The sequence below is a fragment of the Arvicola amphibius genome, chromosome 4, assembly GCF_903992535.2.
Source record: "Arvicola amphibius chromosome 4, mArvAmp1.2, whole genome shotgun sequence".
In the NCBI taxonomy this organism is placed as follows: Eukaryota; Metazoa; Chordata; class Mammalia; order Rodentia; family Cricetidae; genus Arvicola; species Arvicola amphibius.
In genome coordinates this window covers 46,650,009-46,793,164 of record NC_052050.1, presented here as the reverse complement: position 1 = coordinate 46,793,164, position 143,156 = coordinate 46,650,009, and the positions used below count along the sequence as shown (strand labels likewise).

The window sequence follows — 143,156 nt, the reverse complement described above, 5'->3', positions numbered from 1 at the left end:
AGCTTGCCTGATCTACACAGTGAGTCCAGGACTATTACATAGAGAAACCCTGTCTTGAAAAACCAAAAAACAAAACAAAAAATCCTTAGATAAGGAAATTGAGGCTTTAGAAAAAAGCTAGATTACCCCACCTCCTACTCCAGCCACCTCAGTAGTGACCAGTCACCCCCAGATCAGAAGCACCACAAACAGAGCTGAGTGATGCCCAGGTTCTCTCTGCAGAAGTGGTGTGGGTTCCCACAGAAAGCAGCTTCAACTTCACTTGTGTGTAATCTGGAAGCATAAGGGAGTTAATGGCCATGGAGCCACCCTTGGGGGAAGGGGAACTGCAAATGGCTTCTCTCCCCAACAGAGCAGTGCTGAAATACAGCCCTCAGGCTCCTCGGGAGACCGGGAGAGAGAAGTAGCAGATGGTCAGAAAGGCCGCTCTGCATCACTCGCCTTTCTCTTCCTCAGACCCCCTTCCTATTGGCCTGAAGTCACTCAAGTAGACCACTGGGGGTAAGCCCTTCGCCTAGTGTGGGAGATGGAACAGCAATTCACACCCAGGTCTCAGTGTCAACCCAACAATGTCACCAAAGAGAGTAGTTAAGCCTGTGGCCATTGCCACCCTTCCAGGCCCTTTTTCCTTTAAAGTTCCCAATCATTCTGAACCTCTGCAACTCAGCCACTTGATCAGACTTCTTTGCTTGTTTGTTGCCTGCTTTGGAGAATTTTGGGCTTGATATTGAGTTTTGATTTGTGGCTTCTGAGATAGGGTCTCACTTTGTAGCCCAAGCTTGCTTGGAACTCATGGCAATACCCCTGTCTCAGCCTTCTGAGTGCTGGGATTACAGGCACAAGCCACCACACCTCAAAGGGGATCGTGGGAAAGAGTGGAAGGCTATGGAGGTGACCCTCTCAGGAGGTCACAGAGACCGTGTCCTGTTGAACTAGGACACCCTGAGCTGACATAGTGTCCCATAGTTATGCCCTGGCCCTTCCCAAGGTTGACATCTGCCCCTACCCAAAAAACAGCAACCACAAAGGGTCTTGGCTTCAACCTGCCTTCCCATCCCAGACCCCAACCTTCCCCCACTCCTCTACACCTAGTGAGGGAGGAGGGACCTGAAGTAGCTTCCAGAAACCTGAGCAGACACATCCAGCAGACATCCACCCCTAGAACCAGGCAACCCAGAACCCTTGCTTAGAGGTGATGTCACAGCCTCTCCCAAGTCCTGCCCAAGTCCTAAGGGAAATCACTGCCCCAGACCTCACAGGCCCTGAGTCACTCCCAGCCTCCAGGCAGCTGTGCGAGCTTTCTGTTTATTCCTCGCCCACAGCAGGAGGAACAGAGGGGAGGAGAGCCTTCTTCTCCAAGGGAAACTGAGACTTACAGGGCTCAAAGGACAGCCCTAGAGTCAAAAGGCATGCCCCAATACCAGCCCAGGACTATTCTAGTAATCCCTTTAGAGGCGACCCTGATGGGGGCCTGTTCAACAGAAACTGCTCCCTGAATTCAAAGCCAAACCCCAACAGCATGTAAATGCCCTTCAGATTTGGTTAGGGTGAAAGACAGCTATAGAGGAAAGAAGGACGCCCCTTACCAGCTTCCAAGTCCAGACATAACAAGTGTGGGCAAAACCAAAGTGCAATCTACGAAATTCCTCTGTCCTGTAAACAGGACCCCCACCGATGGCTGGCACTGCCACACCTACCCAAGGCCTCTAGAAATGAACATGAGGCTGCAGGCTGGCATTTACCCACAGGTTCATGAAAGTCTCTGGACCAACAATCCCAATCCTACCTCCTCTCCCCGGAACAAGCACAAGCTGGCTTGAGAACAGACAGGCTGGGGCTTCTGCCCTTGCCAGTGACAACAACAAGTCCCTTCAACACCCAACCCGCAGCCTAGCTTCAGGGTCCTCTTGGGGTTCCTGGCTTCTTTCCTGCTACTGCCACCTGTAAACACCCACGTCTGACCTCCATCTCGGTCAGTCGTCTCTCAACAGACTCCAACAGGGAGCTGACCAATCTCTCTCTCTCTCTCTCTCTCTCTCTCTCTCTCTCTCTCTCTCTCTCTCTCTCTCTCACACACACACACACACACACACACACACACACACACACACACACGCCCCTCTTCGCGGTGTGAGTGCAGTGCCGCACCCGCACACCTAGCAAAGATTTCTAAGAACCGTCACCCTACCTCCCAAACAGAATCCAGTGAGCCCAACTGCTCGGTGCGATAGGCGCACGGAGCTCACCGGAGCCCTCCGTGTTTTGCCAACACACGCATCCACTCTCACAGCATCCACTCCAGTTCCACGCTCAGTCACACCCAGGACTCGCGTCCAGATGCACGCCGGCTGTGGAATTACATTACAAGCCAGCCCCGAGCCACTGACCTTACCACACTCCTGACGTGGATAGAATGTCAACAGTCAGTCCTCTGCCTGCTCACCCAACGTGCGCGCTGGCCGGCGCAGCGTCCACTGCTCTCCATCCGGACCGAGCCCCCTCCTCCTCGGCGCGGGGTTCCCTCGAAGCCCGCCCAGTCGCGTGCACCGTCACCACTGCGCGCACACGCGCACACCGGGCGGGCACAAAGCTGTACCCCGCCGCCCTCCCGCAGCCGCTCGCACACCTGGCGGGCGCGCCTCCGCTTCCAGAGCGCGCGTACGCAGCCGCTGCCCGTGCCCGCTAGAGCCGACGCTCCCGCCCCTCGGATCTGGGTCCCCGGCGGCGCCCACCGCGCAGCTGCGTGAGACCGGGAGGGAGCCGGGCCGTCAAAGGCACCAGGGTTAGGGTACGGCGGGTCCTGAGTGCCGAGAGCCCAAGGGAATGCTCGCGTCCCTCCCAGGAACGTCCTGCCCAGGAAGCTCCTCCTGAACAAAGGCGTGGGGTGGAGCAGGCCCTGGGGACCCGGGGGACCGAAAAAGAGAGAAACCCCACCTGCCCGAAAGGTTCCTGCAGGACAGACCGGATGCGCAACACTGGGAGACCTAGATGCGGAAAGACCTGAAAAGGCTCTCCGAAAAAGAGTGCTATTGGAACTTGGAAGTAGGGGACCCTCGAGGACTGCCGAAAATCCCGAAGCTGGCCCCTGCCTGGGACCTGGTAACCTGCAGCTTTTGGTTCACTCTGCTGACACCATCCCGTCTTCTAACAAACCAAAGATGCTCCTAAATTTGAAGGCGTTGAGGGAACGATGTTCCAGGCTTTCTCTGTAACCCCCACAGCAAGCAGCCTCTAACACACATCCACTAATGGGAAGCTCATTCCCCAGAGGCAGCACTCAGGCAGCTTAAGTCCTAAAACGCCCTTTATTTGCACAGAAATCTTCCTCACTCCTATCCATCGGTCACAGCCCATTCTGTTCTGGCCACAATGTTCTGTTTCTAGAACATACCTCGCACTCGCTGTCTCCGTGTGTCCTGCGCCCTACCACCACCACCCCGCCCCCAACGCCCTCACCGGCACCTTCTCCATATGGCTGTCCCTTTGTGCAGTCCAATACAGCGTCCCACCTCCTTCCACATCCCCACATCATCGCCATGCCCTATTTTAGACTTCTTAGCAATCTGATCGGTTTGACAAACTCTCATTTCCGTGTTTGCGTACTGATGGTTGGCCTCTCACACTGGAGTGTGTGTCCCATGCAGGCAGACCCTTACCTGGGCCGCTCTAACTCCAGGACCTGACCAAGGGCATAATCATAACGGTCAGAGGTGGAAGGGAAAGAGGAAGGTAGGAATGGACTGGTCGCAGTCTGGGTCCTGAAATGCTAACGGCCGGACATTGGAGAACAGGCCCTGGCATGGGATCCAGCAGAGGAAAGGAAATGTCCCTGCCTTAGAACAGACAGCCTTAGAACAAAGGACACTTTCCACACTTTAGATCCTGCCTGAGCACTACAACCCTGATTCCAGTGTTAGACAGCAGAAACGGTTTAGTAGCAACACCAACCCTCACCAGACTTTGACTGATACTCAGGACATACATGGTATAAGGAAAGAATCTGTACTGAAAAATTGCCCTCTGACCTCCACATGCATGGCATGGCATGGCAAGAGGGAGGGAGGGAGGGAGGAAGGGAGGGAGGGAGAGAGAGAGAGAGAGAGAGAGAGAGAGAGAGAGAGAGAGAGAGAGAGAGAGAGAGAGAGAGCACTGGTCAGTGGTGGTATACGCCTTTAATCCCAGCACTTGAGAAGCAGAGGCAGGTGGATCTCTGGGTTTGAGGACAGCCTGACCTGGGCTACAGAGCTAGTTCCAGGACAGCTACAGCTACACAAAGAAACCCTATCTGGGGAAGGGGGAATTTTTTTTTTTGAAAGAAAGAAAAAAAATACTTGAGAGCTTACTTTGGTCAGTGTCTGAAACAGAAGCCACTCAGTCTGCCTAGATGAAGACAAAAGCTTCGATTTTACCCTATCTCTGCCATCCAATCCACTGTCAGACCCCTGATCACTCAAGAATGTCCCAAGCCCTCAGCCCCAGTGAGTCCTGAAACAAAATACAGTCCTGAACTTTAAGTGTTCTGTGCTTTTTCCTATAAAGATATCTTGGGAGCTGGAGAAATAGCTCAGTGGTTAAGAGCACTGACTGCTCTTCCAGAGGTCCTAAGATCAGTCCCCAGCAACCACATGGTGGCTCACAACCATCAGTAAATGAGATCCAGTGTCCTCTTCTGGCCTGCAGGAATACATACAGGCAGAACACTATACATAATAAATAAATAAATCTTAGAGAGAGAGAGAGAGAGAGAGAGAGAGAGATCTTGAAAGCCTTAAATCCCAGCACTCAGTGTAATGTAAACTCTGAGTCTGAGGAAAGCCTGCTCTACATAATGAATTCCAGGCCAGCCAAGACTACCTAGAGAGACCCAGCCTTGAATAAAGAGAGAAAGGGGGAGTGGAATTCAGGGGCTTAAAGCACTGGTTGCTTTTGCAGAGGACCTAGATTTGGGTCCCAGCACCCGTGTGTGTACACTGTTGTCTGTAACTCCATTTCCAGGGGATCTGAAGCCCTCTTCCGGCCTCCATTGGCACCAAGTGAATACATGGTGCACATATATGCAAGTGCACTGGTACACACAGATAAAAAATAAACAAATACTAATGATAGCAGATCTCCCAGACTTACGGTGGTTCCAATTACAGGTTGTTGACTTTAGGGCTGTGTGAAAGACTGTTGGTTTTTCATGGCTGGAGACCTGTCATACATACAGTCTTGAGATCCTGGACAGCAGCCATGAGCTGGGGCTTTCGGCCACACTTCACAAAGGTAAATAGCTGATTTTACAACCTACAGTGTTGCCAGCTTTGTAAATGTTGTATTCAATATTTATGGGACATAATCAACAGTTTATTGTAAAAACAGGCTAAGCTACAATGTTCAGTAGGTCAGGTATACCAAACACATTTAATATGTTCAATTTAGTGAGTCTGCTAGAATACAGCCCCATTGTGAGCTGAGTACCTGTACATGTAAACCAATATGAAGTTGAGAATTTTCAGCTTTTTCCCATAAATGAGACATTTTACAACTCTTTGATACATTACAATCATCAGCATTACTAGTCTGACTTTTTAGGAGCCATTAAGTAAAAGAAGAATTAGCTGAACACTAGCACTGAGATTCCAGGGTCATGGGTCTGACAGCCAAGGCAGCTGCTAAGTGACCAACAGGTAGGAAGCAGATATAGGGAGGGTACACTAGACAGAGTGATGATCCATATCCCAGGTGGAAGAAACCAACAAGGAACAAGATTCCATTAACTACTCAGAACAGGGTTCTCAGAACAACACGTGTCTTAACCTTATGAAGGTTGGTTTCTGGAACTTCCCATTTACTACTTCAGACTGTGTTTAACGAAGGGTAACTGAAACCATAAAAACTTAAGCTTCAGAGAAGAGGGGCTCACTGCGTTGGTTTGGACCTACAGTCCAGCATCCAGGACATCTTGGGTCCCATCGCTACTGAGATGATGCCTAGGTTCAATATGCAATTCACACCCATCCCAGAGGCATCCGTGAACATGCTAAGCAGAGCTCCAGCAAGGGCAGCCCACTCGTCAGCCACCTTAGCTACCGTCCCCCTGCCCATGTTCCTCGCACGGCTCTTATGGGAAATGAGACGACCTACTGCAGAAACGCACATCCGCTGTCCCACACTTCACCACCCCCGATGCAATTTCTAGTCTAGAAAACTAATCAGATAAACAATCTTTCCCTGGCAGGGTGGGCTCTCGGGGAATTCATTCAATAATGATAATCATTCAGTTCTTCCCTAAGTTTCCCCAAGCCAATCTCTTTAATAACAGACTCTGAAACTTGAATCAGGACTGATGTTCAGCCTGTTGATGTGAGGTTTCTGGGTGGCACCATTTTCCCTCTTTGTGGAGATAGAAATCACCCTCCCTGCCCCCCGGCCTTCGGGTGTGTGACTTGCTCAAAGAGAGTCCATGAGCGCAGAGGTCACTAGCCCCACCTCTTTCTCATAGCTGTGATGGACCCCCAGGTCTCAGCTCCCCCAACAGTGAAGGCAGCAGTACCCAGACCATCACATTGCTCTGCATACTCAATTCATTCCCACAGAGCATTTAAATGACATACATAATAAGTATCAGAATAATAAACAAAAACATCTGAGTGTGGTGGTACATAGCTCTAATGCCTGTACTTGGGAGTCTGAGGCAGGAGGATTGGGAGTCCTAGGCTGGCCTAAGTCTAGGCTACAAAATGAGATCCTGTCTCAAAACTAAAGGAAATAACTGCCAGGTGGTGGTGGCGCAGCCTTTAATCCCAGCACTCTGGGAGACAGAGGCAGGTGATCTCTGTGAGTTCCAGGCCAGCCTGGTCTACAAAGTGAGTTCAAGGACAGTCTGGACTTTACACAGAGAAACCCTGTCTCAAAACCACCATGACACCCCCCCCCAAAAAAAAGAAAAGAACAGAGCTGGAGACGTAGTTCAGCTGGCAGAGTATTAGCCAGGCATATGCAAAGCCCTGGTAGGATCCCCAGCGCCACATAAACTGGCAATCTTTTGAGTACAAGTATTCATTAAGTTCCACAGTAGTCCGAGCCCAGGAACAGTAGAGAAAGGAGGGTTAGAAATCCAAGACAATTGTTAGCTGTTTATTGAATTTAAGACCAGCCTGAACTGCATAAGATCCTGTCTCAAAAAATAATAATAAGATAATAATAATAAATAATATTCTATCACAGAAATAAGTGTGGCCGCTGAGCTATAGCAGACTTCTCTTCAAGTCCTCGGAGCTGTAGTCTGTCCAAGGGTGAAGCCTCAAGTTATTTTAAAGTGTTCTAACCTGTCATATGGTTGTCTTCCTCCTCCAGGGAGCCTGTCTTGCCCCATTGACCCTGAAGTATATCCTTTTCTCTGGCTCAGAGTGCAGAGCCATTCCATTCGCCTCAGAACACCTGGCAGGAATCCCACCTTTAGGCTCCCCACTTAACAGTTTTGGGATCCCTTCTTAGTCTCGACGTAGCCTCCTGCCAGCTTCCCAGTGAGCTCAGAGCCAATATGTTATGTTCACATGTGAGTTGCTCACTGGCTATTGAATGAGCTCTTTCCTTGTTCCACTCATGGCACCAGGATACAGAGGAGGATGAGGTGGAAAGGTCCCTGCCCTCCAACCCAGAGACTTTACAATGCAGTACGGGATGAAGACAAGGACAGGCACACCAATTAGACATGTCATATAGTGGTGAGAGCTTGGAAGGAAAGAAAATAAGCCACGCTATGTCAGATGGCAGTTGGCATGCAGGGGGGGGCTTTGCAGATGGCCTGAACTAAATCAGTGTGTCCTTCATGACCACAGCTCATTAGAATGAGTGCTTGGGGCAGCCCACCAGACTCTTTCTTTGTAAACAATCACAATCATGCCCTTGGATTTCAGGGTAAGAGCTGATTGTGTGTGTGTGTGTGTGTGTGTGTGTGTGTGTGTGTGTGTGTGTAGCTGGAGTTACAGGCACTGTGAGACACCCAGTGTGGGAGCTGGGAGCCACATTCCATCCTCTGGAAGAACAGTGCTCATTCTTAACCGGTGAGTTATCTCTCCAGCCCTTTACTTGTTATTTGAGATGGTCTCTCTGAGCTGTAGATGTATGCAGGCATGTGCATGTGGAGATCACAGGACAACCCAAAGGAGTCAATTAGCTCCTCCCACCCAGGAGTTCAAAGATCAAAGGTCATCAGCCTTGCATGACAAGAGCCTTTACCCACTAAGTCGTCCTGCCAATGCCACCCTCCCTTTTAAAGAACCAACTCCTCTCCAAGCCTGAGAAATCTCCTCAGATGGGGGCTGGAGAGATGGCTCAGTGGTTAAGAGCACTGGCTGTTCTTCCCGAGGTCCTGAGTTCAATTCCCAGCAACCACATGGTGGCTCACAACCATCTGTAATGAGATCTGGCACCCTCTTCTAGCGTGCAGGCAAACATAGAGGCAGAATGTTGTATACATAATAAATAAATAAATCTTTTTAAAAATCTCCTCAGGCATCACTTTCTCAAGACCCATGATGTCCTGCAGGGAGGGAAACTATACGCAGACCCATTTTGCAGAGGAGAAAGCAGGAGCAGCGAGTTCATCCCACCCACTCTGAGCATCACTACAACTGATGAAATCCTCCCAGGACCCCAGGAGTCCCATCATCATGGAAGTCCCAATTTCCCACTGTGGATTTATAAACCAGGATGGGCCAGCTGTAGAGGAAGGAAACCTGGACCCAGATGAAGGAGAGGAGGGCTGGCGTAATGGCACATGCCTTTAATCCCAGCGCTCAGGAGACAGAGGCAAGCAGGTCCTTGTGAGTTCAAGGCCATCTTAATCTAGAGAGCAGGTTTCAGGCCAGCCAGGACTTCACAGTGAGACTCTGTCTCAGAAAACAAGTGAGGGGTCAGGGAGGGAAGAAACAACAGATGGAAGTTCCCTGTACCTGGAAGGAGACGCGAGGTCAGCTCGGCTGAGGATTCTGTGCTGCTGAGGGCTGTAGAGCCACTGGAAAGCTGTCAGCGTTCTCTCTTCTATTCGGAACCGCCCTTCCTGCATGTACCTGTGGGGAGGATGGGTGAGTTAGAAGGAGGTTCTGCAGCACTTGCTCCTTCCGACGAGTGACACCTACACCCACGTTGCCCTGCTCACCCGCCAGAAAAGCCCCATCTCCACAGGTCACACTAAAATGGCTCTGGTGAGGAAAGCAGCTATGAGGAACAAGTCTCGAATCAGTTGGTAGAAAAGCTTTCTACAGGTTGGGCTGCTCAGAATGGAGAAGAGTCACTTGGAAGTGATGAGTTCCCTGTCACTTGGAGTATGTAGCCAGATACCAAGCATCAGTTAAAGGTCTATCCTGTAATCCCAACAGGGCTAAGACAATGGGTGCGTGTGTACATGTGTGCATGCGTGTGTGTGCGTGTGTGTGTGTGTGTCTGAGCACATGCACTGTGCATGTGTATGAATTCACCCACACATGCACACAGAAAGACCAGTGTTATATGTCATCTATCACTCTCCATGTTATTTTTTGAAGCAGGATCTCTTACTGAGCCTGGAGCCTACTGATTGTCTAGACTGGCTGGCCAAAAGCCCCACCACAAACCACTCCTCCTAGGTATCCACCTGCTTCCACACCCTCCAGCTCTGGGGTTAAAGATGCACTGGGGATCCGAACTTGGGTACTTGTGCAGCAAGCACCTTACCCGCTGAGCCACCTCCCCCGGCTAACGCTGGCCCTTCTGCCTGGAGTGTGACTCAGGACTCGGTGTCAGACTCAGATCCCCTGCACCCTCACAGTACTTTCGCAGAGTCCCAACTGGCACCTGGAAGGATCGGAGAAGCTGGGCTGGGCAAGATGAACACAAAGGGAAGGTAGTCCTTCTCCTACTTGACCAACCCTTCCTTGTGGAACGCATGCATTCGTTAATTCGGCATTACTGAATGCTTTCAAACAATGATTCTCAACCTCCCTAATGCTGCTACCCTTTAGTGGTTTCTCAAGTTGTGCTGACCTACAACCATAAAATTATGTTCATTGCTACGTCATAACTGTAATTTTGCAAATGTTATGAATCTCAGTGTAAATATCTGTGTTTTCCAGTGGCCTTGGGTGACCCGTGAATGGGGCATTCAGCAACTCCCCCAGAGGGGTGGCGACCCACGGGTTGAGAACCACTATTTTAGAGGATGGAAAAGTAAGCATAGTTTCTTACCCCCAGGGTTTTCAGTCCTGTGAGAGAGAGTATTCAAAAATAAATAAATCATGATCCAAGTATAGTACTGCACACCTGTAATCCCAGCATTTAGGAGTCAGAGGCAGGAGGATCACCATGAATTCAAGGTCAACCCCAACTACATATTGAGTTCTAAGTCAGCCAAGGCTATACAGAGAGTGATCCTGTCTCAAAAAGGCAAAAAAAAAATAATTAAGCAAATGATCAGTTAATCATTACTATAGCATTCTCCCATACTGCTATAAGAGATCAGTTGTCACCAGTCACCTGCATTAATTCTACATTCATTCCCGTTAACTCAGTGATGCTCCTCTGGGGACCTCATCTACAGATAAATGCGGACCAGGGTAGTTGTGGGATGTTAATATAACAAAAGACTGGTGCTGGAGAGAAGGCTCAGAAGTTAAGAGCACTTTTTGCTATTGCAGAGGACCCAGGCTGCATTCCCAGCACCCATACAGCAGCTAAGAGCAATCCTTAACTGCAGCCCTCTTCTGGCCTCTTCAAGCACTACATGCACACGCTACACAAACGCAGGCAAAATACACATAACAAGCAAATAAATAAATAAGAAAAAATTTTAAGAGCAGCTAAAGACTGAGGGCTGAATCCTGCCCACCTCCTGCCAGTAGGGAACTAGTTAAGCAAATTATGGTGTGTCTGTACAGTAACGACACACGCAGCTAGATATAAAAGGAGCTTCAAATGAGGGTGCTCATGTACGCTATCCTGCCATCTCCAAGACTCATTACTGGGGGGGGGGGGGAGACAATCATGTGCAGAGTAGTGTGGGTAATTGAAGTTAAAAGAGAGTTTCTTACTTTAAATATACAAACTCTGAAGACACAAAGTGCAGTAGAAGTTATTTCTGTCGGGCATGCCTTTAATTCCAGCACTTGAGAGGCAAAGGCAGGTGGATCTTTTGTGAGTTCAAGGACAGCCTAGTCTACAAAGCAAGTTCCAGGACAGCCAGGATTGTTACACAGATAAACCCTGTCTCGAAAATATAAAACAAAACAACAACAAAAAAAACAGTTATTAGCCGGGCGGCGGTGGCGCACGCCTTTAATCCCAGCACTCAGGAGGCAAAGGCAGGCGGATCTCTGTGAGTTCGAGGCCAGCCTGGTCTACAAGAGCTAGCTCCAGGATAGGCTCTAAAAAAGCTGTAGAGAAACCCTGTCTCGAAAAAACCAAAAAAAGAAAAAAAAAACCAGGTATTTGCTGGGATAGGTGTGGAATAGGGTGGGTGAGGGCATGGGAAAGTGGGTATCAGTGTAATTTCTCATAAGAGAGAGCTTCTACCTATCAGTGTGTGTGTGTGTGTGTGTGTGTGTGTGTGTGTGGTGTGTGCTTACAACTTGGCAAAATGCTATGCAGGCCATCTTCTCAGGGAAGAAATTTTCTAGGGGACGTCTTGGAGGCTCCAAGATTTAAGGAAGACTGCCTTATTCGGCTCAGGGTGCTGTAACAGGACTGTGGACACAGGAACCACCATTATGTGCAGTGACTTCTCACAGTGTAAGATCACGACACTGTGTCTGGTGAAGGCCTCTTTCTGGTTGTCAGATGGTCGCTTTCCCATTGTGCCATCACAAGTCAGAGAGAAAGCCCCCATCCCCAATGCTGCTCTCTCTAAAACAGGGTCCCAGGCCATCCAGATGGCCCACCAGACAAAGGAGCTTACTGCACAAATCCAGAGACTTGAGTTTAATCCCTGGAACCCATGTAAAGTCAGAAAGAGAGGAACAGCTCCACAGGGTTGTCCTTGGATCTACAACATGTGTAACACATGAGTTTGTGTGTTACACACACACACAGAAACACAAACACAATTTTTTAAATGAGACCTTTAATCCCAGCTCTCAGAAGGCAGAGACAGGTGGATCTCTGAGTTCAAGGCTAGCCTGGTCTACAGAGTTCTATGACAGCTAGGGCTACATAGAAAAACCTGTCTCTGACAGGGTGGAGAGGACAGGATCTCATTTATCCCAGGCTGGCCTCAAACTCCTTCAGTATTTGAGAAAGACCTTAAATTTCTGATCTCCTGCCTCCACCTCCCAAGTACTAGAATTACAGGTGTGTGCCACTACAGCTGGTTTTATGAGGTGTCAGGGATTGAACCCAGGGTTTTATGCATGCTAACCAAGCACTCTACCATTGAGCCACAACCCCAGCTCTTTTCTCCTCTGATAGGACCCAAATCCCATTCATAAGAGTTCTACCTTAATCCCTTTCCACAGGCCTCATTCACCCGCCGTTACCATCACATTGGGTAGTTGGGATTCTAACCCATGAGTCTGAGGGGCACAGACACCCAGTCCATGGCAAGGACTTGCTAAGAGAGAAGAATGGTGGTGCTAGAACTCCAGCAGAGGCATCTCCTCAGACAAATCTAAAAGACAGAATGAGGTGTCTTCGAGGCTCTGAAAGGAGATGGGGTACTAAGAGCAAAGAACCGCCGTTGTTCCTGTGTTCTTCCAAACTAGAGCTGCTGGCCATGGCCTGGCCCTTCACTGTCTTCTATATCACCCAATGGGCCCTCAGGAAGGTGATCCTAGGGCTGGGCAGGGATTGGCAGCCATCCAGGTTAGACGCTCTTGAAGAGAGCTAGGGGTGTGTCTGGAGATGGATGGACAGTCCTAGGAGGACTTGCCCTCGAGCTAAAGAGGTAGGGTGGCAGGACCTGTTGCTGGAGTAGGCATGGATGGGACTCAGGGACAAGATGGGCTGGCTTATGCAGGAAGCTGGCCATAGTACCACTGACTCCAGATGAAAATAGCTTTGGGAAGGAAAGTTATGACACCTGCTAGGGGCTTGAACTTTACTGTGAACTTCCTCCTGCCCCAAGATGATTCCCCTTCTACTAACCTTACCTAAAATGCTGCCTCCTCTAGGAAGGCCACACTGACTTACCCATCCTGTTCTGACACAATTTTCCTGCCTTCTGCCATCCTTAGATTCCTCGGATTGACCCAGACATGGGTCTGTCATGTCCATGGGGAAACCAATCATACTAAACATAATAAACTAACAATGAGAACAGAATGGCTGTATAGGAGCACTATATGGGAAGCACTATAAAGGGAGGACTATTTGGGGAGCACTCTATGGGGAATACTGTATGAGGGAGCATTGTGTGAGGAGCATTGTGTAAGAGCCCTGTGTGGGGAGCACTATAATGATTTTGATACCATTGGAGTGTGACCCATATGACAATATTATATTTATTATATTTTCAAAAAGAAGTAATCTATTTTTAATATAAGATTCCTTCTGATCAGCTGTCATGTCCTAAGTGGTAAGGACCAGAAATAACCCAGGAGGCCTCCAGCTGGCCTAACAACTGTATTTTATAGATGAGGATGTGGGACCCAGCACAGGCATAGGTCACTTCCCAGTTTCCAGGCCACATATCAGGATGCCCTCGATCCCAGGGGACGTATAGAGGCCCCAGGCTGAGTGGGAGCACTCAGCAGCCATTCTCCACTCCACACCTCTCCTCACACATCACTTCTTGTTCCTTCCACCTATCCCCTAAACACGTGGCTGGAAGAGGCTGCCGTCTGGACGCTCAGCAAAACAGCTTTGAGGGAACTCAACCTGAGTTCCAGCGTTCGTGAGTAAATAACTTCCCTTGTGAGCTCCAGATTTTTCACGTATATAGTGAGTGCAATAATCATGTCTACTTCCAAGGTTGTGGGGTGTGTTGGGGGTGAGTGTTTGCTATGGTTTGTTTTAGGTTTTTGTTTGTTTTCCAAGACAGGGAGGGTTTCTTTGTGTAGCCTTTACTGTCTGAGAATGAGTTCTGTAGGCCAGGTTGGCCTTGAACTCATAGAACTTCTCCAGCCTCTGACTCCCGAGTTCTGGGATTAAAGGCATGCACCACCACGACCCACCTTTGCTTTAGTTTTTCGAGACAGAGCCTCATATTACCCAGGCTGACCTCCAGATGACTTTGTGACCCAGGCAGGCACTGAATTTTTTATTCTCTGGCCTCTTCCTTAAAAGTGTTGGAACTACAGACCTGATCCCCCACCCCAACCCCTCCTGCTTCTGTACCAGCCTTTCCTGTTGCTGTATGATACCCTCATACACACGGAGCCTGTGTCTCTGATTCCTTTCTCCTTCTCAAACACACCCTGCCTCTCTTCAGCTGGGAGGGCTCTTCACTGAACATGTTTGCCCCCAACCACACTGCCCCTGAATCTGCTCCCAGTCTCCCTGCTAGAGTCATGACTAAGATTCTGGGATGTGTGACGTAACCTCCTAACCTGGCTCACAGCACTGTGATGTTCAGCCCACCCATGAGTGAGTTGGTTACAATGTGTCTTTTCACTGGAGCGTCCTGGAGTGTGATCCAGCCCTGGGATCCTGCAACGCCCATCCCCACAGGCTTGCTATTCAAGCCACCCTGCCTGCCATAAAAATCACGGTAGCAAAGGTAGCCAGCTCATCACCACTTCCAGAATGCTCTGCCACAAATGGTCTTCATTAATGAATCCAATTTACTAACTTAAGAAATGAATTTGCCAAACTGGATCTCATAGAACGTAAGAAAACATGAAGCAACCATCCGCAAATATCTTCCTGGCCACCCTGCTGTGTATCTGAAATCCCACTAAATGGTTCTTGCAAGGAAATTAGCTACTGCCCAGAGGTTGATGTGTGTGTGAAAGAGAGACTAGGGATTGAAATCAGACTTTGTGCAAAGTAGGCACTCTACAACAGCGCTATATTCCTAGCCTAAAGGCTAACTTTTCAATCCACTGTCAGTCATTAAAACTTGAGCCATGTGGTGCTGGAGAAAGTCTTATCGCAGTTATGAGTGCTTACTGCTCGTGTTGAGGTCCCTAGATCAGGTCCAGAGCCCTCATCAGATGGCTCACAACCACCTATCACTCCAGTTCTAGGAACCTAGCATTTTCTTCTGCCTCTGTGGGCACACACACACAGGGAGACACACTAAGATACATACATGTATAAATAAGAAATAAGTAAAATAAAAAAAAAACCTTAAACAGTGGTCCAGTAAAAGGGGTCCATGAGTAAAGACACTTGGCAGCCAAACCTGGTGACCCAGGACCCATGTGGCGGAAAGACAGAAGAGACTCCCACCAAATGGCACACATGCATCCTTCCCACAAATTCATTAAATTGAATTGAATTAATTAATCAATCAAAAAACCTTCGGCAAGAACTAGTATCTTGATCCCTGGAAGAATAGAGGCTGAGACCTGCTGCTGAGCTGAGACTTCAGACTGCTGTAGTCCCTAAATTCCTGTTGAATCCTAACCTCAGGGACTTGGTGTCAGGAGGCAGAACATTGCAGGAAGTAAGTCAGTCCAGAGGGCTGAGCCCTCATCAATGGGGTTAGGGATCTTCTGAAGGAGACCCTGGAGGGCTAGCTAGTCCCCATTAACACAAAAAGACACAGTAAGAGGGCTCCATCTATCAGAAGTGTACCTTCCCCAGGTACTGAATCAGCTGGATCTTGGACATTTCAGTCTCCAGGACTGTGATAAATACCTGGTTCTTGTGCATAAGCTTTCCAGCCTATGGTGTTTTATTACAGAAGTCTGAACATCTGGCACAGCCAGTGACATTTGGATGGGCATGCAGGTGAGCCCTAGAAGAGGTCAGGAAGACATCATACCCCCATAAAACAGCAATGGAACCGAGACTTCCCCATGTAGGAAGTAACTGGGTCCAGACCACAGAATTCTTGCAACAGTCAGGACTGTGACTCCCAGGGTAACACTCACTCTTTCCAGAACCTAACCCCCAACTGCCAAGAAAGACACAGCCAAGGGACATCCAACAAAAGCTGCAGAGAGATGGGATTCCAGCAGTGTGAGCTGCACCTTACAAAGGCGGAACAGCATGCAGCATGGTCTCCTAGAAGCTCCTTTAAGGAGCCAGGAGGCAGTGCCAGGAGATGCAGTCTGGAAGGCAGTCACTCCCGGAGCAGCTCAGGAAAATGAAGTATTTTTGGGCTGAGTTTTGGTTGGCTAGTCGTTTTTCTCGGCCACTTTGGGTTCAGGGTTTTGTTTTCACTTGGAAATGAGACAATTATCACTTGGTTCTGAGAGACAGTTCAGCAGGCAAATGCTGTAGCCACGCCCTACAACCAGAGTTCAATCACTGGGACCCATGTAAAAATCTAGTACTCCTATGGTCACAAGGAAGGCAAGAACAAGACAATCAGGGAAGCTCGTGGTCTAGCTAGCCTGGAGAACTAACTCAGTACAATGTGGCAACAGAAACAAGAGAGACCCTGCCTGCCCCAACAAGCAGGATGTGAGGTCTGACTCCTGGAGGCTGTCCTCTGACTGCCTTGTGAGCACTGTCCTTAAGGTTAACACTCCGCTAAATAGCAGAGCTGCTAGTGAAAGTTAGAAGTTCCTTGTCACCAACATATTGCTGAAGGCTCTACAGAACATTCTTGGCTTCTGTGTGCATGTGCGATACCCAGCACTACACACAGAAAAACCCCAATGCTCAAAAACATTCAATGACTTTGTCTTTGGATTTCGATTGCTCCAACCAAACACCAAGACCAAAAAGCAAGTTGGGGAGGAAAGGGTTTGTTTGGCTCACATTTCCACATCGCTGTTCATCACTGAAGGAAGTCGGGACAGGAACTCAAATAGGGCAGGGTCCTGGAGGCAAGAGCTGATGCAAAGGCCATGGAGGGGAGCTGCTTACTGGCTTGCTTCTCATGGCTTTCTCAGCCTGCTTTCTTATAGGACCCCGTACCACCAGCCCAGAGATAGCACCACCCACCATGGGCTAGGCCCTGCCCTATTGATCACTAATTGAGAAAATGCCTTACAGCTGGATCTCATGGAGGCCTTCCTTCAAAGGTTCCTTCTCTGATGATTCTAGCTTGTGTCAAGTTGACACACAAAAGTAGCCAGTACAGGCTCCCATTGTTCAAATTAAATAGAAATTCTAGCTGGGCATTCAAGCCCTGCTGCCACCTGGCTCCTCTCTCTCAAGCCCAGCTCTACTCTCTCCTCCTTCATAAATCTAATCCTGTAGCTAATCCCAGCAACAGTGTTGTCCAGATGTATCCTGTACTTTCCAGCCTGCTAGTGTCTCCTTCCACCACATCCCTGCTTGAAAAATACTATCCTTCTAGAGGGCTTTGAGATTTACTTGTTTATTTGTCTTAGACAGGATCTCACTATGTAGCCCCAGATAGCTCTGTAGACCAGGCAGGCCTCAAACTCATGGAGCTCTGCCTGCCCCTACATCCCAAGGGCTGGGATTAAACACATTAAACTATACCAGGCCAAGTGGCTTTTGATGCAAGATACAGGTGTGTGCATGTACTTATACATCATATTCCGGATACCCACACACAAAAGGTGATGTTAGACTCCTCATATACCATACACAAACAAATTTTAATTGAAAAAGACCAAAGTCTTAAATGCAAGAACTAGCACTATAAAACCTTTAAAAAGAAAACACTACCAAGCCTTCATACCAAACATGGCAGCATATACCTATAGTCCCAGAAGAGGAGAGGTAGAGGCAGGAAAAACTGAAATTCAAGAAACTATGTCTCAGGGGCTGGAGAGATGGCTCAGAGATAAAGAGAACTGACTGCTCTTCCAGGGGTCCTGAGTTCAATTCCCAGCAACCACATGGTGGCCCACAACCATCTGTAATAAAATCTGGTGTCCTCTTCTGTACTGCAGGATACATGCAGGAAGAACCCTGTATACATAATAAATAGAAGAAGAAGAAGAAGAAGAAGAAGAAGAAGAAGAAGAAGAAGAAGAAGAAGAAGAAGAAGAAGAAGAAGAAGAAGAAGAAACTATGTCTCTGGGACAGAGAGATGGCTTAGCAGTTTAGAGAACTTGATGTTGTTGCAGATCCCAGATTTGATTCCCAGTACCTATAGAGTGACTGACAATATTCTGTATCTCTGGTTCCAGAGCATTTGACTCCATTTCTGACTAGGCACAAACATGGTGGAAAAAAAAATAGATATATATGTATGTATGCAAAACATTCATATACATAAAAAAACTTAAGGAACTTTGTCTCAAAAAAGCCATGGTGGCTCATCCCTTTAATCCCAGCATTCTGGAGGTAGAGACAGATGGATCTCTATGAATTCAAGTCAAGGCCAGCCTGGTCTACATAGTGAGTTGCAGGCCAGCTTGGGCTATATAGACCATCTCAAAACAAAACACACAGGTGGTGGTGCATATCTTTAATCCCAGCACTTGGGAGGCAGATGCAGGTGCATCTCTATGAGCTCAAGACCAGCCTGGTCTACACAGTGAGTTCCAGAACAACCAAGGCTATACAGAAAAACCCCATCTTAAAAAAAAATTACTTGCCGGCAGTGGTGGCGCATGCCTTTAATCCCAGCACTTGGAAGGTAGAGGCAGGTGGATCTCTGTGAGCTCGAGGCCAGCCTGGTCTACAAGAGCTAGTTCCAGGACAGGCTCCAAAGCTACAGAGAAACCCTGTCTTGAAAAATCAGGAAAAAAAAGCCAAGAGTGTTTGTAATCCCAGTTCTGGGGAGGTGGAGCCAGAGGGATCCCTAAGGCTTGCTGGCTTGCCAGTTTAGCCTACTCAGTAAGCTTCCCTGTGTCAAAAAGCAAGGTAAGGGGCTGGAGAAATTGTACAGTGGTTAAGAGCACTGGTTGCTCTTCCAAAAGAGCAGCGTTCAGTTTCCAGTATCTGCATGGTTCCTTACAACTGTCTGTGACTCCATTCCAGGGGATCCAACACCCTCCTCTAGTTTCTGTGAGCATCAGGCTTGCACATGGTACACAGACATACATGCAGGCAAGACATTCATACACAAAATAAAAATAAATAAATCTAAAAAAATAATTTTAAAAAGATGAGCAATGCATGAGAAACAACATCCGAGGCTGTTCTTGCAGTCACTCTCAAATGCGCGCGCGCGCGCGCGCGCGCACACACACACACACACACACACACACAAAACAAACAAACAAAAAAGGAATGATAATAACAATAATGTTGGCAGGAAGATATCTGTAGTTCAAGGGCAACCTGGTCTACAGAGTGAATTCCAGGACTCCCAGAACTATATGAAGAAACCCTATCTCAAAACTAATAAGGCCAGACAGTGTTTGCTGTAGCCTTAACTAATCATTTTCTCTTCCTGACTTTTCTCATCTGTAAAACGGGTGTGCTACTGTCTTCTTCTGAGTACTAGTTACTGTGAATAATTGTGTTAATGCAATACCTGAGTTCTGATTACTTCAGAGCCATGGGACTTGCTCTGGGTGTTGCTCTCATTGATGGATACCAATACTTAATCAAAACCAGTCCCACCAAGCAGAGGTCTTGGCAGCCCTGAGACATTCAGACTTAAGGGTACAGAGAACATGCCCAGGGCCACCCGTTGGCTCCTGTGACTGGGCTGCAGCACCTTGGAAAACCCTCCCAGCTTGCAGTCTGGTAACCTGACACCCTACTGACAGATCTCCTAGCGGGGGACTGCCATGAGGAAAGGGGTAAGTGCCCATTCTACTTATGAATCCCCCTCCCTCTCCCAAATCTCCCAGGCCTACTTCACTGAGTCCCGGTCCAGTGGGCCTTGCGTATGTGAGCTGAGGCATCTCTTTGAATAGAAGGGTGGGGCTGTGGCTGGTGCCCTCTTGGGACTCAGGTTCTAGACTCTACTTAGGGGAGCAGGATTGGAGGTAGACAAGTATCCCCACGGTTAGGAAGCTAAGGTGAGGTGAAGGACGAGGAAACCCCACCCGTGTGCCTACTACCCTTCCAAAGCACCTGACACAGGCAAGGCTTGGCTTTCCTTAAGATCTAGACGTCTCCCTGCGGCCACAGCGGGTTGAGGAGGCAGACCTGCACTCTTAAGACCCTGAAAGCCCGGGCCAGGTCCCCGCTGTCGTCCCTGAGCATCCAGACACTGGGATGCAGGAAGACATCGGTTCCCCGGGCTGTTCTCTGGAGAGTAGCTAGGATGATGCTGCGCGGGGACGCTGAGTGGCTTTGATCTGGCAGCCCGGCACCTATGTTAACCCAATCCTGTTTCTCCGCTCGGGAAGAAACTTTGGGCTGGCATCCCCGCTCCCGGGCCTCGCGAAGCCGGGTGGCTGCCGCTGCCCACTCACCAGCGCACCAATTGCCAGCGCTTCTCCCCCGGCGCCCTGCGGCCCGCCATGCCTTGTCCCGCAGCTCCCTGCGCCGCGGAGGCGGCTCCAACTGCATCAGGGCCAGTGCCCAGCTCACTGGCGGCCGCGGGGACAGCACGGGACCCGGAGGCGCTCACCCTCCCGGCGGCGGTGCGCTCCACCCTCCGCGCACCGGCGGGGTCACCGCACTTCTCTGCAGCAGCGCGCCGGACCGCCCAGTCTCCTTCGCCTTTTCCCGACTCATAGCCTCACCATACTGATTATCTGGGTTTCTTTGGAGCGCCGAGCCAGAAGTCAGGTTTTCAGAGACTTTTAATCCCGCTGTGCTTTGTCCCCTTAAACAGTTTGTTCTACTTACTGTAAACATAAAGCATAAAAAATTAAACTCTCTTAAAAGCCTAAAATAAAAATGGATGTGCCCTGAAAAAGATTAAAATATTATAATACGGCAGTAATTAAAACAGTACCATGGCATCAGCCTAGACACTTGCCCACCCTAGGCCCAGCCCCACCGGAGCAACCAACCTCCCATCCACACCAGATTCTGTCTTTGCTGTAGAATGGCAGAGACCAGCCTGGCTGACCGGATCAGAGGCTTGAGGCAACCTAACCCTGGTGTAAAGGAATTCTGTAATGTCTGTAAAGTCAGGCATGGGGGTATCCTGTAATTTTAGGGCTCAAGGGGTAGAGGTAGAAAGGTCAGAAGTTCAAGGTCATCCTCACCTACAAAGCCAGAAAAAAACAACTTGATATACATAAGACCTGTCAAGAAAGGAAGGAAGGAAAACGCCACCCCACCCCCATCAAAGAGGAAGAGGAGGAGAAAAAAGAGGAGGAGGAAATGCTTATGAGATTTCACATTCAGGGAGTCCTCCCATATTAGGGCAATCCAAATTTGGTTTTTCCTCTTTTTGTTTTTCTAAAATAGTATCTTGTTATATAGTCCAGGCTGGCTTCAAACTCTTGGCAATCCTCCTGCCTCAACCTCCAAGTGCTGGGACTGCAAGAAGGCACCAACCATCACACTGGGAAACCTTTTGCTTTACAGGAGAGAAGCTGGGCAGACTCAAGTAAGAAGTCTGGCTCCCTTGTAAGAGCCTGGAACTAGCCTTCCTTATGAAAACGCAGGTCTATGTGCAGGAGCGCTATGGAGGCATAGAGGATGGAGCTCAGCAGTTTGCTCAGTACATGCAAAGTCAGCTCTCCAGAGATGGTGCCCACCTATCATGCCAGCACCCACGAGGCAGGCAGGAGGCTCAGAAATCCAAGGTCATCCTTACCTAAATAGCAAGGTCTAAGTTGACGCCAGCCTGGGATACATAAGACGAGAGAGAGAGACAGAGAGAGAGAGAGAGAGAGAGAGAGAGAGAGAGAGAGAGAGAGAGAGAGAGAGAGAGAGAGAGAGAACCAAGCAAAAAGGGGAAGGAATGGAGAGAAAGAGAGAAAGAAATTAATTTCCCGGAAAAGCTGGGCATGATGGTGGCTCATGCCTTTTAATTTTAACACTCAGGAAGCAGAAACAAGAGGGTCACTGTGAGTTCAAGGCCAGCCTGGTCTACAAAGTGAGACCCTGTTTCAAACAAACAAACAAAGAAAAATTTCCAGGAGCTGACCTGCTACGGACCTTTGCCATTCTGTCCACACATGCCATCTCCACTATTCAATAAACCTGCAATTCTGGTACTCAGACAACTAAAGCAGAAGACTAGCTTTAGCCCAGAAGTTCAAAGCCAGCCTGAATGATATAGTAAGAGTTTTTTGGTTTTTGTTTGTTTTTGTTTGCTTTGTTTTGTTTTAATACCAAGATTCCATAAATCCTAAGGAACCCACCCAGGCTTTCCACGCATCTCAGCTAAGCAGTGGCATGAAGACAGGAAGATTGACTCACCCACATGTAAGCGAACAAGGAACAAGAGAAAGAAGGAAAGAGAAATATAGGGCTTTGGAGTTAGAGTGTCTGGCATGGGTTGATCATTCCTTCTAAACAACCTTCCTCTAATCTTATTCCTTGAAATTAACATACCGACAAAGGAAACCAATGTGTGTGTGTTGAGTGTGGTTGTGGTAACCCTGTAATCTCAGCATAGGCTGAGTGTACACTCAGCCTTGAGTTTGGGGCCAGCCTGGGCTATTTAGACCTATTTGTCCAGGTTAGCCTGGACTACGGTGACAGACCCTACATCAAACGAAAAGGGTTGGGAGTATAACTCAGTTTGGTACAGTTCTTGTCTAACATCACAAAGCCCTGGCTTCAATCTCCAGTGCAGCATAAAACAAGGCACGGTGGCTCAAGCACGTAATCTTAGCACTGGGAAGTGGGAGCAGGGGAATCAGAAATTCAAGGGTATCCGCAGCTGCATAGTGAGTTGGAGACCAGCCTGGGATGTGAGAAACCGTACCCTGAGCTGGGTGGTGATGGCACACGCCTTTAATCTCAGCACTCAGAGGGCAGAGGCAGGCGGATCTCTGTGAGTTTAAGGCCAGCCTGGGGTGTGAGAAACTCTACCCTGTCTCAGAGAGAAAAGAGGTGGAAAATGACAAGAAAAACTTCGGGAAGTAAAATTAAAGATGGAGGAGATAAGATTATTAGTTTTTAAATGGGATATAAGCATTTTTTTTTTGGTTTTGTTTTTTTAAGGCAGGGTTTCTCTGTATAGCCCTAACTGACCTGGAGCTCACTCTGTAGGCCAGGCTGTCCTTGAACTCGGAGATCTGACTTCCTCTGCCTCCGAACTGCTGGGATTAAAGGTCTCCACCATCACCTGGCAAGCATGTCCTACTTTTATGAGTTTTTTTGCTTTTTTGTTTTGTTTTTGTAATTAGGACCTGTTTGTTTTTAATTAGGCGGTGTTGGCAGATGCCTTTAATCTTTGTCTCCAGAGGCAAAGGCAGGTAAATCTCTGAGTTTGAGGCCAGTCTGGTCTCGAAAGTGAATTCTAGGATAACCATGGTTACACAGAGAAAACTTGTCTCAAAAAAACCAATTAGGGACTGGGAGCATGAGGACCTGAATCAAATCTTCAGAACCCACTTACAAAGTGGGCATGGTTGGGACGGCAATGGGACTGCAGGGACTTACCGGCTGTCAACTCAACTGCAGATTCAGTGAGCACCCTACCTCTAGGGAATGAGGCAGACAGTGGTAGAACAGGACACCCAACTTCCTCCTCTGGGCTCCACATAATGTATGTACACATAGAAGCAGGCACACAGCCGGGTGGTGGTGGCGCACGCCTTTAATCCCAGCACTCGGGAGGCAGAGGCAGGCGGATCTCTGATTTCGAGGCCAGCCTGGTCTACAAGAGCTAGTTCCAGGACAGGCTCTAGAAACTACAGGGAAACCCTGTCTCGAAAACACCCAAAAAATAAAAAGCAGGCACACAATATAACTATTGCAATATGTATATAATCATATGTATTACCTGGATGGAGAAATTACAGACTCTATATTCTTTGCTAAAGATTGAAAAAAAATCAGGTGGTGTGGACTGAAGCAGGTCTCCAGCAATGAGGGTCAAATGTTTGCTGTACAAACATGAAAGCCTGAATTTAGATTCCTGTCTCCCCTGTAAAACCTGGTGTGGTGTGTGTGTCTGTAACCCCGCTGCTGGGAAGTAGAGACAGATCCCAGAGGCTCAATGGCCAGCCAGTTAATCCCAGAGAAACAATGAGCTCTAGGCTCAATAAGAAGACCTTGTCTCGGGAAGGAGGGGGGCTATGGGTGGAGGGGAAGGGAGGGAAGGGGGGAGGAAAAGGGGAGGAGATGGAAATTTTTAAATATAAAAAAATGAACCATAAAAAAAAGAAGACCTTGTCTCAAAATACAAGGTGGAGGCCTGGAGAGATGGTTCAGAGGTTAAGAATACTGGCTGCACACACCTCTAATCCCAGCACTCACCAGGCAAAAGCAGGTGAATCTCTGTGAGTTTGAGGCCAGCCTGGTTTACAGACTGAATTTCAGCCTGCCTTAAAAAAACAAAACTGTTTGCTCTTCAAGAGGTACTGAGTTTAATTCCCAACAACCACTTGGTGGCTCACAACCATCTATAATAAGATCTGATACCATCTTCTGGCATGCAGCTGTGTAAGCAGGTAGAACACTCATATACATAAAATACATAAATAAAAATAAATAAGTCTCTAAAAAATACAAGGTGAATAAGAAATTAAAGAAAACATTCTGGGCTGGAAACATCTCTCCAGAGGTTAAGAGCACTGACTGTTCTTCCAGAGGACCTGGGTTCAATTCCCAGCAACCACAAGGCAGTTCACAACTGCCTGTAACTACAAGGTCTGACCCCCTCACACAGACATACATGCAGGCAAAACATAAAATAAGAATAACTAGTTTAAAAAAGAGAAAACATTCTGACAATTTCTGGCCTCCACATATGTTGACATAGCAAGCATACCCACCTCTCCATCCTCACATACAAGTGCCAAGAAGAATCAGACTATAAAATAATGTTCCAAACAACAACAAACAAAGACAAAAGCCAACACAAGAAGCTAGTTGTCATGAAGGGGTTGCAAGAATGCTATGGCTGTATGCTGCATGACTTCTCCAGTGGAGATATTAAAAAAGAAAAAGAAAGAAAAAAGAAACTCCTCACCCCAGAGAGGACACCAACAATAGACCAAAGAAATCATCCCACCCAAGTCTATCTTGGTGGACCAATGAGTTTATCAGAGATATTTAGGGGACAACAGGAGAGGGGTGACTTACAGGAGCATGGGTCATAACCCATGAAAGCCCGTCCCTTAAGTTCCCTGCACCACCAGCAAACAACTCTGCTTGTGGGAGTACTGCCTGCCTTGCCTCAGCAATTTTGACTGCTTCTACAACCTTAAGAAGAGATTTGGGAATCTTGGTTTAGGAACTTCCTGAAGTTCCTCAGTTTTCTTAGCTTCCTACATATTATAAACACCCCTCTGGAGGGAATGCTTCCAGAACAACATAGAAACATGAAGAGAAATAATGATAAAACTTGAAAAATGGCAGGGTGGTGGTGGTGCAAGCCTTTAATCCCAGCTCCCTAGAGGCAATGGAGGTGGATCTCTGTGAGTTCAAGACCAGCCTGGTCTACAGAGTGAGTTCCAGGACAGGCTCCAAAGCTACACAGAGAAACCCTGTCTCAAAAAAACATTAACAAACAAATAAACCAAAGAATACCATGTTAAGCAGGGCAAAGGTGGTGCACACTTTTAATCCCAGCACTTGGAGGCATAGACAGATGGACCTCTGTGAGTTCGAGGCCAGCCTGGTCTACAGAGTGAGTTCCAGGTCAGGTTTCAAAGCTACGTAAAGAAACGCTGTCTGGGGCTGGAGAGATGGCTCAGTGGTTAAGAGCACTGACTGCTCTTCCAGAGGACCTGAGTTCAATTCCCAACAACCACATGGTGGCTAACAACCATCTGTAATAAAATCTGGTGCCCTTTTCTGGTGTGCGGGCACAGGTGGGCACACATGGAGGCAGAATGTTGTATACTTAATAAATAAATTAATTAAATTAAAAAAAAGAAACCCTGTATGGGGTGGGGGAGCCCTAGAAGACAGATTACAGATATAGCTCAGTAATAGAGTGCTTCCCTCACATACCCAAGGTTGATCCCCAAAACCCCAAAAAAGAAAAGAAAAGGAAAACTTGACAATAATAACAAAAGTAATATTAGTTGCATTAGTGCAGTATTTTTTCCTTATGTTTTTTAACCTTTCTGGGTCGAATTAGTGACCACACCTTTAATCACAGCACTCAGGTGGCAGAGGTAGACAGTTCCCTTTGAGTTGCAGACCAACCAGTGTTGCTTAGAGAAACCTCCATCTCAAAAGAATAAAGATAGATAGATAGATAGATAGATAGATAGATAGATAGGTAGGTAGGTAGATAGATAGATAGATAGATAGATAGATAGATAATTGAAAATGCTGGAAGTAAGAAGTGATGCACCTAAGGAAAGAATGTGCATTATGTGTAACAATATTTACATTTAGATTAGATCTATTATATTTAGATATTTATACTAGATCACCAAGGGATTGGGAATCAGCTGTCCAAGATCAAGAAAACTGACCTAAAATTGAGATATTTCAGGCATAAGCAGCCAGATCCCATAGGATCCTTTAAAGGATACCTATCAATCAAGGAATCTGGGGGGAGGGGCACTGAATAAAAACAAAGTAAAATGGCCTACCAGTATGAAAAGGGGGAAGGGTGAGGTGGGAACCCCTGGCCGCTCTGCCCTGAATGGAGGAGGATGTGGACAGGCTTGAAGCAGAAAGGAGAAGTCCGAGGCTCAACTGTGATCTGGCAAACATGTCGTCGTCTTCACTGCCCCAGCTGTCATCTCCTATGGTCACGCTCATGGTTCAAGACTGATCAGAGAGTCAGGAAAGCCAGAGCTGGGATGCATCCAAGTCCTCGCACACTTTGGTCATCTCACCGCTATGGGTGTTTTCCATCACAGCTGGGTCCATCTGTCTGGGAGTCCTGATAATGAGGTGGTTGCAAACTCACTTTCCATGACACTAGGTGGACAAGGGCTGTAATCCTGGCCATGCTGCTTCCCAGCTGCGTGGTTATGTGCAATCTCTCTTCAGACTCCCTTTCCCCACCTTCAAACGGGAATTGCCTTTGCGACGGGAATCCTCCGAAGTTAAGATGAGATTGTGTAGATAAAGGGCCTCGCTAAACATAATGGCTGCTCTAAGGTGAGATATATACTTTTGTGTTTCTTTTACCTTTACTACAAACTTAACTTCAAAAACAGGGAGGAAATTAAACAGTATTTAACAAAAATCTGTGGCATGCAGAAAGTGCTTCATAAATGTTTATTGTTACTGTTATTGTCACCTCAGTGTCCCCTTTCAGCAGGGAGCTTGATTGGGTGCAGGAGGCTGTAAGCAGCACTTCTTGTCCCAAAATTGCAGCCTCCATGGAACAGGATCAATATCAGATGGGTTTCTATAGCTATTTGCTTTAGCTGCTGAAAAGCCAGAGTCCCAGGACTCATTTTTATCCAGGACAAGGAGAAGAACATCTGGGAATTGGCCATTGCAATCCTATTCGCCTGCACTACACACACACACACACACACACACACACACACACACACACACATACACACACATACACACACATACACACACACATATACACACACACACACATTTAATTTGAACCTCATAACACTTTTAAGTTTCTGTTTATTTCATTTTATGTGTAGGGGTGTTTCGCTGAAATGTGTGTGTCACTTACACACCTGGTTCCCATGATATTCAGAAGGAGTTACAGGTGGTTGTGAGCTGCCATGTAGGTGCCAGGAACTGAACCTAGGTCCCCTGGAAGATCAGCCAGTGCTCTTAACAACTGAGCCATTTCTCCAGCACCTTAAATTTTTATTTTTTAGACAGGCAGTGGTAGTGGACATCTTTAATCCCAGTACTCTGGAGGTAGAGACAGATGGATCTCTGTGAATTCAAGGCCAGCCAGTCTACAGAGTGAGTTCCAGGATAAGTCCCAAAGCTACAGAGAAGCCCTGTCTTGAAAAGCCAGCATATATATATATATATATATATATATATATATATATATATATATCAGCATATTATATATATATAATACATATGAATGTTTTGCATACAGGTGTGTTTGTGCACCATGTGCATGCCTAGTGCCAGGGGAGGCCAGAGGAGAACATCAGATCCTCTGGGATTGGAGTTATAGATCATCATAAACTGCCAGGTGGATGCTAGGAATCAAACCAGGGTCCTCTGGAAGAGCAGCCAGGGCTCCTAACCACTGAGCCATCTCTCCAGTCATCCCTCAAGATACTTTTATTTTTTAAAAGATTTATTTATTAATTATATATACAGCATCTGTCTACATGTATCCCTGCAGGCCAGAAGAGGGCACCAGAACTCATTATAGATGGTTGTGAGCCACCATGTGGTTTCTGGGGATTGAACTCAGGACCTTTGGAAGAACAGTCAATGCTCTTATCCTCTGAGCCATCTCTCAGCCCCTCAAGATACTTATATAAGGATTCTGTTGATAGATGTTGTTCTTCCCAAATTATTGGAGAAGTACAGTTCAGGAGTGTATGGCGGCTCGTGCCTGTAATTCCAGCAGTCCAGAGCTGAGGCACAATTACCACAAGTTTCGGATCAGTTTGAACTTCTGAGTCAGATCCTGACCAAAAAAAAAAGAAGAAGAAGAAGAAGAGAAGGGAAAGGAAGAGGAGAAGGAGGAGATCAGAGAGGCTAGAAGTTTTCTAGAAATTTCTGAAATTATTAAGCTAGCAGGTAGCAGAGCTAGCATTAGGGTTTTAGACTCTTTCACACCATGTCTTTTGGAGACATAAAACATCATTAGTCATTCTGACACTTCATACAACTCAGGACATTAGGTGGTTTATCAGAACTCATATCCCTGCGGGAGACCCTCACAGATCAGTAATGCTATCCTGTAAAGACAATAAGAAGCCTGGCAGTGGTGGTGCACGCCTTTAACACCAATACTCAGAAGGTAGAGGCAGGTGGACCTCTGAGTTCAAGGCCAGCCTGGTCTACAGAGTGGGTTCCAGGACAGCCAAGGTTGCACAGAGAAACCCTGTCTTGAAAAACAAAAAACAGAAGTGGGGGAGAAGAAAGGAAGAAAGGAAGGGAGGGAGGGAGGGAGGGAGGGAGGGAGGGAGGGAGGGGTAGGAAAGAAAGAAGAGGAGGAGGAAGAAGAAGGAAAAGAAAGAAGAGGGGGAAGAAATCTGGGCATGGTAATGCACACCTTTATATTCAGGAAGTGGATGCAGGAGGATCTCTGTGAGTTCAAGGCCAACCTGGTCTACTAAGCAAGAGAGATCCAACCAAGCTAGAGCTACATACTGAGACTTCGTCAAAAAAGGGGGGGGGGTCTTCTGAAAATTTGACTCAAAAGGAAAACAAATATTTGGCTTGCAAAGGAGTGTGGAAATCCAGACCAGTCTTTTGGTCTGAGTCCCTGAAACCACCACCTTCAATGTGACAAGGCAGGGATGGAAATGAGTTGCCATTGGGAGCTTGGAGCCACCTGCCACTCACTGAGAGCATCAGATTCCTTGCCATCAACCGTCATGCGTACAGGTGTCTAAAGAGCTCTCACCCGTATACAGGTATTAACCCATTTAATTCTCGAGACAATACAAAGGTGCACTCCATACACCACCATCGGCCTGGGAAAGAGAAAGATGCTGATGGAGCCAGAACTATAAGGCGAACAGAGTAACTCTAAAAACCTATTCACAGCAAAACAACGGCTCAACACCAGCTCCTGACACATTTTAGGGACTTTAGTGTTTATAAAGGATCTTCTGTTGGTTCTAGGCACAATCATCTACGAGGTGAGGTGACTCACCCAAGGTCACAAAACTAGTGAGAGATCTAGCTCAGCCTTGCTGCCGCATATACCAGGAGCATATTTCCAGATACGCTCGCCAGCAGCTCCGGGGTATCCCAGCTCTTCCTAGGAGGCTGAGGGCGCTGCCCCTCCTAGAGGGGCGGAGCGGATCCAGGCCTTCGGGCCTGGGCGCTGTCCGCGGTGCTGATCGGTCGCCGCGTCCCCGCTCGCCTAGTCGCCTGTGGTACCCCAGTTCCCTCCTCAGCTCACAGCCAGAGCCAGTTCCAAGGATTCGGCTGCCCGCAGGGTGCGAGGCCGGGCTCCCGGGGTTCCTGTAGTCCCGGGGCTCCCCCTCCCCCGCCCCAGCCGCTAGCCTCCCCTCCCCCGCCCCGCCCACGGCCCCTCCCCGCGCGCCCCAGGTCCCTCCCTTCCCCCTTATCTCTCCCGCCCCCCGCCCCCTCCAGCTCCTTCGCCAGTTCCGGTCACGTTGCTGGGTGTTTACGCCCGGAGCCTGCCCAGGGTCCCCCGCCTCTACTCCCGGAGCCCCCCGGAGCCCCGGCTCCGCGCCCGACAGCCTCGCAGCAGCTGATGGCGCCGCAGCCTGGCCGCGCGCTGCGGATCCCTGAGCGCAGCTAGCGCGGGGGAAGAGCTCTTCCCGAGACCCAGCGAGGCCCGGGCCCGGCCCGCCGGCTCCCTCGGGTCCGCAGGTGAGGAGGCCGGGCGGTGGTTGTCGAGGGTGGGCGCTGGCCGGGTGACCGGGCTGATGAAGGGAGCGCCAGAGCTCAGGTTCGGCCGGGAGGGCTGCGCGGGGCCGGGCACCGCAGCGCGCGGGAGCGGGCAGGACGCGGGCTGCTGGCAGAAGTTGTCCTCCGCCGCTAGACCTGGGCCCTTCCCGGAGCTGGCGGGGAGTCCAAAGTAGTCCGCACCACCACTTACCTCCTCCCACCACCCGTGCCGTTGTACCTGCTCTTCGTGTTCTGGCTGGTCCCTCTCTTCCCTATGCTCCGTGGTATGCATACCCCTCATCCCCCACCCGCTCTCCCCAACCGACTCTGGGAGTCAAATTCATTCGAGGCACAAACTGCAGAACATCAAGTAAAGGTGGGGGGTCCAGTTTTTCCCGGCACCCCACTCCCACGTACCTGTATCCTCAGCAATGCCGAGGTTGGGGTTATGGGCTCTTAAGTGGAACGGGAGAGTCAGAGTTGAGGGGTGTTTGGGAGGAGGGACTCTGGAGTGAGGAGGATCACAGATCCCTGGAGAATGTGGCTCCACCACCAGCCTCCACATGCAGACAAAGTCCCAGACATTTGTCAAAGGCCAAATCTTGGCTCCAGGCTCGTCCTCAGGAGAGCCAAGGACTTAGTGGGGGTGGCAGAGTAATTATTTTTTAATACGTGTACTTACTTGCCCTGGTGATTCCCAGTAAGACCCAATTCATTCTCTCTGCTCTACTACTGGCTGTGTGGTTGGTTTCTTACAAGGGATTCCCAGAGTCCAAACAGCCGGGAAGAAGACTACAGGACACAAGGAGAGATCAGATTTCGGGAGACAGACACTGGGTGGAGTGTAGAAAGCAAGGGGATGGCCATGGTTAAAGGGAGAGTTTATCTGGAGAGCCAGAGGAAGTATCCAAACGAAGGAGCTTAGCCTCAGGTGTAAAGTGTGGTTGCCTTGTGAGAGGCTCTACGTTCCAGGGTGAGCGCCTACACACTACAGCTGTCATGTCAGGCAAAGAGCTTCACCTCTCCGAAGTCCAGTTTCTTCGTCTCTGGAGTGGGTGCACAAATAGGACCGCGAGAGTAGGCTTATGATACGCTAACGTGTAAAATGCTGGCTACAGTGCTGAGACTTTGAGTTAGTGTCGTTGCCTGTGCCGTCAGGGATCTGCTTTCCTCTTGCCCTGGGCCTCTGAGTCAGAGGGTGAAGAGGAGTAATGACTAAGAAAAATAAAGAACATAAACGTATGGGTTCATTTATTTACTCATTCATTCCTCTACCTCTCCCAGCTCATATATCTGCTTCGGCTATAAGAACGACAAAATAAAGCTTAGCCTTCCCCTAGAAATGAGGAGCCATGCATTCTTAAAGAACATTAAGAGTGGTACAGAGATATTTGTTGACCCAACAGATGTTTTCAGCCCCAAAGAGAAAAGAAGCACTAAGAACAACGTTGAAACTGGGACAAGACCATCAGTCAAGGCACGAGGCAAGACACACTGAAAATTCCATGTGATCTGAACAGGAGGCTCCAAGCTGCTAGCCTGGCTTGAAGGAAGGGTGGGGCAGAAAAGAGGAACACAGAGCAGGCTGAAAGGTGGGGGACAGGAGAAATTTAAACACCTTAGGGAAACTGCGAATTCACCCAAGTATGGTGGCATATGCCTGCAATCTCAGCCTTAAGGATGCTGAGGCAGGAAAATTGCCATCAGTTGGAGGTCAGCCTGGGCTACATAGTGCGTGCCAGTCCATCCTGGACTAGAGAGTGAAAACATCTCAACAACAGCAATAGTAGTAAAAGTAAAATTATTAATAAAAATAATTTCAAACATTTTTAAAATTTTATTTATTATGTACACAGTGTTCTGCCTGCATGTATGCCTGCACTGCAGGTCAGAAGAGGGCACTAGATTTCATTACAGATGGTTGTGAGCCACCATGTGGTTGCTGGGAATTGAATTCGGGACCTCTGGAAAAGCAGCCAGTGCCTCTGTGAGTTCGAGACCAGCCTGGTCTACAAGAGCTAGTTCCAGGACAGGCTCCAAAGCTACAGAGAAACCCTGTCTCGAAAAACCAAAAAAAAAAGAAAAGAAAAGCAGCCAGTGCTCTTAACCTCTGAACCATCTCTCCAGCTCCAGTTTCAAACTTTTGGTTAGCAGACACCTTTCCTTGTGCAAAAGTTTACCCTAGAAAAGGCCAGTAAAGGGGTCTAGAGAAATGGCTCAGCATATAAACTCAGATAACAGTCTGAGTTTAGTTCCAGATCCCAAAATGGAAGGAGAGAACCAACCCCCAAAAGTTGTCCTTTGACCTCTACATGTTCACCATGGCATAAGGGCCCCGGTGCCTACACACATACATACCAGACATGTGTGCACATGTGGACAATAACATATTTTTTCTCAATAAAATTTTATTAAAAACGAAGCCACCAACCCACTAAGTGTGGTGGCACATACATGCTTTTAATGTCAGTATTTGGGAGGCAGAGATAAGTGGATCTCTGTGAGTTGGAGGCCAGCCTGGTCTACATAGAAAGATGCTGTCTCAAGAAAACAAACAAGAACAAAGCCACCAACCCTACCCTCTGGCATCTGAACATCCCCCCATACTGAATTCTAGAGCTCTGTAGAGCAAAATGTGAAAGCCATTGGCTGAGATGTCTTGAAAGCCATTGGCTGAGATGTCTCCTTTTCAGAGTACCATGATTCTGTGCTTCCTAGGATACACTCAACCCAAATAACTGTTAAGAACTGAGGAGAAGCGAGTACTGTTCCTTATGCCTGTGTCAGTTGTGGGCAGATGGGACAGGAAGTGGAGACCAGACACTAGCAGGCGCTAAGTTACCAGGGTCAGGAGGCCAGGCCTGAGGGACAGAAGTGGTAGGGACAGGAAAGATGGCTGAGCAGATGAGGGCCCTTGCTGCCAAGCCAAATGACCTGAGCTCCATTCCTGATATTCACACAGTAGACTGCATGAAGTGACTCCCTCACGTGTTCCTTGGCTCTCCACATGCATGTTCTGGTATGCGTGAGCTTGCCACATGCACAAGTAAAAAATAAATAAATATAACTTAAAACAAAAATCTAAAGTCAGAATTGTGTCAGGCCCAGAAAGTTCCTGTGCCAGCTGCTTGGCTGTCCTGGAACTAGCTCTTGTAGACCAGGCTGGCCTTGAACTCACAGAGATCTGCCTGCCTCTACCTCCCGAGTGCTGGGATTAAAGGCGTGCGCCACCACAGCCCAGTTTTTGTTTTTGCTTTAATTTACTTAAACCGCAGGGTACATGTGTGTGCGTGTGATGACATGCTTGTGGACATCAGTGAACAACTTGTGGGAGTGAATTCTCTCCTCCCGCCGTGCTGACCCCAGGTCTTTTGTTCATTTCATCAAACCTAAGTCATAAACCCCTTTGCCCACTGAGCCATCTCTCCAGCTTCTTGATGATTTGTTGTTAGTGAACTTTTTTCCCATCAAGATACAAAATAAACATGGGAAAGAACTAGGACTACCAAGAGTAGAGACGCAGAATCAAGGCAGAGGCAAAGGTTGTGAGACTCCGCAGGCAAGAAGACAGGGCTGGCAGCATCAGCCCTTTGGCTGCTGTTGCCTGCATCTAGGACACAGCTTCTGATGCCCAGTGGTTCTAGGACTGCATGTGTGTCATGACAACCTGCCGTTTGCCTGCCTCAGCCCTTCTGATGAGTTCCGGCTGCTCCTAGTTCCCTTGTCCCATTTCCTCTCCTCCCCTCCCCAAACAATCTGCACAGTAATGTCTAAGAATGAAAACTTGCCAAAAAGCATTTGTGACCCAAATTTCTGCCCTAAGAAGAAAGAGCAGCCTGCCTAGTTGGAAGCGAATGGTCGAGCCCATCCGGGAAAGAACAGAAACAGCTGGTTGGCTCCATTTCTCCTGTGGCCAGCATCCAGGCTCCAGGGCTGTGTGGGAAGGTACTTTCACCCTTCACAGTCCTTTGTATGGCAGGGAGTGGGAACAGATATCTCTCTCTTCCTCCTAGGGTAGGCCCACACACCTTCATCCTTCAGATATGCACACAGCACCCACACAGATGTGAGAAGTAGAGAAACACACCTGGGGCCTCAGATGTTCCACAGTAGAGCATTGTGTGAGGTCTAGAATCGCATTGAGACATGTGTGCTTGTGCGCTCCTTAGGGTGTACACAAGCCCTTTCCTTCCCATGCATACAATTTCACAGGCCTACAACTCATCTGGTTCCCCTGCATTAGGCCCCGGAGTGTTAGGTAGTGCATCTGACAGCTTTTCCTTCTGTGAGGACCCCTGGGATGTCAGACCTAATAGTGTCTGTCTTGACTTAGCAGATCCACCCTGCCATCAGACTCCGCACTCCCCCGGATCCATTCACTTGTGCGTTCTGCAGATATTTACCGAGGGACTCTATTTGCTGCAGACTGTGCTAGGCACTGGGGAACAGGAGGAAAACAAAAGGAGTCCTTGCTCTTCTGTTGCTAACAATCTGGCAAGGGAAAAGACAGTAAACAAATGCTCCGATCACCCATGGGCCAGGAAGTTCATGAAAGAACAGTGCAGAGGAAGGGAGCAAAGAGTGACTGGCTAAAATCTTTTTATTTGGGGGCTATCATGGAAAGGCCCCGAGGAAGCAGCCTTTGAATGGATGATTGAAGGGAAGGAATGGGCCTTGAGGAGTCTGGTAAAAGTTACCAGTGGCAGAGCAGACAGTTCACACATATGCCCAGGCACTAGCAGGCTTACAGCAGCAAAGAGACCAACAGCGGGAGCACGGGAGATGATAGCAAAGAAAGCCGGAGGCAGGTCGTGCAGTGTTGGCTAGGACCTGGCGTTTTTTGTTTGTTTGTTTGTTTTTATTTTTATGAAAAATTTCCATGTCCTCCCCTCCTCTCACTCCCCTCTCCTCCACCCATATCCCTACCCCCTCCCTCTCCAGGCCAAAGAGCAGTCAGGGCTCCCTACACTATGGGAAGTCCAAGGTAGGACCTGGCATTTTCCCCAGTGTGGTGGTACACACCTATAATCCCAGCACTGCATGGGTAGAAACAGAAGGATCACAAGTTTGAGACTGTCCTAGGCTACCAAGCAAGACCCAGGCTAAAAAAAAAGAAAAGGAGAACAGGCCAGTGAGAGGGCTCAGCAGGTGCGGGCACTGAGAACCTGAGATCAATCCCTGGGGCCCTCATGGTGGAAGGACAGGATCAGCCTCTGCAAGTTGTCCTCTGACCTCCACATGCATGATGTGGTGTGTATGATAAATAAACTAATGCAATTTAAAAAGAATATCTGGGTGGTAATCCCAGCACTCCAGAGGCAGACAGGTCTCTGAGTTCGAGGCCAACCTGGTCTACAATTCGACTTCCAGGACAATCAGGGTTACGCAGAGAAGTCCTGTCTTAGAAAAAAACAAGGATGCCAGAGAGATGGCTCAGCGTTAAAAGTGCACAGTTCCCAGTACCCACATCTGAGTTCACAACCGCCTATAACTCCAGCAATCTCTTCTGGACTCCACAGGCATCTGCACGCACCCATGCATATACACATAAGTAAAAATAATATTTTTTTTTCAAGACAGAGTTTCTCTGTGGCTTTGGAGCCTGTCCTGGAACTAGCTCTTGTAGACCAGGCTGGCCTCGAACTCACAGAGATCCGTCTGCCTCTGCCTCCCAAGTGCTGGGATTAAAGGCGTGCGCCACCACCGCCCGGCCAAAATAAATTTTTTTAAGAAAGAATTTGGGGTTAGTGTGTAATGGCAAGCACTGGAGAGTTCTGAGGTAAGGATAGGGAGATATGACAGACTTATATTTGCTAAAGGGGGGTTGGCTCCTAGGTGAAAAATAATGAGTCAGGGCAGAAGCAAGAAGCCAGGTCTTAGAGCACCGTAGTGGTCCCAGAGGGAAGCTGGTGATTTGGACTGGGGAGATAATGCCAAGTGATGGATTTGGGATAGTTGTGCTGTTTAGTCCAGGCTGGCAGTCAACTCGAGACTCCTAAATGCGGTGATTACAGGCACTTGCTACCACTCTCGGCCAGAGTGATTTTTTTTTAATCAAGGACCTACCCCTAGATGAAGAGCTGCAGACAATCAATGGCTGCCAAGAGAGGGAGAATTGATCTTCTCTAGTGATGAGCCCCCCGATATGTTATCCAATCCCAAGTGATCAGTCCTAAATACATATTCATAACAGCAACACTGGGTCTGGAGAGATGGCTCAGTGGCTAAGGGCACTGACTGCTCTTCCAGAGGACCACAGTTCAAGACCCAGCACCGACATGACACCTCATAGCTGTCTATAACTCCAAGATCTGACACCCACTCGCAGACACACATGCAGGCAAAACACCGATGCACATAAAGTAAAAAGAAATAAATTATTTTTTTAAAAAAAAGAACAACACTAATGGTCTCAAGTGTTTGTATTTTTGTTTGTAGTGGAAGGTAGAAATACTGCAAATACAGTACTCATGTATGAAATTCTAAGAAAAAAAAACTTAATTTTTTTTAAGACAGGTTTTCTCTGTGTATCTTTGGAGCCTATCCTGGAGCTCGCTGTGAAGACTAGGCTGGTCTCAAACTCAGAGATCTGCCTGCCTCTGCCTCCCAAATGCTGTAATAGATTAGAGGCACGCACCACCACCACTCAACCTTAATTTTTTAACCTGAATTTCAGGCCTTTAATCCCAGAACGCAGGGGGCAGAAGCAGGTGGATCTTTGTGAGACTGGGGTCAAAGTAACCTACAGAGTGAGTTCCAGGATAGCCAGGGCTATGTAAAGAGACCCTGTCTCAAGAAACAAAAAAAAATTGGGCCAGGCAGTGGTGATGCACGCCTTTAATTCCAGCACTTGGGAGGCAGAGGCAGGCAGATCTCTGTGAGTTCAAGGCCAGCCTGGTCTACTGATGTGGGACTCTTCTCTGTATGCTGTGAATATGTTTTATTACCATTAGTTAATAAAGAAGCTACTATGGCCTATGGCCAGGCAGAATAGAGATAGGCAGGAAAACTAAACTGAATGCAGGGCGAAAGAAGGTGGAGTCAAAGATGCAATGTAGCTGCCAAAGGAGAGAGACACTGGAACCTTACCAGTAAGCTACAGCCTCATGGCGATACACAGATTAATAGAAATGGGTTAATTTAAGATATAACAACTAGCTAGAAGTACACCTGAACCATTGGCCAAACTGTCTTGTGATTAATATAGTTTCTGTGTGATTATTCGGATCTGGGCAGTTGGGAAGTGAATATGGAGTCTCTGTTTACAGACTATGAAGCAAGTTGCAGGACAGCCAGAGCTGTTACACAGAGAGACCCTCTCTCAAAAAAAAAAAGAAGCAAAAAATAAATGAATTAATTTGTTTTTGTTGTTATTTTTTGAGATAGGGTTTCTCTGTGTAGCCCTAACTGTCCTGAAACTTACTCTGTAGACCAGGCTAGCCTTGAACTCAGAGATCTGCCTGCCTCTGCCTCCCAAATGCTGGGCCTGTGTCATCATGCCCAACTAATTAATTATTTTTTTGAAAATTTTTATTTCAGAGCTGAGGAAATAGCTCAGCCTAAGGACCTGAGTCTAATTGCTAGAGCCAGTGTATCCAGCACATACATGTAATCCTGGTGCTAGAATGTAGACACACAGGTCCCTCGGGCTCAGTGACCAGACAGCCTCACCTAATCAGTGAGCACGAGGCTACTGAGAGACCCGGTCTTCAAAAAAGTGTAGGTTGCCTAAGGAACAATTCCAGAGGTTGATCTTTGGCCCCCACACACATGTGAGCAGATGCACGCATGTACCTGTACACGAATGCACACATGAACACACAGACACACACTGTAAGTCATAGGGCCTGATGATGTAGCCTAGTTTGGTAGAGTACTTGCCCAGCACACATGACACCTAGATTTTGTGTTCCAGCACTGAATGAATATATATATATATATATATATATATATATATATATATATATATATATATGACCTCATGCCTGTATTCCCAGCACTCAGGAAGCTGAGACAGGAGGATTGTCATGAGTTTGTGGCCAGTCAGAGCTACATAGAGAGCTCCAGTCCTATCAGGAATACATAGCAAGACCCTCAAAAAAACAATAATAACGATAATCCTCATAAATTAATTCAAAGAAATGAAGGAGGTTAGACTGGCAAGATGACTCAACAGGCTAGGGGATTTGTGGCCAAGCCTGCCAGCATGATTTTCATCCCAGAACCCAGAGGTAGGGGAGAACCAACTCCCACAGCTGTCCCGACCGTCACTCATATACCATGGCATGTGCATATGCATGAACACACAAAATGAATGAATACAAAAAATTATTTTTTAAAGAATAAATAATGTTATTGACTCTTGTTTAATTACCAGGAGTCTGGTGGGTTTTAACCAGGTTTTCCATCTGAGTTCATTTGAACGACTCATCTAATATTGGTCAGTCCTATTCATACTCATAATTTTAATATATTCAAAGCCAGTTGAATGGGAACTGTAATCACATCTGCAACCCTTTTCATCTTATTTTTTGTTTTGTCCTGTTGAGGTTTCTCCATCTTTAGGCACATATTAATTATACAAAATGGCGAATTCATTACATCTTTTTCCTTGCATATGGTGAACTTTGATCATTTTTACGTCCCTGTTAGCCACATTTTCCCACACATTTCCCTCTCTGCTTCTTTGTTTGTGAGATGGGCTCTTGTTATGTGTCCAGGCTCACCTAGAATTCAGAGACTCATTTGATCTACTTCAGTCACCCCAGTCACTGGGACCACAGGTAAGTGCCACCTCACCTGGCACCCCTCACCTTTGTAAGTTAATCAATGAGTAAAACTCCATCACCTGCATAGTCCCACCCCACTCAAAAGGGTGGATGAGATAATACAAAATGAAGAGTAACACAAAGAGGCTAGGAAACTTGGGGACATGTAAGATCTTGCCAGTCACAAAAAAACTCAGCCTGAAAATTACTTAAACAAGCTTTCCTTGGTCCCGAGTGTAAATAAGGTCTTGTGGGCTAGAGCTGCAGCTCTGTGATGGAGCCTGCCTCGCGTGTGCAGGGCCAGGGCCAATCCCAGCGCCTGGATCCCAGCATTCTTTACACAGATTGTAGTAACATGCTTAATCTCATTTGTTTGTACAGTTGGTTGATTCTCTTCTTCATGATTGCAGGGACTTTATTACGTTTATCACTGTGTCCTGTGCTTCAGCAGAAATAGACATGAATAGATGATGGATGGAGGCTGGATGGATGATGGATGGATGGATGAAATTGTAAGATTTAGCCTATTCACAGATAAATGAAAGGAACAGAAAAAGAAAAAAGGGGGCATAATACTGAGTTACTGTACTAAGTTATCCATACTTATCTTTTTTTTTTTTCTTTTCGTTTTTAGAGACAGGGTTTCTCTGTAGCTTGGGAGCCTGTCCTGGAACTTGCTCTGTAGACCAGGCTGGCCTCGAACTCATAGAGCTTCACCTGTCTCTGCCTCCTGAGTGCTGAGATTAAAGGTGTACCTATCTTTTATCTTTTTGGTTTGGTTGGTTGGTTGGGTTTTGTTTTGTTTCCAAGACAGGGTTTCTCTGTGTAACCAAAGCTCTGATTTTCTTGGAACTCACTTTGTAGACCAGGATGACCTCGAACTCACAGAAATCTACTTTCTCTGACTCCCAAGTACTGACATTAAAGGTGTGTACCGCATCCCATCCGGCTCTACTGAAAAAAAAATTATTTTATGTAGCTGGATGGTTGTAGCACATGCCTTTAATCCCAACACTTGGGAGGCAGAGGGAGGCATATCTCTGTGAGTTCCAGGACAGCCAGGACTGTTACACAGAGAAATCTTATCTCAAAAAAAAAAAAATTCTTTTTATGTCCGTGAGTGTTTTGCCTGCTTGTATGTCTGTTCTTCTTGGAAGCCAGAAGAGGGCATCAGATCCCCTGAGACTGGAGTTACCAATGGTTGTGAGCTGCCTCGTGGGTGGTGGGAAACAACTCTAGCTTCCCTGGAAGAGCAGCCAGTGCTTTCAACCACTGAGCCATCTCTCCAGCCTTTTCCTTCTCTCTTTCTCTCTTTCTCTCTTTCTTTCTTTTGTTCGTTCTTTCTTTCTTTCTTTTGTTCTTTCTTTCTTTCTTTCTTTCTTTTTCTTTCAAGACAGGGTTTCTCTGTGTAGCTTTTGGAGGCTGTCCTGGAACTTGCTCTGTAGACCACGCTGTAGCACAATTAATAAAAACCCAGAGGCAGATATAGGGGTTCAACCTGAAGACTAGAAAAACAAAGCAGCCACTGGCTTTTATCTCTACCTAAGTCCAAAAATGACGATCCCACCTCCAGGAATCCTCAGAATGAGACTGAGACTGAAACCTGTCTCCTCCCGTTTTTTATTCCTCTCTAGTGCTGGGATTAAAAAGTCATGCACCACTGCCACCCAGTTCCTGTGTCAAACTAGTGTGGCTACTGGGATTAAAGGTATGTGCCAACATTGCCTGGTCTGTATGGCTGATCAGTGCAGCATTTTTACTGTCTGATCTTCAGGCAAGCTTTATTTATTAAAATACAAATGAAACATCACTGTATTTCCCCTTTTTGTCTTAAGTAAAAAAAGAGGGCTATAACTATATACAATAAATGCAATGATTGTGGGTAGTGGTGCACACCTTTAATCCCAGCACTCGGAGGCAGAGGCAGGCAGATCTCTGTGAGTTCGAGGCCAGCCTGGTCTACAAGAGCTGGTTTCCAGGACAGGCTCCAAAGCTACAGAGAAACCCAGTCTTGAAAAACATAAATAAATAAATAAATAAATAATTGCGGTGGCTATATACAATATATATATGTAATAAATACATCAACAATGTTAAGTCCACTTACATTTGACAAATTTAGAGAAAATACTCCATACCTATCTTACCTTAGTGAGTTCAAAGTCTTGTACCTAATTTATTTTCTTTTTTTTTTTTTTTTTTTTTTTTTTTTGGTTTTTCGAGACAGGGTTTCTCTGTGGCTTTGGAGCCTGTCCTGGAACTAGCTCTTGTAGACCAGGCTGGTCTCGAACTCACAGAGATCCGCCTGCCTCTGCCTCCCGAGTGCTGGGATTAAAGGCGTGCGCCACCACCGCCTAATTTATTTTCTATCATAGCTTGTTTTCTACATCAGGTAAACAAGGAAAACTATAACTATTTAGTCTTCAACCCCCTCAGAGACCCAAGAAGGAAATAATATGAACTGAGTAAGCAGGAAGTGCAAGCAAGCGACTTCCAAAAAATGTGAGAAATGACAGAAACAGCTGGCTTCCTGGACAGTCACCCAAAGTTCCTCTGCAGTGATGGGGCATCCATCTTCAATCTGCCAGCCTAGCATATCTGACAGGCTTTTCTGTGAACCAGGATATTCTGAAGGGCATCCATCTTCAGCCTGCAGGCCTAACATATTTCTGAAGGACTGACCCTCCTTGTCTTAACAATGTTTGGCAGTCACTTTCTTTAGTATCCTGCTTGTCCAGTTAGGAAAGCATACTGCCAGCACTTGGGGCAAGGGCATTTGCTTGCCCAATGGTTTATTTTTGCCACAAAGAAAGTGAATTCCATGTGGAGTTTCTTCGGTACCCATGATCTTCTCTAAAGTAGATTGGTGCTGCCAGGAGCAGACATGTCTCATTGTCATACAAAAGAGCCTATGTTATTAAAACATCTGAAATGTCATATTCTGTAGACCTCTGAAGTGTTTGGAGATGACCCATCTATCTAAAATATATCTTTGTTTGACCTTGGAAACATACCTAATGTGACTACAAGTTTGATTTTAATAGGTGACTAATTAATAACCTGCATTTTCTTATTATCCTAAACAGTTGGTAATAATAATATTTTAAAGATTAGAAATTTGCATTACTTGTTGAATGAGCTGTATAGGTACAATGCCTTGAACTAGATTAGATTATGCATACATTATGTTTTAGCAAAATTAATCTCAAATTTGTATCAGTATACAAAATTTGTAAAAAAAAAAAAAAAAAAAAAAAAGTCCAATCTAATGTAAAACATTTCAAACCAGAAGTTGCTTTTTTTAATTTAACTTTTTTTTTTTTTGGTTTTTCGAGACAGTGTTTCCCTGTAGTTTCTAGAGCCTGTCCTGGAACTAGCTCTTATAGACCAGGGTGGCCTCAAACTCAGAGATCCGCCTGCCTCTGCCTCCCGAGTGCTGGGATTAAAGGCGTGCGCCACCACCGCCCGGCTTAATTTAACTTATTTTTATGTGCCCTGGTGTGAAAGTGCCAGATCCCTGGAGTTACAAGCAGTTGTAAGCTGCCATTTGGGTGCTGGGAATTTAATCTGGGTCCTCTGGAAGAGCACTAACTGCTGAGCCATCTCTTCAGCCCCAGTAATTGCTTTTTAAAAGTAGATCTACCTTTTTATCTTAAATATTTATATCCTCCCTTTATTCTTCTTTTCAGAGTAGACTCAGTAATCTACTATCATATCTGTATCCCCCTTTCTTTTCAAAACAAGAACCTTGAATCTAATTTCCTTTGTTTAGCTTTTTTTCTAACCATTATCAATAATAACTTAAAACCAACCCCCCCAAACAATGACAAATATCTATAATCCATTAAATGACCGAAACCAGCCACCCCACCTCTTAGGAATATGAGTGTCATATTCTTAAATATACTTCCTGATGTCTGGAGGCAATGGTATCTTTAGGGGATCCTGAAAAGAAAAATTTAGGTTAATTGTCAAGTCCTGGGAAAGGTAGCTGTATCATTTGTTGTTCAGTCTATGGGTAACAGAAAGTACAGGTCTTGTCACAAGTTCTGGCTAGAGTAGTCTATTAGGCTGGGATCATCTTAGCTAGCCACCTCGAAATTATTCTGAGCAGTTTGTAGTCCAAAGCCCATCAGCTCTTTTGCTATCAGCTGAATGGCAGCCTGTGTGAACCAGGTGGAATTGTTGTGAGGTCCCATCTTCTTCCTGGAGACTTCAGAGATTACTATAGTAAAATGTATTGTTCACTGTGGAAAACTTAAAAATTATTCATATCAAAACAGAAAGTTTAAGCTGAGCGGTGGTGGCTCATGCCTTTAATCCCAGCACTCGGAAGGCAGAGGCAGGTGGATCTCTGTGAGTTTGAGGCCAACCTGGTCTACAACAGCTAGTTCCAGGACAGGCACCAAAGCTACAGAGAAACCTTGCCTCGAAAAAACAAACAAAAAAACCAGAAAGTTTGAATTTCAATAGACATATTCAAAGAAAGGTACAATAAAGACAAAAATAGGTATGGGGAGAAGTAGAATTTTTGAAAGCAGAGTTTTGATAACCTTAATCCCTAGATTTTTATTTTCCTTCTGTCACACACCAGGTGGCAGATATGAGATAGAAACTTCGAGTTTTTCTTTTAACAATATGCTTGCATTTAGAGGAGAGAGGCACAGTCCAACTCCCAAGCCAGCTTTGATTTTTAAGTGAGTCATGACTACCATCATACTGAGGAGTAAGGATGTGTGTGTGTGTGTGTGTGTGTGTGTGTGTTTAGGTAGTGAGATTTTACCCTGCAAAGATTTTTCTTTGCTTGATGAGTCTTTCTGGATAGCTGTCTTTTCTTCTTTAGGTGTCTAGATGTCCAAGGTCTCTTGACTTCTCAAAGATGGGTATTTTCTATTTTCCTGCAAAGACAAGAACAGAACCCTGTCCCAACGCTTGTGAGGATTCTTTACAACTTGTATGATTGTCACCTCTAGAAATGAGCTATCATTTCTATATATCAAGAGGTTTCTCCTTTTCAAACAGAATCTTGATTAATTTTGATGGTATCTGCTTTCTTCTCCTGTAGAAACAGAAACAAAACCCCTTCCCCAACATAGTTCATCTCCTGTTTTCTGTTGTGAGATCAACACATCCTTGAAGTACACTAGCTGATTAAATTCAGTTTTTCTGTTGTGTAATGTTTCTCTGCAGCTGTTTTTCTTTTCTCATTAGCATTAAGAAAATTCAAAGTTAATAAAGCATTATGCAATCGATTTCTGGAAGTATTTATCATACCTTTCTGTTTATTTAACATATATCCATTATAGTTCAATTTGCTCTTTTAACTACCTGACCTGTAGGATTGTGTGGTATACCTGTAATATACTTACAATAAACAAAAAACTGTTTCATTTTCTTAGAGATATATGCTGGAGCATTGTCTGTTTCTATTTGTACAGGTATACCCATGATGGTCATAACTTCTAGTAAATGTGTAATTACTGAATCAGCCTTTTCTGAATGCAAAGCAGTTTCCCATTGAAAACCTAAATAGGTATCAATAGTGTGGTATGCATATTTTAATTTTCCAAATTCTACAAAATGGAACACATCCATCTGCCAGATTTCATTCCTTTGAGTACTCTTTGGGTTACTTCCTGCAGGTCGTGGTGTTTGGTTGTATAAAGAACAAGTAGATATCTTATAATTCAAGTAGGAAAGCTTATCATTTCCTTGGCTTGTTGCCATGTGATGGAAAGATCCTTTTTTAAACCTTTGCTATTGACATGATGTTTTTTATGAAATTCTGAGGCCTTCAGCACTTTTCCAATCAATAATTGATTGATTTCTGCATTATCTTGTGCTAGAAGACTGAGCAAACCCATTTGGGATCAGATGTGTGTTATGTATATGGGATGATGTCTATTCTTGATTAAATATTGTACCTCAATAAATAATAAAGTCAATTCTGTATAATTTCAGTGGTTTCAATATACAAAGCAACTCTGCATATCATGAATTAGTAACTATGTTAAGAGGTTCTTTAAAGTCCCTTAGAATCTGCCAGGCGGTGGTGGCGCACGCCTTTAATCCCAGCACTCAGGAGGCAGAGGCAGGTGGATCTCTGTGAGTCCGAGGCCAACCTGGTCTACAAGAGCTAGTTCCAGGACAGGCTCCAAAGTTACAGAGAAACCCTGTCTCAAAAAAACCAAAAAAAAAAAAATCCCTTAGTATCATGAGAATAGTATAGCATATAATTCTGACTTCTGGACAGAACCACAAGGGCTTTGTTCCACTTTACTTAAATTTTCTGATTTGTAACCTGCCTTTCCAGATGTATTTGCATCAGTATAGAATGTAGGGACTCCAGTTAGTGGTGTGTCCAGTACAATGCAAGGAACAATCCAATTAGTTGTCTTTAAAAGTCAAATTATCTGGATTTTGGGATAGTTGTTGTTAATATCTCCCAAAAAAAAATTACTACAAGCTTTTTGCCAGGGTTCACTTTCTTCCCATAATTTGTCAATTTCATCATTATTAAATGGTGCTATACTGGGTAGTGGTGGTGCACGCCTTTTATTTCAGCGCTCGGGAAGCAGAGGCAGGTGGATCTCTGTGAGTTGGAGGCCAACCTGGTCTACAAGAGCTAGTTCCAGGACAGTCCCCAAAGCTACAGAGAAACCCTATCTCAAAAAGAAAAGAGTTTACCAAAGTACTCACTTCATGGTTTCTCTAGAATTTTTTGTTCTCTCTTCTACAGTAGGCATTAGGTTCATTAATTGCTCTGGGAAACAGTTTCCTCTATGATGGCAGGAAATAACTGAACCAAATTTGGCATAGGAGCCTGTGAGAGGCCCCTCATGGAGTTTCCCAACAGCAAAGGATTACCAGAATATTCCTCATTGACCTACATTCATTAATCCAATGCCTGCCTTTGCCACACCATCCACATAATTCTGAAGGGAGTAGCATTCTGGATGGATTATTCTTAGAAAAAACATTGTTTCTAGGAATGCCCTGTCTACAATCCCTTTTAAGGTGACCTTGTTTTCCACAATTACAGCATTTGACATTTCAATTATTCCTCAAATCTCTGGAAATCACCTCTCCTATCTATACATCATCATGCTCATGAGATTCAATATTAATTGTTATCTTGAATCCAGTCCTCCATAGGTGCTGACCTTGCCTTTGACAGCCTAATTATCCTTTTGCATAGAGACTTGTCATTTTCAAAAGCCAGAGATTCAATTATTATTTGTCTAGCTTCTGAATTTGGTATCATTCTACTACTGAAGTCAATCTTTGTAAGAAATATGCAGAGGCTTCCTTTGGGCCCTGTATAACTTTAGTAAATGACTCAATTTTCTTTTCTATTTCTCCAATTCTGTCCCAAGCATTCTAAGCTGCTATGCGGCATAAAGCTAGGGTGTGGTCATCACACACAGCCTGCCTTTCTATAGTAGCATAATCTTCTTCTCCAAGAATGTGATTTGGGGAGATTTCTCTACCTCTGGCTTTACTCCATTGTTCAATCATCTTAGCCTCTTCTCTGAACCAGGTCCTCCATTGTAATTGTGGACCAGGCAGTTAAGCACCCTTAACCAAATCTATCCAGTTGTTGGGGATAATTCTATTACAAACTGACCACAGCTTTTTAAACATTTGCTTCACAAAAGGCGAATGCATGCCATAGGAAACAATTGCTTCCTTAATATCTTTTAGATCTTTCATATGTATAGGCTATCATTCTGTATATCCTATTTGATATTTACTGTTTGCTGGCTTTTCAGAAATAGTAACAGAATAAGTATCTAAAACTCTTGGTAAGTCATCTCTGACTCTGAGAGGTACTGGTGATGTTAAGTCTTTTCTATTGTCTTTTGGTTGTACCTCATCTCTGTGCTTATCAGTTCTGACAAGTTCAGTGCCTTCAAATCTATGTATCACTGTCTTTTGTAGAGTCTGAATTTCTTGACCTGTGAATATTTCTAATGATGTCCTCAAACCAATTATTCTGTGGTTCTCATCATGTACATATGATTCCAAGTCTTTTTTTTTTATTTATTATGTATACAGCATTCTGTCTGTGTGTATGCCTACAGGCCAGAAGAGGGCACCAGACCCCATTACAGATGGTTGTGAGCCACCATGTGGTTGCTGGGAATTGAACTCAGGACCTTTGGAAGAACAGACAATGCTCTTAACCTCTGAGCCATCTCTCCAGCCCCATGATTCCAAGTCTTTAAGTTTTTCCATTAATGATATATTTTCATCCTTAGAGATTGTTTGGATAGCATGCAGATTGTCTTCCAGGAGGGATGTTCTATCTGCTAGCTTGTCATAACTTTTTAACAGATTTTGATTGTCAATTTCAACAGTATGAATTCTTTTAGATAATTGCTCAGTACCCTTCTGTAAGATTTAATAATCAATTGACATGGAGTGAATTTTGCATGTAAAATTATGGTTATCATTTTCATTGGTATGAATCTTTTCAACCAACTTCTCATTACTAATCTGTAAAGTCTGTATCATTTCTAAAAGTTTCTCATTCTTGACCCTGTTATCAAACCATTTCTTTAAGGATATAATATGAAGTATCAAACCAATAGTAGCTATGGCTAAGAATGTATATATCCCAGGTAGATCATATACCTCTTCTAGAATTCCCTCCATAGTAGAAGTGAAAAGGATTTTAGGGGGCTGGAGAGATGGCTCAGTAGTTAAGAGCACTGCCTGCTCTTCCAAAGATCCTGAGTTCAACTCCCAGCAACCATGTGGTGGCTCACAACCATCTGTAATGAGATCTGGTTCCTTCTTCTGGCGTGCGGGCATACACGCAGGCAGAACATTATATACATATTGAATAAATAAATCTTTTTAAAAAATGATGTCATTGTTTTTTACAGCTGAGCAGTACTCCATTGTGTAAATACACCACATGTTCTTCATCCATTCTTCAGTTGAGGGGCATCTAGGTTGTTTGCAGGTTCTGGCTATTAGGCATAATGCTGCTCTGAGCATAGTTGTCAGCTCCCTTGTTTACCTATGGAAAGCTAAGACCTCAGAGAGAGAGAGGTGGCCAAATGTGAGACATTAGTGAAGGCTAGACCCAAAGTTATCTCCCTGTCTTAGCCAACTTCTCAACTTATTTGCCTGTCTGAGAAGAAGAAAAGGCAGGAAAACGAAGCCAGGGCATCCCTGGGCTCTGCTTCTTAGACTGTTGAATGGGAATAGCAACCTCTCTGAGGACATTCTCACTCAGTGTTCAAGAAAGCTAGTAGAGGAAAATGGGGTGGGGAATCCTCTGCCTGAAGTCAAGAGGACCTAGCGTGAAGGACAGAACCTGAAGGTGGGGCAAGGCAAATGGCCTCTGAAGACATGGTTTCACCTTGCCTTTCATCCAGGTGAGGCCCAGGCCTGGGCTGCCATGGATACCGTGTCCCTGGAGCATCAGATCCAGAGCGTGCAACGCCACATCAGCTTCCTGAAAAAGGAGCAGATGGCCCTGCTTCGAGACCTGCACCTGGAGATCCTGAGGCTGCAAAAGCGCTGCTCAGGTGAGACTAGCACTCACCCCAGGGGGCTGGAGTGAGGAGGGGGTCACTGTCACCATCGTCGGTTTCTCTGGTGGGATGCCCCTCCTTGAGTTCCTGTGAGCCTAACACCCGTTCTGTCCTGCCTCTTTCTGGATGAGAATCAAGACTTGAGTGGAGTGGGTTCTAGAGATGAGCCAAAGGTGACATGGCTGTAATCGTGGAATGGGAGAAGTAAAGTTAGGACTCAGATGTATAGTAAGTTCTAGGCCAGCCTGGGCTACAGGAGACCCTGTCCTCACTTCCCCACACCTAAACATTTTAAGGCTGAGGACCCTGCTGAGGTGGCGGGTCAGGCTTCCGGGAACCAGTTCCAAGGGATTCCTGTCCTTTGAGCACCTGTCATCCTTCAGGAGCTCAGGTGGGAAAGCATGTACCAGTCAAGACTGGTGAGACAGAGCAGAGGGCTTGGAGTGTCGCTCAGCGTTGGGGCACTTACCCACCATGTGCACAAGGCCCCGAGTTCTATACCCAGCGTCACACACGTGAAAATAAACACACATCAGGAAGTAAGAGGGCCAAGAAGAGTTCAGGATGACAGTCCGTCTGAGCAAGATGGTGGAGGGTGAGCACCTCCATCCTAAGAGGGAGCGTATCGTCTCCCCGGATAGTTGTATGCAATGCAGACATACCAGCAGGTGATGGGAAGGAAGTGAAGAAACCATTCAGGTAAATGGACCAGCATGGCAAAGGCCAGGAAGTCGGATAAAGCTGTGCTTAGACGGGACCCATAAGAAGCCAGACTCCGGTGGAGCACAGCACCCGAGTTGGGAGGCAGAGGCAGTTAGATCTCTGAGTTCAAGGTCAGCCTGGTCTACAGAGTGAGTTCCAGGACAGTGAGCTACACAGAGAAACCCTGTCTTAAAAAGAAAACAGAAGCCGGGCGGTGGTGGCGCACGCCTTTAATCCCAGCACTCGGGAGGCAGAGGCAGACGGATCTCTGTGAGTTCGAGGCCAGCCTGGTCTACAAGAGCTAGTTCCAGGACAGGCTCTAAAAAAGCTGCAGAGAAACCCTGTCTCGAAAAACCAAAAAAAAGAAAAAAAGAAAAAAAAAGAAAACAGAAAGAGATGGGAGGGAGGGAAGGGGGAAAGGGAGGGAAGGGGGAAGGGAGGGAAGGAAGGAAGGAAGGAAGGGAGGAAGGAAGGAAGGAAGGAAGGAAGGAAGGAAGGAAGGAAGGAAGGAGAGACTGAGAAGTAAGAAGAAGAAGAAAGAAAGAAGGGCTGGAGAGATGGCTCAGAGGTTAAGAGCACTGCCTGCTCTTCCAGAGGTCCTGAGTTCAATTCCCAGCAACCACATGGTGGCTCACAACCATCTGTACTGAGATCTGGCGCCCTCCTCTGGCGTGCCTCCATACATGGAGGCAGAATGTTGTATACATAATAAATAAATCTTAAATTAAAGAAAAAAAGAAGAAACTGAGAAATCCAGCTGGAGGCAGATCCTGGAGACCCTGACAAATGCAGTGAGAGCTGTGAATTTGTCTTGTCCCCTTGGGCAGTAGAGAATGAGAGCCAGTAAACGGTGAGCAGAGAAGAGGCAAGAAAAGAATGGATGGAAATTTTAGGGCTGGTTTCTGTGCTTGGGTCTACAGCTTCAACTGCCCAGGCCATTCAGAGGCAGGACTGTGACCCAAGTGCTCACGTATCTCCAAGTGTAGGCTTTATGTGTGTTTGTTGATACAGAGTCTCATAGCCCAGGCTGGCCTTGAACTCCTTGAATAGCCTAGGATGGCCTTGAACTTCTAATCTTTCAAAAGTGCTGGGATTATAAATATAAGCCACCACACTTAGCTCCAATGCAGGCTGTTATGCTCGAGGGATGTCTCAGTCGGGAGAACCCAATTTCCTGCTAATCTTTTTATTTATTTCCTCCTCCTCCTCCCCCCCCCCCCCCCCCATCCTCCTCCTCCTCCTCCTCCCCCCCCTCCTCGTCCTCCTCCTCCTCCTCCTCCTCCTCATGTAGCCCTGGCTGTCTTGGAACTCAATATGTAGACCAGGCTGACCTCAAACTCACAGAAATCCACCTGCCTCTGCCTCCCTAATGTTGGAATTAAAGGTGTGCATCATCACCAGGCTCCAATTTCTTTATTGTGAAAGCGATAAACCAAGATCCAGAAAGAGAAAGTCATACAACATATGCTAGTGTCCAGCCAGGATTAAAACCAGTAGCTGTGCGAGTTTCTGAATGGTCTCTACCTCTCTGTTGCCCAGAGGGAAAAACCGAAGCTAGGAGGCTCGAGTGAACCACTCAGATCCCCATGTTAACAGAACGTGAGCAGGCTAGACTCAGCCTCTTGACACACACACATCCAGTTGCTCCATTCCAAGCTAGGCTCCTGGCCATCTATCTCCCCAGTGACTGGATGGCCCCCGGCAGCTACTTTTTTATCACAAGGACAGTATCAGAGGAGAACAGGAGACTCAAACATCTTACCGCAGAGCCTCTCATTTCTTCTTGTTTTTCCCTAATTCTGAAGACCTGGGTCTTTCCATTCTGGACACAGGATAGTTCCCATGACAACATGACGGGCAGGATTCGAGGGCCCTCTAGCCCTCTCTGGCTCTCAGGTGAGCCTGGGCTTGGAGCCTCCTGGTTATTGATTAAGGAGATAAAAATAACTCTGGTCTTGTCTGGAACTGCCACTCTGGGGACTGAGATGACCAGTTCAGACCTCCTTCCAGTGGGAAGTGCAGAGAAAGTAGAGAAAATAGAGGGAGGAGCCTGAAGGGGACTCAAGAGGGCAGGCTGCCTGAAAAGCCAGATGAAAATGAAGAACATGGGGCTTGGAAGTAGAAGTAAGTTAGGGGCTGATGGGATAGCCTGGCTAATGACAAGTGCCCCTGAGCCTTAAGTGCTGACCTAGCCCTAAGCTAAATCCTCTATTTTTTTCCCATTTCATCCTGGCACCAAACCCTTGTAAGAGAGGTGCTGTTTTGTGCCCATTTTCCAAATGAGAAAACTAAGGCTTAGAGAAGTATCCTTACTGGTCCAGGACCCTGCCATGTGCTGAGTTCATATAATGTTTATATAACCTGCAAGGATTCTCATCAGAAGATGGGTAGAGAAAGATGAAGGAAGCCTGGCATGGTGGCACATACTTTTAACCTCAGCACACAGAAGGCAGAGGCAGAGGGATCTCTGTGAGTTCAGGGCCAGACTGGTCTACAGAACGAGTTCCAGAACAGCCAGGAATACATAGTGAGATCCTATCTAAAACACACACACACATACACAAAGAGGAAGATGGGGATGTGGAGCCCAGCTGGGATTCTGTCTCCTCATATCTCAGTCCTGTGGTTAATGGTTGAAAGAAATCAGCCGTTGAGAAGTTAGTGGCAGAGGCAAGGTCCCTTAGGCCATTTCATAGGCCTTGGAGGAAGGGAGGAGTTGGTCCCAAAGAGTTCTAGGGATGGAGGCCTCAAAGGCCTCCAGGGAAGAGTGGCCCCAGGGAAGAGGTTCAGGCTCCAGTCATAGCTAAGGTACCCAGAGCTTTCTGTGTCCCAGCAACACGTGGTTTCCCCAGAGAGGGTACTTCTAGCAAAGCCCCTGGTCCCTAAGAGCGTTTTGAGGGGAGAAGGGGAGCAGACTAAGGCCACAGGCCTGCCTGTCTGGGAAATGATGGGCAGCCGTCCCAGAGATGTGCCACTTTCTTTCTTTCTTTGGACTTTACGCTTCATCCCTGAAGATATATGCAGGTGCTCCTGGCTTCCTTCTGCCATTTGCCCAGCCCAGCACACTACCTCCAGTGCTGTGAGAATTAGCACCCAGAACCAGGAGTGCTAAGGATTTTCTGTGTCATTGAGTTGTACACTCCTGCCTGGTCCCTCCCTAGTTTGAACTCTAGGAGATAGGGGACAGGAGGTGGGGCTGAAATAACGATGCCCTGAGAGCATTGGGAGCACCAAAATTGAGTTGAAGAAAAATAAGCAGAGATAAGGAGGCCCAGGAAGAACTTTGTCCTTCGCTAGTGACCTTGGTGGTGGCATTCCCTAGCTTGGAAGTCCCTCCCCTTCCAACGCCAAACCAACGTCTGGTACATCTTCCACCACTAGGTGGCGCTGTCCTCCTTAAGCCCTTCTTGTATAGTGGTCACATGGGGTTTAGGAAAACAGTCCGGCTCTCCCGACAGTAATACAGGTACAATACTGGCTATGAAATTAGTGCCACATGTGTTCAGCTTGGCAAATAACTTCTGTACATTTCCGTTGCTCCCTAATTATCTCTGGGCCCTGCAGCATCCATCAATGCAACTAAGCTAGCGTAGGTCACCAGAGTCCTCCATAACCATATCTCTGGGCTTGGAATCCCCAGGCCCAGACCGTGTGCCTTCAGCATGACTCTTGTCCTTGCTGGGATGTGAAGCAGCTATAGTGGGAGTGGAGGTGGTGCCCACAGGTCTGCCCTTCCACTAACTCAGTTGTGACTTCCTGACACGCACACCTACTTGTGCACACACAAACCCCTCTACTCTCTTTTCCCCAGAACTGACCCATGACCTGGAGATGAGAGAGGTCCAGTCTCACCAGCAAGGTAAGAGAAATAGCTCTGAGCTCTGGTGGGAGGGAGGTGCATGAAGCCCCAATTGTCTTTTAAATGTTTTATATATTATGGACTGGGACACACACATGTGGAAGTCTGAAAACTTTTGGGGAGTCAGTCAGTTCTCTACTTCTACCATGTGGGTTCCAGGGTTCAAACTCAGGTCATCAGGTTGGACAGCAAGCCCCTTTACCTGCTGAGCCATCTTGCTGGACCAGATTTTGATTTTTTTAAGATTAAGTCCTCACGTAGCAGAAGCTGGCCTCTAATTCTCTACGTAGCCAAGGGTGGCCTTGAACTCCTCAACCTCTGCCTCCAAGAGCAAAAAAGGAAGATGCCCAACAGACCTCTGCCCCCCACAACAGTGGTATATACACACACAAACACATGAACACACACATGAAATGAATGCCACCATAAAAATTTTAAATTAAAGTTTGGTTTTTTTTTTTTTTTAAGCCTCATTTGGGCAGAGCATTGTGGCACACGTCTTTAATCCCAGCACTTGGGAAGCAAAGGCAGGCAGATAGATCTGTAATTTCTATGTTAGCCTGGTCTACATAACAAGTTTCAATACTTTTGGGGCTACGTAAGAGAGTCTGTCCCAAAACAAACAAACGAAAAACAAGGAGTGCCAAACCAGAAGCCTAGTGCTGAGTGACAAGACCAGGTCAAAACCTAGTGTAGGAAAGATGAAGCAGCTGGGTGGCCTGCAGCCAGCTGCTCCCGTTACCCCCGTGTCTGGCAGGTCCAGAGAATTCTGCTGGTACCACTGGAGAGGCAGGGTACCTCAGTCTTCAGCAGGTTTCTTCACCATGGTATTTCATACCCAAGGCAAGTCTAGACTACACAGTGATGCCACGGTGACTGTTCTGTGTTGGGATACTGCCTCTTTCTGTAGTCCCAGATGACTTAGAACTCACTATGTAGATCAGGTTAGCCTCAAGTTTGTGGCCATCCTCCAGTCTTAACCTCCCAAGTGCTGATATTACAACCATGAACCACTGAGCCAGTGCCCAAAGAATTCTTAAGAACTGAGAAAAGATGGAGAGATGGTTCAGCGGTTAAGAGCATTGCCTGCTCTTCCAAAGGTCCCGAGTTCAATCCCCAGCAACCACATGGTGGCTCACAGCCATCTGTAATGAGGTCTGGTGCCCTCTTCTGGCCTGCAGGCATGCATACAGACAGAATATTGTATACATAATAAATAAATAAATATTTTTTAAAAATGGGATATGTGTTTGGTAAAGGAAAGGACACCCACCACCACCTACCTCCTGTGCTTCTGGCATGTCTTTCTGTCACAGGGCTTTTGCACACCCAAGCTGGGCCCCCTCCAGGGGTACCCTTCTTCGGGGGAGGAGCTGTTCACCCTAGTTCTCAAGCCTCTCTTTCCCTGATGGCATCACATCCCCCTTAGAATAAGAGGATTCTAATTAGAATTTGTCTTTCTGACACATGTCACACTGGCAACCTGACGTTTGTGGTTATTCACTATACTGCGCTGCCTGCTTCTTGAGAACACAGGGCGTGGAGACTTAAGCCCCAACAGATTGCTTACAAATTAACGACCGTTTACAAATGAACAATCAGGAAGGGTTTTGCGCTTAAGCCGAAGAATTTGACGCTGAGGGTAGGTCAGGGCTAAAGTCCCTGTAGCTGAAGTTTGAGGAGGAAGAGCGGAGGGGGGAGGGGCGCGCGGAGCCATCTGAATTACATTTCACTCCCTCGGGGGCATCGTCGCCCCCTTATTGTCCCTCCTCTACAGAAGAGGCGTCCCGGGAGCTGGAGAACAAGTGCCGCGCGCTAGAGTCGCAGCTGGAGGCCCGAGCTGCGGCCAACGCCGAGCTGCGGCGGGAGGTGGCGCAACGGGAGGCGCTGGTGTCTGCGCTGCGCTGCAGCCTGCGCTCGGAGGAGCGCCGCTTTCTGGAGGAGCTGCGGCGCCGCAGCCACCGCGCCACCGTGCTGGGCACCGAGCTGCAGAAGCACACCGAAGCGGCTGCCTACCTCTCCTGCCAGCTGCACGCCGCGCGCCAGAGACTGCAGGCCCCGCGCCCCGGCGCCGCTGCCGCCGAAACCCGACCCCGCCGACGCGCACAACGGGCCCGCCGCCCTCCCGAGGCGGCCGCCAAGGGGCCGGGCCGGGACTGGGCGACCTGGGACGACGCCGATCCCATGCCGGACCCCGCTCTCTTTCTATACCCGCGGAGGCCGCCACGACCTAGCCCCCGCGGCCCGCGCCCTCTCCCACGCCAGGAGCTGCGGGACCAAGACGCCCCGCACCCCGTGTCACACCAGGAGTCCCCGGACCAAGGCGGCCCGCACCGGGGGCCCGTTGAGAGCCCAGACGCCACCCCCAGCGCCCTAGGGGATCCTGAGTAGGTGCAGGGCGGGCAGTGGCTACCGCCAGGGCAGGCCCGGCTGGGCGGGATCAGGGATGGGGCGGAGTCAAGCCGGCAGAACCGCCCCAGCTCCGCCACCCACTAGAGCTGCCCCCGCTTGTGTGTTTCCCCGAGAAGAGCTGCCCCCTCCGGAGAGGGAGCTCCTTTGTAGAGGGAGCGCCAAAGGATCGCACATTTTTTTGTGTGGCGGATTGGTGGTTTTAACCCTAATCTGGGTCCCACCCGGGCCCTGGGAGGGGCGGGGTCTTGTCGGTCTCGGGAAAATTGACAATCCCTTGCAGGGCGGGAGAAGGCTGTGTCTGCCTACAGGAAGGAACACGGTGGCACTTGGCACCGCTAGTCCTGCAAGCTCCCCTTTCCTGCTTTCTCACCCCCAGCCCTGCCCAGCCTTTTGCTCGGGAGAGGCAAGTTTAGGAGCTAGCTCGTGTACTCGGAAGTAGCTACTCCCCACCCCGCTGATAAATCCTTGAAGGTGAGCAGGGAACACTTTAGGATCTATTTTAGAAGTCACGTCCTCTCAGAGCCGCGGGGTTCCTGGTGGCAGTTGACTTCCAGAAAACAGTAAGCATACACCCTTGAAGCGGGTCGTGGAAGAGGAACTGAATGGTTCTTCCCAGGTCTACCATGTAGGGGTTCAGGAGATATCAATCTGGGGCTCAAATTTTGGCGAAGGCGGAGGGTCTTTCGCCCTTCTGTTCCTGAGGCCCCCTCAGAGACTTCCCAGTCATGTTATAGGTGCTAATCCTATAATCTTGTCCATTTTCCCAAGCAACTGGCTGCATCCAGAAACAGGAAGAAGGGCCTGGCTTCTTGGAAGTGGCAGCTGTCCATATAAATTTGATTTTGCTGGGGAGGAAAGTGGAGACTGGCTGGCTAGTCCTCGGCGGTGCCCACCCCTGGAAAGGTGGGGTGGTCCTATGCTCTCCCTCTTAGTGGGGAGTTGCAAGGAGAGCAGAATGCTGGCGTCTTCCCCTTCTTCCCAGTTCCCATCACTACCAAAGGCAGGAGGAAGCTTCAATCCAGCTCACCATAGGCCCCGTACCAGAGCCCCACTCCATCACTCTTCGTCTCACCTGCATTGAGTCCTAAGTGCCTGTGAGGTCTTCCCTGGGGCTGCTGAGCGAGGATGCCTCTCCCACTCAGTCCCTGGGCCCCTAGCATGTCCTGGCCCTGGCTAAGACACCACATTCTATGTGTCACCCAAGGTCTTAAGGTGAGCAGAGTCAGTCTGTAGCTGACAAACTAGTGATGGCCACCAAGAAGAAAATGAACTCTTGGCTTATGCCCTCTACTTGAAGAGGAAGCAGGAATTTTACAGGAAGCAGAAGGCAGTGAGCACATTCCAACCTGATCCTGTACACAGACCCCTCCCAGCTCTCCTTTCCCTCAAAGACAGCTGAGGCCACTGAGTGATAACGAAGACTGAGCTGTCTAGCTCCTGGGAGCTGGATGACAGAAGTAGAATCCTGGAGTTCCCACTAGGTCCTGACCGCTACCTTTCACTCCAGTGGCAATACCGGTACCAATTGTTAATCCTCTCAATTTTGTGTGACTCACTGCCCTATCCTGCCACCCTCCCCACTTGGAACCTGCGTGTATGAGGTACTCACTCTGCTCCCTTGGAGGTGTCCAAAGGACAGTGGGAGGGGAAAGGCCTCTTTCTCTGGGCGCCTACACAGACCTACATCTCCTACAACCATACTTTTGGGGTGAACAGGGTGACTTGGTTGATTTTTCTAGAGAGCTCTTTCTCGCCCATCCATCCATCCACTAAAAGCCATAGCTACCCTGACTAGCTCCCCTTTAAACTATAGCAATAGCCCTCTTCGTTTTTCCCTTCTGGGCACCCAGGATATTCAACTGGCTCCATCACACCCCATCCCCAGGGATCCGACAGTTTCCTGCCTGTCTTTCCTCAAGTGACCCTGCCAACACCTTCCAAATCCTGTTCCTCTTCCAAAAGCCAGAGATAATGATGCTTGTGCCCGGGGTGCTTGAAGATTTCCCAGATGAAAGGTCTGACTCCCATTTGAGGTCCTGGGGTGGAGGAAGGAAGTAATGTGACTCTTCCTGCAGTGAGGGTGTGATAAGGAGGCCTAGGCAGATATGGGATTCCAGTGTTTACAGGATACCCCTTAGCCCTTCCTTTTCTGGAAATAATGGAAGGCCCCTTCAGTGATCTACAGGCAAGGGCACCCTCTGCCTTCCCAGTTTGGGACAGGCCTTGCCCTTAACTTGCACCCATTCCCTTCCTGGACTTGGCCATAGCAATCTAACCTGGTCAAGGGAAAATACCAGGAATGACCCGATGGCCAAGAAGGGAAAGACCTGTTTCATTTCTTTGCTGTACATATCCACGATGGGAGACTGAGATGGTTCATGCAGACACTCATAGGGAAGAGGGCTCCTGCACAACGTAAGTATAAACAGACCCAGAAGGAAGAACTACAGTGGCGTCCTACGCTCAAGACGCCATCCAGGAATGAGTGAGCAATGCAGTACAAAGCTCTGTACCCCTTGTCCCTGGGTCCTTGCCAGGGCAACCTGTTCTTTGGGGGATTAGTTCTGGGCCAAAATGGGGTGCTCATCCCTCTAGAAGCAGCAGGATAGTTTTCTGGATGTGGATGGAAAGATGGTATGGACCATCTTCTCACTTAGGGGGCCAAGGGCCTCCTAAGCATCCGTTCACAGTGATGTGCCAGCCTTGAATGGGAGACATGCAGGGCAGACGGATCCTGCTCCAAATTCTCTGTTGGCTGCGCTTTTTAATCCAATGCTTTTCAGAGTGTATTCACTCACCTACAGAAATAGAGCCCTGTGCTTTAGGGTGACTATCATATGCCTTATTCTTAATAAAATGTTTGGAAAACATATTAGTCCATTCTCTTGCTGAAAGTTCTGTTGCTTACTTGCCTCTGTTCCAGCAAATGTAGAGTGGGAAGTTCCAGTTGTGAGGGAAAGAGTAGCTTAGAAATCAATGAGTAAAGTGAACCAGGTGACACACACACACACACACACACACAAATATGCTCTTCAGGGCTTGCCGAGGTGACCTGGCCCCTTGCTAAGGTCTGCCAGTCCTAGAGAGGAACAGGTTGAAAGGATCTCATGCCTAGAATTGTTCCCTGTTCTGGTCTAGAAAGAATTCCAAGGTTTTGATCTGTTTGGCCACCCATGCTGTCCTCCATCTGATAGAAGTGCAAGAAGCCCAGCGTCCTAGAGACAAGCCCATCCTCACCCTCTACTAATGGGAGTCATCCTACGACCACGGCTTCAAGAGTTCAGCACATCTGGTATCATGCTTTCACTGTACATCTGTGTGAACAGTAGAACAAGCTCTGCGTTCTGAGCTTTGCTTCTATGTGCAACCCTCCCCTCCTGATAACTGAAGCCACTTCAGCCCATCTTGGGGGGGAGGGGCCACTGATCCCATCATGTGGCCCAAGTAAGGTGAGTCATATTCTCTGGGTTGAAGATGGGCCCAGGAGTCACTCCAAAGCCAATTAGTCAATTAGACTTTTGTTGAACATAGATTCCACATTCTGTCCTAGGTACTAAGGCCGTAGCAGGGAAGCATGTAGTACTGTTGACAAGATGAAACTCCTGGGCAGCTATGGTAATCTGTGAACTTGGAGGCATGGTGGGTCATTTGCCACCACAAGGGGAGAGGTGTCCAGACAAATGAAGTGGTTGGGGATACAGCTCAGCCTGTAGATTGCTCACCTCGCATACACAAAGCTGAAGCGCTGTGTAAGCTGGGAAAGGTGGTCCATGCCTATAGTCTCAGTACCAGGAGGCACTAAGCTGGTAACCAGTTCAAGCTCATCTTCCGCTACAAAATGAGTTTGACACCCCTCTGCTGCACACTAGTTTCCTGGGGATCTGACACCTTTTTCTGGCCTCTGCAAAAACATACACACACATGATAAAATATTTTTTAAAAAAGGTGGAATGAGGAGACACCTGATAATGAAGTGATCTATAGCCACAGGTGTATGAAATCTATATGGTCCCTTCCTGTCCACATTTGCTTTTTCCTTGTTATAAAACAGAATCTCACTATGTAGTTCCGGCTGGTCTGGAACCCCCTGCCTCTGCCTGGACTGCTGGGATTAACCACATTTACCTTTTTTGAGACAAGATCTCATTACTAAACCTGGAACACACTAAGTAGACCATACTGGCCTTGAATTTACCAAGATCTGCCTGTCCCAGTGCTGGGATTAAAGGTATGGGCCACCACACCCAGATCACATTTGCTTTTAAATCAACAAGATTGATTTGTGGGTTTTCCCCCTTCTCCTCCTCCTCCTCTTCCTCCTCCTCCTTCTTTTCGTCCTCTTTCCTATCTCTCTCCTCCTCCTCTTTTTCCTCCTCCTTCCCCCCCCCCCCGCTCTCTCTCTCCCTCTCTCTGAGACAGTCTTTCTCTGTAAAACAGTCCTGGTTGTCCTGGCACTCACTTTGTAAACCAGACTGGCCTCAAACAGGATCTGCCTGTCTCTGCCGCCCAAGTGCTGGAAATGAAGGTGTGCATTACCAATGCCCGGCTTCTTTATCTTTTGTGGTATTTGGAATTGAGTCTAGGAACTGACATAGGTGCTCTACTATTGAACTATGGTACCATACAATTTTAACTTAACAATTTTATTACTATTAATTTTTAATTAGTATTTATTTGTGGTGTTGGATTTGTTTGTTTTGGTTTTGTCTTGAATCTGGGTCTCATTGTGAAGCCCAAGCTGTCCTGGAACTCTGCCTGGAACTCTCAAATCCTCTGCCTCTGCTTCACAAATGCTGGGACTATAAATGTGCACCACCACCACCCAGGTGCTTTAATTAGTTAATTAGGTTTTTGATTTTTAATTATTTTTCAAATATGAGTGTTTTGTCTGTATGTATATATGTGCAACACCTGCATGCCTGGTGCCCACAGAGGTCAGAAGAGGGTCCTGAATCCCCTGGAACTGGATTTGGGGATTAAAAGGCTGCCTGGCTGCTTCCAAACTCTTAGGCTCTGGTGATTCGTCCACTTCCATCTCCTAACCACCTGGGATGAAGGGTTGGACGCCACAATGCCCAGCTTCTCCTTGTTACTTTGAACTCAGTTCTCTGCATCAGTCTCTAGGACTCAGATGGCCCAGAACAAAAATCTGCAGCACGTCCAGAACATATAGACCAGGTCTCATCTCTTGGAAGGGTGTGGTCTAGGGAAGAGAAGGCTCAAGCCTGGATAAACATCTACACAAGACTCTCGGGTCTAGAGTTGAACAAAAAAAAGATGAAAAAAGAAAAGGAAGGGGAGAGGAGTTTTTCGGGTTGACATCTGCCGCCGCCAGGTGCCGGGGGCTACTTGGTCATGCCCTGTACAGAGCCACAGTTTGAGGTGGAGATGTGAAAAGTCAGCATCGGATAACTTTCAGATATCATCAAATAAAATGGAACCCTCTCATTTTGCAGGTGGGGAAACTGAGGCTTAGGGCTTCTACCTGCTGTCACCCTTCCTTTTCTGGCAGTTTCTCATCTTCTTGATCCCAAAGTTCAGACCCAGAAGTTAAGAGGCTCATCCTGCAGTCCAGGGACTTTGGGGTCCAATCTCACCACTCCAGCCACCTGGGGAATGCCACTGGGATGGAAGGGGAGACGTGGGCAGGAGCAGCTGAGTAGGTGTATCCATCTTAGCAATAATTAGGAAGGCGGGAGGCTTTGAAAAGACTAATTATGTGGGGCCAGGCTTTGTCTTCAATAGACCTCCCTCTGAATTTCTACAGCATGTTCATGTGGGGCCCCCAAAACAGAGAAACCGAGGACCCAGGCATCCCTAAAACAGCCCGAAGAAGGAGTTATGCTTTGGGATTGAGAGGGACAGGGGAAGGGAGCCACCAAGGACAAGAGGTAGATCGCAGGCTGCTGACCAGTAGGCCCAAGACACTAGCCAGAAGGTTAGGTAGAGGGGCTTCTCCTCCTCCTTCTCTGAGCCAGGGTCTCAAGTGGCCAAAGCTGGCCTTGAACTTACTATGTATCCAAGGTAGATCCTGAACTCCTGACCCTCTTGCCTCTACTTCCCAAGTGCTGGGATCTGAAGGTGTGCCCCTCCACACCTGGACACTTGGGGTAGGGAGAGACTTTCTGGTGGCAGCCTGTGTGGGCTCAGGCTGGTGGGCCTCAATCCAGCATTATGAAAATGATCGGAAGCTCTGGACAAAGGTCAATAACGCTCAGTACACAGAGGAAATATCTGTAAGGAAGGCCAGGTACTATAAACAGTGGCAGGGATCAAAGGTGGCACTCTGAAAGAACAGCAAAATTTCCCCCTCTGATTCTTGTGGAGCCCTCAGAAGGACTGTTCGGCATCCCCTATACCTGGATCATCTACTTGGCCAGCACATATGATAAGCACCTAATTTGCATCAAACTCAGGGAGTATGCTGGGGACACCCAGAGGCTACCTCAAGATCCTGTCTCCAAGAGCAGAAATCTTCTGGTTTGAGAGTGGAGAGACGGCTCAAGATCTTTTGTTGCTTTTGCAGGGGACCCAGGTTTCATTGCCAGCATTAACAAGGTGGCTCACAAACATCTGTAACTTCAGTTCCAGGGGGTCAGATAGCAATTCTGACCTACGTGCTCCTGCACGTGTTGGTCCAACAACAACACATACATGCAGGTAAAATACCCATATGCATAAAATAAATACATTTTAAAAAATGGTTAAGAGAAACCTGTTTTCCTCACTCAAGAATTAGACACGCCACTTTCGCCAAGCCAGTTTCAGTTTATGCCTTTGGTGGCAAAGTTATCACTGTTATTGTTATTAGTTTGAGGCAGGGTCTCATAAAGTCCAGGCTGGCCTCAAACTGTCTATATAGTGAGATGTGACTCTTGATGTTATGAACGTGTGCTTCTAGCCACAGTTGTATAGGGGGGTATAGTTCTTCAGCGTCCTAGGATAAGCCAACTGCTTGTCTGAGGTTAGTAAAAGGATTATGGTAAAACTACACATTGGGCTGTTACTCGGCATAAAGTAGATCCAGAAATCTTTTCGCATACTGATATGGAGCAATCTTTAGAATGTTGCTAGAAAGAACAAAAATCAGGGTGCGGCTGGTAAACTGACTCAGTGGGTAAAGTGTTTGCCACCAAGCCTGATGCCCTGAGTTTGATCCCCCAGATCCACATAGTGGAAGGAGAGAATACACTCCTACAATTTGTTCTCTGACATCCACTAGTGACCCCCAACAATGAATAAACACATGTAACAATTTGAGGGCCATAGGTTTATCTTATTAGGAATGCTGGGGTGCAGGAGAGATGGCTCAGCAGCTAAGAGTATTGGCTAATTTTGTTGTGAGACAGGGTCCCAGTATGTAGCCTTGGCTGGCCTGGAACTCTCAGAGGTCCACCCGATTCTGTCTCATGGGAGCAAAGGTGTGTGCCATGGTGTCTAACTGCACTGGCTGCCTTGCAGAGGCCTGTGTGTCTTGTCCCAGTACCCATATGGTAGTTTACAACCATCTATAAGCCCATCCCACACAAAACACCCAGACACATAAAATAAATAAGTAAATGAGTAATAAAACTAAAACAACCCCTTAAAATTAAAAAAGGGAATAGACTGTAGGAAAACAAGAAAAATATATATGCATTGTATATAGACAACTTTCTATGCTATATCTCTAGAAAGGCATAAAAATTAGTAATGGGGGGCTGGAGAGATGGCTCAGAGGTTAAGAGCACTGGCTGCTCTTCCAGAGGTCCTGAGTTCAATTCCCAGCAACCACATGGTGACTCACAGCCATCTGTAATGAGATCTGGTGCCCTCTTCTGGCCTGCAGACATACACACAGACAGAATGTTGTATACATAATAAATAAATAAATAAATATTAAAAAATATTAGTAATGGGCTGTTTGGGTGGATACCAACAAAATCATATTTTTCCTTGATTCTTTGCATATGTATATATGCTTTCATACATACAACATACATGCATTCATTCCCTCTTGCCTCTTGCTAAGATTTCTGGGATTTCAGGTGTTCACCCCCATGCCTGACTTGTGTGTGCTACTTTTTTTTCTTTTGAGGCAATGTTTCTTGAAGCCCCAGCTGATCCCTAACTCACTATGTAGCTGAATTTCTGACCCTACTGGCTCTGCCTCCCAAATATGAGTGCTGGGATTACAGGCTTGTACTACTATGCTAACTCTTATTCAGTGCTCAGCACAGAAGCCAGGGGGTGGTGTATGCTAGGTAAGTACTCACCAGCTGAGCCACATCCCTAGTTATCATGTTCTTTTTACTTTTTGGAGTTTGAATGACGTGGTTGTATTATCTATTTAAATTTCTAAGTAAAGCCAAGTGTGGGGGTGCATTCTTGGTAATTCTAGCGCTCAGAAGGCTGCAGGAGGATTGCTGCAAGTTCAAGGTCAACTTTGGTTATGCAAGGAATTCCAAGCCAGCCTAAGCTACAGAATAAGACCTCTAATCAAACAACCCAAAGAAGAACCTCCTCCCAGAGGCACTTTCTGCAGCATTACACGTGACATTGATTGGAGATTTCTGGGTAAACAATTTGCATTCCTAAACTCTTGCAGTCTGTGTTTGAAAGAATGAGTAAATCATGAGTGTTAGTACTTTTTTTTAGCTTTTTTTTTTTTTTTTGGTTTTTCGAGACAGGGTTTCCCTGTAGTTTCTAGAGCCTGTCCTGGAACTAGCTCTTGTAGACCAGGCTGGCCTCGAACTCAGAGATCCGCCTGCCTCTGCCTCCCGAGTGCTGGGATTAAAGGCGTGTGCCACCACCGCCCGGCCTTTTTTAGCTTTTTAAAATTTTACTTATTTGTATTTTTTTGTACACACCAGTGTACATGTATGTCTGTGTGAACATGTCTGATCCCGTGGAACAGGAGTTGTAAGAGACAGTTGTAAGTTGCCATGTGGGTGCTGGGAATTGAACCCAGGACCTCTGGAAGAGCAGCCATTGCTCTTAACCCCTGAGCTATCTCTCCAGCTCCCAGTCCAGCCCCCAGTATTAGTATTATGCACTTTTCAAAGTGTGTTGACGGGGGCTGGAGAGATGGCTTAGGGGTTAAGAGCATTGGCTGCTCTTTGGGATTCAGTTCCCCAGCATCCACATGGCAGCTCAAAACTGTCTGTAGTTTCAGTTCCAGGAGATCTGAAGCCCTCACGCAGAGTATACATAGGCAAAATACCAGTGCACAGTAAATAAGTAAAACTTAAAAAAAAAGCGTGTTGATAACCAACCAGTGTTAGTTTCCCAACAGTTAGATAAGGCCAGATAGATGGATATTTTTATCTGATAAAAAAAAAAAAAAAAGCACCTTTGGGTTGGGAGTGTAACTCAGAGGTAGGGTGTTTACCTAGAATGCATATTTTGACCCACAACACTAGAAAAACAAACAAAAGACAGGACAAGGGAGTAAGCTAAAAAGATGGTTTGCTGTTGAGTGCTTGCTGCTCTTTCAAAGGACCATAACCTCTGTGTGTGGCTCATAACCAACTGTAACTCCAGCTTCAGGAGACCCAATACTCGCATGTACCTCCATGGGCACGAGGAAACACACACACTCACACACTCTCACACACACACACACACACACACACACACACACAGGGCATATATACACACATATATAACTAAAAATAAAAATAAATCTTTAAAAACAAAAGAAACAGGGCAGGGAGGTGGTTCAGTCAGTAAAGTAAAAAGCCAGCAGAGGAGGTGATCCCCTAGAATGCCAGCACTAGGACTTGTTAGCCAGCTGGCCAGTTTAGCCAACTGCTGAGCTCCAAGCTCAGTGAGAGACCTTATCTCAAAAAATAAGGTAGGTGAGGGCCACAGACACTAAATAAAAATGTAATAGAAGTTTTTTTAAAAAGCTAAGTTGGAGAAATGAGGCAGATGCCTGATCTCCGCTTGGACAAGAGCACACAGACACACAACAGAACACCTGAGATCCAGTAGAGTGAGAATGAAATGATTTACTCAACTTCACCAAAAGAGACAGGTAAAGGTTACTAGGGACCGACTTCCAGTCCAATTTAGTGTCACGTTTATATACAACCTTGCTCTTGCTTGGCTTTCTTTTGTTTTTGCATGCTTGTGTGTTTTCTTGAGACAGGGTATTAATGTCCCATAGACTAAGTTCAAACTTTTTCTACTTCTCTCATTGGTTTCTGGGTGCTGGGATTATAGAGGTGAGCTGCTATTTCCTGTTCCCTGCCTGCCTTCTGTGTGCATGTAGCAATACCTCCTTGCTAGCTTTTCCAACTTTCCTGTGCAACAGCCAGAAATCACTTCTTCCTACTCCTGTTTAACTCCCCTTTGCCCTCACAGAACATCCAAAAGGAGCTTTCTGGTACTGGCACTTACATCTGACATTTCCCTCTTCTCTTCCTCTTGATTGGAGCTGTCCTTCCTGACCTGACTACCGGTTTTCAGCACCTGCACTCTAGAGCAAAGTGGACTTCCGACTTACTTTGACAGTGTGTTACTATGTAGCCCAAGATGGTCTCAAACTCCAGATCCTCCTGCCTCAACAGATCAAGAGGTGGGATTACAGGCCTGTGCCATCACATTGGATCCCTAAATCTACTTTCCTTTGCAGTTTATACAGGGGTGTATGTAGCCCCTTCTCATTTCAGATTCCCAGGCTCTATTAGATCCTAGCAAGTGTAAAAATTGTGCCTAAGCACTTCACCTCCCTCTCTGCCTGGACAACTTTAAATGTCTGACAAGACCTGGCTCAAGTTTCACCTCTGGGACTAGGGGTGTCTCTCAGTGGTAGAGACACCCTGGCCGTGCTAGAGGTCCTGAATTCAATCCTCAGCAAGGTACACACAGGTCACCCCTTCAGCAACTCTGACCTCACTCCTTATTTCCCACCCAACCAATAGAACAGAAAAATCGGAACTATAGTAAAGACAGATCTATAGATTTAGATTGATCCCGTCCTCTTTTACGGCCTCTTTTGTGTTCTCTTTTGTGACCTTGGCCCTCAGCGTCCTTCACTGTAAACCAAGATTTTGGCCTGGAAGTGATAGCCCATCTACTGTGCGTTGGGGGTTGGGTGGAGGGGGAAGCTGGAAGTGAGAAACCATTTACTGTGTGTGTGTTATACAGATAGGGGAAGAGCCCGTGGTGGTCAGTACAAGTTTTGACTGTCTGTTCCTGACACTTTATGCTCATTTGCAACCCTCACCCTGCCGCTGGTGATCACCCTGCGTATCTTCCTCAATAATTCAAACACTCTCGTTCCTTCCCTTCTGTAGGAAAGAGCCCATTAGGTGAGGAGGGCGCCGAGGGTCGCGATAACAACGCTGACACACGCGGCGCGGACTTTTGGCAGAAACGCCATAGGAAGCAGCGGGTCCTTGGGGGAGGGGGAACATTGAGCGAAGGCTGTCCAGGGCGAGTCTCCACCCAAGGTCACGACGCCCGCCCAGCAGGCGACGAACCAAGGAGAAGTCTCCCGGAAGCCCCGCCTCACCAGGGGGCCGAGGCCTCTCTCCTTTGGGCCCCGACTCGTTGCCTTTAAGGCTTTGGAAAAGTCGCTGCGTCGGTGGACTGACAACGGAGCGCCACGTGTTTTGTCCCTCGTCGGCCGCCGTGGGCCGGCCGGGCGCGAGGGCGGGGCAGGGGAGCGGCTGCGGGGTCAAAGGCTACAGCGCGCACCACGTGGGCCGGTGACTCCGTCCTTCCCGCAGCGGCCGAGGCGCGCAGGGCACTTGGGTTAGTGGCGCGGAGTGCGGCGCATACAGGCGAGCCGGACGCCCGCTCCCGCCATGGTCATCAAGACGGATGAGTTGCCGGCGGCCGCCCCGGCCGACAGCGCCCGGGAGCACGGCTCGCAGGCAGGCGGCAAGGGGCGACCGAACGCGGCCGGTGAGTGGGCCGGGGCCAGGGGCAGCTGGGCTGGGGCCCCGGCCGAGTCGGGCCGGAGGGCTCGGGACTCGGCGTGGACAGCCGCCACCCCTCCGCGTGTGTGTGGGCGGTGCACTAGGCCGCCTCCGCGCTGAAGGTCACCTTCACTGGCACCCCCGGCTACGGCCCGAACTTCGCACGTGGGGTCCGTGGAAGGGCAGTCACGGCGGACACACGCGCACAAGATCGTGGGGACACGTGCGCGCACACGCGGTTTGGTTTCAGGGTGCGCCGCCGCCGCAGGCGGATTGGAATCGGCGGCCCCACCCCCTTCCGCGCCCCTGCTTGGGGAGCCCTCCGGGCTGGGGACTCTGACACTTGCGGCCCAGCCTCTTTCTGGTCCTTCTTGTCCTGGACGATCCTGTGCGGCAGAGCTGCAGCCCAATGAGTGAGGTTCAGTTTGGAGCTGCCCAAACTTGGGACTGTGGGAAGAGCGCAAGTTAGGGTTTATGTGTTTTGTGGTGGTGTCTTTCGTACACTCTTACAGACAAGGGCTTACTCCCAGGTCATCAGGCTACGGTCTCCATTCTTTCAGTAATTGGCCGCCACTTGATAGGGGTACTATAGGGTCCTACCTGTGTGTGGGGGCAAAGCCTAGCTCTTTGGCAGGGGAGGTGTTTGTGCCTGAACTTGATCATTAACCTGCCTTATTGCGAAAAGTGGGTCAGACCAGAGCTGCTGTTTTTTAAGGCAAAGGTCATTAGTGTGGAGTGGAGCTCCCAGCTCTCCCCCGTGGGGGCTGTGTTGGTACTGGCTTTGGGAGTGGCTGAGGCTTGCCCAGGGGTGGGGCCTACTTCTCTTGTACTTTGCCTGTGTCCTTTCTGTTATTTTCACCCAGTCTCAGACCCCAGTTTTGAGGCTGGAATCCCCTTCCTAGACCTCCTCAGGTCTCCTCATGGCCAGACCGGTCCTTTCCAGCCAGGATTGTCAGTGGGAGTGCAGACCCACTTTCTCTCTTCTCCACAGCTCTCCACCATGGGAACCTGTCTCAGTTCATCATCTTCATTGTTCCTGGCTTCAGTGAGCAGACGAGGGCTGACTTGGGAGTAAGGATGGGCCTAACACTTGTTAAACTCTTTCCCACCACAGTGGATTTACCTTGCCTAGACAAGGCCAGGGTTTGGGCAGAACAAGAAATGCTGAAAATATCAGTATACCAGGCTGATGTGGTTCTGAATCCATGGGCAAGCTGGATAGGAGGAGGTCAGGGCTGGCTGGTTTCTCCACCATCAAAGAGATCTGAAGAGATATGAAGCAGCTTGGCCAAGGTCATAGTGATTTCATTGTCTAGGGAGCATTTGGATTTCCAGTTTATGACCAGCATGCCAAACCTACCCCAGTCTGGCCTAGAAGGAACTGAGACAGGCGTGCTGGTTTATCATGTGTGTGATTCAGGGAACTTAGGAACTGGAATGGTGGAGGATTTTTCGTACCCAGAATGAAGTTCCTTTCTTAGTTAATGTACTCAGGATGAGGGTAGCTGTATTGGGGTCAGGTCATAGCTCTTCAGCTTGGGGTACAGGGATTTCTAGTGTGTAGGGTCTTGGCTTCTGTGTCCCCAGAAAAGCTGGTATCGATGGCTGAGACACACTTTACGGCCATCTTGGATCTGTTCAAAGGGAAGGAACATTAATAGAGCTCCCTCCCATTGTGCTCTCCAGGTCAGACTTTTATATGGGTATCAGACTGCAGGCTTCGATCCTCAACCCCTATTTCTGGAAGGTCTCCAGTATCTTTGAGGAGGGGATCAAGCAAGACAGGCAAGGGTCAGTTATCTTCTTAGGAATAAAGTAGCTTTTAGGGGTTAAGAGAACAGGCAGGTTTTTCAAGTTCATAGTGGTGTGTCAAGTTCCTTCTGCACAGGGGAGGGCTCCCTGTATTGGGCGTGGAAACTGAAGGGGAATGGCAGACTAGGGGAGAACTAAGGGGTTATAAGCTCTCCAGCAGGATCTTTTTTGTTTGTTTGTTTGGTTGGTTGGTTTTTTGAGACAGGTTTTCTGTGTAGCTTTGGAACCTGTCCTGGAACTTGCTCTGTGGACCAGGCTGGGCCTCAAACTCACAGAGATCCACCTGCCTCTGCCTCTCAAGTGCTGGGATTAAAGATGTGCAACACCATTGCCCGGCCCTCCAGCAGGAACTTAGAGGTCTTCTTTGGGTGGTGTCTGGGAAAGCAGTGAACCGCACTTGAACTTGAAGGTCTGGGGAAACAGGAAGGAGGCAAACAGGGTCTTCTGCCTCTGTCCTCTTGTCTTAAAGGCCTGGGTCCCTAGAATGGGATGATGTATCTTTTGGGGTTCTACTTCCTGCTCTAGCCTCACCTGCTGATTCCTTAGGGTGTGGCCTGGCCCTGGCATGGTCTCCGCAGACTCTGTTAGACTGGGGAGGTACACACAGGCTGCTTGTGGTTGTGGTTGTGATTCTTTTTAAGTTCTGTCTGTGACCATCTCTGGCCAGTGGGGTCCTTGTACTTCAGGCCCAGGGAGGCACGCATGCACTCTTGCCATCCTGATCTGTCTGTCTGGAGTAAGTTAGCATGTGCGCTAAGTGCCCTTCAGGCCGCTGATCCCATTCTGCAGAGGACTGCCTTTTTTCTTTTACTTTCCCTGAATCCTAGGTCCTTAGAGGTGCCCCTGGGAATAGAGACCTGGAGCCATCTTACGACGGCTTCCAGGAGCAAGGCACTGCTTCAGCCTGGTTCCTTGGGGAGCATGACAATAGATGGTACTCTAAAAGTGGTACCCAGAGACCTGGGTTTGTGCTTCTGACACACCTACCTTTTCCTAGACTTAAGTGCATCACCTTTTGCTTCTGTGACCTTGGACAGCTCACTTATTAGTCTTGTGGCGTTTCAGTTTCCTTGAGTGAGTTGGGATGGTGATCTGAACATACTCCTTCTGGGGAGAGGGCCTGGAGTAAACACTGGCCCCATTGGGAACTAGAATGGCGACAGTGTTAACATCTTTTGACATCATTACCAGTCTGCCTGTTCCTCTCCCAGGGTTAGGATGTGTTTGCGGAGGGGTTAGAAGGAATGAATTGGACCTGGCCCCTCTTGCCCCAGGTCATAGTGTGAGGCTTAGAACCTGCTAGGGTTAAAGAGAAGCCAAAGGTTTGCTTAGCCATTCCAGGGATTGTAGGGACCTGCGGTGGGAGCCTGGCTGCCCTTCCCACACCCATTCTGGTTAGTATGGATGCCAGAGCAGTTCTAACTGGGCCCTGGCAACAAGTCAGAGGCTCTGCAAAGGCTCCCTGGCGAGGCTGGGCATGCTGCTTCTGCACAGTGCAATGGCCTTCAGCCTCTTGCTGGCAGCTCTGTTTTCCCTGGGGGAGACATTTGGTTTTCTCCTGGCAGCGCACAGACTGCTGGGAAGGGAAGAGGTAGTCTGCCAGCTTCTTGGTGCAGTGTGGAGTCCTGAGGCATGGGTGCAGTTGTCCTCTGGGAGATTGAGGGCCCATCCCCCTTTCCCTAGAACCAGTGACTCTCAGGAAGGGGCCAGCTGCCAGGTCACCTGCAGGGGGCAGCAGGAGCCAGAAGCCTCAGCCAGTCCCTTGACCTAGGAGGAAGAAAGCAGGGTGTGCTCTGTCGGCAGCTGGTGGACTAGGGGTGGCTGGCTATCTCATGGCCTGGGCCCGGATTTGTGCCAGCTGTTGTCAGCAGCTGGCTGAAGCAGTTCTGCCCACTACCACTGTGGGTGGAGCTGAGGAGAGGACCCCCTTGCTGAGCCCTGCTTCTGCCAGCCAGTCCTCTACGCCTTCTATCCTAAGGGGCCCAGGTATCCCAAATGCCGGATTCCTTTGCTCTCCTAATGGCTTCACTGGCAATGATCCCTTTTCTGAGGTGTGTAGAGAGGTGGGCCTGAATGCTGAGAGCAGTTCTTCTCAGGGTCCTAGAGCCTCTGGGGCCTCCTGGCCCACAGCCGTCCTTCTGGCCGACCTTGAGCAGAATGCGAGGCCCAGGGAATGTGCCCTTCCTGGGGCTGCCCCAGCAGGCCTGGCCCCACTGAAACCTGAAGCCAGTTGGAGCTCCAGCCCTGAGCCGACCAGCTGCATCACCACAAGGGTAGAAGCAGAGGCTGGAACAGGGGACAGAGTCAGCACCAGGCCTGGGCCTGGTCAGGGTAGCTGGCTGCCTTGCTGCCATGGCAGTCCTGAGACTACAGAGCCAAGAAGAACGCAGCTGCTGACTGTAACAGGTGGGCTGTGGGACTGTGTGAACCCAATGACCAGAGAGATCACTTGGCATTAGTCCTGTGGTGGAGAGGACTTCAGGCCCCCTTGGAGGAAAGAAGAGGGCCAAGACTAGCTGTCCTGGGGTGCATTCTCTTAAATCTGACTCTCCCTGGCTTAGGAAATAGGGCTGGGGTCACCTTACCTTTTCCGCCGTCTTCTCTTGTCCTCTCCATTCCAAACACTTGGAGGAACGCAGGATGTCTGTTGAGGTCCAGGCCTAACGGCCTACTTCTGTATCTTCAGAGCTAAAAACTGGATCTCTATTGAGTGAGGGCCTTTGCAGCTTCTGTCTCCATTCTAGGGGATTGCCAACCTGGAAGGTCATCTACAGGGACCCAGCAAGGAGAGGCTTCTCCTATCCACACCCCTTCTTGTTGGTCTTAGCAACCTAGCCACCACTGTCCTATCCTTGTCTGCTCTGTCCTTAGAGCCAGACAAGGGTTCACTTTGGGTGGGTTTTTCATTTCTAAGGGCTGAAGCCTCCCTGCCAGGGGTTGCTGGGCCACTGAAAGGGCCATTCTGTGTATCCTTTGGTTCTTAGATGGCACTCCTGTGTTGGAAGGGCTGTGCTGTGGTACTTATAGCATTATTGGAGACCCAGCGTGAAACCTCGGGTTCACTTTAATGCTTTCTAGGCTTCACTCGCCCTGTTCTGGGATAAAGGAGTAGGTATCCAAAATCCTGGAGGTACAAGAAGAGAGGTGAGGCTTCCCTCCATGGCCCTGGTGTGCCTCTCTGTTTTGAGTCTGCCTTCCTCCTTGAGGCCCTTGATTTATAGACAGATATTGTACAGCTTTGGGGTCATGTACCCTGTTGCCACTCTTGGGGTCTGGATGGGCTGTGCCGACATCTAGAGCATAGATGTTCTGTCTGGAACAGTCCTGCTCAGAGCTGCAAGCCAAGGGGGCTCTGTGACAGACCAGTATTGGGGCTAAGGTCTCTGTTTGCCAAGTGGACATCCAGGCAGGCCTATGTTTAGCTGGAGGATTTCTGAGGAGGTCCTTTGCTTTCTAAGGGTGGAGAGGCCTTTCTTTGTTTTACTTAGTGCCTGGTAGGGAAGAATGAGACATTTTGTCATTTGCTTCTCTCTCTCCACAGCATGTTAAGTTGGGTGCTCGAATGTAGGCTAGCACTAATTAATTTGATACCTTTTCATTGAGCCAGGATAAGACAGAAGGTGGAACAGAGGGCTGCTGGTGTGAACAGCTATCCACAGTGTAACATAATGACTACTCCTGAAGGCATTGCATGTATTCTAGCAGCGGTGGGGCTGCTGCTTCAGTTAGGGTCATATGGGCAGGTTCTGGGGAAGAGAGTTTATTCACCCAGGACATAAGAATGAGTTGGAAGGGACCGGAGAGATGGCTCAGTGGTTAAGAACTCTTAACTGTTTTTTAAAAGATACGTTTTTAGAGCCAGACAGTGAGATTAAAGAATCCCAGTACTCATGAGGCAGAGGCAGGCAGATCTCTGAGTCTGAGGCAGGCCAGCCTGGTCTACAGAGTGAGTTCCTGGAGAGGCTCCAAAACTACAGAGAAACCCTGTCTTGAAAAAAAAAAAGATCAACGAACCAGTCCCGAGTGCTAGAATGATCCCCCAGAAGCTTCTGAGTAGCCCGTAGCTCAACAGTTCCGGTTGGGGGTTGGGTGGTGTGTGCTTATGTGTGTGGAGTGGGGTAATCAAGAGTGCAGAGGGGAGAGGGGAGGGAGCTGGCAGAGCTGAATTTGGCTTTAGGCAGCTGCCTTAAACTGGCTCATACTTAAGTCATCAGTGGTTTATCAGAATTCCAAACTGTGCTCTTGATTGATGTTGGAAAACTACCAAGGCCATGACACAGAGTCAATACCTAGGGCTTGGTTGTAGATTTAGGGTAGGTGACTAGGTAGTGGGGGAAACAGGGACTGAATGTCATTCTAACAAAATGATCCTTTGGTGGTATCTAAGGGAGGGTCACATGTCTACGGCATTTGTCTGTGTTGAGATACTTTAGATTAGCCATGTGAGCTTACACATGGAGAGTATTTGAATCAATATGAGAAATGAGGTTAGGAAGGGCTGAAGTCATAGCTCAGGATGGCTAGAGAGAATGGAGTTGGAAGAGGAAGATAAGGGTGTTTCCTTAGATTGAGGAGCAGTGGCCTTACTGCTAGAGAAGGGTAATGTGTGGCATTGTGGCCCTGGGGAGGAATCCTGACTGGTGGGACTGAGGAACAGTGGATGGAAAAGGAGGGTACAAAATGTGTAAAGGAGATGGCGGTGTCTGCACATATCCAGTGGGGGTTTCTAGTGGGTCTATGTGATGCACACGCAACTGGGTGTGTGAGGCAGAAAGCCCCACCTGCCCAGGTAGGCCCATCTGACTCAGCTTCACCTTCCTCAGAGCCCCCCTCAGTCATGCTGTTGAATGGTGACTGCTCAGAGACCTTGAAGAAGGAAGAAGGGACAGCTGAGTCACCCAGGGAAAATGGGCTGGATGAAGGTGAGCCTGGAGATGAGACCACTGGACAGGAAGTCATTGTCATTCAGGACACAGGCTTTTCTGTGAAGATCCTGGCCCCTGGCATCGAGCCCTTTTCCTTGCAGGTAAGATGGAGGAAGATATTCTGGGGACCAAGATATGCTGGAGAGGAGCATGTTTGAAAGCAAAACCTTGTCTTTGTATGTGTTGGCCTATGGTCAGGAAGCTGGTCCTGGCTTTTGCCCGGGGTCTGGGCTTGCGCAATAGTAGAGGCTAGGTTCAGGTCATTGCTCCATTGCTAGAAGGCAACCACCAGCCCCAACTGGCAAGGCCAGAGCCATTTGCCTAGAAGCCTTAGTGTTGCTTCCCTTGTTTTTCTATTCTCCAGTTAAGAGATTGCTCTTGGTATCTATAAGTAGTTTAGGGACACTGGGGCCAAGTTCTGTCTAGTAAGATCATATGTGTATAAGCATGTATACAGACATAGACACAGATGAACATGGTGTTCTTGGATAGGGCTTAGAATTCAAAATTTAAAACCCAAAAAGTTAAAGTGGATATTTGGGGTATATATTCTGGAGTCCGAGGTACTTTGGCCTCGTAGCAAGGAGGGATGATGCTTATGCACCCTGCCATACAATACCAGAGTGGCCTTCTCTCTGGCAGGTATCCCCCCAGGAGATGGTGCAGGAGATCCACCAGGTGCTCATGGACCGTGAGGACACTTGTCATCGTACCTGCTTCTCACTACACCTGGATGGCAACATGCTGGACCACTTCTCAGAGCTGCGAAGTGTGGAGGGGCTGCAGGAGGGCTCAGTGCTCCGAGTTGTGGAAGGTTAGTCAAGATTAAGCTGGTAGCTGGCAGAGGAGGGCCCAGCTGTAGGCCAGAACTGTCACCTAAGTGTGCTGCTCAGACTGTCACCCTTTCTTTTCTACTACTGCATGGTGGACAGTTTAAGACCAAGAGTCTCCATTTTTAAAAATCCAGCCAGTCCTAGGATTGAAATCAGCTTATCAGACTGTGAAAAGATAAGTGTTGTCTCCTCAGTGGCCTCAGTTTCATCATCTCTTCTTTGTTTTGAGGTGAGGTCTCTCTGTTGCTCTGGCTGTCCCGGAACTCACCTGAGTAGACTAGAATGGCCTTGAACTCACAAAGATCTGTCTCTGCCTCCTGAAGCTGAGATTTTCTAGCTCTCGAGTCATCCCCTTCCTTGCAGAGTTGTCTGCTTTGGTGTGGTGAGGCTGGTTTGGTTGTAGAATAAAAAATAATTCCTGTAGGGGCTGGAGAGATGGCTCAGCAGTTAAGAGCACCGCCTGCTCTTCCAGAGGTCCTGAGTTCAATTCCCAGCAACCACGTGGTGGCTCACAACCATCTGTAATGGGGTCTGGTGCCCTCTTCTGGCCTGCAGGCATACATGCAGACAGACTATTGCATAATAAACAAACAAACAAACAAACAAATAAATAAATAAATCCTGTAGCAGCTCAGGGAATCCCCAGGACTGCTAGCTTGTGAAGAGCAGATGTGGAAAGCAGGGCTCAGTGCTCATGCCTTAATCCCAGGACTTGGGCAGCTGAGGCAGGAGGATTGCTGTGAACTGGAAGTGCGCGTGGGCTACAGAACAAGACCCTGTCTCAAAAAGCCAAAAGGGAAAATAAAGAAGTAAATAATGTCGGGAACGACTGTACCTCAGCTGACTGCACTTGATCATAGGACCCTTTTCATCCTTGCAGAAAGCCCATTACAATGTCACAAAACACACACTATAGGGCAGTATTGATTCTGGGGGTCTTGGGCTATGAAGGCTCAACAGTTCCACAGGACTGGAGGTATCTGAACAAAAAGCCATGGCTCTAATGGGTTCTCCAGAGCCTGTGTGGACAAGAGGTAGGTGGTAGGATGATTTTTGCAAACAAGGATCCCGCTAACAGTCAGGTGCATGTGTATTTGGAAATCAGAAACTCAGCTTATGTGTTCATTAGTGGAATTTTGGGATTTGTGTGTGTGTGTGTGTGTGTGTGTGTGTGTGTGTGTGTGTGTGTGTGTGTGAGAGAGAGAGAGAGAGAGAGGCAGGCAGGCAGGCAGGCAGGCAGACAGACAGACAGACAGACAGACAGACAGACAGGGTCGTGTAGCCCGGTCTGGCTTTCAGCCTGGTATATAGCTGAACTCCTGATCTTCCTGCCCCCATAATGTTTAGAAATATAGCTAGGTGCCACCATAGCTAGCTGACAGTAAAATAAAAAAAATGGGGAGCCTAATTAAAAATTCATGGCTGGAGGGTATGTTTCACCAGTTAAGTATGGTTCAGTATGGTTCCTGTTCTTCCGGAAGACCTGGGTTTAGTTCTTAGCACCTACATCTAGTTCTAGGGGTTTCAATGCCCTCTTCTGGCCTCCACAGGCACTCCCACACATGTGGCATATAGTAACACATGAACATACATATGCAACTACACTTGAATCAAAATACACCTTTATTTTATCTATCTATCTATATCTACCTATCTACCTATCTATCTATCTATCTTCTATCTATCATCTATCTATCTATCTATCTATCTATTTGTGGTTTTTCAAGGTAGGGTTTCTCCGTGTAACAGTTCTGACTGTTCTGGAACTCTCTCTGTAGATCAGGCTGGTCTCAAACTCATAGAGATCCTCCTGCCTCTGCCTCTGCCTCTTGAGTGCTGGGATTAAAGGCCTGCGCCACCGCCATCTGGCTCTAGAAACACATCTTTTGAAAAACAACCCACCTTGAGCATGCCTGGTAGTCTTTGATACTGGCACTTAGAGACAGAGACGAGTATCACTTGTTAGGTCTAGGCTAGCCAGAGCTATGTGAGGCTCTGTCTTAAGCTGTGTCACTCTGCCCCCATCTTGCAAAAACAAATTTTAAGCTACCCCAGGGCTACAGATTGAGCTTAGTGCTAGACCATACTTAACTCCACTCTGGCACAGTAAGAAAAGAAATCTGGGCATGGTGACTTTCTGCCTGTGATCTCAGTACTTGAGCACTGAGTTCAAGGGTAGCCTGGGTTACATAGCTGCGGGATAGCATAAACTATATAGAGAGAGACCTTGTCTCAAGATTTCAACCAGCCAACCCTTTCTTTCCCCTCGCGACGATGGCACTCTGTGTATGTCCTCGTGCGAGGCGGGCAGTTCTGGGAGCTCTAGTAATGCTCTGCCTTTTGTTCTGGCAGAGCCCTACACCGTTCGTGAGGCGCGCATCCACGTGCGCCATGTTCGGGATCTCCTCAAGAGCTTGGACCCATCCGATGCTTTCAATGGAGTTGACTGCAACTCCTTGTCCTTTCTGAGTGTCTTCACTGATGGTGACTTAGGAGGTGCGGGGAAAATTGGGACTAGGACTTGAACAGAGGGACAAAGGTCTGCAAGTCATCTCTACATGGGAGTTTGGGGAAAGGCACTGGGAGTCAAAGCAAGCCAGGGCCACACTGAGAAACAGAAATAGTTAATTCTTGGCTAACCACCAACCTTGGGTCCCTCAGACAGTGGGAAGCGGAAGAAGGGCCTGGAGATGGACCCCATTGACTGCACACCGCCTGAGTATATCCTGCCAGGGAGCCGGGAGCGGCCACTGTGTCCCCTGCAGCCCCAGAACCGTGACTGGAAGGTAAAACAGAGGCATGAAAGAAGGAAGACTGGGGGATCCCGAAACTTGTCTCCTCATGCTTGGTCATTTCTACAGCCCCTGCAGTGTCTTAAAGTGCTCACCATGAGCGGTTGGAACCCACCTCCTGGGAACCGCAAGATGCATGGGGACCTCATGTACCTGTTTGTGATTACTGCTGAGGACCGGCAAGTCAGTATCACTGCGTCCACAAGGGGCTTCTACCTGAATCAGTAAGTGTCTGCTGATCCCCCATGTGCCATGGCATGTCCCCCTCTTCTGGGTTTAAGGACAAATACTTGGGGTACCTGCTCAGTGACCCTTCTCATTGCAGGTCCACAGCCTACCACTTCAACCCCAAGCCTGCCAGCCCCCGCTTCCTCAGCCATTCCCTAGTAGAACTGCTCAACCAGATCAGCCCAACCTTTAAAAGGAACTTTGCTGTGCTGCAGAAGAAAAGGTAGCACCTGTGTACCACCTTACCCTGCCCTGCCTCTAAGCACAGGCTGGACATACACTAGCACCCCTGCCCAAGAACCCCAGTGCCCAAGAGGCCCTGCTTTAAGGGGGCAGCAGCTCTGGGAGAGGTGCCCATTTGCTTCTGACTTCAGGGTGGCATCTCTGGGCAAGAAATGCCAGAACAACGGGGCCCTCAGAGAAGAGGAGCTCACAACTGGGCACTAAGCTTAGAGGGATGCCCCATTCCCCCACTTCTACAGGGTCCAACGCCACCCGTTCGAGAGGATTGCCACTCCGTTCCAGGTATACAGCTGGACAGCTCCCCAGGCAGAGCATGCCATGGACTGTGTGCGTGCTGAGGACGCCTATACCTCGAGGCTGGGCTACGAGGAGCACATTCCTGGACAGGTGCTACTCGGCCCCGCCCTCCCAGCCAGCCCTCCTGGTGCCAGGCTCCTTCTGTGCACCTCCAGGAGGCTCCCTCCAATCTCTTTGGGCCTGTCTGCTGGGAGGTGGAAGGAGAAGGGGATAGTCAGACCAGGTCAGGACACATGCTGAGCCTGCATCTGCTTCCCTGGTCCCTCCACAGACCCGGGATTGGAATGAAGAGTTGCAGACAACAAGGGAGCTGCCCCGCAAGAACCTGCCTGAGCGACTGCTTCGAGAAAGAGCCATATTCAAGGTGACTGCATTCCCCTTTTGACCAAAACACAGCCGCCAGCCTACCTGTTAACTGGGCTTGTAGGTAAAGGGAAAACTGGAAGCGGGCTGGCCCAGCTTTGTTGGCAACATTGTAGGGTGTCTCAGCCTCAGGAGACTTCCTCAGATCTTTTCTGTGGCTTCATTGAGATTCTTGGGACCATAGAAAGGGAGGGACTTATCTTTCCTTGGGTGTGGTAAGTTCCAGCTATCTCATGTCCCTGCTTTCATTGAACCACACGCTGTACTGCTGGGGCCCTTCTGTGGGCAGCAACACATTAGTATAACACTTAGAATTTTTATTAGTAGGAGGGTGTGTGTGTATGTAAGTGTGAGGTCAGTTCTCTCCTTCCGCTATAGGTCCAGGGATTGAAGTGAGGTAGTCAGACTTGGCGGTAGGCACTCCTGAGCCATCTCACTGGCCGTACCTGCATACTCACTGCTGTTCCTGAACTGTTTTTCCAGTGAAGTGTTGAGGTTTCAAAAGGTTTTTAAGAAATGATACTGTTGCCCTTTTCTAACTATGAAGAAACTGAGGCTAGGGTGCCTTGACTCCCAGGGCCTGGCTGCCTTCACCATCCAGGTAACCTGGACCAAGATAGGATGTGCCTTGGTGTTCTTGTACCTGGGGTCTGTCTCACCTTCCCAACCTTGGCCTCCACAGGTACACAGTGATTTCACGGCAGCAGCCACAAGGGGTGCTATGGCAGTTATTGATGGTAATGTGATGGCCATCAACCCCAGCGAGGAGACCAAGATGCAGATGTTCATCTGGAACAACATCTTCTTTAGCCTGGGCTTTGATGTCCGGGACCACTACAAAGACTTTGGTGGGGATGTGGCAGCCTATGTAGCTCCCACCAATGACCTGAATGGCGTGCGTACTTATAATGCTGTGGATGTGGAGGGGCTGTACACGCTGGGTACAGTGGTAGTAGATTACCGGGGCTACCGTGTAACAGCTCAGTCCATCATCCCTGGCATCCTGGAGAGGGACCAGGAGCAGAGTGTCATCTATGGCTCCATTGACTTTGGCAAAACGGTGGTGTCACACCCACGCTATCTGGAGCTGCTGGAGCGCACCAGCAGGCCCCTCAAGATTCTGCGTCACCGAGTGCTTAACGACCGAGATGAGGAGGTGGAGCTCTGCTCTTCAGTGGAGTGTAAGGGCATCATTGGCAATGATGGGCGCCACTACATCCTTGACCTGCTGCGGACTTTCCCACCAGACCTTAACTTCCTTCCTGTGCCTGGTGAGGAGCTGCCTGAGGAGTGCATTCGTGCTGGCTTCCCCCGAGCCCATAGACACAAGCTGTGCTGTCTGCGCCAGGAACTGGTGGATGCCTTTGTGGAGCACAGGTGAGAAGTGACTGCTGCCACCCTGGATTACACTGGCAGCATGACTGGCACAGTTAGGCTCATGGAAGAGAGACTCTGGCCTGCTCCCTAGAACTGAGTTATACACCCCAGCCTTTGCCTGCCTCAGATCTTCAGCTGCAGAAATGCAGGGCCAGTTGCAAACTAGCAAGTGGCTAAACTGCCATTCAGCAAAGTGGTCCTGGAACCTTAAGGAACATTCAAATGCCAGTGCAGGGCTGGGAAGATGCTCAGTGGGTGCTTGCTGTGCAAACGTGGGGACCTACATTCAAATCCCCCAAACCATCAACATACAAGGTTGTATGGTAACGTGTTTGAAACCCTAGCACTGTGGAGAGAGGGTGCACACAGGACAGTTACAGGAGATTGTCAGCTGCGAGGTAGGGTCATTGAGAGGTCCTGTCCTGTCTTGTCTCAACAGAATAGGGAGGAGAGTAATATGGTGGCTTTCATATACACATATGCACACCCATATAAAGACAAACACAGCTCGGTTTGTTGGTGCATCCCTTTAATTCCCCAGCACTTTGGAGGCAGACGCAGGCAGATCTCTGACTTCGAAGCCAACCTGGCCTACAAAACGAATGCCAGGACTGTTAAACAGAGAAACCCTGTCTTAAAAAGCAAAATAAAACAAAACAAAAAGGACTCAGAGGAAGAATCTCAGGTGCAGGGCTGGGAAGTGGAGCTTAGAAGTGGTGTTGGTGCAGCTGGCAATGAATGCACTGTCTGCTGTGTCAGCACCACGATGAACTCTTTCCAGATGTCACTGGCATTCCTGCGCGTTCATTCTTGTGAGCCTGTTCTGGAGCCTTTCCCTCTCCTCCATATGTCCCAGCTATCCTCACTGAGGAGAGTTTGAGGGCTTATGTTTGTTTTGAGGCAGGGTCTTGCTGTGTAGCAGAAGCTGGCCTGGAACTCACAGTCCTGGCTTATCCTCCCTGGTGCTGACTTACAGATGCACATCACATTTTGGTTCTGCTCTGACCTGCCAGCAGTCTGGCAGGGTTACTACCCTGGCATAGGCATGCACGTACTCACGTGTACACTGCTTACAGGGTTCCTAGTGCCAACATTTACTTGCCCCCAAAGGTCTGGAGCCTGGGCCTGCCTTTTTTTAAATTGTAGAGTTATTTGCTATAGTAGTATGTGTGAATGTTTTGCCTACATGTATGTATGTGTACCACATGTGTGCCTATTTCCTGTAGAGGTCACAAGAGTGGTCACGAGGGCATTGGATTCTCTGGAACTGGAGTTACGGATGGTTGTGAGCCAACATGTCAGTACTGGGAATTGAACCTGGGTCCTCTGTAAGAGCAGCAAGTGCTCTTAACCACTGAACTGTCCATACAGCTCCCTGCTTCGTCATGTCTGCTCTACTTTGCTCTAGGTACCTTCTCTTCATGAAGCTGGCTGCCTTACAGTTGATGCAGCAGAAGGCCAGCAAGGTTGAGACCCCCACCTCCCTAGAGAATGGTGGTCCTCCCTCAGCAGAGGCTGAGTCGGAAGACTCAATAGGACCTGAGGCAGGAAGTGAGGAGGAGGGCAGCAGTGTGAGTGGCCTCGCCAAGGTGAAGGAGCTGGCAGAGACCATCGCCTCTGATGATGGCACAGGTGAGGTTGCTATGCTTGTTTGGGACAGCCCAAGCTGGTCCTTGCAGCTTAGCCATGGGTGGCTCCTGATCTGTGAGAGGACTGGGGCAGGAGACTCGTGGTAGCACAGCTCTATCTCCTGTCCTCACACATCTCCACAGTAGACCCCCGAAGCCGAGAGGTGATCCGCAATGCCTGCAAAGCTGTTGGCTCCATCAGCAGCACAGCCTTCGACATCCGCTTCAACCCTGACATCTTCTCCCCAGGCAAGTGTGTTTGTGTACGTGTGTGGGGAGTAATCAGTGAATGAACCCTGTAGGCAAGGGCAGAACATGGGGTAGCCGTGGGGCCTCGGCAGCAGAAAGCTGCCTCCAGGTGGCTTCTGTCTTGGTCCTGGTATTTACCTACTTGGCCTTCCTATTCTCCCTCCCTAGGGGTTCGCTTTCCTGAGTCCTGCCAGGATGAAGTTCGGGACCAGAAGCAGCTATTGAAAGATGCAGCTGCCTTCTTGCTCTCCTGCCAGATCCCTGGTTTGGTGAGGGATGGGCTGGAGGATGGGGACTGCCAGAAGGGCTGTTGAGACCTTAGTGCCTCATGCTCCTTGGTCTCTATCACACAGAACCTTCAGATAGCTTTTGCTTTAGCCCTTCCTGGGCTGGCAGGGCAGGGCCCAAGAAGTCACAGCAGCAGTCAGCCATAGGCTCTGTCCTGCTGAGGCTGGGATTCTGGTCTTCGGAGCCTCAGATATCAGAGGCCTAGGATTTCCTGTCCAATTGGTCCCACTAGCTTTCTTCTGTCTAGGCCCCTGAATGACAGGCTCACTTAGCCCTTGGTCAGGTGACATGCTTGTCTCATATTGTAGCCTCTCAGGATAACTGGAGTAAAGCTGTGGCTCCTCCCCCACATAACTAGATGTCCCTGTGCCACCTGTGGGTCCTAAAGGACTAGGCTGCTTCCTATCTGTTCCCTTTGCTCTTGTCAAAGGCAGGGACGGGTTCCTATACCCTTTTCACACTTTGTCTCCTTTTCTCTTCCTGCATGGAAGCCAGGGCTTAGGTCTTCCTTCCTTGAGGGTAATAGGGAAAACCCAGATGGGGAGGGGCAGAGGGTTGGGACTGGTCTTGACCTTATGCAGCTCCACAGGTAAAAGATTGCACAGAGCATGCTGTATTGCCCATGGACGGGGCCACATTGGCTGAGGTGATGCGCCAGCGTGGCATCAACATGCGCTACCTGGGCAAGGTGCTGGATCTGGTGCTGCGGAGCCCGGCCCGTGACCAGCTGGACCACATTTATGTGAGTGGGCCTTAGGCTGGGAGGTGGTTATTGATGCATCTGGAGGCCTGAAACCCGCCCAAGAATTCCTTCTTTGACCCCTCAGAAAATCGGTATTGGAGAACTCATCACACGCTCTGCCAAGCATATCTTCAAGACATATCTACAGGTGCTGCCACTCTTCCCCAAGTTGGTGGGACCTCCCTGGGTGGCATGGGGCCTAGAGAAGAGCCCTGGGTGGGGGCTTAGGGCCATCCTGACTTCAGTCAAAACTTGGCTTAGGGAGTGGAGCTCTCAGGCCTTTCAGCTGCCATCAGCCACTTCCTGAACTGTTTCCTGAGCTCCTACCCCAACCCCGTGGCCCACCTCCCTGCTGATGAGCTGCTCTCCAAGAAAAGGAACAAGAAGAGAAAAAACCGGCCTCCAGGAGCTGCAGACAACACTGCCTGGGCTGTGATGACCCCCCAAGAGCTCTGGAAGAACATCTGCCAGGAAGCCAAGAACTACTTTGACTTCACCCTTGAGTGGTGCGGGCGCAGGGGACAAGGGTTACCACAGGCATAGGGGATTGGGGGTTGGGGTTCAGGTAGCATCTAGGGCCTGTAGAGTGAGGGCAGCAGGTGAACAGGCATAGTTGGGACCAGCATGGGGAAGCAGGGCTGTGAGGGTTAGTGCTGAGCAGCGGAGAGCAGAGCTTAGGGGTTCTGGAGTTCAGCGGCTGTACAGAGCAGGTGGTGGGTGCAGGGCTGCTCAGCCCCCGCTCCTACCCCCAGTGATTCTGTGGACCAGGCTGTGGAGACCTACGGACTGCAGAAGATAACACTGCTGCGAGAGATCTCACTGAAAACCGGGATTCAGGTGGGCCCTCATTTACAGCCTGGGCCACAGGGCAGGGGGAAGGGAGCTTTCTTGGGATAGTAGTCTCTGGAAACGTGCTGGTAGACTGGGAGGTGCTGTCTTTCTGTATCCAAGCCTGAGGCTTTGGGTTTTGGGTCCTTTCCCCAGATTCTGCTGAAGGAGTACAGCTTTGACAGCCGCCACAAGCCTGCCTTCACAGAGGAAGACGTACTCAACATCTTCCCTGTGGTCAAGCATGTCAACCCCAAGGCCTCAGATGCCTTCCACTTCTTCCAGAGTGGGCAGGCCAAAGTACAGCAGGGTGCGTGGCACTGTGGGCTGGGGGAAATGGGAGTGTCTCTTGCCCAGCCCTGACCTTGCCACCTGGGCTGCCTCATAGGCTTCCTGAAGGAAGGCTGTGAGCTCATCAATGAGGCCCTGAACCTGTTCAATAACGTGTATGGAGCAATGCATGTGGAGATCTGCGCCTGCTTGCGTCTCCTGGCTCGCCTCCACTACATCATGGGTGACTATGCTGAGGTGTGTAAGCTGGGCATCTCTTGACTGACATAGTATTGGTTGGGGGCTCCATGAAGGGCCTAGGGCCTCCATCATCACAGGGAGAGGAGAATGCTCTTTCTTGGGGCATCCAGAGCGCCCCAAAGTTCTCGTTCTGTGAGTCAGTTCACCCTTTACTCACTGTCCTTGGGAGAACTCAGTAGTTGCCTCTGCTAAAGTGGACATGGCTCAGGCCACTTAGGGACAGTGACAAGGGTAGATCCCGAGAGCCTGTGAGTAAGACTCAAAGGACCTGGCCTTTGAGTGACCATGGGAAGAGCAATAGATCGTTTCTTTTGTTCAGTGTTCTGTGGTTGTATTCCAGCTGTTTCATTGGCCCCTAGGCTTTGAGAGCCTGTTTTGGGGGTCAGTATACACTAGGCCTCCTTTGAATCAGAGGTTGTCCTAAGAAATTCAGAAGTTAATGTATTTCAGTGCAGTTTGTGTCTGTTTGTATTTGCATAGATTTTGTTAGGGAAGAAAACACAGAAAAATAGAATTTGAAATGGTTCAAGGCTTTGATTTGAAGACCTGCACAGTCAGCAGCTGGTTGGACCTCCTGCTGCCTGTGTACATGCTGTAGGGTAGACGGTGCTGTATGGGGCTGCTCACCTGAGATTGATGTCCTCTCTCCAGGCACTCAGCAACCAACAGAAGGCAGTGCTGATGAGTGAGCGGGTGATGGGCATTGAGCACCCTAACACCATCCAGGAATACGTGAGTAGCCACCTTGGGACTGGTGTTTGTGTGGGAGTGCCTGGGGTCACACTCACCCTCCTGACCCCACCCACAGATGCACCTGGCCCTGTACTGCTTTGCCAGCAGCCAGCTGTCCACAGCCCTGAGCCTTCTGTACCGAGCCCGCTACCTCATGCTGCTTGTGTTCGGGGAGGACCACCCTGAGATGGCGTTGTTGGACGTGAGTGTTGGAGAGGGGGATTGAGGGAACGGGTGTCCATAGGTGGACACTAGACTTTATGCAGGAGTGGTGGGGGGACTGACTTGGCTCCTTCCTTATCCCCCAGAACAACATTGGGCTAGTGCTGCATGGTGTAATGGAATATGACCTATCCCTGCGCTTCCTAGAGAATGCACTGGCTGTCACTACCAAGTACCATGGGCCCAAGGCCCTTAAGGTGGCTCTCAGGTGAGGCAGTGCTAGCTGAGACCCGCAGCAAACTCTTGGTGGCATGGGGAAGGAACCTAGCTATTTCTTCTGCCTTTGAGAAAGATTCTCCAAAGCTCTCTACCTATGCCCTGTGCCCTGACCTTGAGTGGTTCCTTAGGAGCTCCAGCGTGGGATCTAGTCCCCAGGTGGTCTCCACCTCTTGTCCCTCCTTTGCCCCATATATTCTGCTTCTTTCAGCCACCACCTTGTTGCCCGGGTCTATGAGAGCAAAGCTGAGTTCCGGTCAGCCCTCCAGCATGAGAAGGAAGGTTACACCATCTACAAGACACAGGTGGGCTTCACAGGGGCTGTTAAGGTTGCATCTGTGACCGTGCAGTCCTGATCCCCCTTTGCTTTGGCCCTCTTCCTCCATAGCTAGGTGAGGACCACGAGAAGACCAGGGAGAGCTCTGAGTACCTCAAGTGCCTGACCCAGCAGGCTGTAGCCTTGCAACGCACCATGAATGAGATCTACCGCAATGGCTCCAGTGCTAACATCCCACCCCTCAAGGTATGGACCTGGCCTGAGTGGGTGGGTCCAGTTCCCTGGCCTCCTACCATGCTGCTCTAACCTGTCTTCCGTGCTACCCTCAGTTCACAGCTCCCAGCATGGCCAGTGTCCTGGAGCAGCTCAATGTCATCAACGGCATTCTCTTCATTCCTCTCAGGTGAGCTCCCCACCATTCCCGACAATGTACAATCAGCCTTAGGTTCCTCCTCGCTCCTCCCCCCATCCCCCAAGACAGGGTTTCTCTGGGTAGCCCTGGCTGTCTTGGAACTTGCTTTCTAGACCAGGCTGGCTTTGAATTCCCTCTGTCTCCTGAGTGCTGGGATTAAAGGCATGCTCCACCATTGCCTGGCTTAGGTTCTGTTTAAGTTACATTAAGCTCAGACTTTAAAAGCGCATGTATGATCAGCAGTTTTTGTGATTCCTCCCAGACACTTTGTAAAATCCAAGAAATACATAGCCGTAGCATTCTATTTTGTTTTATTTTCCTGTTGTGAGAAGGCTAGCTTAGGCTAGTCTTTAGTGCTAGCCCAGACTATGTTGCCCAAGCCAACCTTATACTGTGACAGTCTCCCCCCTTCCCTCCCCCACCCCCCGCTTCTAAGTGCTAGTATTAGAGTGAGCTGGCCTCAGGCACACACACCATCTTTTCAAATGTTAGGGTCACAGTTGAATTGTGTACCGCTACCTGGGTTTTAGTTTTTAACATATCATGCTCAAATTTGTTTTGTGTTGTTTTAGACTGGGTTTCAGGTAGCCCAGGTTTACCTCAAACTTGCTGTGTAGCTGAGAATGACCTGTTCCTGTTTACCGAGTACTGAGAGATCCCAGGCTGTCACTGTACCTGGCACTTTCTTTTCCATTGTCTTGGTGATCTTTCACCTCCAGTACGTAAAAGGTGGCAGGAATAGTAGCCACCTGCTTTTTCAGTGAAGGGCTGTGCCCTGTCAGCTAGCCTTTAGAAGATTCCTTGCAGCTCTTGAAAGCTGCTTTGAGAGTCCCTCACTCCTGGCTGTGGGAGATGAAGTTGGTGGATAGCCAACAGTAGGAGCACCCTGGCTGTTTTCTGCATGTGTTCTGCTGTAGAAGCCAGAAGCAGGTGCACTTATGGGTAGGGATGGCGTACCCTTACCAAATGCTTTGTAAAGTACAGAGAGCGCTCCACCTCTGGGAGGGACATCCACACTTATCTCCCACTAGCTGAAGCAAAGAGCTCAATAAAGTCCCAAGTGTCACTGGTGGAAGCTGCAGGGTAGCAGAGGGCCCAGGCTACTCTAATTCTACCTTTGCCTCCTAATACTCAGCCAAAAAGACTTGGAAAACCTGAAGGCAGAGGTGGCACGGCGGCACCAGCTCCAAGAGGCCAGCAGAAACAGGGATACTGTGGCCACTGATCCTGAGCCAGCGAGAACCCTGGAGGACATGGGCTCCCCTCAGACTGCCAAGGAAGATCCTTCTCTGAGCTTAGAGGGATAAAAAAGGAGAAAAACATGGACAATCAGCAACCCTATTACCCAGTGATTCAGACAGATTCCAGGAGCAGGGAGCATGCCCTGCAGATTGGGAGCGGAAGCTAGTCCTCCACTTTTTACCCCCACCCCACCCCCAGTATCTGCCTGGGGCCCTGGCCTGGCCTATCTGCTCCTAAAAGATGTTTTGCACTGGTTCAGTGAATACTCAATGCAGAGACCTAATTGAAGACATGAGAATGAGTGTGTAGGCATCAGCTCCAGCATGGGGGCAAGTGCCCCCCAGCCTCCTGCCCTCAAGCAGGTGTGTGTGTGTTCATGCCTGTGGATGTCTTGCTCCGGCCTTCCTGATGTACATAGCCCAGTCGGTTCTGAGTGGATGACGTGCAGATGCAATTTCTCAGGTCATTTGTATGTTTGACATTACGGCTGCTGCTTTTGTTGCCACTACCCTGGGTCCAGCCTGGCTTTAAAAAGTCCAGGTTTAAGCCAAAAAAGATGGGGGCTTTCCTGTGTCATGGGAGCAGGGAGCCAGATCCCCAGTAGGGTGCAAGGTAAGACCTGCAGTGGCTTTACTGTGATTGGGCCTGGCCTACCTGTAGCCTCAGGGTGAGGGGAAGGGGCCTGAAGTGGTAGACCCCCACAATCCATGTGCCTGGCCTTGGCCAAGCAGGAGGAAGCACTGCCACAGGCTTTGACTTGCCTCCCTGCTCCCTGTACCCCAGGTGGGCATAACCTTGGGGGCCAATAGTGTGAATGTATCTTTCTCCCCATTTTAACCTGAGCTGCCTAACGCACAGTGGAAGGTAGTTGAGTGAGGGGCCAGAGCTGAATCATGGATCCCAGGGAAAGTGACATGCACAGGAGTAGTTGTCCCCTCTGTGGAGCCAGGCTCCTTACTTGGTCTTTGCCATAAAAGCACTTCTACAAAGAGGCTCAGGGGTGACGAGGCTCCTCCTACCTGGCTGCTCTCTCCCTGTCTGCCTGTGTTGCTTCTATTTGTCTGCTGTCCCTGAAGGAGATGACCACCCTTTGATCCTGAGGGAGCTGTTCTAGGCAGAGCCCCTGCTTGGGGTTTTGCTGGAGCTGCTGATGAATAGTATCTGTCCAGGGACCTTGTTTAAAAGGGAATGGGCATGAGCCAGCAAGGCATCCCCACAGCTATCAAGATCGTTTTCTTGTTTTTAAGCCATCACGTCTTCATTTCACATTGGAATAAAGTGAGTTTTTGAAACCTGCTGCCCCAGGCTCACCCTGTGTGCTCTGTGAGCCAGGCTCCTGTCTCAGTGAGGCTGTCATAAATGCTGGGAGATAATTATGTATATATTGGGTCAAATTCAAGGTTATGTTTATCAAGTCACAGTGGAAAGTGTGGAACTCCAATTCAGCTGGTCCCTACACAAGAAAAAAGATGTATTGGTACAAGCTTTGGGTTCCTAGGACTTGGTGGTCCTTTGGACATCTAATTGTGCTTCATTCCCTTCCCTTGCAGCCAGTAGACTGAGCAACACTCAGGGTTTGGAGAACAGGAGTGCTGCTTTTGCATTTAAAGCCAGTGAAGTAGAGGAAAGAGGTGGCCAGCTAGACAGACCTGAGGACACAATGGCTTGAACATTTTCTCGCTTAATGATGATCAGAAATTACAAAATCCTAGTCTAATTTTGATGTCTTTGATCTCTTAGACTTTCTGAAAAATCTCAGTCTTAATTTGTGGTCCTTCTTTCTTAAGCCAGTCAGAAAGATGTCCCTGATCTTGATGTTAAGTAACATCTGTAAGTACCCATTAATGATGTGGTCATTTGAGTCTAGTGTGCATGTTCCCTAGTGCCTTTTATAATGGTTGTATTTGATCATTTGAGACAGGTCTTTTACAGCCCAGGGTGGCCTTGAAATCACTTTAAAGCTGAGTATGACCTTGCGATCTGATCATCATGCCTTTACCTCCCAAGTGCCTGGTTTATAAGGGGGACTATAATGCCTGGTTTCTTTTGTTCTGAATACACTGGGCACATCACTTCTGGAAAGGAACATCACACAAAGTTGAGACTGCTGTAGAGGAGTTTAATTACCTTTGTGCATACTAGCCAACCGTGGAGGCCCATTTTTCTTGGTTGTTCCCTCAAGCATATTAGTGTTGTTAAGCACCTTTTGTAAAATATTGGGGGGAGGAAGGGATTGCTCAGATTTTTTTTTTCTTCCAGTTTCTCTGTGTTAACAGTCTCTGCTGTCCTGGAACACACTCTATAGAGTCTGGCCTGTCTTGGGTCTGGAATTAAAGTTGCTCCATCATTTCCTGGCTTTTAAAATCTTCCAAAAAAAAAAAAAAGGCCAGGCGGTGGCAGTGCATGACATTATTCCCAGCACTTGGCAGAGGTAGGTAGATCTGTGAGTTCAAGGCCAGCGTGGTCTACAAGAGCTAGTTCCAGGACTGTAACACAGAGAAACCCTGTCTCAAAAAAAAAAAAAAAAAATAAATAAAGACTAAATAAATAATGTGTAGATAGTAGATAATTTGAGTACAGACAATGCATATGTGAACTCAGAGGGTGACTTGGGAGAGTTTGTTCTCCCCTTCCACATTGGGTTTTGGGACTGAATTCAGGTCAGGCTTGGACAGCAAGCACTTTAACCTGCTTAGCCATTTCACTGGCCAGTAAGATCTTTTGACAACTCAAGTAGCAAGGAGCTATTGTTGAAGCCTCTGAGATAACCTCAGGAATTCCTGTATGTCCTATAGCTGAGAATAAAGTTTGTTTTTGAAGACAGGGTTTCTCTGTAGCTTTGGAGCCTGTCCTGGCACTGGCTCTTGTAGACCAGGCTGGCCTCCAACTCACCGAGGTCTGCCTGCCTGAGTACTGGGATTAAAGGTGTGAGCCACCACCACCCAGCAAGAATAAAGTATTTAAAGTGAGCCAGAGCAGCTCTGCACCTGGCTCTATCCGCTGACACCATCGGGAAGCTGGGGGTTGTGGTGGTGCATGTTGAGGCAGAGGTATCACTGGAATTTCAGGATAGCCAGAGGCAGGCAAAGACCATTTCAAAACTACCTCCTACCCCCTCAAAAAGTTAAATAAAGCAGCCAGGTGTGGTGGTGCATGCTTAGTCCCCGCACAAAAAGAGGTGGGTGCCTTGGGTTTCAGGTTTACATAGAGAGACCCTGCCTTTAAAAAGGCCAACTATCTTGCCAGTGAGATGGTTCAGTAGAAATTGTTGCCAAACGTCATTTTGGTGGAAGAATCCATTCCAAATGATCTGACCTTCACATACCGTAGTACGAGTGCACACAAATAATTTTAAAAATTTAAGGGTGACAAGTATTAAGGTTTTTTAATGGTGGTGCTGTCCCTTTAAATTCCAGTGTTCCAAGAGACAGGCAGGTGAATCTCTGAATTCAGCCTGATCTACAGAGCTAATTCTAGGACAGCCAAAGCTATACAAAGAAATTCTGTCTCACCAACCCCCCCCCCCCCAATTCAAACAGCTATTTTCATTCTGTGGCTAATGTTCATTGAGAGGTCTAAGTGACCACATGGAAATGACAACAGGCAGAAACTGGGATGTGGCATCCTGATACAATCTCTGCATAGCATAGAACATGGAAGTTTGTGCAGGGTGTGTGTGTCTGTCAGAACTCAAAACCTCGCAGTGGGACCCTGGATTGAGAGACATCTGTTCTAAGCTTTGATTCAGAAGTTGACTCAGTTTTCATACTTAAGTCTCAGGCTAATCTGGAGGACATGTTCAAAAGGCTGGTCAGCACTTGGGAGGCAGAGGCAGGCGGATCTCTGTGAGCTCGAGACCAGCCTGGTCTACAAGAGCTAGCTCCAGGACAGGCTCTAAAAAAAGCTGCAGAGAAACCCTGTCTCGAAAAACAAACAAAAAAGGCTGGTCAGTACTGGCTCTTAGTAGGTTTTAGTAGGTGGGGGGAGGGTGTTGCTAGAATTTGCATGTCTAATGAATTCTCTGGGGATGATATGCTGGCTCAGGAACAGAACTGCTGTGAGCAGTTAGTTCATGCCCACACATTTCAGTTTACACCAGACTAACCAAGGATGGATGTGGCATCGTGGACACAAAGCTATTTTCCCTGCCTTGAGAAAGAGGCCAATGTGTGTTTTCAAAGTCACCACAATAGCATGATATTACATTTAGAATAATCAGAAGAGGTCAAATCCAATGTTAGGCTCTTACCAGTTAAGCAGAAAAGCTGGCAAATACATTCTTGCTCAGCTTGTCTTGCTGGGAAGGCTCTTTCCAACAGGAGGTGGTGCTGTTGTACTTAAAAGGCTGAAGATAACCAAGGATATGCAAGAAGTCAGAGCATCTAGAGCAGTTATGAGCAAGAAGATGTATTTTGGTAATTTCATAAACTTAAAACATTAAGGATATTTACAACTCCAAGGAAAGAGATGCTAGATAAAAGGCTCACCCAGAAACAAAATGGGCAGAGACCTTGACTCTGGGATTGAGTCTAACGGAACAGGCAGCTAGAAGGGAAGGATGGGACTTAGCTACACAATGCAGTCCTAGCTTTGTTCAAGCCTATTGCTACAAGACCCCTACTGTATGCTGCTTCCTCCAGATAGACAGTAGACAACAAAATAGTACCAACCAAGCTCCCAAAGGCTCCGAAGCCTATGGCCAACTATATCTTGTTCTGTGCCAAAAAAAAAAAAAAAAAAAAAAAAAAAACCAAAACACCACACCTCACTTCCTAAGATCTTAAGATCTGTGCACAACACAGTCCCATCCCCAATACCCATTGAAAAAAACCCAGCACATCTAGTTTTATAGGCATTTAATAGTTTACCAATTGGTACAATAAGATTTTTAATATGCAGAAAACATGAATAAATTTTGTTTTACACAGTCTGAGAGCAACAAATCTTACTGTAAAACACAAGAGCAATATTATATACATTCCTTTACTGATTTTTAAAATTGTGTCGATATCTTCAGTGAACTCTTACAATCTGGGGAACTGTTTCCTCCAATTACCACCTCCGCAACGTTCATATGAAATCAGCGCTTGCCTTCATGTCAGTGTCAGGATCAACTTCTACCTCGTAGAGTTTGTGTTTATTTCTAACATCTTCAGAGTGAGCTTTGGGGAGCCTGAAGGATAGGCAGGCGAGAAAGCAGCTACTTACATGATACAGTGGAAGGATTAAAAAGGCCAGTTCCAGTCGTGACTTGTCAGTCAAGCGTCCCCAGCCCACCCCACCCAGCCCACTGGAAAAACCCAAAACCTTTCTTCCAATTTTGCCCATGTTGCTTGTCTACCAAGACATTCTTTGCACCATCTAGATTAACCAACACATTTGAGTTTATTTATATACAGCTGGACAGCAGGAGTAACCATTTTAAGTGCCTTTTCCTTCTATTTCAACTTCAGTTGCTTAAGGATTATCAAGCCACCACTGCCAACAAACAAAATGTCCTTATTTTTAAATAGTTTTTCTTTAAATTAAAAAAAAAAAGCAAAAAATTAAACTTTTTAGTGAGTGGTATTATCTGGAAATTCACATGGAAACAGAAAGAGGCAAACAGGATACTGGGCTTGGTGAGCCTACAGCCAAAGCTTCCAAAGGACTACAGTGCGCCATGGCCCAGGACGGATTGCTAACACTAGCAATTGTGGGTAATGCTCTAGGCACACCATTGGTCACACCACATGCAGACAGGACGGTCTTGGTTTCCTAAAGTGCAAGATGCCAAGTCAAAAGCAACTATTCTCCAGGCCATGTCTACACAAACTTCTGCAGCTTGCACTCTCCATGCGGTTGGGACTTTTGGGCACGCTGTGCTATAGGTGGCACTGGAATGTCTGTTTACACAGTCAACAATCATCCTAGGACACAATTCTACCGGCTTTTTGTTTCTTAGTAAGTGGCGAATCTGACTGAGAAAGTAACAAAGCAGCAGTGAACCGCTAACTAATTCATAAAGTCCTCTACTTATAACCCAAACAAGTAATTTTATCATTGTCCTTATCCCAGGCAAGGCACAGGGTTAGACAGCAGAGAAAACAGTAACATAAAAGTAAGGGCATCAACAGGGTAGTGTCAAACAACAGTGCAAGAAGCCTTTGCAAATCTGATGCCAGATGTGGATGTTGCCCCCTCCCCCCACCCCCTTCATTACTCAAACAGGGCTCCTTATGTTTGGATCCAGCTGTGGACCATCCCTGAGATTCATTGTTCGCTGCTGCTTAAGTGGAGGATGTCTGATAACTCAGCTAAGCAGCAGGCTGTGGTGATCTCCCAAGTAAGGACAGCTTTGTTACAGAGCACTCCCTCCTCCCTTGTCAGTGAGTCACTGCGGCAGGGGAAGAAACCCAGAACAGCAGCTTTGCTCCTCTACATTGGTACCATTCTTTACTGTTTCTATAAATGATGTCTAGATGTTGTGGCTTACCCTTAAAACAATTTATGTTGCTACATGCTAAAACTGAATTAAAAGACAAGACATTTAAACACAAACAAATGTTAAGATGCACCATTTCTATGTATTTATATTCTTGAAATAGGACAAGAAATAGCAGCAAATGAGAACAAAGATATTTTCCATAGCTTTTGGAGAAAAATCCAGTCGGAACAGCTAAGGTAAAAAAGACTTCAATGTAAGCAGGGGTGTGAGGAAATGTTGCCATTAAAACAAACCTACAGTGTTTGCGGAATCAAGATTGAGTTTTTGTCCTCAAAAATAGCCATTTAATTCTCAAAACACTTTTCCTTTCTAGAGACCTGTCTGAGGAGTATTAAGAGCAAACAAGTGGATGAACAAAAGGACACATGCTAGACATTAGGCTGCTCCTAGTGATCTAACCTCTGTGTATATCTAAAGGATATCAACTCTTATCTTTAGTCCTTTCAGGAATCAAATTTCCTTTAAATACTTAAAGGGACATTAAAAAAATCATATATTACAAAAATGAATAAAAATTATCATTGTTAAACTGTCACTGTTATTTCATTGTTTCTGTTAACTTTTGAAACTGATTTTCTTAAGAAAAAGTTGGTTAACTAGGCAATGGAATTTTTTATTAAATTATTTTATGATAATGGAATAGTGTTCCAAAAGTCATGGGCAAAATTCTCTTAACGCTACTGTAGTAACTTTGGATCAAAATACACAACATATCAGGGATGTATAAAGGAGGTGACTTTCTTTTAGCTTGGAAAAGCCCCTCAGAGCCAGAAGCATCAAAAGCATGGCTGTGGTTGGTACTCCACAGCAAGATTTACTCTACTCATATGATTTAGCACTTCTTCAAAAATTCAAGACCCAACAACATGGAGGTTGTATGTGTGATATACATATATAGACATATCCACTTACAGATAGGTCCATATACTTAAACATTTACATATAAACAAAGATGAAAAAACCCAGTTTATTTCTATGTACGCTTCATCAAACCCTGTCACTTTATATAATTTTAAGCAAAGCAGTTCAGGTTCATGTTGGAAACCGCTGTTTTTCTTGCTCCTTTAAATGGGCACGCAACTTTGTCAGCATCTGTCATTCTGAAATGCACATTGCACATCCCTAAAAACATCATAAACACAGTGATTTATCTGTACCATGACACTCAATGGGAAGATCAAATTCTACTGGGGAGTCACATGACTACACAGTCCAATAGTATGGAGAATACAACTTGAAGTATGTCTAGTGTGGAGAGAAGCTTAAGAGTAGGACAGTGTTCTCCTGACCTGTTTACAAAGCAGTAAGACCCAAATGAAAAAAAGGATTCACTATTATTAGCTGCTGAGATTTTCCTTGAGAGTTACGATCATTTTCTTACATAAATATACCACTAGCCTTTGCTTGATAGGCTGCCAAAACAAACATATCCTATTGATTTGGCAAAGGGGTCATGACAAAAACTTCAATGTGTAATCCCCATTAATTACACAGATGGAGCAAAAGATTCTGAATTGTAGTCTTATTTATCTAACACCCTTAAAGATTTATTAAGCACACTTAAGTGATGTTACATAGATACACATTTCAGAAAAAGCCCTAATAACCACAACTTTTCCCAAAATGAGGCCATCAAGTCAGGCACCAACAGACAGCAGGAAGAAAAACAATAATTAATAATCCAACATAAAACGACACTGTCAACTATTCAGTTTAGTGCCCTAGTTCAATTTATTCAACTTCTGCCCTTGTAGGCCTGGTGTGACCAATGCCAGCCCAGGTTTTTAAACCCTATGGTACTTCTAGACAACATATGTAATTTACAGTATACAATTTGGATTCACCATGCATGAATACTTTGTGTGTAACATTTAATAAGCTCAATCTACATCCAGAATAATTTACATGAAAGGACAATATTTATTTAAACAGAGCTCAAATGGGGTAACCATGGTATCATCAGAGTGCATCCAGAGGAAAAAAAGGGAGGAAGAACCAAATGAGACTCAATCAACGGCACTCCCACACCTTTACTGTTTGATCTACACTGCCAGTAACCACATAGGGTGCCGTCTTGTGGAAATCTGAAAGAGAAAAGAAAAGGTGTGTTTTCAAACCATACTAAGCCAGATAAGAGTTTGTTTTGTGTTTTTGGGTTTTTTTTTTGTTTTTTTTTTATAATTTTTGAGACAAGAGTATTTTATATAGCCCAGGCAGGCCTTGAACTTGATTTCTTCCAGTTCAGCTTCCCATGCACTGAAATTCTATGATCATATGCCTCCACATGACTTCCTTTATACACACACCATACTCCTAGAAATTACTGAGCTTATCAATTGGGTTAGGAAAGTTGAAACTCGGGGCTGGAGAGATGGCTCAGAGATTAAGAATACTGGCTGCTCAATTTCCAGCAACCATAAGGTAGCTTACAACCATCAATAATTCGATCAGGTTCTCTCTTCTGGCATGCAGACAGAATACTGTATACATAATAACTAAAAATATTCTAAAAAACAAACAAACAAACAAAAAAACAAACCAACCCAGAAAAGTTGAAACTCAACTCAATATTACAAGTACCATCTCAAACGGTGCTTAGAAATATGAACAGGGACACACTTAGCATACCCACTTACTGAATACTGTACTCCAGGCTTAGTACTAATGTTTTATGTTGACAACTGATTTTCCTGCCTAATTACCAAGGGCCTTATTGTGGTCACCATAAGGTCCATCATAATCTAGTATATTATAATGAATTCATTCTCATGAATTCCAAATGATACTAAGGACACAACACTTATATACAGTTCCCTAAGTTTCTAGTACATGACAGTATTTACTCGTCACAGGAAAGTCCTATAGGTTTTTTGTTTGTTTTTTCTTCAAAAACAGGGTCTTGCCATATATCCTATTTGGAACATGATCATCCTATCTCTGCTGCCCAAATGTGTCACTATGCCTAATTTTAAGTACTTATTCAGAGTGTGTATGTTTGTGGAGGCTCAAGTACAGAGGTCAGAGGACAACTCTCAGTTCCCTCCTGTCATTATCTGGGATATGGGGATCAAACAGGTTTTTGTGCCTGCCACAAAGCATCTCTACCTGCTCTACCTATCTCTATCTTGCCAGTCCTATTTGTTTTTTTCTTGAAACAGGGTCTTGCTATGTATCCCAGGCTACTATTTAAGATTTCTTTTGCTCCTCTTCTTCTGCAGTACTGGTGATTGAAATAGTGTCTCAGTCAAGATATGCTAAGTGTTATACCACTGAGTAACATCCACAGCACTCAAGACTTCTGATGAATTCACAAACTAATAGGAAAGAAAAAGTTACCAATCAAGAGTATGATCACCAAATATCATTTTCACAAGTCTAGTTTCTAAAACCAATGTACAACAGAGAAAAAAGCAGTATTTTTATCATAAGCTTAATTCTAGAAAGGAAAGGTTAAAGCCACTGGTTGGGACCTAAAAGGTTAAAATATTCCTTTTTCTACTTGATCATTCCTTACCTGGAAAAGTTCACAAGGTTATATAAACTGTTACATCTGTCATTCCAAAATTCAAATGCTCAGAAACCTCAAAATGTGTACATACCCAAGGAGGTAACAAAGTGTTCATGCGCATTGAGGGTCTTCATGCATCGCTTGTTCTTGTAATCCCATACACGGAGAGTCTTGTCATCAGCACAACTCAAAATAAACTTCCCCCCAGAATGGAACAGAACTCCACGTACCCAATTATCATGACCCACCTTAAAGACAAAAGGTATTTGACTTATTTAAGTATCATTTGGGACATAATACTTTTTACCTTTTTTTTTTTTTTTTGGTGTTTTGAGATAGGTTTCTTTCTATGTGTGGCCCTGGCTGTACTGGAACTCAAGAGAGCTGCCTGTCTCTGCCTCCCCAATGCTAAGATTAAAACTAGACACTATCAAGTATGAGGCCAGATTGGTCTACAAAGTGAGTTCCAGGACAGCCAGAGCTGTTACATAGAGAAACTCTGTCTCGAAAAACAAAACCTCGATTCTATTTTCGGTAAAAATATGTTAGGGAATAATATTTTCAGGTGTATGACTTTTGTTTACACTGCATTTGGTTAACTGTGAAGCTGTGTTACTGTGCCTGTCTAAAACACCTGATGGCACTAATAAGGAGATGAATAGCCAACAGTGAGGCAGGAGCAAGGATAGGCAGGGCTAGCTGGTAGAGAGTATAAATAGAAGGAGAATGAGGAGGACATCAGGGGCCAGCCACCCAGCTACACAGCAAGCCACAGAGAAAAAGTATACAGAAATAGAAAAAGATAAAAGTCCAGAGGTAGTCAGGATAACATAAAAGCCAAAAAAGTAAAACATCGCACAACAAACAATTAATTAAAAACCGAGGAGCCAAAGAGATAACTGAACAATTAAGAGCATGTCAAGAAGTCAGGCAGTGGTGGCTCACACCTTTCTTTAATCCTGCACTCGGAGACAGAGAGGTAAATTCTGACAAAGCCAGGGTGTCACAGAGAAACCTGTCTTGAGTCCCCCACCCCAGCCCCCCAAAAAAGAGCATATAGAGGAGCTGAAGAGATGACTAAGGAATTAAACACATGCACTGCTACTTTTAGAGGACCGGAGTTTGGTTCACAACACCCATGACAGGCAGCTCACAACTGGGTATAACTCCTGCTTCAGGAGGTTCCAATGTTTTTAGCCTACTCAGGAACTGGCACACGCTAATCCCAACACTTTAATCACACTGACTAGATCACTTTTCTAACATGGTACAAATGAACCTAGAACATAATACAGTTACCTTTCTTTTTCTTTCTTTTTATTTTTGAGATGGGTCTGGACTATGTAGTAGTTCCAGGTAAGCTGCAATTCTACATAGAACAGGCTCACCTCAAATTTACAGAGATCTCTTGCCTCTGCCTCTTGAGTGCTATAAATTTCTTTTATCTTTGTCTTTTAAGACAGGGTTTCTCTACGTAACCCTGGTTGTTCTGGAACTCAATCTATAAACCAGGCTGGTCTCAAACTCAGAGATCTTTCTGCCTCTGCCTCCAAAGTGCTGGGTTCAAAGGTGGTCACCATTTGCTTTTATTAGTGGATTTTCTTTTCCAGTATTTACACTTACTTAGTTTTGGCTGGTCCTGCCCTGCTCCTTTCCCATCTTTCTTCTAACCTTTCTCCATTGTGCCCCTCTGCTTCCAATATTTCCTTCTCATCAATTCTTTAATTCTTTATATTATGTGTGTCAGTCATATTCTACAGAAAGATCTGGTTAGTACTTTTGTTTTAAAAGAAGATTTATTATGTATACAACATTTGGGCTCCATGTATGCCTGCAGGCCAGAAGAGGGCACCAGATCACATTATAGATGGTTGTGAACCACCATGTGATTGCTGGGAATTGAACTCAGGACCTCTGGAAGAACAGTCAGTGCTCTTAACCTCTGATCCACCTCTCCAGGCCCCTGGTTAATACTTTCTAAAACCATGAATTATATAAGACTTGCTACTAGGTTAGCAATATCCACAGATCCACTTGGAGTTCCTTAGCCAAACCAGAATGTCCAATACCCACCCCTTCATATACAGAATCTCCAGTGTTGCTACAACGATTTGAGTACCTTTAACTCATTAAGTTAGATTAATTTCACAACAGGAAAATAAACCAATTAACAAATGTCAACAAAGAAATGACAACTAAAGAATTATAACAAATGGAGTAAAGATGCAAATATCTTAAAAAAGTAAACAAGTCTGTAAGAACATCTTTCTCCTCCAGAGTAGATATTATACAGTGTGCTAAGACCCTCCCCCTTCCAGTACTGACTGGTTTCACAGATTTATTTAATACTGCATTTTATAGAACATCACTCTACCAGTACAATTACAAAACTTTAAGGAGGTTTATAAATCTATACAGAGTTATTTTAAAGTCCTAGAATGGAAATTTAGTAAGAAAGCACAGAGTATCTAATCCACAAAGTTAAAAGCAGCACAATGAAGTATAAAGATTATACGAACTTACAAGAGTCATAAGGCACATGCCAGTACTGACGTCCCACATCTTAATAGTTTTGTCTCTGGAACCAGATAGCAAGAAGGGTCCAGGCTTGCCACTTTTTTTAGTCTACAGAAAATATAAAAATTATTTTTCCCATGCAAACAATAAGGACTTGAACAACTTCTATTACATAATGATATTTATTCCAAATATTACATAAAGCTGTTTGCATCTATTTAAATACACGGCTATTCTGACACTACACCTAGCCTACAATGAAAAACTAACCATGATAAATGTACTGTTTAAGACTTCTGCAATCATGATATTTAGCTAAGTGACAGAGTACTCACTAGAAGGCCCCGAGTTTCAGGCTTGGTATCAAGTCTATGCTCAAAAAGGATTTTAAAGTAATCAGACACACACAGACACACACACAGTTAACATCAAATTTATTATATATTGTATGTATCCACCAGAGGACAGTATAAAGAATTTTATTTAGAATTTGTAATAGTCCAAATGAAGAAATTACAGATAGAAAGTTAATTTAGAGCCAGATGTGGTGGTACACTCCTTTGATCCCCATACTCAAATGTTTGTGAATCCAAGGCCAACCTGGCCTACAAAGTGAGTTCTAGGATAGCCAAGACTAAATAGTAAGACCCTGCCTGGGGAAAAAAAAACATTAAAAAAAATTTGGTGGGCGGTGGTGGCCCACGCCTTTAAACCCAGCACTTGCAAGGCAGAGGCAGGCGGATCTCTGTGAGTCCAAGGTCAGCCTGGTCTGTCTACAGAGCTAGTTCCAGGACAGGCTCCAAAGCTACAGAGAAACCATGTCTCAAAAAAACAAAAACAAAAACAAAAAAAAATCATTTAAGACAGCTTTATTAAGACACAGGCTGATGGCACACGCCTTTAATCCCAGTACTCAGAAGGCAGAGGCAGGCAGATCTCAGTGAATTTAAGGCCATCCTGGGGTCTACTTAGCACGTTCCAGGACAGCCAGGACTGTTACACAGAGAAACTCATCTTGAAAAACAAACAAAAATATAGATAGATAGTTTTTGTTTGGTTGCTTTTCAATTTTTCTTCCATTTTTTTCTGGGAGTGTGAGTGTATATTTTTTTTTTTCCTTTGTTCTGTTTTTGTGACAGGATCTTTGCCTTTGGCCCAAAGTGCTGAAGTTATAGGGCCACCACACCTGGCTTTAAATGATCAATCTTTAGATGATCTCCAATGTCTATAATTAAATCAACGGTGAGATTTTTATGTCTATTTGCGTATATACACAATTAATACCAATTCATGCCATGGCATGAAGATAGAGGTAAGAGGACAACTTGAGGGAACCATCCCACCTCCTACAATATGAGTTCCAGGGATAAAAACTCAGGTCACCAAGCTTGGTGGCCAGAGCCTTTACCTACTGAGCCAACTTACTGGCTCAATAATAATTGCTTTAAAAATATAAAGACAAGTGGAAAGAGCAAATACTCAAAATTCAGAATTCTAGGCTACAGTCTTAGGTACATTAACAAACCTCAGACTGAGAATCAGCAAAGTTACCTAAGGCTCTGTCCTATGGCACAGTAAGAAAATCATACAAAGACATGTAAATCATACAGTACCTCAGATCCTGTTGCTTCAGAGATGGAAGAATATGAACTTTCTGGAGCCCAGGAAATGCATTCTACCACATGTTCATGTTCTCGGAGCTCTGCCTTGCATTCCTTTGTTGCTACAACCCATACACGCACAGTCTGGTCATTGGAACAGCTGGCTATCAGAGTGCCATCTTGATTTGGCCGCACCATACGTACCCATTCTCTGTGTCCTGTAAATGTCTTCACACAGTAGCTATTAATGTAAGTAATAATATGTATTGTGAATAAATAGAATTAGGAAACTTTCAGAAGTGATACAAAATTAGTTACAAATCAGAATAAAGAAAATAGCATTAGTTAGAGAAATTATAGCTTGTCAACAAAATAAATGTAAAATATTGGTTAATAAATAATAGGCACTAGCCAGAAGTCAAACAACACTAGCTAAAATAGGCTGACATGAAATACCACAAACTGACAAAATACAGAATTTAGGTAAACTATATAGAAGGAACAAAAATTTTCAAAACTAAGCACATACAATAAAACTTAAAAACTTCAAGTCTAAGGTATACAGGCTAAGACATATACAAGTCTAAGGTATTTACAAAGGTATATCAGCATAAATCTTATTTAAATTCTAATTTAGACTCAGAGAGATCACCTTGGGAAAAAAACATTAAAAACAAAACAAAAACCAAAAAAAGAAAAAAAATAGGAAACTGACACTGCACAGACTGGCTTTTAAGAATCATTTTTACAGTGCGCATGTGTTTCTTTTAGACAGGAAGTTATTTTTTGAGATGCAGATGAATAAATATGAATAAATTGTTAATTTGGTGCTGGGGATGAAAGCTAGGGCCTTGTGCATGTTAAGCAAGTGCTCTACAACTATGCTACATATCCATCCTTCAACTATATACATATGTCACAGTGATCATTCCAGGGTAAAGATGAAATTACTAAGCACTTACAAAATAATTCTGTTTTATTTTTAGAATCTTTTTGGCTAATGCTTTCCAACTAAATCTACTTACCCAGTTTGCACTTCCCACATTTTTATACTTTTATCCCTTGAGGCAGACACTATATGATCTCCATTAGGCATGATGGCTACTGAAGAGACATTGTGGTCATGGCCTAAAACACATAATACAGCAAAGTATTTAACAGTTAACCATGAAATTTTACTAAGTTATTTTAAAAAACTACAGAAAGCACTTTTACACTGAGCTTTATGTAAATTAGACAGAATTATAAGGGAAAAAAGAGAATAGGAAAAGCAAGATTTGGTCTTCTATTTAAATAGTGGTTGAAATTTATCTTTATTTGATATTGATGTTCAATAGGGGAAATAGTTCATAAAACACTGTTCACATTCCAAATTAGCTACATTTTCTGGAAAACACTCAAGGCATATATTTTTCAAGAAACTTTCCTGTTTTTTTCTTTTCTTTTTCTTTCTTTCTTTTTTTTTTTTTAAAGATAGGAATTCAGTATAAAGCCCAATTCTCCTCAGTCCTTAAATCTGGGATCAAAGGTGCCACCATGCTTAGAAAAAACTCTTTTTTTAGAAACGGGATCTCATGTATGCCATGTTAATCTCAAATTTGCTATGTAGTCAAGGAAACCTTGAACTTTTGATCCTTCTGCTTCTACTTCTTGAGTAATGAAATTACACAGTTTTACTAGCAATCAGGATCAAACTAAGGGCTTTCTGCAAGCAAACTCTTTTGACAGCAGTAAGATACTGGCAACTTACAAAATTTTAGATAACGTATTTACAAAAGAATCTGCCAAGGCTCCTTTAGTAGAATTTATGAAATGCATTTAGATGGGAGAAAAAAACCCCACAAACTTCAATCATACACTCCATGTAATAAGCCTGTGTACTAAGTAACACCAGCTTATCTTTTTCTTTTGTTTGGCTTTCTTGAGACTAGTGTACTGTGCAGCTCAGCTGGGGTTTTGTAATGAAGGCCAGCCTTAAGCTAGTGATCCTCCCACCTTGACCTCCTGTCTACTGTAACTATGTATAGGCACCAATACACCTGGCTTGTTCTTAAGTCACTAATATGCTCTTACATATATCTAAACAACCATGTTCTTTTTTAAAAATATTTATTTATTTTTATTATGTATACAATATCCTGTCTGTGTGTATGCCTGCAGGCCAGAAGGGGGCACCAGACCTCATTACAGATGGTTGTGAGCTGATGGTTGTGGTCGTTGGGAACTGAACTCAGGACCTTTGGAAGAGCAGGCAATGCTCTCAACCACTGAGCCATCTCTCCAGCCCAACAACCATGTTCTTTAAAGAAAACAGAGTCAAGGCAGGCGGTCGTGACACACAACTTTAATCCCAGCACAAGGGAAGCAGACACAGGTGGATCTCTGAATTCAAGGCAGCCTGGAATAGCCTGGGCTACACAGACAAACCCTGCCTGGGGGTGGGAAGTATAACACAGAGCCAGGTGTGGTGGTGTACACCTTTGATCTCAGTACTTGAAGTAGGTAGAAACAGACAGATATCTGAGTTCAGGCCAGCCAAGGCTACAATGTGAGACTCTGTTACCAAAAGACCAAAATGATAAAGGTTAGTATCTCCTATATATTCAGACAATTTAAGTATGACTCACTTCATCTTTATTATTCTATGACATAGATATCACCCCCTATATTTTTGAAATGAAATAATGTATGAACACTTAAAGGTACCACAGCTTTGGCTTCCAGCTTCCACATTGGCTGTTCTCTCGAAAAACAAAGAACCAACAACCTCAGTAAATTAACTGTCCTAACTGTCCTTTTCTGTTGGACTAATCTGACTTGTAGTTTTTATCCAAATATACTTGCAAATACAAATTAGGATTTCACATAAAACTTAAGCCCTCCTAACAAGAAAATCTCTATTATCAAAGTTTATTCATCAAACTTGTCCATCAGCACAAACAACTAGGAGTTAAGTGCAGGGTATCTATACACGGTTAGCAAATTATTTCTTCTTTCAAGTGCCCTGCCAGAAATTAAAGCACCGTCCTCTACTCCTTACCATGCATGGTTTTAATGCATTCAAAGCCCTGAAAATCCCATAGTTTAATTGTCATGTCTGCAGAACAGGAAGCCAGAAGCTTGCCACTGTGGTCAAAGGAAATGTCCTGTACAGAGTCTGTGTGCCCCTTGAGAGTTCGTTCGAAATCTCCAGTCTCATAGTCCCACACCTGTCAAGTGAAGAGAAAAATGATCAACACTAATCCATCACTTCCTCATTTTATATTTACACCCAGCAGCTTAGTCCGGCACCTTACTGGCTAATTAACAAGTAACAAAAAATAATCTGTTAGAAATATCAAATCTTCAAGTACAAACTGGCCTTTCTCAATAGAGAAAACTGAGCTCCAATTATCCAAGTAGACCTTCAGTGTCACATCTGTTAGGAATCCACCACCTAATTATGCTAATGAGAAGGTACAGAGAGTCAAAGCACACTAGTCTGAGAGCAAGCAGTAGACATAAAGAAGGGAATTCAATTACAAAAAAGATGTGTTGGGACAATGACAGGCATTTGTATGTAGAACAGTGAACTGATTTTAAGTTCTCAATTCAACTAGAGCAGTAGAGTGTAGATATTTAAGGAACTAAGGAAAAATTTATACTAAAGAAAAATAAAATACACAAACTACTGCTCAATCAAATGTTAATGATTAACAAAAACATTTAATGTGGAAAAGTCTCATTCTGAAAGGACATTTATTTCTAAAACAGAAATTGAGTTACCAAGAATCAATATTATAAAGAGGCATCACTCAATAACATAATAAATCTTTGTTCTGGTGGTCAAATTGTAGTTTGATTGAAATCATTTTTGTTTTGTTTTTCAATACAGAGTTTTTCTGTGTAGCCCTGTAGACCAGGCTGGCCTCAAACTCACAAATTTCCACTTGCCTCTGCCTCCCAAGTATTGGAATTAAAGGTGTGTGCACTACCACCTCCCAGATTCAGTTTTTAAATTTTAAAGATTTTTAAAAATCTGTTTTTTAAGTCCTGGCTGTTCTGGAACTCATTTTTTTCTTTTCTTCTGTTTTTTCCAGACAGGGTTTCTCAGTAGCTTTGGAGTTAATCCTGAAACTCACTATAAATATAAATATTCAAAAAAACAAAATGATGTAGTTTTTCCTTGACTTTTTTTTATTTTTAAAGCACAGAGACTATGACTATTACAGCAGTCTCCCTTATTCATGAGTGACACATTTCGAAGACTACAGGTGAACCTAAAAACTACAGATAGCATCAAAATATATATACTATACAGATGTACTTATGAATTTATATTACAAAGTGGGTTTTGTTTGTTTGTTTGTTTGTTTTGGCTTGTTTTTAAAGGCAGGGTCTCTCTGTGTAGCTTTGGAGCCTGTCCTGGAACTCTCGTAGATCAGGCTGGCATCGAACTCCCAGAGATCTACCTGCCTCTGCCTCCCAAGTGCTGGGCTTGCCTTTAATACCAGCACTGGGAGGCAGAGACTGGCGGAACTCTGTGAGTTCAATGTCAGCCTGGTCTGTAAGAGCTAGTTCCAAGACTGGCACCAAAACGACACAGAGAAACCCTGTCTCAAGAAACAAAAACAACAACAAAAACAAAGTAAACAAAACCCCACAGAATTTGCCTTACCTGGGTGTGGTGACCCAAGGCTGCAATCACAAGGCAGGAGGCTATCTGTGAGTTCAAGGCCAGTGTGATAGCCAAAACTGTATCTCAAAAAAACAAACAAACAAAAACCATAAAGGAACAAACAAAAAGAACTTGCCTTAATTGTAGCATCTTCTGAAGCAGAGACCATAACACTGAACACAGGATGGAAAATAACTCGAGTGACTGGACTCCTATGACCACTCAACGCATATTTCTCTGGTGGACGGGGAATCCATTCTTTTGGGTCTCGTTTCTGACCAAGAGGACCACCCGACGTAAATTCTTCTTTTGCTTCATTTAGTTTTGATTCTAATTCCATAACCTTGGTGAGGGAACACGAAGTTAAATAAAAATGCAATCTATAACATATTTGAGTTTATTTGCTTTTAGGTAGTTTCTCACTAGGAAGCTTAAGGTAGCCCAGAACTTATAATCTTCCTTTCTCAGCTCCTAAGCGCTGGGGTTACTATGCCCAGCCTGAACTATTTCATTCAAAGACAGTTTTTATTTATATTTATTAACAGAGTAGATCAACGTATTTGCCTTGCTCCCTTTACACCTACCATTTTTAGTGTTTTTTTCCCTATACCAGTTTATTACTTATGTTTGAAGGCAGTAATACAACAAAAGCTAACATTTACTGAACAAGGCACTGATATTTGTCAATGACCTCAATATAGCTAGGCTTGTATTATTCTAACATTTAATGTGAAGAATATATATTTTAGAAATGAAATAGTATGTTACTTATCTTTCAGGCAAACAAAACAAAACAAAACACCTCAGAGGTAAAAATGGCTCATGTGAGACCACATGACCACATTTAGTACTCTTTTTCCAGTGTCCATCTAAGGGCACAAATGATTTCTTAAGCATCAATTTCTCAGTCAGGAGAATGGAGATTCAACCAAGGCATTACTATAGGTTGTATGACCTTAAAATCAGTTTTCATGAAACAAAGGGAATGCATTTTTTTAAAGTTCAAATATGAGTATTAACAGATTAATAATTCATGGTAATGTTTTCAGAAAATTTGTAACAGCACACTGACCACAACAAACTAAAGACTTAGTTACCTTTTTTTGTAATCTAATAACAGATGTCCATTTTTTTTCCAAAAGACCAGCATACTTTTTATCTAATTCTTCATTCTAGGAGGAAAAAGCAAGATCCTTAAAAAAAAAAATGGCTTAAACATGACATCTAAGTCTAATCATTAAATATTTTATCATACAAAAAAGAAAATTAAGTTCAATGCTAAGTAGATCTTAAGAAAAAAATGGCAAGAGTTGAATAGCTGAATTGACCTAACTACTGCAAGCTTAAGTAAAATGCAACCATTAACTATACTATGAATAATTAGAAGACAGTTCAAAAGGTCAAGCATACCATATCTAATTCAGCTTCCTTTTTAAAAACAGAATATGCCTCTTCATAGCCATTTGAACGAAGATAATCTGCTATAGCTCGATTTCTGAAAGAAAATAAATCCAAATGAGTCCTAAAAACACTTCACTTCTATTTGAGGAAATACACTTATAAAATCTTGGTTTTTGTTGTTGTTGTTTTTGTTTGTTTCTTGAGACAGGGTTTCCCTGTTAGCCTTGGCTGTCTTCATTATGTAGACCAGGCCAGCCTCAAACTCACAATGATCCACCTGCCTCTGCCTCTCTCAAGTGCTGGAATTAAAAGCTTGTGCCACGACCACCTGGCTATTAAAAAAATCTATTAAAAAGAGTACTTCCTTCTAAATCATACACATCTTTCTGGGGGAAAAACGGATCACCTCCAAAGGTTCTGAAACATTAGCCACTGTCACAATTAATCTGTATTATTTTTGGACATTTCTGTTTTTATCCCCCTGATGCTAGGGACTGAACTCAGGACACTGTGCATACTAGGTAAAGTATCTCTGAGCTACATTCTCAGACTTTGTCATCTGATAAGTTTCTAACTTACTGCTTAGCTTATAAATTGTGGACATTCCATAGCTGAAGATATTTTCTATACCTAGCTATCAGTTGGCAAAAGTAACCCTCAGTTTTGCTAGTTTACCTTCTCCTAGTATTTGATATACAAAGCTCAAACACTGGAGATTAGAACTGAGTTTCTCTGTGTATCTCTGGCTGTCCTGACCTTGCTTTGTAGACCAGGCTGTCCTCATACTCAGAGATACACCTGTCTCTGTCTATCAAGTACTGGAATTAAAGGCATGTGCCACCATGCCTGGTTTAGAATGTTTTGATAAAACTAAAGTTAAGGATATGGAGAGATGGCTCAGTGGTTACAAGTGCTTTGCTGTGCAAGCATGAGATTGTAGTTTATGTCCCCAGAACACATGTACGAGGCTGAATGTTCTGGGCAAGTCTGTGGACTTAGCACTAAGGTTGGTGGAGGCAGGCTTTCTAAGGCTTGCTGGCTTCCTGACTAACCAAAGTATTACAGCTCCAGGTTCAGAACAAGATCCTGCTGTTCAAACAAAGAGTAAGAGGAGGACATGCAAAGTCTTTTTGTTTCCAGCAGACACTCATGCATGCATTATAAACATACATCTCAGGCACAACACCCCCCCCTCCAAGTGTTCCAGTATTAGAAATAATTCTAAACCATTACAATGGACTAAAACTTCACAAGCTACAGTCTACTGTCTTAGAGTGAAACTAATATAGAATTATAATTCAAAGGCAGAAAGGCTGAAATGGCTTAAAATGTCTTTTTATGTCTTCTCTGTCACTCTATCCTGACAGAATATAGGCAAGAATCCCTGCTCTCTTTCTTCAGCATTTCTCAATTATTCTTTAGTCACAAAATCAGAGAAAAGGTTAATTTAGAATTCTTCTTTAAGACTTTAAACACATGTAATTAAAAAGTTAATACCAGCTGGGTGATGCATGCCTTTAATCCCAGCACTCAGGAGGCAGAAGCAGGTGGATCTCTGTGAGTCTGAAGTCAGCCTGGTCTACAAAAGTACCCCCCTCCCCAAGTCATTACCATGGGCTTAAACAAAAATTAAATATACATATATAGTAACAGTATCATTACATCCTGCACCCCATTTTGTTTTGTGTATTCTTTTCTTTTGAAATTGGGTCTTTAAGCCAATTTGATGGTGCACTCAGGAGGGAGAGGCAAGCAGATCTCTGTGAGTTCAAGGCCAGCCTTATCTACAAGAGCTAGTTCCAGGACAGGCACCAAAGCTACACAGAGAAACCCTGTCTCAAAAAAACAAAAAAGAAAATGGGTCTTTGTCTTGGCTTGCCTTGATTTTACAGAGGTATTCCTATCTCTGCGGGCTGAATTAAAGACTTGTGCAACTATGCCTGGTCTTCCCTATTCTTATAAAATAGGGTTTTGTGGGGGCTGGAGAGATGGCTCAGCAGTTAAGAGCACTGCCTGCTCTTTCCAGAAGTCCTGAGTTCAAATTCCCAGCAACCACTTGATGCCTCACAACCATCTGTAATAAGATCTGGTGCCCTCTTCTGGCCTGCAGGCATACAAACAGACAGAACACTATACATAATAAATAAATCTTTAAAAAAAAAAAAACCAAAAAAATCAAAAACAAACAAACAAACAAAAAATAAGAGTTTTGTCTATCCCAAGCTGGCCAGGAACTACCTAAGTGGGATGACCCTGAACTTTTGAATCGGTCACCTAGCCAATTCAAGGCACTGGAAATCAAATCCAAGGATTCACTCATGCTATATCCCCAACAGACTCATATCTGCCATTGATCTCCAATATTTCATCACAGGCAACCACTACTGTATTTTATATGTTCTTCCAGAGATAATCTACCTAAAACCTATGCCTTTTTTTTTTTTTTTTTTTTTTTTTAAGACAAGGTTAAACCACATAGTCCTAGCTGGCCTGGAACCACCTGATGAAAATTCTATTTTTGCTTCAATTTAGTTTTGATTCTAATTCCATAACCTTAAGAGACAACATAAAGCCAAATTAAAATGCAATCGATGAAATAAGCTGGTATTTTTTTCCTTTGAAGTAGGATCTCACTATGAAGCTTAGTGTAGCCCAAAACATGTACTGTCTCAACAGCTAGGGTTATTATGCTGAGACTGAACTATTTGATTCAAAGACAATTTCCATACATGTATTAACAGAGAAGATGAAGAAACTTATTTCATTTTATTTTTTACTATCATCTGTCTATGTGGGGTGAGGACATGGCGGGGGTCAGATCAGGTGGGTGAAAATCAGAAGACAACTTTTGGGATTTGATTTTCTATCAGTTCAGGGGATCTGAACTTTCAACACTGTGGTGCAACAGGCACTGAGTCACTGAGCCATCACTCTAATTCATTCTTCATGTCATACAATATTTAATTCAAAAAAGCAGTTCATAATTCAACTACTATTGAATGTTAAGATGAATACAAGTCACAGAGAGGTTACTATGAAGGGCAAATGAACCTTCACCTTCACTATGGAACAGTTACAGCACCTGGGAGCGGTGCAATATTCCTTTCCACTATGTGAATATATGTCACTGTGATTGGTCTAATAAAAAGTTTATTGCCTCGTAGTTTGTAGGCCCATATTTCTTGGGTCATGGCTAGTATCCAGAGCAGTCAAGTAACTTTCCAGACAGGCTGTCGCTAACCTAACAAAAGGTCAAGATGTTGTTTTGTTCCTTTTTTTTGTAATTTGGAGGATACCTGATAGAGATGCCAATTCAAGCTAGCATACAGAGCAGATATGTAGATGTGGACGTGACTAAAAGCCATTCACCTGGTTACCTAAGAGACAGAATGCTAATGTATTTACCCCTCAGTTTATATTTTGATATATAAGGCTTTTTGGAGAATAAAGCAGGAGGAATTCTTCAGCATGTGAACTCATGATATCATGAGGGACCATGGAGAATCTCCCTCCCGATAAAGCCATGTGAGTTGTGTCTTTATTCCCGCGCACCCACGTTGGTCCAGAGAGAGATAGTTTATGTTGGGGTCTGGTCCAGAGAGAAATAATTTATGTCCGGGCTAGCACCGAACCCCGACAGTAGTTAGGCAGGAAGTATAGGTGAGACAACCAAACTAAGGATGCTGGGATGAAGGGCAGAACCAGAGGAGTCACCAGGAAACACAGAGAGAGCAACACATGCTGTAGTCAAGTAAAGCCATAAGCCATGTGGCAAAACATATATTAATAGAAATGGGTTAATTTAAGTTGTAAGAGCTAGTTAGTAATAAGCCTCAGCTATCGGCCAAGCATTTATAATATTAAGCCTGTGTCAGCTATTTGGGAACTGGTGGGAGAGACAGAAACTTCTGCCTATACCAGGGTCTTTAAAGATTCTGACACTGAATCCAGCTTCCACCTCATAACTGCAGTAACATTCACTAAGTATATGTCATCTTGAAATTCTATTAAATAGTCAAGCAAATAACATGATCCATTCTTATATCTCAATTATCATCACCTAATATGATGGTCAATTTTCAGCATCAACTAAACAGAATTTAGAATCACCACAGAAGCACACCTTTTGGGTGTATTTTTGTTTTTGGAAAGGTTTAAACAAACAGCAAAGAACTACTATAAATGTAGGTGGCCACACCTCATGTGCTAGTGTCTTTGACTAAACAGCAGCTGCCATTCACACCTCTCTGCTCTGACTGCAGATACAATGTGACTCACTATCTCACCTTCCCAGATGTATTATGCCTCAGATTGTGAGTTAAACCCTTCCTTAAACTGTTTTTGACAGGAATTTTGTCACAGCAACAAGTTAGCTAGTATAGTTACTTAATTCTTTTATCAACAATTACCAAAACCTGGCATGGTTTTAGTATGATCCCAGCACTCTTTGAGAAGCAATGCCTGGTTCAAGATAAACATACTGAGTTATAGGAAGCTGGCCTCCCAAGAGACTCTACTCCAACAAAACGAATGTTTAAATTTAAATCATAAAAATCAGTATGTTTGACACAATCAGAACTTTCAGTGAAGTGGTTTTTGTTTACTAGTTTCAGTAAATCTAGTACTAAAAACAGCCATTGAAGACAGGAATTACCTATAATCACTAATATTTAAAACAGTCCTCAAAACAACCACACAAATAATGAAAATGTTAGAACATAAGGGAATATAGATCAAAGTGTTTAATATGCACAAACGCTCTGGATTCAACGCCTATCACTTTAAGGGAGGCACACATCCATAAATCTTAGTGCTTAGGAGGGTGAGGCAAGAGGCTCTCAAGTTCCAAGCTGCCTGGAGGTGGATACAAGAATGTTTCTGAACCACACACAGCGAAAGTTTACCTTAAACAAACAACCCAAAAAACAAAGAAAACAAAGAGGCTGGAGGATAGTCCAGTTGGTAAAGTGCTTATAATGCAAGTCTAAGGACCTGAGTTCAGCAATGATGTAAAAAGTTGGGAGTGGTCAAGCATGCCTCAAGTCCTACAATAGCTAGTTCCAGGATAGGCTCCAAAGCTACAGAGAAATCATGTCTCAAACAAACAAAAACAAGAACAAAAAATTCCGAACAAAAGCAAAACAGTTAGTAGCTAGTCATATATAATAGTCAAATTTATAGCAACATTAGGTATGTTGTGAAGGTTAAACAGATATAGACAGGTAGATGCTCTTCGAACACTTCAAAGACAGATATGACATTTAATATGTTTAATAAATTAAAGCTTTTCAATAACAGTGAGACATGTCTGCTCCTGACACCACTAATGTATTTCAAAAGAAGATGATGAGCATTAAAGAACCTCCGTACAGATCTTGCTTTATTTATGGCAAAAGTTAGTAATCTCAGCAAAGAAACTGCCCTTGCCTCAATTGCTGACAGTGTACTGTCCAAACTGGACTAACAGGATATAAAAAAAGGCATCTGCCAAACTTTGCCAACGCAAGTTAGGACAGTTCTTCAAAATTCCTTGACTTTTCAGAAATGTCTGTCAGATATATTAGGTCTGTAAGCCAAAGTTGGATGCCCCAACATTACGGGAACTTTGAGTGACTGTCCAGGCAGCCAGATGTCCCTGTCGTCAAGTAAAATTTCATCCTTCTGGGATCTTTAAGGGAGTTAAAGGCTGAACAATTAGATTTAAAGTTTTCCTTAGCTACTGTAGTGATTGGAGCTGTTGGGCCGCTTCCCGCCGCCCAGCTCCTGGCCGCCCTGACTAGCTTATACCCTGAAATAACAACACACAAACTGTATTCTATTAAATACTGCCTGGTCCAATATTTTCAGCCTCTTATTCACATCTTGCTTTAACCCATTTCTAATAATCTGTGTAGCACCACAAAGTGGTGCCTTACCGGGAAGTTTTTAGCATATGTCCATCTTGGGCTGGAGCTTCATCGCATCTGGCTTCTCTCTCTGAGGAGAGGCACGGCGGTCTGCCTAACTTAAGAGAGGCGTGGCATCTGACTGAGCCATCTACCTCACTTCCTTCTTCCTGTTCTGTCTACTCCGCCCACCTAAGGGCTGGCCAATCAAATGGGCCAGGCAGTTTCTTTATTAGCCAATGGGAGTCCTCCATCAAGCTACGATAAAAATTAATTAGGTATAAAACTTTGAACTCGCAATGATAAGATAAATAATAGAATATTTTCTCTAAATTTGTCAAATACAAATGGACTGGATATTTTTGTTGTATATAAATTTACTTTGTTAAAGTTAAAGCTTCCTTTTTTATTTAGAGTAAAAAGGGAGATATACTGTGGAATAATCCTCCTGTACACTGTGAAGATGTATTCTCACTGTTAACGAAAAGCTGCAGGATTTTCAGATTTTCAGGGCAGAGAAAATGCTGGAGAGAAGGGCAGAGTCTCAGGAGTCACGAGCAGATGCAAAAGAAACATGCTGTGTTAAAAGAAGGTCTGTCCAGCCACATAGCAGAGGGTAGATAAGAAATAATAGGGCTGGAGAGATGGCTCAGTGGTTAAGAGCACTGATCGTTCTTCCAAAGGTCCTGAGTTCAATTCCCAGCAACCACATGGTGGCTTACAATCACCTGTAATAAAATCTGGTACCAACTTCTGGCCTGCAGGGACACATGCAGGCAGAATATTGTATACATAATAATAAATAAATCTTAAGAAAAAATATGGGTTAATTTAAAATGTAAGAGTTAGCTAGTAACAAGTCTGAGCTATCGACCAAGAATTTATAATTAATATTAAGTCTCTGTGTCAGTTATTTGGGAACTGGAGGGTGGAAATGAAAAGTCTGCCTACAATCTCCCAGTGGCTAAAGAAAATGATACTCCCTCTTTCAATAATCAATAGCTTATCAAGAAGAGGCAAGGGGACACATGGTGGTGGTGCACCCTTTAATTCTAACACTCAGGAGACATAGGCAGTCAAATCTCTATAGGTCTGAGGCCAACCTGGTATACAGAGTGAATTCCAAGACAGCAAGGGCTGTTACAAAGAGAAACCCTACCTATAAATAAATAAATAAATAAATAAATAAATAAATAAATAAATAAATAAATAAATAAGTTTTAAAAGAAAAAGAAAAAAGGGAGTGTTATTTTTGTTCACACACTGGAAATTACGTCTTCCAAAGAAAAGATTCTAAAAATCCAAAGAAGTCAGGGCACAGTACCATGACTATAAACTCAGCTCTCAGGAGGTTAGAGCAAGAGGATCACAGTACCTTCGAGGCCAGCCTGGTTCAACCCAGAAAGTCCCAAGCCAGGGTAAGCTACAGTATCAGCCTCCCTCCCGGAAAACAAACAAAAAAAGTCATAGGAATCCTAAAATAAATCCAACACAAAACTAAATTATCTCCTTGGTATTCAACTACAAAAATTGAAATGCTATAAATTATCACAAAATGTGGAATTTTATGCCCTCATTAATGCATCTGCTTAAATGCAGTAGACACTTCATAAAATTAAATACTAAATTAACCATGAGACAATGAACAATAACTAGGAGTTCGTTTCTATAACATGAATCCTAGGTAAAACAAAAATTAGGGAAGCTAGGGAGATACCTCAGTAGGTAAACTGTCTGCCATTCAATTATGAGGACCTGAGTTCAGATCCCCTACAGTTAGTTAAAGAGCTGGATTTGGTGGGACCTGTTTATAAGCACAGTGCTGGGGACTCCAGCCAGCCAGTCTTGCCAAATCAGCAAGGTCATTCACTGAGAGATACTAATAAATTTTCTTTTGTTTTTTAAAACTGTCTCACTGTGTAGTTCTGGCTTCCCTGGAACTCACTATGTAGACCATGTTAGGTCTCAAATTCAAAGACCCACATGTCTCTGCCTCTTAAATGCTAGATTACAGACCTACACCAATATGCCTGGCATAATTAACTTTTTTTAATGACTTAATTTTACTTTATGTGCACTGGTGTTTTGCCTAAATGTATGTCTGGGTGAAAGTTTCAGATCCCCTGGAGGTGGAGTTACAGACAGTGGTGAGCTGCCATGTGGGTGCTAGAAACTGAATCCATGCTGAAGAATAATAGCCAGTGCTGGGGCTGGAGAATGGCTCCGAGGTTAAGTGCATCATTGCCTGCTCTTCCAGAGGTCCTGAGTTCAATTCCCAGCAACCACATGGTGGCCCACAACCATCTGTAATGAGACCTGGTGCCCTTCTGGCCTGTAGGTATACATGCAGACAGAACACTCTATACATAGTATATAAATAAATCTTAAAAAAAAATTAAAAAGAATAGCCAGTGCTTTTAAACACTGAGCCACCTCTCCAGTCCCCAACCTTTTTTTAAATTAGAAGATCTACCTACAGTAGCACTATTTTCCTACTGAGTATAATATGCCTATGATACTTTTAAAAAAAAAAGATAAAACTTACCAACTAATATTATTCATCTTGCTTTAAACTCAAACATGACAAAGAATTAATTCCATGCTATGAGAAGGTCCAATTTTGAAGTCAAGACAAACTATCAACACTAATATAGCACACACTGGTAAAGACACTTAGACTCCAAGACTACATTTTAATATTTTCTTCCCAACCCTGTCTTCTTTCCTCCATCCCTCCCCTTTGTGACAAGGTGTCAGCTAGCCCAAGGCTGGCCCTGAACTTCCAAAGGAGCAGAGGATGACCTTGCCTCTACACCATGTACCATTAATCAAGCCAGTTTATTCTTCTAAGAGGTTTCTAAAGAGCAGAAAACTGAGAAACTTACAGTTCATCTCGTTGTCTCTGGGACAGCACCATTTTGGCTGTAATATCAAACTTATTTGATATAGTGGTATGTCCCTCCAGAAAAATCGAAAGTTTTGTGATCCCTGGATTTGAATTAAATATGCCACTAAGTGGCAGCCACAGAGAAGAAAAATGATTCTTTATCAAGTGAATCGAATCAGCAACCAGGAAATAGTCAACAAGTAAGGTTCATTCCACCTAAAAAGAAAAGAGAAAAAGGAAATAAAATTATTTCCCTATTTAAAATTTATATTATTTCTAAATTATTATAGAACATCATGTAATTATATTAACATGCATGTTAGATGATAGTCAACCTATAGTTTAAAGAAGAAAAAAAAATCAGTCAATGCAAAAATAAATTTCTATCTCAAACAACCATAAACTATGATGTAGACTAGGCATCCTTTTGACCCCACAAGTGTGTTATAATTTCTGACCCAGGTATGTACCCCCAAACCCAGCCATATTTTATATGGCTAAAATGATGTAAAATTGTACCTTTGTTGCTGATTTTGAGATAGGGTCTAATTAAGTAGCCCTTATTGGCTAAGACTTTTTGCAATCACCCTGTTTCAGTTTCTAGTGCTAGGTTTGTGGACATGCACCACCATACCAGCAACACGGCATTGTTTTCAAGTTTAACGTATTTACCTATTTAGCTTCAATTATTAATATATAACTACTCTAGAAAACTCCAACTCTGCTTAAAAGTAAATTATTACTATTATTATTTTTTTTTAAAGTCAGGAATTCACCATGTAGCCCTGACTGGCCTCAAACTCAGCAATCCTCCTACAGAGGATGGAGCGTAAAACCAGCTCAGGTCTTTACAATTCAGCCTAGGGTCAAGAGGAATCACAGATATGTTTTTCAAAAAATTTACAGAACAGTGAATGGGCCTAAACAAAATATATACCAATGAGACAGATAGCTCAGAGGTTACTTTGCTGGCATTCCTGACAACCTAAACCCCTGGGAGCCACTAGCTGGAAGGAATCAATTTCTGCAAGTTTTCTTTAAAAAAAAAATTAATTTATTTATTATGTATAGTGTTCTGCCTACACGTATGCCTGCGGGCCAGAAGAGGGTACCAGATCTCATTATAGATGGTTGTGAGCCTCCATATGGTTGAATTGAACTCATATGGGAATTGAACTCAGAACCTTTGGGAGAACGGGCAGTGCTCTTAACTGCTGAGCCATTTCTCCAGCCCTCTGCAAGTTTTCTTATCTCTAAATCTGAGTATGGATAAGTCCTCAATCAATCAATTTAATTAAAAAATAAGATTAGATCTGGAGGTTTAACACAGCTAAACCTAGCTTGCACAAGGCTACGGATTCAATAGCCAGAAGGGGAGAGAAGAGTTACGGGTAAGTATAGCATGTGTAGCTGAGTGACAATGAGAATGGAGTGTCTGTATATGAGAGATCTGGAGGTTTAGTGCAGAGTGTGAGTGCATCTATTTAACTACTCTTTCCAAAAAAAATAATAATAATAATTGATATAGTTTCTGGTATGTTTCTCATCAAGGTTATCAGTGAACTGCATACTGAATGCAGCCAGCTTATCCTTTCATATTTGATAACTTTGGGTGCTATAAATTACCTCTCCTCAAAAGTGCTTCTTTGATTATATAAATGAGTATGGAGTGTCTGTATGTGTGAGTATACAAAAAAGCATGGGGTTTTGTGGAAGGCAGATTGACTGCAACTAAGGCTGAGAAAAAGCAATTAAGTCAGTAAAGGTATATCACAGAAATCAAAGAAGCACTTTGTATGCATTCAAAGAATACATACAAATACAAAGAATACAAAGAAGCATTCAGTATGCAGTTCACTGATAACCTTGATGAGAAACACCATAAACGATATCAATTATTAATTTTTTTTGGAAACAGTAGGTATTATGTTATAGCCCAGGCTAGCCTGGAACTCAAGGGAATCCTCCTACCTCCGTCTACCAGGTACTGGATTACAAGAATGAATTACCATGCCTGGCTAGAAAACAATGTTTAAATGGGCAAAGAGATGGAGTAGAGATGATACCATAAAACAAAACTTTTACAGATGAATATAAGCATTTGTTTACCTCTGCCAGATCAGATATTTAAATGCTGATAAAAAAGACAGGATATATAATTATACCTATGTAAGTGTATTTTATATTAGTATAAGTGAAAGACACTGCAATATTGTCATAAAATCAATCTGATTAAGCCTCTCTGACTCCAATTATCAATTTGCAGCAAGAAGAGGGCAGAGGACACATAAGAACAAAAGCAGGAAAATCTAAGGTGTGAAAAGCCTTAGACAACGAAAGAAAAGAGACAGAAACCACCAATCACAGGATTCATGCGATTAAGACAAAAAAATATTACCACCAGCTCAAGTCAAATCCTGGCTCAGCTATACATTCAAAACCAGCCTGAGTAGTCTCAGATCCATTGAGACATCTCAAATATAAATTAAATAACTGGCCGTGTTGGAGCACACCTTTAATCCCGGCAGTTGGGAGGCAGATACAGGACGATCTCTGTTGAGTTCTACAAAGCTAGTTTCTGGATAGCCAGGACTGTTACAGAGAAATACTGTCTTGAAAAAACAAAGAAACCAAGTAAGTGACATTCACTGGCTTTAATTTATGAACCATGTTTAGATCTAGATCCAAAGAAACTATAAAATAAAGACAGGAGCAAACACTTGGAGAAATCTGAATACTGATTAGACAGCTGAAATAATTACAAAATTCATTACATTATTCTCTTAGTTTTGTTTATAGCCAGATATTTCCCATAAAAAGTCTTTAAAAAGTAGAGGTTGGGGCTGGGGATGTAGCTCAGTGACCGCGCAAACACACATATTAAGTTCTTACCCACACATTAAGTTCTAACAAATATATCAGGAAGTGTAGAGGGAAAGGAAAGAAAGGGAATGAGATTTGGGTGCAATAAAAAATATTTTACCTTACAAATGATCAAGCTTTAGAATATAACTCCAAAACAAAGAACACATTACTATTTACTACCAACTAATGTACAGGTATATTCTTAAGCCTGCCATTTCATCCAATTACCTTCACACAGACTTGGGACAGATGTAGTACAGTTGGTAGAGTGCTTTCCTGAAGGCATGAAACTCCAGGAAAGTTCTATCCCAACATGGCATAAAGTGGTACAAACCTGTAATTCCAACATTAGATGGGTAGAAGAGGACATTAAGGTCATCTGTATTTACCTAACAGTTAAGTTCAAGGCCTATCTAAGATACATGAGTCCCCTTTTCCAAACAAGAAAATACCAAAAAAACTCAAGAACATATTTAGATATAAATTATAGATTTCTGTTCTAAAATGAATCTAACAAAGTTTTGAATATAAAACAAGATACAACTCAGGAATGGCTTGGTGATCTTCACATAAGTTTAAAAACAGAGGCTAGAGAGATGGCTTAAATGTTAAGCCATCTGTTCTTCCAGAGGACCCAGATTCAATTTCCAGAACCCACACGGAAGCTCACAACTGTCTGTGTAACTCCAGCTCCAGGGGATCCAATACCCTTATACACAGACATACATGTGGGCAAAACACTAACTAGCGCACATAAAAAAGTAAATGAATTATTTTAAAAAATATTTTTAAATAAGCATTTAATCAAAACAGATTTTCTTCTTCTCTTTTTCTCCTTCCTAACCCCACTCCCTTCAAACAAGGTCCCACTAAGTTGTTCTGACTGTCCTGAAACTGACTGTAGATGAAGCTGGCCTCAAACTCACAAAAGATCTGCCTACCCCTCAGCCTCCCAAATATGTTGGAACTAAAGACTTGAGCCATCATGCCCACTTCATTTTTCAATATGCTACAAATCAGGTAAAATTTACCAAACAGTATTAGGAAAATAGGGCTCAAGAACATATCAGGAGGGCCGGGCGATGGTGGCGCACGCCTTTAATCCCAGTACTCGGGAGGCAGAGGCAGGCAGATCTCTGAGTTCGAGGCCAGCCTGGTCTACAAGAGCTAGTTCTAGGACAGGCTCTAGAAACTACAGGGAAACCCTGTCTCGAAAAACAAAAAAAAAAAAAAAAAAAAAAACATATCAGGAAAGAAGGCATATAATAACCCTAACCAGTCACATATGGTAGTATGTCCCTTTAATCCTGGCAGGTAAAAGTAGGCAGATCTTGAGTTTGTGGCCTTGTCTACAGAGTTTTCCAGGACAGGTGGGCTACATAGAAAAGACTCAGTCTCAACAAAACCAAATAATTCAGAAACAAGGGAGCCAATGCAAACCTGACAATCTAGGTTCAATCCTTCAGACCCACATGATAAAGATTGGCCTTCAAGACTGTCCTCTGACCTACACTTGAGCTAAAACAAACAAACAAACACACACACACACAGAGAGACTAAAAAATTGTCAAGCCTGCTGAAAGAATATACATTTTTAATGAGTAATTCCTTAAGCCTATTACTTTTTTGGTAATTTTTATCTACTATTGCATCAACCTAACCTATCTTTGTTATTGCTTGTTAAGAGCAGGCATCAGAGAATTGTGGGCTTCTAAGTTAAAATGCTGACAGTTTATTAAAAGCTTTCAATTACTTAATAATGTAAGGATCAGCCTAGGTTGGTGAGGCACACCTTTAATCCCAGTACTCAGGAGGCAAGCAGGTAGATCTCTGTGACTTCATGACCAGTCTGGTCTACAAAGAGAGGGCTACACAAAGTCAAGAGTACAGAGAGAAAAATCCCTGTCTTGAGAGGGAAAAAAAAGTATAAGTTCTCATCTTAGTCACACACAACAGTGATATTAAATCACTATTCATAGACAGGAGGTGGTGGTGCACACCTTTAATCCCAGCACTCAGGAGGCAGAGGCATATGGATTTCTGGGAGTTTGATGCCAGCCTAGTCTACAAGAGCTAGTTCCAGGACAGTCTGGCTGTTACAGAGAAACCCTGTCTTGAAAACACCTTCCCTGCAAAATCAAATCACCATTCATTAAAAAAAAAAAAATTGAGGCCAGTCTGGGATGTATGAAACCCTGCCTTTAAAAAAAAAAAAAAAAAAAAAAGGCAGCAGGGTGGTGGTGGCACATGCCTTTAATCCCAGCTTTAATCCCAGCACTCTGGAGCAAAGGCAGGCGGATCTCTGTTAGTTTGAGGCCAGCCTGGTCTACAGAGCGAGTTCCAGTTCAGGTTCCAAAGCTTAACAGAGAAACCCTGTCTCCAAATAAATAAATAAATAAATAGATAGATAGATAAATAAATAAATAAATAAATAAATAAAAAAGAGTCCAAACTAACAAAATCCACTGCTTTAAAATAGAAGAGAGCCGGGCTATGGTGGGGCACGCCTTTAATCCCAGCACTCGGGAGGCAAAGGCAGGTGGATCTCTGTGAATTCAAGGCCAGCCTGGTCTACAAGAGCTAGTTTCAGGGCAAGCTCCAAAACTACAGAGAAACCCTGTCTTGAAAAACCTGAATGAATGAAGAAAGAAAGAAAGAAAGAAAGAAAGAAAGAAAGAAAGAAAGAAAGAAAGAAAGAATAGAAGAGAAAAGAACTTTAGTAATACTTAATAAAACACTCACGTGCCAAGCAGTGGTAGGGAATACCTTTAATCCTAGCACCCTAGCACTCTGGAGGCAGAAGCAGGTGGATCTCTTTCAGGTCAGCCTCGTCTACAGATCAAGTTCCAGGGCTACTCAGAGAAACCTTGTTTTGAAAAATAACGAATGAATGAATGAATGAATGAATGAATGAAAAAGCCATTCATGGAAGGGGTTGGAGAGATGGCTCAGGTTAAGAATTCATCTTGTTCTTTCAGGGGATTCCAGCTTGGTTCCCATCACTCAGGCCTGTAATTCTAGCTCAGGGAATCTGAAGGCCTCTTTTGCCCTCCACAGATGAGAATCAGCACACAACTGGCATACATTTACACAAACACATACACACATAAATCAGTGCAGTTCTCTAACTAGAGAAGAATGTTCTCAAACTGATGCATCATGATGACTGTTTAGGAAATAATAAACCATATTAAAGCAAGAAAAGGAAATAAGTGATGACAGGCCTCGGACTAGGACGGAAGCAATGGGAATGATTTGAGTCTCATAGCCAAAGTGCACTTAGAGGAGATGGCCTTTTTTTTTCTAACAGTTCACTATTTGCTCTTGGTCTCGAAGATGGTATTCTCTTTTTCTATCTGTTGTGTTCATAAGCACACTTGTGTACATGTGGCGGACTGGGGCTGATGTCGCGTGTCTTTCCTCTATCACTTTCCACCTTGTATTTTTAAGGTTCCAGGGCTTACCAATTAATTATACTGGCTAGCCAGTGAGCTCCAGGAATGGGCATATCTCTGTCCTACCTCTGGGTTTCGATGCAACCACATACGTTTTTATGTGGGTGCTGGGGATCCAAACTCAAGTTGTTATGCTTGTGCCATAACAAGCACTTTACCCACTGAGCCATGATCCCAGCCCCAAAGATGGTTTTCTCTAGGGTATGATCTTAGTCCTAAAGGCAGATTCCATTTCTATTAAAGGGCAACTCCTCAGCAATTTTTATAAAAGCAATGTTCCTCAACTGATTTCTAATTTATTACCTCCCAAACTAATGTTTGTCTCCACTTGTACAAACAACTTAGAAATCAGGCTGGCAAGATGGCTTTCAAGTAAGGTGCTTACCATCAAGCCTAATGATCTGCACTCCATGCATCCCACAAAGTGGAAGAGGAAAACCAACTCCTGAAAATTGTTCTCTGACCACCATACATGAGCTATGGCATGTATGCACATATACACATGCATAAAAAGAAAAAATAAAAAAAGAACTAGGTAATAATGTTAAGGACACTCTCTGCCCTTAAGAAAAAAAATAAGTAAAGGCATAAGCTAAACGTATTTATTCATTACCTATCTTGCTAGACCCTATACTGTAATGAAGATTAATAAGATGCAATCAACTAAAGGAAGACAAATCCAGTTAAAAGCTGGGAGGATAGGAATGGGAACGAGGGAATAAAAAACACTGTCAGAACTGTTCTAAATGACCAAGCAGCATTATAAACTAAAAGATTTTAAAAGGAGATAGAGAACTGGTTGACAATTCTTTGAAGCAGGTTTTGGAAAAGAAAAAAATAATATGAAAAAAATATTCAAGTTCAAATTTTTGAGTAGTTAGGGAATACAGTATTACTAGAATGGCTAAAGACAGCAAACAGCTACAAAAAGCTGAATAATCTGTACTCTAAATTCCAGAGATTAACAGTGACAAAATAAAAACATGTAGTTCTCGTAAAGAAAACAAAATTTACTTCTAAATAAAGGTGAATCATGCTTTGGGAAAAGGCAAAACAGTATTTGATATGGGTATTAGTAAAACCCTTAACACCAGAGCATACTTACAATCCTCAGCACTTGGAGGCTGAGATAATTCTGTCAAAGCAATCTCTTTTCAGCAGTATACAGTTTTTCTGAGTCTCTCTGCTAATAACTATACTGAATACTCTGGAAGCATATGCTCTGTATTAGCAGGATGGCACACATATTTAATCAAACCCAGCACTAGGGAGGCAGAAGTAAGTGGACCTCTGTACTCTGCAAGTTCGAGGACAGCCTCTAGCTAGCATCAAATTCCAGGCCAAACCAGACAGTGGTGGCACACATCTTCAATCCCAACACTTGGGAGGCACAGGCAGGTGGATCTCTGTGAGTTTGAGGCCAGTCTGGTTTAAACGAGCTAATTCCAGGACAGGCTCCAAAGTTAGAGAAACCCTGTCTAGAAAGAGAAGAAAAAAAAAAAAATTCTGGACCATTCATGGCTACAAGATAAAGATATGTATGTATGTCAACTTTAAATCCTTCTGCTTAAAACCTTTCTAGCGTTAGGTGGTGGTGGCACATACCTTTGATCACAGCACTTGGGAGGCAGAAGCAGTTGAATATCTTGAGTTTGAGGCCAGCCTGGTCTATAGAGCTAATTTCAGGACAGCAAGGACTACATTAAAAACAAACAAACAAACAAACAAACAAAAAACAACAAAAGTCTCCAAAAACTATTAACAAAAGCAGAACACCTTTCTAGAACCTGAATGTTTAGAACAATAAATACCTGGCATTTGAACAGAACTCCATGATTTACGAACAGTTCTGTGTCTTTTTAATCTAATTCAACAACACTGTAGGGTGGCCCTAAATTATCTGGACACAAAAAAGTTATGAATCACAAATTATTGTCTATAGATAATACAAGTGGTAAAATGAAGAAAAGTTGCAAACTTTCTTTCATTTTATTATTATTATTGAAACAGTCTTATTGTGCAGGCCCTGAACCTAGATATCCTATCCTTTCTTAGCCTGAGATTAAAGGCATGCACCTCTAAGCCCAGCTTTGCTTATATGGTAAAAATGTAAAGTTGCTGAAGCTTTGTCTAATTTTCCATGATGATCTGAAAAAAGATAATGTAAAGTATGTAATTTTAAATATAGTTTAAATATTGCTTAGCTATACAAGGCCAAGAGAGACATATTTACAAACTTACTCTGACCTGAAAGTGACCAGCATGCAACCTCTGGTTGGTTAAGTAACTGGATAAACTCAGGTTGTTTCTATGGTCCAGAAAATGGGGTAGGAGGTGGAGGGAATTCAGGGATATGTGATCTAAAATTGATGCCAAAAATGTTATTCTTTATTAAATACAAACCATGGAAATTGCTAAGGAAAAAATTACCAATTAATTTAAGATGAACTGAATGCAAAACAAGCTATCTCATCTGCAAATATTTTATACATATTCACAGCAGTACTCTAATAGTGCAATGTTAGAAACAGTTTAAGTCTTATTTCTGAAATCTACCTAGAAAACACTTTACTAGATGAAAATATATGGTACAAGATTCACAGAAAGCCTAAAAATCTACACAGTATCACTCACATTGTTTATTGATAGGCACATGTATACAAGTATAAAAACCAAGCCAGAGAGGTAAAAGCAGGTAAAAGGCACTCATCACCAATCTTGACAATCTGAGCTCTAATTCCAAGACCCACAGGGCGGAAGGAAGAAACAACTCCAAATGCACGAATGCACGCACTCTGTTTTGTTTTCTAAAGGCATATACAGCCAGGTGGGGTAGCACATGTCTTTAACCCTAGCACTCAGGAGGCAGAGGCCAGCCTGGTCTACATAGTGAGATTCTGTCTCAAACAAACAAAAAAGGAACATATACAAGTGAGAGGAATACCCCTGGAAAAAAACATGGCATGCAGAAAAGGCACAAAAGGGATATAAACTGTAACTTCAATACCATTTTTTTTCTTTTCTTCCTATTTATTTATTTATTTATGGACAGGATTTCTCTGTGTAACAGCCCTAACTGTCCTTGAACTCAAAGAGATCCACCTGCCTCTACCTCTTGAATGCTGCTGGGTTAAAGGCATGCTTCCCTGCCCCAGTTATTTTTTTTTAAAGCTTCGAGAGTAAAGCATTTTGTTATATTACTGTTAAGTACTTTTTTTGTTTAACATATAATAAAAAATAAAATGGTGCTATAGAGATGCTGCAGAGACCCAAAATTGGCTCCTAACATGCACATTTGCACATTGTATGGATCACAACTGTCTTCAGCTCCAGAGGATTGGCCTCTGTGGCAACTGCATTCATATGTACAAATCAAAACACACAATTTAAAAACATAAAACTTGGGTGAGTAGCACACACTTTTAACCCCAGCACTCAGGAAGCAGAGGCAGGCAGATATCTAAATTAGATGCCAGCCTGGTCTACTGGTCTACATAGTGAGTTCCAGGACAGCCAGGGCTATGTAGACACCCTGCCTCAATAATAATAATAATAATAATAATAATAATAATAATAATAATAATAATAATAATAATAAGTCGCATTCCAAAGAAGTAAAAATTTTAAGAATATTTTTGGCTGTGCATAGGTCCTGTTAAGAGTCAGACTGAGTTAGTCCTACGAGGGGGGGAGATGTTTCAAGACAGGGTGCCACCACTGCCCAGCAGGCACCACCATTTCTGACCAGTTCTGGTGTCTTGCTGCATAGAATTTGGAGTCAAGCAGTCATGGTTTAAAATCATTTTGGGGGCCAAAAGGTAAAAGCTCAGTGGTAGAATGTGTGCCTCATGTGAGTCCCTAATTTCTCACCATTGGAAGCAAAATAAATCATCTTGGTCATTCATAAACTGACCCTGAGTAAATTATCAAACTTCCTAATGGCTATTTTGTTCATCTCTTTAAGGTTAGTATGACCCAAATGACTTGAACACTCACGACAAGGTTTAATGAAAAGAATTATAAACAGGGGAATCTAACCTCAGATATCCCTCATATGGCTTAGAAAGAGTGAAGTGGGGCAATGACAGTAATTTTATTTTTACCTACAAAAGCAATGTAAGAGACTGTCCAAGCACAGAGAAAAAAATCAGTTTCAACATCACAAGATAGTACAAAAAACAGGTAAATTATTCATCACTTTATCTTAAAAATGTTTTTTTTAATTATTGCTACTCTAATAACAATGAATAGTTACTAAGTACTTACTATGTGCTAGGTGTCATTCCCGGGCTATTTAAATACACTGACTCATCTGATACATGAGGTGAAACATTTTATACAAGCTATTTTTAAAATGGCATCATGAATTCAAAGAAAAAGTTTCTTTCAGATAACATTGGAAAGGTTGCCTGGAAAAGGACAATCTGCTATTCAGGCTTAAATGATTCTGAGGGCCTGGAGGTAGTAGTGAATGCCTTTAGTCCCAGCAGCATTCAAGAGGCAGAGGCAGGTGATCTCTGTGAGTTCGAGGGCAGCCTGGTCTACAGAGTGAGTTCTAGGACAGGCTCCAAAGCTATAAAGAGAAACTCGAGAAATTCAGTTTTGAAAAACAAAAACTTCAGAAGAAGTAAAAGCTAGTTCCAGGACCACTAGGGCTGTTACACAGAGAAACTGTCATGGAGGTGGAGGTAGGGGTAGAATAAGAAGTAATTGAAGCTGGCGGTGGTGGCCCATGCCTTTAATCCCAGGACACAGAAAGCAGAGAGAGACAGGAGGATCTCTTGAGTTTGAGGCCAGCCTAGTTCCAGGACAGCCAAAGCCATACAGAAAAACCCTGTCTCGAAAAAACAAACAAAACAACAGCAACAAAAGAAAAAGCAATTGGAGCTAGAGCAGACACTGGATAAGATCATTAAGATAGTGGAACAGCAACATATTGTAAACTCCTTACATGTAATGTACGCTGGTAAAGTTTGGGAGAGGAGATTGTGGATAGGCTGGAAAATTACACAAGCCAAATTGATATAACTTACATGTTCTGTATAGCTAGTAGGCAAACTGGAAGTCATTAAACAAGTTCAAACAATGGTTAGCATTCTGATTAGCTGTGTATTACAGTTTATATGGGTGGCAACAAAGATGACTGATTGCAGCGTGGAGGTCACATTTTTTTCAGGAAAGAATTACTGCTTGAAATAGTGACAGTGAAGACTGTTGACTGGAGAAAGGATCAGGAAGTAGAATTGTAAATGCTTAGTTCAGAAGAAAGAAATATGTAGATAGTTTGTAGCTTGAGTGAGGAAATGGAATTGAGAAACAATATACAGAATAAGAGGAATCGTATAAAATGGTAAATCTGCTAAATTTTCCTAAACCGTATCCAATTTTCATTTTCTTTTAAAATTTTATTTTGTATATGTGAATGTTCTGCTTGCATTTATATCTGTGTACCATGTTTGTGCCTGGTACTAGAGGAGGCCAAGAGAGGATGTTGGATTTCTGGAACTGGAGTTTGAGAAGTAGTGGGTTGCAGGTCCTCTGGATGAATAGCCAGTGGTCTTAACAAGTATCTCTCCAGCTTTTTTTAAATTAATTAATTAATTTTATTTTCTTAAGGCAGAACAGGCCTGAAAAATTGGATTCAAACTCAAACCCATCTTCACTGAGGGCTGGGATTATGTTCTATCATCATAACCTGTTCTCAAGTCACCTTTTTGCTAAACTTATCCCCCCTACCCCTTTTTGTTTTTAAAGACAGGGTCTCAACATAAGTCCTGAAAATTCTGGAATTCACTATGTAACTCATGCTAGTCTTGAAACATCTGCCTGCCTCTGTCTCCCAAGTGCTGGGATTACAGAGGTGTACCACCACACCAAACTCTATCTTATATGCTTGTTTTTTGGTTTTTCGAGACAGAGTTTCTCTATAATTTAGGAGCCTACGTGGAACTAGCTCTTATAGACCAGGCTGGCCTCGAACTCACAGAGATCCTCCTGCCTCTACCTCCCAAGTGCTGGGATTAAAGGTGTGCACCACCACCACTCAGCCCAAACTCGACTTTTTATTGTCTTTCATTATCTATGGATATGGGAATGTAAAAAGTCTTCATGGCAAAATTTGGTGCTGAATAGATGTTAGTTTAGTAATAAATGGTATTCTTTACTTTTTGAAAAGTCATTTTTCTTTTTATGATCATTTTTCTATTCTGTGTGTGTTTGTGTGTGTACATGTTTTGGCATGCACAAATTGGTGCTAATGCATATGTGAACATGTAGGCCAGAGGCTGATATATCTTCCTCAATTGCTTTCTTCCTTTTTTATTTGTTGTTTTGTTTTTGAGATAGGGTCTCTTTGTGTAGCTGTGGTTGTCCTGGAACTCGCTCTGTAGACCAGGCTGGCATCAAACTTAGAGATCCGCCTGCCTCTGCCTCCTGAGCACTGGGATTAAAGATGTGTGCCACCACTGCCCAGCTTTCTACCTTATAAGAAAATGTATTATTTGATGATTTCATTTAAGTGTATAATGTCACTGTCATTTCCACACTCCACTATTATCCTCTCTCAAGCCCTATCCTTTTTATTTTTGCCAGCCACATCTCCTGTAGTTTAGCCTTAGGACGCTGATGTATGTTTATTGTTACTTCCAGACCTCATGGAGGTGTTTGTACTCTTTTACTCAAACTCACAGAGATCGCCTGCCTCTGCCTCAAGTGCTTGAATTTGGGGCGTGCACCACCACCACCCAGCCCAATTGCTATTTCTTAAAGAGACATTTCAAAACGAAAAGAGAATCTCAAAATTCATCTTTCAAACATAATCCAAGGGGTGCTGCAATTAGCCTAACAAACATATCATACACAAAGTTTCTAACAAGACGCAAATATAAAAACATTATGTAAACACTAAATTTCCTATTTAATCATTTATTAAGAATCTAAACAATGCCAAAGCTACAAAAAGAAACTAAACCCTTGGGTTGGGAGAGATGGTGGAGGAAGAATCTAAAAGTCTGAGTATTGTGACATAAACCATCTGATTCCAGCATTTGGAAGGTAGAGACAAGAGAATCTCTGTGAGTTCAAGGCCACCTTGACCTACAAGAGTTCCAGTATATGACTATATAGAGACTCTGTGTCAAAAGAACTTGTTATTCTTGAACAGGACCCCAGACTGGGCTCCAGTGCTCACATGGTAATTCACAATTGCCTATAACTCCAGTTCTAAGGAATTCTACCTCTTTTGACTTCTGAGGGCTCCTACACACATATGGTATAAAAACAAATGTTCGGGTTCTAATTAGTCAAAATACTCTTTTAAAAAACTGAAGTACTAAATCTTATTTGGGGCCATCTATAATGGTATATACTTTAATTCTAGCTTTAGTGCAGGAGTTGCAGGCTAAGACTAGACCACATTACAAGATGGATCTCTCTGAGCTCCAGGCCAAGCAGAGATACCTAGTGAAAACCTGCCTTAACACCTACCCACAATAAAACACCAAGATCCTGATATTAAAAAAAAAGAAACAAACCTATAGTAATTATATTAATGGACTGGAAAGATGGCTCAGAGGTTAAGAGCTGATCTTCCAGAGGCCCTGAGTTCAATTCCCAGCAACCACATGGTGGCTCACAACCATCTACAATGAGATCTGGCGCCCTCTTCTGGCCTGCAGGTACACATGCAGTCAGAATACTGTATACATAATAAATAAGAGAGAAATTGAAAAAATAATTATATTGATGATTGTATATGGTTAAACTATATAGTAAGGCAATTCTCTTATTTAAAAAAAATCTTGGGCTGGAGAGGATGGTTCGGCAATTAGAAACACTCCTTCTTACAGAGAACCTGGGTTTGATTCCTAGCACTCATATGGTGGCTCATAACCACCTGCAATTTCCCTGTTCCAGGGAATCCAACAATCTCTTCCAATTTCCCTATTCCCGGGAATCTAACACTCTCTTCTGCCCTCTGTGAGTATACATATACAGACAAAACATTCATACACAAAAAATCAATTTAAAAAAAGTAAAAGAATACTACAAGGACAAGGGACCCAAGAACTGGTGGTACACACCTTTATTATCAACACTCTGGAGGCAGAAGCAACCAGATTTCTGAGTTCAAGGTCAGCCTGGTCTACAGAGTGAGTTGTAGGACAGTCAAGGCTACACAGAGAAACCCTGTCTCGAAAAATCGAAACAAAGAAAAGGATCAAATCAACCTAATAAAGAGAGTAAAGAGGGGGCAATAAAGAAAGAGAGGACAAGAGAAAGAGAAAGAGAAAATGAAGAAAAGACCTGTGGTCGAACAGCTGCCTAGCAGGTAAGACCCTCTGATTTATATCAGGCACCAAGTATATGCTTTATTCAACAGCTTAATATTTTTCTAACACTAAATAAATAGCTTTTCTGTACCTTTCAGAATTAAGCTAATCAGTCTAGCCTGGTGACAACCATGTCTGTCACCTCATCCACTCAAGAAGCAGGAGAATCCTAAACTGAAAGACAGATTGAGCTTATACAGAGAATTCAAGGCCAGTTTGGGTAGTGAGATTTTATCTAAAAACAAAAAGGCAGCTGGAGGCCAAAGAAACTCTCAAAGGATAAAACACTTTACCACCAAGCCTGAGAACTAGAGTCTGACCCCTTTAAATCACAGTGTAGGAGAGAACAGACTCCTATACCCGGTCTCCTCACCTCCACATGTCCACTATGATAATCATGCATACACACAAAATAAATAAAAAGCAAGTAAGTAGGTAAATAAATGTAAAAGGGGGGGCTGGGGATATGTGCAGCTCATCATTGGCTCACTTGCCTAATATGTGTAAGTTCCTAGATTCAAATCCCCTAATAACAGTCTCGTTTTTACCCTTTGCTTTTTGATATAGGGTCTTGCTAGGTAGTCCAGTCTAGTGCTGACATTCCTATGGCCAGCACCAGCTTTTGATAAAATAAAAATAAGAAAAGATGCATAAACAGAAGATATCCTTTAATGACGCAACAAAGGATGAGTGAATGGCCCAATAAGAGGCAGCTTGCCTCATCTGTGAGAGGCACTGAATTGAATATCAACACTGGAAGGGGAAAAACCAAAACAAAAGTACCACCCACTCAGCAGGGTAGGGTCACAAGTCCAGGATCATCCTCCACTAGTTTCAGGTCAGTCTGGGCTACATGAGACCCCATATTTTAATTTTTTTTTTGTTGTTGTTGTTTTTCGAGACAGGGTTTCACTGTAGTTTTAGAGCCTGTCCTGGAACTAGCTCTTGTAGACCAGGCTGGCCTCGAACTCGCAGAGATCCGCCTGCCTCTGCCTCCCAAGTGCTGGGATTAAAGGCGTGCGCCACCACTGCCCGGCCCCATATTTTAATTTTTAAAAAATTAGCAACTGCTACCAGACAGGGTGGTACTTGAGCCCATAACCCCCAGCAATCAGGAGATTAAGGCAGGGCTTCAAGTACTGGATGTGGACCAGACATGGTAACATGCACCTTGAGTAGCAGCACTTGGAAGGCAAAGGCAAGTGGATATCTTTGAATTCAAGGCCCATTGCTTCCTACATAGTGAGTTCCAGGCCAGCCAGGACTACACACTGAGTCCCTATCTTCTAAACAAAACAAAACAAAACAAAAAAAAAACATTATCAGGCTCAGGCATGATGACACACATCTTTAATTCTAGCACTATGAGAGAAGCAGGCCACTCTTGATGAGTTCAAGACCAGCTAGGAACACATAGTAAGGCCTTTCTTCCAAAAAAATAAAGAGAATTAAAAAAAAAACAACTAGGCTAGAGATACTGCTCAGTAATAAAACACTTTGCCTAGCATGCTATGTTTAAGGCTCCAGATTCAATATCCAGCATCGAAACCAAACGAAACAAAACAAAACAAAAACATAGCCATCTCTGTCATAAATTTCAACTATCCACAATGTACAAATCATAAAACTTTTTTTAAATTATTGTGTGCCTGCCTGCAAGAATGATGTACGCACAAGGGCCCATATGCCTTGGTGCAGCGGCAAAGGTCAGAAGGACTATGTGGAATGATTCTATCCTTGCATGTAGGTTCTGGGGATCCAACTCAGGTTATCAGGCTTTCACAGTGGTTTTTAATAATTGAGCTAGTAGCCGGGCGGTGGTGGCGCACGCCTTTAATCCCAGCACTCGGGAGGCAGAGGCAGGCGGATCTCTGTGAGTTCAAGGCCAGCCTGGTCTACAAGAGCTAGTTCCAGGACAGGCTCTAAAACTACAGTGAAACCCTGTCTCGAAAAACAAAAACAAACAAAAAAAAAAAAAAAAAATTGAGCTAGTTTGTTGGCTTCAAACATAAAACTTTTTATAATGTTTTCAAAAGTTAAAATTATTTGGCCTAGGGAGTGCAGCTCAGCGATAAAAGCATATCCTCAGAGACTTCATAAAGCCCTACGTTTTTGTTCTGTTCTGGTTTTTCAAGATAGGGTTTCTCTGGGTAGCCCTGGCTATTCTAGAACTTGCTCTGTAAACCAAGCTGGCCTCTTAACTCAAATGAGATCCGCCTGCCTCTGCCTCCCAAGTGCTGAGTTTAAAGGCACATGCAACCACCACTTCGCTAAAATAATATTTTTAAGTATTATTTTAAAAATAATATTTTTAAATATTATTTAAAATATTTTAAATGCAAAATATCCAAAGCAGGATCAAAATTAACAAATACCAAATTAAACAATATAGGTAATAAATGCTACAGTTACCATTTTCAAAATTAAGATTAAAAAGGTTAGGGGGTGGGTTAAAGAAAAGAGAAACCCAAGTTTACACACTAGATCTATCTCATTATATGCTGCCTTTGCAAAATAAAAGTGTAAAGAGTTCTCTCACCAACCCTAGCACCTTAATACTTCTTGACTTCCCAGTCTCTAGAACTTTGTTTTCTTTAACGCTTATTTTTTTCTTTTCAAAAATTACTTAGTTTATTGGTGTTTTGTTTGTACGTATGCCTGTGTGAAGGTGTCAGATCCTCTGGAACTGGAGACACAGACAGTTGTGAGCTGCCGTGTGGGTGCTGAGAATTGAATCCTGGACCCCTGGAAGAGCAGCTAATGCTCTTCTTAACCACTGAACCATCCCTCCAGTCCCTCAAGGTTTATTTTAAATATAAGAAGCAAAACATTAGCCTGCACTTGCTCAATGAAAGCTAGTGCATTATACCAGTCAAAATGAAAAATTTTCAAATTATACCCTGATGAAGGCAGGTCTTCTATCAATCTGTTGATTTCATTGGCTAATTAATAAAGAAAACTGCTTGGCCTGATAGATTAGAACATAGGTGGGTGGAGTAGACAAAACAGAATGCTGGGAAGAAGGGAAGTGAGTCAGATGCGATGAAGCTCCAGCCCAAGATGGATGTAAGCTAGAATCTTCCCGATAAGCCACCACCTCGTGGTGCTACATAGATTATTAGATATGGGTTAAAGCAAGATATGTGAGAATTAACTAGTAAGAGGCTGAAACTAATGGGCCAGGCAGTGTTTAAATGAATACAGTTTGAGCCGGGCGGTGGTGGCGCAAGCCTTTAATCCCAGCACTCGGGAGGCAGAGGCAGGCGGATCTCTGAGTTCGAGGCCAGCCTGGTCTACAAGAGCTAGTTCCAGGACAGGCTCTAGAAACTACAGGGAAACCCTGTCTTGAAAAACCAAAAAAAAAAAAAAAAAAAAAAAAAAAAATAAAGTTTGTGTGTTGTTATTTCGGGGCATAAGCTAGTTGGGCAGCCGGGAGCCGGGTGGGACGAAAAGCAGGCCTGCTCACTGCTCCTCACTACAATACCCCTAAAACGTGACTATATTTAATATTTAGGAGAGAGAGAGAGAGAGAGAGACTGATTTTGAGGGGATGGCTCAGGATATAAAGCTGCTTACTGGTAAGTTTGGAGGACCGAATTTAACCTTTGGGACCCAAATAGCAAAAGCTGTCCTCTGATTTCTAATCATAATGTGGAATGTGCTTACACACCCACAACTAAATGAATGTAATTTTTAAAATGAGTTCATGAGAATTTTAGAATGTAAAAATGTTCACCTCTTAAATGGGTGACATCTGCTCTGTATGTTTGATTATGTGCCCTTAATATTTTTGCTTCATGGTATAAACATTCAAAAATCAAATTATTTTATAAATTTTTTGAAAAGTCAATCACTAGGAAAAGGAAATATTTGACCATGTAAGCTAGCACCCAGGTGCCACTCTAGCTACCACCTAAGTGACTTCAGGAGAAAAAAAACTCAGGAAATTTTAGTTCTCTCATATATGAAAATACCCATGTACCCAAAAGAGATGGGAAAGTAAGTTAAAACAGGTACCAAATTCAATAGTGACAAACTAGACAAATGTATGACACAGCTAAATGAGAACAGTTGAGAGACTATTTAGAAGATCCTTGACAAATTAATCCTGTTTTAACCAAAAGCCATCAATTTTTAAGGAAAAAAAAAAAGCAACCAAAATAATAAGTAGTATGGTGCCTGGGTCATAAAACACAAATACTAACTAAAATTTGTAACTCCTGTGCCAATGACAAAAATTAATAAACGTTAACTACAGTTCTATTTAACTGACTATAGAGCCAGGCGGTGGGGTGCACGCCTTTAATCCCAGCAAAGGCAGGCAGATCTCTGTGAATTTGAGGCCAGCCTTGTCTACAGAGAGAGTTCCATGACAGGCTCCAAAGCTACACAGAGAAACCCTGTGTCAAAAAACAAAACAACAGAAAAATGACTATGCCAACTGTCATACCAAACCAGTAATACTGTTAGAAAAATCCAAAAAGACTTCAGAGAAGATAATCATCGTGTTTACATAATATGATATAGCATCTTTCTTCAAGAAATACCCATTTCTCTTGAGAGGTTACAAGATGATAAGTTAAAGGCCAGGCTCAGTTATATTTTGAGTTCAAGGCCTGGGCCTTTGGAGACCCCACCTCCAAACAAAGAAAAGAAAGATACATTTCCAAAAATGGCTTTTAACATCTAGGACTCATCATTCTACAGCTAAGCATTTTCCGAATGTAAGCAAATTTGCTTTTCTCTTCAGTTTCTCATTGAAAAAAAAAAATCCTTAGTTTTATTTTAAACAGAAACTTTTCAAGTAAAAAAGTTATGGGTGTATTGCACAATACAAAACAGTGGCAAAGAATTTCCACTTCAAAATGATTCTTTCCAAAATATATAAAAACAGGTAATGTGGCCAGGTGGTGGCGGCTCATGCCTTTAATCCCAGCACTAGGTAGGCAGAGATGGGCAGATCTCTGTGAGTTGAAGGCCAGCCTGATCTACAAGAGTTCCAGGTGTCAAACTTTGAGAAAACTAACACTGACCCACAAAATCATTCAGTGACCTTTACTATAATCGTTATACAAATTATGTGTGAGTGTGTATCAATTTACATGCATGTTTTATAATTTATTTATATTTTATATAAGTATGAAAAAAAAGTTCCAGGACAGGCTCCAAAGCTACAGAGAAACCCTGTCTCAAAAAAACCAAAACAAACAAAATAAAGGTTATCGGTCATAAAATATTTTCATGACAAAAACTTCATTTACTTTTTAATTTAATTTTATTATTATTTTTTGCTTATTTTCGAGACAGGGCTTCTCTGTGTTGTATAATAGCCCTGGCTGTCTTGGAACTCGCGTTGTAAACCAGGCTAGCCTCAAACTCAGAGATCCACCTGCTTCTGCTTCCCAAATGCTGAGAACAGACTTTTGTTAGAAGCAAGTAAAAATTCTTTTCAGGAGTAACTTAGTGGTGGAGAAAATCCAATAGGAAAGCCTTGACTGAGTTCTAATCCCCACACCCCTACCCCCAGTCACATTTTAGGACCACAAAACAGATACAGCCATACAACCAGCTAACCTCAATTTCTTAAGGAAAAAAAAAGAGTAGGGGTGGCTGTAGCACAACTTTAGAATTGAATTTTCACTTTGTATATTTTGCTTTGGGCTTGTTTTTTATTTCTTTTTGTTCTTTGGGGGGGTGTTGGGGAAGACTGAGGCAGGAGGTCTATCTAACTATGTATCCCTGACTGGCGTAACAGTCACTATAAAGACCAGGCTGGCCTTGACCTTAGAGAGATCCACCTGCCTCTTCTCTGCCTCCAAGGTGCTGGAATAAACTTAAGTTAGCTCTATCACACGGGACTGGCAATATGGCTCAGAAGGTGAAGGTACTTGCCACCAAACCTGTTAACCTGAGTTTGGATCTTTGGGACTCACAGTGGAAGGAGAGAACCAACTCCTGAAAGCTCTTTTCTGACCTCCACAGACAACTCACACAAAATATAAAAAATGTAAACACACAGGCTGGAGAGATCCATCAGTGGTTCAAAGCACTTACTACTCTCACAGAGGACCAGAGTTTAAGTAGTCCCAGCACCCATGGACAGATTAAAACCACCTAAACTCCAGCTTCAGGGGATCCAACATCTCAAGCACTTCTACTCACTTGCACATACTCACAACTACCTACACACATACACATAATTAAAAATAAAAAAAAAAATCTGAAAAAGTTCTACCTTAATAATGACAGGGTCTACAATATCTATAGCTCAGATAATTGTGGACAATATGAACCAGATGTAAACAAAAAGGTCTCTTTTCTCCTAAAAACTTAAAATACAGGCATAAAGTTATTTACAAACATCAACACCTAGATACTCAGATAGTTTTGTATATAATCCAAGACAACAACATTTATTTTCCTTTTTTATTATGTACATGCACCAATCAGAGGACAAATTGTGGGAGATGGTTCTGCCTACCACGCGGATACTGGTGATCAAATCCATACTGTCAAGCTTTAACAGCAAGTGATAAACCATAAACCAACTCACCAACCCTACTTTCCTTTCCTTTTTTTTCCTAGTTTTCTGAAAGAGGGTTTCTCTGTGTAGCTCTGCTGTCCTGGAACTTGCTTTATAAACTAGGTTGGCCTAGAACGCCCACAGATCACCCTGCCTCTGCCTCCCAAGTGCTGGAAATAAAGGTGCAGGACTCCACTGCCTAACTACTTTCCTTTTCTTAAATACAACAAGGATGTTCTGAACTAGAAAACCAATAATTATGAGATACTTTCTATTACCAGAAACAAATCCTTTTCATGCTAGAGATATTTTATCCAGAAAGTTATATATAAAATAACTTTAAAAAAAAGATACCAAATGCTACTAAAAACAGTATGGTGACACATACACCTGTTTTACAGCACTCAGAAAGCTTCTAAGGCAGAAAGAAGCAGTTAGAGGACCAATAAGGATAAACAGGGAGAGATTATTAAGCCAGTTAAGGCTATGTAAACAGTGTTCTGCAACCCTATCACTGGCAGAGGGAAGATAACTATATGAGAATTCAAGGACAGGACTAGCTTCACAGCAAATTCAAGGCCAGCCTGGGCCTCGACTTTGACAAGACCCCATCTTAAAAGACGACGAGATGACTCAGTGGATAAAGATGTTTGCCACCAAACTTGCGTTCCATCCACAAGACCTACACAGTGGTAGAAAAGACGTGATCCCAGTAAGTTGGCGCACACAAACACACACAAGTGAATGAATGAATGAATGAATGAAAAAGAAATTCATCCCAACTTCATTTAAGTTTTTTAAGTATAGGATTGTGATTAATTTTTAAAACTCATTTCTTCAAACTAAGCAAGATTCTGACACATACCAGAAACATAAGCTCACATACACTGTACTCTTCCAACAAATTATCTGTAAGCTCCTGGGCAGGAGTTGGGTGGGGATTCACCATTAACTAGAAATAGTGGGGCTAGGGATATGTCAGACACAATCATCCAATGCAATAATAGCCTTTCTACTTTTCAACTAAAAATAACAAAATTGTAAAAATATATCCAAAGTTACAGACATAAGGTTCATCAAAATTATATTTGTCAAATTTAAAATTCTTTAAAGAACACAAGACACTAAAGTGAGCTATGTTCTTTTATCACAGAAAGTCCTACGTAAGAGGTAACACAAGAGAAAGGTCTATGTAAAGAGCTCTCGACACAAAACAACCATTATTTACTCATCTTTGATGCTCATTAAGAAATTAAAAAAAACTAAAAACAAGTATTCTTAACTAAATTTTTTTTGCAGTATACCATTCTTTTATTGCCAAATAGTCTAGGCATTAGTTAATTTAACACTCATTTGGTTAGAAAAATTAAAAACATTAACCAGGACATAAATGTAGATTTTTTTATACACACAGACAATAAGTACTTGTTTTAGAGCAGGGATGCTGCTTTTATTCCAATTATTCAAAGACCTTTTTGGGAAAAAAAAAGGTGGAAAACCTGAGTTTTTTTTAAGATCTACAACAGAGAAATGTCTTTGTTATAGCTACAATGAGTATCAAATAACCTTACAAATCATAAGGATGAAGAAAATACGATAAAAGGGCAAGCAAGCATTTCACAGCTTCTGCTGTCGCTCCCTTACTCCACCCAGTCCTCCTGGCTCAATGGCTGTTCACAGCATCCACAAATATTAACCCATTTTTAAGGAGGTGGGAGGATGTACCAAAACAGGGTGTGCTCCATCAAAACCAACATAGGAAGAAATATTCTGTGAAAAGCTGGTTCCCTTCTCTGACTTTTAAAATTATATATACCAGCTTTAAATTTATTGTAGGGAATCCTTCCCTCTGAACCAAACAATAATCTTTTAAATAGACTATGAAAAAATAAATTACCCTAAATACATATTCTGCTTTAATAAAACCACAATTTGGAACTGCCAATTATTTTGCAGAAAACTATTTCTGGTAAGATATCCATTAGAAATAAAGCTAGTTAGAACCTTAAAACCAAACCAATTTTTAAAGTTAAAGCTTTTAATGTATATTCAACATATTACTACTGTATCCAACTAAAAATATTCTTGATTAAGGGATTGAATCTGCAGCAATCAAGCTCTACTGAGGAGGGAGGGGGCAGAGGGGGGTACTAAGCAAACAGTGCCATGAAAAAACGAAGAGGGAAGACAATATTACCTGGTAAGAAGGCCCAAACAAAGTCTCTCCACGATCCCATCCCCAGAAAAGAAATTCACACAAAACAACCCACCCCCCAATAAAAGAGAATTGCTAAAATGACCTTTCTACTGTTGTTGTCTCTTTTAAAGGTTGTGAATCTTAAGGAGTGTGTGCTTAAAACTAAAGGTCGGAAAAAACAGTAGTATCTTTATTTTCTCACAACTACCTCTTAAGGAGAGGGGGATGGGAGGACCCTTGGCATGACATCGGCCATTGAGAATGAGACCACAAATTCGGTAGTCTCCTTCAAGCCCAATTTCTTAACCGAAGACTGATAGGAATTAGATTCAAATCCAACCTCAACGGAAAATTTCCTGCCCTCCTCCCAAGGAGTTTCTTGCTAAGTCACTGGGAAAAAAAAAAAAAAAAAAAAAAAAGAAAGAAAAGGCAGAATAACAAATAAAGCCAGGCACCTTGCTTTCTCAAGACAGTGAAAATCTCTCCTCCTCGCTGTTTGTGGAGGTAGTAAAAATAAGCCCACCATCTCAAGAAACATTTTCTCACCTGAGAGGCTAGAGAGGGTAAATAAATAATCACAGCGTTTCCTAATGGAGTGGAGACACGGGATGAAGGGAATGGCAGAAGGCCTCGGAGCTGCTCAGTGTTAGCAACGTCAAAAGGCAACTCCCGTGCAAGGAGCCAGTGGCAAAAAGGAAAATCCTGCCCGATTTGGAGGGTGGATGCTGCAGATCTTTACTGAGTGTAGAGGCTGAACCACCACCGCACCGGGGGGCCCAGGGGCTGGGCGGCGGGCCATCCTCCTCAGGTCGACCCCCAAGCTAAGGACAGGTGGGGAACCGGACGCCTGGAAGTGGCTGCCGGAGCCCCGGCGGCGAGCCGCCAGACCGGGGAGGGGTGGGGACTGCGGGGCTCGCTTCCGCGGCCCAGGAGGGCTGGGCCCTTTCCCCAAGATCAGAGAGCGACCTGCTCCCCACGCCCTTCCCACCCAAGAATACTTTTCTTGCTAAGTCACGGCGGCAGGAGGGCGATGCAGCCCGAGAGGCCTCGGGTGAAGCCGCGGCGGCCCGGGTAGCCCGCAGCCCGGGCCCGAGGACCAGAGCCAGGGCAGCGCCCTCCGCGGCCAGGCCCCCCTCCTCGGTGCCTCTCACTCAACGGCCGTCGCGGCCGCCATTTTGAGAGCGAGGAGAGGAGAAGAAGAAGGAGGAGGCAGCGGCGGCAGGGGGAGGGGAGAATGGGAGGGAGGGGACCGGCGCAGCCACATCGTCAGGCCGCCGGCCCGGCCCGCAGCCGCCCGAGCGCGGTAGAGGAGACAGAGGGGAGGGCGCAGAGCGTCGCCGCCTTACCGGAGCGCTGCACCGCCGCCTCCGCAGGGCCTCTTCCGTCCTTCACTCCCATCCACCGGCGGGGGAGGGGGAGGGAGAGGGAAGGGAGGAAGGAGGGAGGGAGGGAGGGAGGGGGAGGATGGCGCGCTGGGCCCGGTCCCGGGGAGGGGGAGGGGAGGGCCGCGGGCGGGCTCCTCAGCCGTTCCGGGGCTCGAGCCCTAGCCCGGCGCTCGCGCGTCTTCTCGCTCGCGCCCGAGCACTCCCCTCCGGCTCCTCCTCGCTCCCTGGACCCTCAAGTCGCTGCTCTTTCGCTCCCTCGCTCGCTATCTCGGCCGCCGGACCCCGCCGCCGCCCCGCCGCTCCAGCTCCGTCTGTCACAGGAGCTGCCCCAACGCCCTGACGTCACCGCGCTGCCGCCGCCCCAGACCCGCCAGGAAGAGGGAGGGGCGCGGAGGTGCTGGGGCGCATGCGCGGGCTGGGCCGAGTCTGGGCCGCGCTCCATTCCGCAGGGTGGGCTGGTCTCTTGTACCCGAGCCGGTGGCCGAGGTTCGCCGCGGGCGCGGATTTTCTCGCCCGTCTGCCCGCTGTACCCTTGGGAAGAGCCTCTTTTGCCCTAGACTCTTGTCTGACTGTTGGGGCCCGTCATGAACTCTGGCTCTGTTTCGGCCCTCACCGCTCTGTCCTGGCGGACTCGGGTCCCTGGTGCACAAGCATCTCGGCCCCTGCTGACTCGTGCCAGGCCAGGCTGCTCCCTTTCTGCATATAGACTCTGTTGGATTATTCCCCATTTCCCCCCGAAAGGACGGGAGTAGGTTGGTGGGCTTGGGACGAAGAGCTATTGAGGTTAAAAAACACATGGACTGTCTTGTCTTCCTTTCTGTTACAGTTTTTGGGGTTTTTTTGTTTTGTTTTTTTGTTTTTGTTTTTTGGTTTTTTTTGGAAGGAATCGCCCGTAGATGTGATTCAGCTATTCTTTTCCTTAGTCACACGAACACATCAGATATTCTGGAAACTGACGTCCACAGAAAAACCTGGATCCTTATCCCTACAAGGCATGTCTGTGTTTTATTAAATTATGAATTGAAATATTGATGACAACTCTGGGGGATTTGTTGTCAATTTATTCCTCAAAGAGACACTTGATTTTTGAAAGGGTAGGTTTGGGGCTCTGAATAATTCAATATAGAATATTATCTTTATAAGAAGTATTAAATGAGATTATTTCATTAGTCACTTGTGTTTTCTCCCAAAATACAGACTCAGGCTTAACTGATTTTATGACTTCCTTTTATGAAGGTACATTGTGCTTGGGAAGCTACAGAGTAACCTCTCCGTAGAAATCCTGGTGTCAACCGCTGGCTAGAAACGTGACCTTGACTAAATTACCGTGTCTCTTTTTGGCCTCAGTATAAAGTCAGCCTAGTAGCCGAACAAAGTGGCACATTGCCCAAGCTTTTTGGGAGGTAGGAGAATCGGAAGAACTCAGAAGTTCTCAGCCAGCCTCGGAAACGTTGTTTAAAATAATGATAATAGTAATAAATGGCCTATGGTGGCTCACATTTGTAATCCTAACAATGAGGAGAAAGAGACAGGAGGACTGCCACAA

The 143,156-nt window shown here is 45.0% G+C and overlaps 3 protein-coding genes across 6 annotated transcripts; 2 read left to right on the top strand and 1 right to left on the bottom strand.

The window, feature by feature from the left end:
- The first annotated feature begins 48,642 nt into the window (after positions 1–48,642).
- Positions 48,643–55,745, top strand: Ccdc92b (coiled-coil domain containing 92B). The gene is made up of 3 exons (XM_038324616.1): positions 48,643–48,787; positions 53,307–53,354; positions 55,132–55,745. Exons 1-3 carry the CDS (start codon positions 48,658–48,660, stop codon positions 55,743–55,745), a joined length of 792 nt encoding a protein of 263 aa, XP_038180544.1. The 5' UTR covers positions 48,643–48,657.
- Positions 55,746–67,448: 11,703 nt separating this feature from the next.
- On the top strand, positions 67,449–89,209 carry Cluh (clustered mitochondria homolog). Of its 2 annotated transcripts, none has more exons than XM_038325890.2 (26): positions 67,449–67,661; positions 74,311–74,513; positions 75,055–75,226; positions 77,598–77,741; positions 77,907–78,031; positions 78,107–78,261; positions 78,363–78,488; positions 78,748–78,895; positions 79,077–79,169; positions 79,851–80,545; positions 81,954–82,177; positions 82,321–82,422; positions 82,591–82,691; positions 83,300–83,452; positions 83,538–83,600; positions 83,714–83,958; positions 84,205–84,289; positions 84,437–84,590; positions 84,669–84,808; positions 85,463–85,543; positions 85,620–85,745; positions 85,852–85,973; positions 86,193–86,286; positions 86,370–86,504; positions 86,588–86,661; positions 87,806–89,209. In XM_038325890.2, the coding sequence occupies exons 1-26, from the start codon at positions 67,562–67,564 to the stop codon at positions 87,975–87,977; spliced, it is 4,032 nt and encodes a 1,343-aa protein (XP_038181818.1). In that variant the 5' UTR covers positions 67,449–67,561; the 3' UTR covers positions 87,978–89,209. The 2 variants fall into 2 exon arrangements, with proteins under 2 accessions (XP_038181818.1, XP_038181817.1); XM_038325889.2 differs by having other exon boundaries at positions 67,450–67,661; positions 82,318–82,422.
- Positions 89,210–92,753: 3,544 nt separating this feature from the next.
- On the bottom strand, positions 92,754–141,844 carry Pafah1b1 (platelet activating factor acetylhydrolase 1b regulatory subunit 1). 3 transcript variants are annotated; one of them, XM_038325692.2, is made up of 11 exons: positions 141,572–141,844; positions 116,854–117,071; positions 108,093–108,177; positions 107,780–107,854; positions 106,819–107,025; positions 105,066–105,234; positions 103,051–103,153; positions 102,038–102,266; positions 100,431–100,532; positions 97,999–98,155; positions 92,754–96,483 (listed from the first exon to the last, which is right to left on the bottom strand). In XM_038325692.2, the coding sequence occupies exons 2-11, from the start codon at positions 116,883–116,885 to the stop codon at positions 96,410–96,412; spliced, it is 1,233 nt and encodes a 410-aa protein (XP_038181620.1). In that variant the 5' UTR covers positions 116,886–117,071; positions 141,572–141,844; the 3' UTR covers positions 92,754–96,409. The 3 variants fall into 3 exon arrangements, with proteins under 3 accessions (XP_038181620.1, XP_038181621.1, XP_038181622.1); XM_038325693.2 differs by lacking the exon at positions 141,572–141,844 and adding an exon at positions 140,772–141,169; XM_038325694.2 differs by lacking the exons at positions 108,093–108,177; positions 116,854–117,071; positions 141,572–141,844 and having other exon boundaries at positions 106,819–107,028; positions 107,782–107,854.
- Positions 141,845–143,156: the final 1,312 nt, after the last annotated feature.

What these genes read in the sequence shown, in the direction of transcription:
- Ccdc92b (XM_038324616.1), top strand. Translation starts at nt 48,658, where the DNA reads ATGGATACCGTGTCCCTGGAGCATCAGATCCAGAGCGTGCAACGCCAC. An exon ending in GCTGCAAAAGCGCTGCTCAG is followed by an intron (nt 48,788 to 53,306) that starts GTGAGACTAGCA and finishes TCTTTTCCCCAG; the next exon opens with AACTGACCCATGACCTGGAG. An exon ending in GGTCCAGTCTCACCAGCAAG is followed by an intron (nt 53,355 to 55,131) that starts GTAAGAGAAATA and finishes CCTCCTCTACAG; the next exon opens with AAGAGGCGTCCCGGGAGCTG.
- Cluh (XM_038325889.2), top strand. Translation starts at nt 67,562, where the DNA reads ATGGTCATCAAGACGGATGAGTTGCCGGCGGCCGCCCCGGCCGACAGC. An exon ending in CCCAGAACCGTGACTGGAAG is followed by an intron (nt 78,032 to 78,106) that starts GTAAAACAGAGG and finishes TCATTTCTACAG; the next exon opens with CCCCTGCAGTGTCTTAAAGT. An exon ending in GCCCTTAAGGTGGCTCTCAG is followed by an intron (nt 85,974 to 86,192) that starts GTGAGGCAGTGC and finishes TGCTTCTTTCAG; the next exon opens with CCACCACCTTGTTGCCCGGG.
- Pafah1b1 (XM_038325692.2), bottom strand. Translation starts at nt 116,885, where the DNA reads ATGGTGCTGTCCCAGAGACAACGAGATGAACT. An exon ending in AGGAAGCTGAATTAGATATG is followed by an intron (nt 107,855 to 108,092) that starts GTATGCTTGACC and finishes TTTTCCTCCTAG; the next exon opens with AATGAAGAATTAGATAAAAA. An exon ending in ATGTGGGAAGTGCAAACTGG is followed by an intron (nt 102,267 to 103,050) that starts GTAAGTAGATTT and finishes TTACATTAATAG; the next exon opens with CTACTGTGTGAAGACATTTA.